Raw genomic sequence first — 144,179 nt, 5'->3', positions numbered from 1 at the left:
TGGCGCTACCGGAAGGTATTTATTTTCGTTAATAAAGTTTTAAATATGGATATTTCTACAACAACACCGCACGGATTACCCTCAGAAGACCTTTGTTTATCATCCTGGAGCCGTTTGGATTTAATTTGTGAAGGATGGACACACTTTTTTTGGACTTGAAGGTTGTGGACCCCGTAACATTACATTAAATCGACTGAAAGATCTAAAACATTTTCTAAAATATCCGAAAATGTGTTTGTCTGAAAAACGATGGACATATGCAACTCGGACAGCTTGGGGGTGAGTAAATCATGGGTTTAATATCATTTTTGGCGAACTATCCCTTTAATGTGTACTTTGTAGAACATTTTTATGTATAGCCACCTGGGCATGTTGTACTGGCTCAGATGTGCCAATTGTGTTTAAACCTGGTTAATGTCAAAAACTTGAAATAAAAAAAAAATAGATTTTTCTTTTATGCCAAAAATCATTAGGATATTAAGAAAATATAATGTTTCATAATTTTTTTTTTTTACATTTCCTAGCATAAATATATCAAAATTTTATTTTGTGAGTGGATGCAGTTTATTAGATTGCACATTCAGATTAGTTAGTTGTATCTCGGGCCAATATTGTCCCCAATATTGCTTATTTATTCAGCCTTTAGATGATGTATACATCTCAATTTAAATAATTTGACCCTTAAGACTGATTTGTGGTCCAGGGTCACAAATATTTGCTTAATTCTCAGGTGTGTGCGAGCTGTACCGTTTTAGTGATCGCTCATGATGGTTGTGCCTCTGGCCGCTCCCTGAGTCACTCTGGTGTCCAGCATCTTCATCCTCAGAACTCTCAGACTCTGATGTGTGTTTCTGTTTAAAGAGAGAAACTTGATGGTTAAATTTATAAAAGGAATAAATTGATTTAGAGATCAAACTGTTTTTAATGATATTTGTATGACTTGGTACCTCAGCAGAATGTTCTGCGTCTGACTCAGAGTCTGTGTCTGATGATGCTACATGTTGTGACGATTCTGTCCTGAGTTCTTTCTTCACAGCTTCATCTGAACAAGAAGACCGAAGATTTTTGATCATCATTCAAAGATAACAGACAAAAACAATGCTCTTACATTTATTCATTAAGGAGACACTTTTATTAAAAGCGACTTACAAATAAGGAAACATCACAAATTTGTTTTAATTATGTGGGACAATTGTTGTTTATGTACAGGTCAAAAGTTTGGAAACACTAAAATATTTAAAATGCAAAAAAGTGCATCTGATATGTCTTTAAATGATCACTTTTTTATTAACCAATGAAAAGGTTATTTGTCAGTAATTGAAATGAATTATTTTTCACAAATGTTACTTTAGTCATTTCATTGATTTACCGATAACTAATTTGTCTGTCTTTCACTGCAAAACCCACTGAGTGTATGCAAGCTTTTTGGCAAAAAACCCACTTCTTTAGACGGGACATAGTAAACAGTCGCAAAATCACAAAAAAAGCATTGTAAAGGGTGAAAGTCAGAATTCAAAAAGTAAAAATGAAGAATCTGTTTAGGTCACAGTAAAGGTGCGCTGTGATGATATGCGTCTGCCACATTTGTGTTGTATTCAGTACTCACAAGGGACTTAAGTATGAATGTGATCTACGGTTTCACATTTGCCTCATGTGCACATAGAGGACTTTGCTGAAAAATCATGTGGCTTTTAATGATTTCTGGCAACAAACGTTTCTCAGTTTAGCGCTTTTGCATGGTTTTCACATGACTAAAATATGTTTCCCATGATCTTAGGTGTGTGCTTAAATGTTTGAAATAATTTTTGTAGACAAAAACATTTGTGCCAAAAATACATTTTTCATAAGAAAACCCCCCAAATATTTGTTTTATGTTTGAATTAGACTGAATATTAACTCTTTCCCCGCCATTGACGAGATATCTCATCAATCAAGAGAAAACTCTTCCCCGCCAATGACGAGTTTTTTCGTCTTTCCGGATTACCGCTATTATCCACTAGGTGGCGCCCTACCGCAACTTTTTAAACCCGGAAGTATTGCCCTATGGCAAGCTGCTGCATGTCCGTGTCTGTTTTAAAGATCGCTCTGAATGGGATCTCTATGAAAAGTCCGTCACAAAAATTGAATTATCTCTGCTTTTTGCTCAAAATGTGGTGTTTTTGCAGAAACCTACCCATATTCAAAAGCTAATTACAAAAGAACTACTGAAGGTAGGATGAAACAGTTTTTTTTTGTTTGAAAGCAGAGAAAGTCTGTTCTTTCATTTGGTATATTGTATGTTTATATATTTGAAGAAGAACATTTTCTGGAAGACATTAAACTTTTGTGAAAATCATGAAAAACGCTGGCGCTGGCTGGCAACTTTTTTTTTAAAACGCTGGCGGTGAAAGAGTTAAAGATAAAGCAGCCAATAAGAGGCCAGCATAGATGTGAACTCCTTCAATATTATTTAAAATTAACCTCAGGGTGAGACATCAAGAAGCTTCTGGATAAAATGCCACAAGTACGATTTGGCAAAAAACGTGTGACTACAATACACTAAGAAAGCATGTGGTGTTGTTTTTTCCGTGTTATGCTATTTAACACATTATTTGACATTTTAACACATTACGTGTCATTTTGTGTTGATTTTGTGTTAAAATAAATAAAAGGGACAACACAAAAATGTGTTGTTTTAACACAACCGTTTTGAGAGTGTAAAGGTGATCAAATATAACAAGAGCTCATAAATCAAAACTCATAAATATGAGTTTAACATTATTCTATAAAATAATAATATAACAAATATAGTGAGTAGTAATATAACATGGCTACTCACCATGGCTGATTGTTTCCTTGATAGTGCAACATACTCCAATATCCTCCTCTGTTTCTTCTTTTTTCACTTCTTGTTGTGGGCGTACAGACAATCTTTCCAACTTCACCTCTTGTGACTTTTCCACACCAATGTCTTTGGTCACCCTATTACTAACAGACAGCCTCTCTCTGTAAGGAGGAACACATTTTAAAAATATATAAAAGAATAAAAAAAGTTTCTCTACATGCAACCGTCGAGTTGATATTCTGCAAAAATAATTCCATATCAATACACAATTATTTACTTTATTTATCGACTTTTTACCAAAGTACTGTAACGTTTCATATCCCAGGTCTTTCATGAGGAAAACTAGTGCCTGATGTATTAACTGACACAATTTTAACGTCAAGCTCACCTCATAATTTTGCCATTACACAGCACCAGACGCAGGGCATTATCATTATTACCCTCAACAGCCGCAGCAGACACTGAAGAAACTTTCTTAAACTTGCCATTCACTTTGGAGTTAAAGACTGGATCCTGTTACAAAGAGAGGAAATGAAGAACGATAATGCTTGCTGCTAAATCAGTGAACGTATCAAATGTCAAGGTGAAGCCAAATGTGTCCAAAATTAGTGAGGCATTATATAACATTCATGTAATAAGAAAAGATAAAAGCAAATGTCTGGAGGTCTGTAAGGAAATATGATTTCAATGCTGCATTACACTACGGTATATGAAACATCTCTCACCTCCTCCAGCTGTCCGACCTCCAGTCTCTTGAGCACCTCCAGCGTGTGAAGCTCCAGGACGTCCAGATTAGATGGATGTTTGTGGCTGTGATGATTATGATGATGTCGATGTAGCCGGCGTGCCGCCCGCTGTGCCTGACAACCCCTCTCCAGTGATGAGCGTGTTAATGGGCACTCGGCACTTTCCTGAGATTTTCCAAATTTATTAGGATCTTCCTGTTTAGGAAATCAATTTGTTCTTTTAGCAAGGCAACTATTACAATTATTATATAATTAGAGATTAATTCATACCAGACTGGCTAAAATGTTTGCAAGGTTTAAGATAATAAGTGTCAGTTTCACTCTTTTTATTTCTCATACCTCCAGGTAGCGGATCTCCTTAGTCAGAGATTTAATAAGATGTGTTGGCCTGATATTATCGGGAACCTCACTGTTTGGTTGAGTCAGCTGGAGGAAAACCATGCATATGTGATTAGAAAAGCCACAAAAATGTGCGACCCTACCTGAAAGATCCAGGCTAAAGTTTCATAATCTAATTATAAGATTAGGAGCACCACAGTTTGATTTCATTCATTGATTTCAATTTTTGATACTCAAGTCAGTATTAAAGATATCAAGGTTATATTTTCACAAATTGTTCTTTACATTATATAGATGGTTTCATCGGACACACGTGAGTTGTTGCAGTTAGGCGTCTGGTCAGAACTTAACTTCCGGTTTGTTTAAATGGTCTGAGTGACTAGTGGCTAAACTGAACTCTGGAACAAATTCCTTGAACATAAATGTTTTGGTTTCCTAAAAACGAGGGGATACGGTGATTATGAATCACCACTATGTGAAGGGAGGTTTGGCAGCCGGTTTGTAGTTAACATATTATACACATTATAAAACGGCTCGTTCTGGTTCTTCATTCTGATTGGTTGAAACACGTTCTAAGCCGTGATAAAAAACACCGGTAACCTCACGGTTCAGACCACATTACATAAGTATCACTGCGTTACTGTTGCTGCGTACTGAAAATAAACACCACAGTCTTTAATCATATTTTTGATTTGTCTACAATTGCACAATTAATGGCGATATCCAGATAAATGTCAATAAATATTGTTGAGTCATCTAGTCGATAAAGAGAAAACGTTGTCTGAGGAGTTTATAACTCAAGTTCATACGTCCGCTATTATCCACTAGATGGCGATCTTACCCAACTTAAACACTGACGCATTCACTCAACACTGAAAACACAGCGTGTAAGTTTTGATGGCTTTGAATCTGATCTCTTACATAAGATATTCACAAAAATGGAATTATCTCCGCTTTTAGCTAAAAAAATTAAATTACAAAATTAAAACTAAAACTGGGTGGCAACTTAAAAAAAAAAAAACTCGCTGACGGGGAAAGAGTTAAGCATGCTTCCAAGCATATTTGATCATCACTTCAACAGTTGCACAATATAAATGTTAATGTATAAATTAGATGAATGGTGATTTATAAAATAAACACCACAGTCTTAAATCATATTTTCAATGTGTCTTTGCAGCATCTGTGTTGGTTGGGAACTGCGCTCTGTTTCAGTCACACTTGATTCTGAGGAACTACTTTGTTTGGCGGAAGAGTAATATTTGTACTAATATAATTACAACTTATTTGTGTTTTATTTTATAAAATCCCGCTAACGTTATGCATATGAAGTAACCGTTTTATAAACGCAATAAACCCCTCAAAGCAGTGGGGTTACAGTGCATTTTATAACAGCTAAGGGCCGTTCTTAGGCACGACGCGAAGCAGAGTGCCTAAAACCCCCTTAGCTGTTATAAAATGCACTGGTAACCCACTGCTTCTTGGGGTTTATTGCTTTATTTTACACAGTAACGTTACCTTAGTGTAGCTTTTTATACGCTTTAGCTATAAAATCTGAACTACGGTAATCTACTTGTTGTTTATTTAGCTTGTTATCAGAAATAAACTACTCTTAAAGGACTCTACTGTTATTAATTCTTTGGGGAGTTTAGCAGAAGTTACGTTACACTTTCACGAAATCCGTTTGTTTACGTTGTTACTGCTGAAACCAAGTATAGGATCTTATGTGGAAAACAGTAATACAAAAAATGACTTTATAGCTGTGCTTTCCCAGACAGACAAATGCACATGTATGCAATAAATATTCCTCTGTGTTGTGTTTCTGAAAAGCATCTCTTACCTCTCTCCTCAGCCATGTCCTCAGTGATGAAATTAAAGCTTTTACTCCGTTCACCAGAAAACCCTGAGGTTGACATTTGTCCTCCCGCAACTCTGAAACCACAAAGAGAATTTGAACTCCTATTATAGTTAATCTATACAACTTATAGGGATAGTTTATCCAAAAATGAAAGTCAATGGTGCTTCTGTTTCCTGCTTCATTACAAATTACTTCCTTTGTGTTCTGTAGAAATTTATACAGGTTTGTAACAACATAAGAGTGAGTAAACAATGACAGATTTTTCATTTTTGGGTGCACTATCCCTTTAAGGAACCATGTATGTATCAAATATATTTACTTAAATGGTCTATTTATTCTGAGTGTACATCAATGCTTTATAAAGCATTAGATGTCTGGCTAAGATGTGCCATTGGTCTGAAGAAACCCTGGGTCTTCCCAGTAAAAATAAAACACTGCGGGCATTGTCCCGTTTCACTCACCTTTCATGGTCTCCAGAAGGTTTTTGGCCACATACCAGCAGATGGCCTCAAAGTAAGGGAATTTAAAGAGGTCTGGAGTCTTCAGTCTACGTTCCATCTCATAACACCTGAATGAGGATGAGAAGGTAGATCAGTTTCAGTAGGAATGGTCACATGGTATTTAAGCAGTGAGGCACAAGAAGTTGCGCTATATTGTGAAACATGACTATATAGAGTATGTGACGCTGGCTGTGAAATCCAGGATAGAGTCTCAATGTTATTGTGAGATAAGGAGCATCAACGTTTGAATTCAATCATTGATTTTAATTCTGACATGATCTTCCTCAGTCAATAATTTCTAAGAAATCAAGGTTACTTTTCCAAAGAACGTTCTTTATAATATGTATGATATACAGTAAAGGACAAAAAATGACTTGCGTGTAGATTAAATGTACTAATTAAATGCACTGTAATTTGCTTTGGATTAATGCGTCTGCCAACTCCAAACGTAAATGTAAAAGGACTTTCCCTAAAGCTGCTCTGCAACAATGCAAAATTGTAAAAAAAGAGGGCTATAGATATATATTACATTTATTTTGTATTAAATTAAGACGTTAAAGGAATTACCTGAGCTGCATGTCAATGTTTAAGTTATGCAAGAAATTCCCCCCGAACGCCATGGAGTCCTGAGAGGTGAGCACTGCGTGGATCCAGCCTGTAGAGGGCAATAGAGAGCTATATTCACAAGTTGCAAACAAAACACAGTGTAAAGTATACCCAAACATACATAATCCATGACTGAACCATACAAACATAGGTCATTGACTAAATATAGAGTGACCTCAAACCCAGACATAATAACAATTATCTGTCTATATGTGTACTGGCTGCTGGGTTTAGACAGGCTGTTAAACAAGTGGGGGATTTTGTGCTTCGTCAGATGTGACGTTTTGTTTGTGTGGGAACTTTCTCACTTTCACGCACCACATAACACAACACGACAACGAACCGCTCGAGTGTAAAGCCTGTTTAGGTCACATTAAAAAGGTGTGCAAAATTTCCAAAACGGGTCCAATGGTTTCGATCGGTGAAAACAATTAAAGGGGTAGTTCTCTCTCTCTCTCTCTCTCACACACACACACACACACGTATGTATATGTATATTAAGGGTGTACAGTACGCAAAAATCACGGTTCGGTGCGTACCTCGGTTTTGAAGCCACGGTTTTGTTCATTTTCGGTACAGTAAGAGAAAAAATGCAAACAGGTTGTTTATTACTAGAAACTTTTTTTTAACAATGTGTTTACACTTTTTTTAAACACTTTTTATTAAAATATAAAAAATAAAAAATATATAAAATAAAAAAGAACAATAAATAAAATACTTCTGCAAAGTTCTCCACTAAATAACATTCTTTTTACATTATTTTATAACAGTAGGTAAATCTTTTCTTAACCTTCTCTTAAACATTTTCTACTAAAACCTTGCACTAAACTATCAAATTCAATTCCTGAATACATTTATGAACTATTAGCCTACATTTTTGCCACCAAATATTTTCCTGGTTTTGATTTATTTGGGATTTTTTTAAGTCACAGTATTGAATTGGTTATGTACCATCTCTGTATAAAAATAATATAACTGCTCTATGTGTAACTGCATAGCAAGCAACATGATGATATACTTATTACACACTCATTGAGATGAGTGAGTTGCATAAAGGCGCTGTAAGGGGGGGGGGGGTAAACAATGACGATTCTCGGGCCCACGAGTAAGAGGGGGCCCAGAGAAGCCCCCAAAATTGTGGTGCTAAAAAATATTTAATAGTAAAAATTATTAACTTTAAATTATTCTATATGCTTAGTATTTTTGTCTTGTTTTCAGTAAAAATATCTACAAATTCTTAAATTAAGATGCTTTTTCTTGATGAGCAAAACGATCTACGGAAATGTATCTAGTTTTTAGACCAAAAATATTAAATATAAGTGATTTTGTGCATAAAACAAGCAAAAAAATATGCCAATGGGGTAAGCAAACAAATCGTGAACAATTTTCTTAAATACTAAATTCAAGAAACATGTAAGAAAAATATACTTACCCCATTGGCAGATTTTTTTGCTTGTTTTATGCATAAAATCACTTAAATGTAATATTTTTGGTCTAAAATCTAGACTTATTTTCTTGGGTCATTTTGCTCATCAAGAAAAAGCATCTTAATTTAAGTCTAGTTTTAAGACAAATTAATATACAATTTAAGTGAAATTGTCCTTAAAACAAACAAAATGATCTGCCAATGGGGTGAGAAAAAAAATTGTGAAATAAGATTTCTTTTTTCTTAAAAACTTAATTAAAGTAGAAAAATTTACCCCATTGGTAGTCAAAATACCATAAAAGCGCATGATTTTATGTAAATTAAAATGAAAAAAGTCTCAGCTGTCTCAGGACCCCAGGAAGATTAGCTGCCTTTAAATGGGCTGCTAATAGGGATTCTAATAAAACAATCTTATAATTGTAAATAATGGTAACCACACAGTTGATGTACCCATTGACGTCCACAGTAAAAAACACAAATACTATGGAAGTCAAATGAGTGTTTATCCTCTATGATCATCAAAATATCTCCTTTAGTGTTAAATAAAAACAAAGAAACTCATAGAGGTTTAGAAAACATGAGGGTGAGTAGATAACAAAATTTTCATTTTTGGGTGAACTATCCTTTTAATTCCTGGCTCAGTCGGATACGCGTGAATTGCATCACAGCTCTTTGGAATGTTTTTGTTCTGTTTACCACGTTGCTCGGCAAAAACTCTTCCCAACATATCCAACTGTAACAAGGGTCACTGATGTTGAATGCTGATCCACAACTTTCCTGGCAGGAGCCATGGGAAACAGCCTGATATAAGTTTTTGCCATGACATACCTGTATTTTTGACGAAAGCCAAACATTGCATTTGGTGCTCGACAGCCAATCGTGGGTGCATAAGGCTGATGCTTATGTTTGACAATATACAATTCATTGATAACTGGCCTTTAATCTGCTCCTTCAGATGTTATAACCATTTCTAATACTGTCTGTGTACCCAAAAGATTTTATGGGCGGTCAAATGTAGGCATGGTCTATCAAGGAAACCAACAAAAAAACAAAAACAAATGACAGGTTTGTGTGACACCACATTCTCACCAGTGGGAAGGAAGACTGTAGATCCCTGCTTAACCACACATTTGTAACACTTGTCGACTTTATCGCCGAAGAATACTTCGCTCTGATTATGCGATGAGCTCCACGACTCATATAGTGCAAGGTTAGCCTTAGTCGGCTTGATCAAGTAGAAAATCTTTTCACCCTGCAAAATAACAAACACATTATGCACTTTTCTACATTTTAAATCATATTGTAAAAATAAAGCTATTACTATTTATTTCTAAAGCAAAATGCCACTTGTGATATTGTGATAATAATTTTTGTTCACTATCCCTTTCCTTTTACGAAATGTGTAAAAGAGTTTTGTTAGTGTGTTGATATGTCACAAGACATGACCAGATCATTACCAATCACTGACTTAAACACTGAGATGATAACGTAGGACAGTATAGCTAACTCAAATCATACAACCAGCACCAGTACTCACCCAGAGCACATGGTACCACACTGAGGTCCCTCCAAAGTCGATGTGAAAGTCTGTGTAGCTGTTCTTTACTCCCATCAGACAGTACTTCTGCACAAATGGTTTGGGGAAGAACGAGTCGTCGGGCCAGTAGTTCTCCACCCAGGACATCTTCTGCGCTAATTCCGGAACAACCACCAAATCAGCCATCCTGAATGAAACCAGAAAATAATATCAAATTATTATCAAACCAGGGCTTCCGTATGCAAAATGTTAAACATAGTAAAAGTTCAGCCAATTGCATAACGTTACAGCATGGGGCTGTTGAATGCTTTATTCTGATTGGTTGAGAAATGTTTCATGGGTGTTAATTATGTTTCTGTAAAACACGCACTTAACCTGTCAAATGTTTTAAAATAACCACCAGAGCAATGTCTGTGGTAACCGTGGTATAAGCGGAATAATTGGTGAATTATTTTAAAATAATGCACGTTGTGCTGCATTACCACCTTGGTGATTTAATAATTCAACGGCGCGTCGTCAATTATTCCTTAGGTATACAGAGGTGCCAAGTCACATTTAATGTACTGTATGGGTCAAAATGATCAAAATTTTCAATGCCAAAAATCATTAAATATTAAATAAAGATCATGATCTATAAAGATATTGTGTACCTATCCTACTGTAAATATATCAAAAATATATTTATCATCAGTAATCTGTGTTGCTAAGAACTTAATTTGGACAACTTTAAAAGGCGATTTTCTAAATATTTAGTTTTTTTGCACCCTTGGATTCCAGATTTTCAAGTAGTTGTATCTCGGCCAAATCTTTTGTCCTAACAAACCATACATCAATGGAAAGCTTGTTATTTGTTCAACTATTAGATGATGTATACATTTCAATAAAAAAAGACTCATGATTAATTTTTTGATCCATGGTCATATATGTTAATACATTTCTACTGCTAAAATTTCACTTTTTTGCATTACTTTAAACAACTTCAGAATGACTTTTCTCATGTTCACACAGGGGTCCTAATAGACATATCATAGGTGTAGTCTTTCAGGATTTTACATGTGGTGACAATTCACATTAAAGGAATAGTCTACCCTTTTGCATATTAAACTATGTTATTACCTCAACCTAGACAAATGAATACATACCTATCTTTTTTTCAATGCGTGCACTGTACAGCGTGTTGTGAATGTGTTAGCATTTAGCCTAGCCCCATTCATTCCTATGGTACCAAAAAAAAGTTTTATTTTGTGGCACCATACTTACTGGTATAACTCCTCATGTAACAGTCTTTAAATAGGGAAAACATGGAAGTGTTTGGTGGCTTCTCTGTTTGGTACCATAGGAATGAATGGGGCTAGGCTAAATGCTAACACATTCAAAACACGCTGTAAAGTGCACGCATTGAAAAAAGATAGATTTGTATTAATTTGTCTAGGTTGAGGTAATAACATAGTTTAATATTGCAAAAGGGTAGACTATTCCTTTAAGATCGTATTTAAGGAGCTCAGATGCAAAAGGCTCTAAACGCCACATCCATCAAAAATGAGATAATGATATTAACCGAATGCTCTCGGCACATATTATACGTTTATAAAATACTTTCGCTTCAAATTCACCTAATCCCGGCATCAAGCCATTCAGAAATACAGATTTGTTGGCAAAATACATTAAAATTCTGATAAAAAATACTAATTTACATGAAAACATGCCAGGCGCACTCATTCTCAGTTTTACATTTAAGCTCTTCATTTGTTTACATTAAGAAATGGATTAGGTAACATATCCATTTATGAATAATACATTTTTTAACTGTTAACATTAGTTAATGCACAATAAACTAACATTAACAGTAGTACTGGCATTAATTAACATTAACAAAAATAATAAATAAATGCTGAAAAACAAAATATTGTTAATTATTCGTTTATGTCAGCTAATGCATTAACTAGCATTAACAAATGCAACCTTATTGTAAAGTGTTACCATACATGCAATCCATCAATTTTATACACATTTTTACACGACACCTTTTAAATCACTGTATGTTTTTTAGTGATCTATAGCAGTGGTTCTCAAACTTTTTCAGCGTGCGACCCCCCTCGTGTAAGGCACATTGCTTCGCGCCCCCCCCCCCCCAAATAAAATTTATGACAAAAACCAGTTATAAAATTTAAAATTTGAATTAAACAAAACATATTCAATTATACAAAGTAGTGCTGTTGGTTAGTAGCCTTCTTTTAGGTTTAATTACACAGAATTCATGATAAATGAATGTATTTTATAAAATGTCATAAAACTGGGGCCCCCCTGGCACCATCTCGCGGCCCCCAGTTTGAGAACCACTGATCTATAGTATGCTTATTTACATAAACATAAAATGCATCAAGTTGGCTGGATTGGTGATCTGAAACGAGCCAGAAAGTTAATGCAGCACTTGTGCTTTTTCGACTCATACGTACTTTGTATCCGAGAACTCCAAGCTGATAACGTTTAACACTTTGGGCCGTTCGGGCTGGTAGAAATATTTCACAAACTCTCCCAGCTTCAACTTGCTGTCCGCTTGTTTCGCAACATCAATGACATCGATAACTTTATTGGCACCTGGATAAAAGAGAGGCACAAACTATCTGATTACATGTGACACTGTCTGTGAAATCCAGTCTAAAGTCTTAAACTAATTATGAGATTGGGAGCTTCAAAGTTTAGTTTTAATCAGTGATTTCATATTAATTTCAATCTTTGACATGACCTTACTCAGTCAATATTTAAGATATTAAGATTAACAAAATGTTCTTTACATTATGTAGGATGATTTTATGCAATCACAAAAAATGACTTTAGCTGGGATTTCATATATATTCTCTTTATCGGTTTCACAAACATACATTCTGCACTGAGAGACACAGCTGCATGGCCACAAATCACAAGTGTCAGCTGAGGACCGGAAACAGGCCTGGACAGCTGGCCATACACACATACGGTACAAACCCCCTCCAATACACACACACACACATACACAGCTGGCCAGCGTCTGACGATAGGGAACAGCTGGCGGAAAACAATCCTACAAACACATAATTGCGAAAGGCTTCTTAACCTCAGAATATCCCAAATAAGGAACTGGACATAAGAGCAAAGCTGCGACTCTGGACCACAAAACCAGTCGCATGCGTATATTTGTAGCAATAGCAAACAATACCTTGTATGGGTTAAAACTTATTTTGAACACAAAAAAGTATGTTTGGGCAAACTGGGGCATAAATAACAAAAAAGCATCACCACAGTACCAAGAGAAGAATTTCAACTCATTGCTTCAGAAGACTTTCAACAAAGGTGTATGGACTTTAATGATGCATATATAAAGAAATATTACTTATAACATAAAGGATGGGCAAACCGAAACATAACATGTTAAGATGGGATACACGACAGACAGAAAAGGTTAGTGGCCTTTTGTCTGTCCCCAACTGGCTAGGTAACATGATCTGTCGAGTGGCCCGCTCCCCGGTTTCTCTCCCTCACACACTTCTCCCCCTCGACACCTGTTACTATCAAAATACTTTTAGCTTAAAGATCAGCGGCGCGCAAAAGGGGGAGCCATGTAACATTAGCGTTCAGATAAACCAGACCTATTGGGAACCTGAGCTGGCGCTGGCTGTTCTGTACATCAGCTTTGTAACTGGAGATGAAATGTTCCGGGTCTAATGTAGGGGTAAGAGTAGATAACCTCCACAGCTGGAAATGGTTTTGGTCCATTGAATACGGGCATGGACGGATAACCATAATCACAAAGGTGCCATGCAACCTAAAGCTTTAAATGAGTAATTGTAAATGAGTAAATATGTTCAAATTGAATAATGTTTGCTCATCATATTGTAGACCACTAAAGGTGGTCAATGAATGCGATGGCAGCCACGACGCACACACGTTTGACATTTCTCTATATTAAACTACCTCTGTCGATTTAAAATGTTATTTTTAAGTGTGACTGAAGTACAAATCTTTTGTATTATATGATTTTCCCAACATTAGTGCAATTCAAGTTACCAAATTATTTAGGATAATTTACCCACGAAATGCATAGAATACACGAATAGCACACTCAGATATCATGTAGGTCTGATGTTGAACACAAATGCATTATTGATCCAAAAGTGGCTGACTTGCTCCAGTGGCCCACTTCTCAAAGGGTCTCTAAGGACTGTTATGTGATAGACAGTAAATGCGGCACACACACACACACACAGCTCTTACCCACGTAATGCTCCACATCTTTAACAGAAAAAGATGAAGGGGGCAATTTAAGGCCCAGGCCATCCAGTTGAGGCACCACTATTGGGTAATGGAAGCCCTCTTTCTCCAGGTACTGTTGGGTCACCTGACTCCCATGCATATGCACCAGAATTTCATTGCCGCTGTGGAAAGAGATTTTTTTGTGATGATTTTGTGCCAATGTAAGATAAAGCAACTTTGTAAATTATTTTAAATGCACAGTATATTTAAAGGGGACATGTCACAATATTTTTTTAAATGTTAAATAAATCTGTGGTGTCCCCAAAGCACATATATGAAGTTTTAGCTCAAAATACCATATAGATAATTTATTATAGCATTTTAAAATTGCCACTTTGTATGTATGAGCAAAAATTTGCCATTTTGGGTGTGTCCTTTAAAATGCAAATGAGCGGATGAAGGGCAAACACTGGTTACAATGATGATGGTTTGATGCTATTCAAATGCAACTCAATTGTGCCGTCAATTATTTTTTCTCTTTCTCTCTGCACTGAATGGCAGTGCTGTGGTTGGATAGTGCAGATTAAGAGGCAGTATTATTATAATAAGATCTCCTTATGACATCATAAGGAGAGACAAATTTCAATTACCTAATTTTTCACATCCTTGCAGAAAATGGTTTACCAAAACTAAGTTACTGGGTTGTTCTTTTTCACATTGTCTAGGTTGATAGAAGCACTGGGGACCCACTCATAGCACTTAAACATGGATGAAGTCACTTTTCATGCCATGGCCCATTTAAAGCATTATAGAGCAAATAAATAATAGTTAAAACAGAAAATCAGTCAAAGAATGGAAAAACAGAGACGTAGCTCATCATGGCCCAGCCATGAATCCAATCTAGTGCTTGATTTTCCTATCCAGCTGACTGAAGAAGGTGCTTATACCTGGCGAAGCTCCTGGCCTGGAGTTCCTGTACAAACACAGCAGTTCCCGCTTGCACCGGCCGTGTGCCGTTATCTGGCTCTGTGTAGTCATGCCTGTGCCAGTTATTACGCTTTTTCACTGAGAAAGAATAAGAAAGAAACGTCAGCTGGGAACAGGACAAAAGCATTTAAGAACACGCGTGGATGTGCACACTTACTCAGAGAGCGTCCATGGATGGGCTCACAGTTGGGACAGTGGTAAACATCAATATCGGCGGCATAGTGCTCCACTACCTGGACACAACTGAAACAAAAAGACGACAAAGTATAAGTCACAATGTGGCATAAAACTTCTTACATTGCGAACCACTGGATAATCGTTAAGTGGGTGGGCAGAGATATACTCAACAGTGTGGCATCATAGTTCTCCAATTATATGTCAAGAACCACAAACCAAGCCACTTTGCCTAGCACCCAAACGCAACTACAACCATAAAGCTTATCCAACCATACAAACACACATTCCTGAGGTTGATTTTAGAGTTGCACAGCCAGATCACATGTGTGATCAGATCAGTTGAGTTTTGACAGTCTACTGTCAGGAGACAGCGAGACTTAGTCAAACAGCTGGGGCCACCCAAGAGAATATGAAAAAGGGCCTATACTCATCTTTTTATTTTTTTAAACAAACTAGATAAGACTTTAATCTGGAAAGAGCACATGTAGAGAAACTGCAGGCGTGTAGCATGTCACATCTAATGAAGACTTTCTACAATACTTCAAAGCAAGTCGGTTAAACCGGCAGCCATCATGGTAACGCCCTGCACAGCTATTTCTAGTCATGGTTTAGCTGAATGGAGAATAATTAAAATCTCCAAAACATGAATATCAGAAACTGACTGGCAACCTTAATTTTATAAATATGAGCCAAATAACAAAACTAATTCTATGTCATTATAAAATCGACCAAGCTAATGTGTTTTCACATTAAACACAATGCCTGTAGCAAAGATGTAGATCTGAATTAAAGGGAAGGCTTTGTTTCCATTTCCTCCCTTCCTTTTTATTGACGCCCTGAGATGGACTGGCCATGTGCCGAGGGTGATTCCTGCCTATGAACCGAGATGCTGGGATGAGCTCCAGCACCTCATGACCTTGGAGAGGACAAGCAGTATAGAGCATGGATGGATTTTTAAATGAGCAGCCTTGCATTTGAAGTGACTGAAGGCCATGAGACCCCATGGTGTTTAATTTAGCATCTGACGATTCAGAAAGGTGCTTGCAAAAAGGTCATTATGCATGCTTAAAGCCAGCAGTCTGATAGTCTAATGCCCTTTTCACATGAAGATTCTGAAAAAAAAAAAACGAGGATTTAGACTTATGATCTGCGATTTTTCGCTCGAGAAACCAAGCTCTTGCATTTATCTTCTGATTCGATCATACAGGGTATTGTGTACCCCTTAAATGAATTATCCCAGCTTGAGAGTGGATAGTGAGGAGCTTCCTTGTCTCTGCAGTTTTTATTGCAGTTTGCAGGATTTTTTTCTCGTTAATCGGCAAAGAGATGCACGATAAATGTCATTGCGATTGCGAACACGTAATCACGATACACCACTTACAGCATTGTTTCTGCTTTTTGTCACAGGATGCATTACGGGACTGATCCCTGCAATGTTACTAGGTAACCATTCCGTGATCGCTCCTGGATTTCCAGGAAGTGTCTGGTAATTTCATGTGAATTGTCTGGGATCAACACATGCTGTGTAAAACGGTACATCTTTTCTTAAAGTGACACTACATCACTAAAGTGAAGACTCAGAGGAAGATTACTTGGGTTGAAATGGGATAATCAACATATTCCTAGATATTGACTGAAACTTAATTTAATTTGCATAAAGACCCCAACATCCCAAAATCAAAAAGAAGACCTATTTTAACAATTCTGCCATAAATTAGTTTGTTGTCAATGTAAAAAGAGCACGACTGTGATTGAAGGTTGTTAAAATCAGCAGGGGACTCCTGCAGAAAGGTGACTCTTCTCTACAAGACAGCCTTTGAACATAGATGGAAGATTCAGTGAGCTGCTGTCTTAGCTTTGATCTCCTCATTATTGCAGGAAACTGTAAGACAAAGCAGAATCGGGAAGCCCGAAAGCTGATGTGGTCTCAGCAGAGGCCTAGCTGGTATAATTCCTGTGCAAAAACGCAGATGGCTTACCGACCCTTCGCTGAATGTCCTTTATAAGCAGGCCAATACCACTTAGAATAAGCAGTTTATGGGCAGGAACATTTAAAGTTTCAATGCGAGGTCATAACCTCACAGTACACTAAAAATGCTGAGTTGTTTAAATTAACCTGGAAAATTTCCATATTTGACCAACTCTGGGTTGAAACTCAGAATTTTGTAAAGGGATGCAGAATCTGTGTCAGTCCCAAAGGTTATTGCAACCCAATTTAGCAAAAAATATTCATAACACAGATTCTATAGTAAATCACATTAATTTCTCTATAGAGAAAATAATTTTTGATTTTAAACAGATTGCATTTATTATTGCAATCACAAAATCCTAGATGGTGTGTCAATACATCTCTAATGGGATGTCAGATGACTATCCCTCCAGCACAGACCATTCATCGGATGACTGACTTTTATCTCTGCGATCCCTTGAAACAAAATCTGCACCTCCAAAGGGAATGCTTCTACCAATGCCATGACTCCAGCTCGATCTGTGATACAGTCACCTGGGTATCACAGCCAGACATGTGATGACACATGAGCAGATGGAGGAGGATGGGATTAAGTATGAATGAATTTACACCCACATTACTCCTCCATTTCCCTCCTCCGAGAACGAGACAATAAAGGGAAGAACAGACAGCTCAAATCCCAGCCCTCTGAAAGATGAATGCCCCAAAGTTCTCAGCATAACTTTCAAGATCACATTAGGACAAATCTCACACAATGCATTTGCTTCCTGTGAAAAATCATAGTTGGAAAAATAATATTTAAGGTGAACAAAGAACTACATTAACCAATTGTTATTTTGGGGGGGCAGCAGTTACCCATTTCTAATATACAATTGTGTTCCTAAATTCTGTTTTATATGATTTCATAAAAATCAACACCACATGGACATATATTATTGAAACATGTAGACCTCTCAAATCAAGAAAATACACAATTATATTTTAACAGCAAATTCACTCAGACCCCAAGCACAACAAAAAGTTAATGTAGGCGTTTTCCAGGTCTTTCAGGGTTTAAATGGTGAAACACAGGGGACATGCTTTCATCTCTTCTTTCTCTTCAATATCATTTCTCTTCAATATCATTTACTCATCGCTTTTCCATTAGCTGCGTTTCGTTAGATCAGACTGATCATAATAGGTTTTATCTATCATTCAGCGTTTGAGTCTTCTTCCTCTGTTTCATCATAACACAATGTAAATCAGGTCAGTGTGCCACCAGCCTGCCGGTGAGTCAGCCACTGTCTCACCTAATAACTCATTAACCACCCACAAGAAAATGTCAAAGAAAGTAAAAAATTAATTATTAAGCATTTGAATACATTGACATAGCTCACCATACTTCAGTGCCCGCTATTTGTAGTCAACTCAGTGAGTTTACTATACAGCCATGGCCAAAAGTTTAGAGAATGACACAAATATTAATTTTCACAAAGTCTGTTGCTTCTGTGTTTTTAGATATTTTTGTCAGATGTTATTAGTATGGTATATTGTAGTATAATTACAAGCATTTCATAAGTAAGGCATTTATTGATAGTTACATTTGATTTCAATTAGATCAAAGAGTCAATACCTGCAATGTTGACTGTTTTTTTCCCAAAAACTCTGCAATTCGCCCTGTCAAACAACTTCCGGGCCACATCTTGACTGATGGCAGCCCATTTCCGCATAATGAACGTTTAGGGTTTTAAGAATTTGTGGGATTTTGTTTGTCCATCCGCCTCTAGAGCATCAACCACAAGTTCTCAATGAGATCAAGGCCTGGGGAGTTTCCTGGCCACGGACCCAAAATTATCACTTTTGCTTATGGTAAGATGCTCTTTTATGCTGGAAAAGGCACTGTTTGTCTCCAAACTGGATGGTTGGGAGAAATTGGTCTTTGATGACTTTTCTCAGTTTTTGTACCATTCTTTATTTATGGCTGTGTTCGTAGGCAAAATCGAATGGTCTCAGGATACTACACTGAATGATTTCACAGGTTGGCATCTACTTAATGGTCTGAGCTGTGGTAAACCCACATATGTGGTAGACAATGAAAGACAGAGACGGTGAAAGGTGAAGTCTTGGCATGGAAACCTTGACCTGCATCACCTGAAGTCAATGGGTTCTTTGAAAAATCAAGTGTCTTCAGTTTAGATAAGCCTAAGCCTTTTACATTGATTGATTTGCAGGTTTAGGTTGCAAAGCTTGGAACTTTTGGAAATATTCCAAGTTGGAAACTTAAAGGAAATGTTTTGGAAATTCATACAAGCTGTATCACACACAAACATCAGTTTAATCGACATAAGACTCCACTTCATCCGTGCACCAATTCATATAAATTCGCTGTCTAATTTCCATAGAAAGTTTCCAAAATTTCTGCAACCCTAGTTCCAATATGTGTTACCTCCTTCAGGTATCTATATGCATTCTGCTAAACTTTCAATGGTACCAAAATCTACATGAGAAGTTTCGCATCTCTGATTCCAGGCAGTGCTGCTGCAAGATTTCTGTAGTCCTAATCTAGATTCTAGAAGTAATCTAGAAAAAAACTAAGAGAGAAGTGAAAAGTGTGTGGTAATGATTTCGACTAGAGTTTGGGAAATCTGGCATTTTGCAAAGTTAGGCAAGTTTCTCAAAACACGCACAACTGCTTGACTGCATACCATGGGTTACAAAGACGGGAAGGGAAGTATGTCATTCACAAAGACGAGTCTGTTGCGCAGCATATTCCACTGGTCACACTACAAGATGGGAAGGGAAGTTGAAAACTTGAAGATCAGTTATGGCTGACAATACACCAAAAGTGTTGGTGTGCCAAGACAGACAAGCTTATGTTTTTTGTCTACTTAGTTATCACAACATTGATTGTTCCAAGCACTACAAAGTTATGTACTTTTGCACAGTACATCCCTTTTCATAACAAGGAATAATGTGACATCAGAGGACAAGATAAACATGACATGATAAGGCACGATTATCATTCCTTGTGAAAATTGGCACAACGTTTAAATGCATGCACTTGTTGAGACAGTTCACCATTTGATTTGAGGTGATTAAAATGATTTCAAACCACAACCTCAGGTATTTTAGATGTCAAAAAGAAATGCTTAATATTTAACAAGTTATTTTGTTGTTGTTTTAAGCACCATCCTCACAATTTTTTGGGGACATGGGCCTATGTTAACAGCATGATTTATGAATATGGTCAGCCTGCAGTATTATTTATTTATATTATCAATTGAAGAGCTCAGATGCATTCTGACATGTTTTCTTGTACATTTTTTATCCGATTCTGCCAACAAACTGGTATTCTGAATGACCTTAGGTCAGGATTAAGCAGATTTAGGCGAAAGTTTTCGATAAATGTATAATACGTGCCAAGAGCATTTGGTTATCATTATCATCTCCTTGTTGCTGAAGGTGATTTAGAGCCTTTTTGCATCGGAGCTCCTCAATTGTTTATTATTATTATCATTATGCCATTAAACCCTAGTTATTATAACAGTATCTAGAGATGTAGGAATGCAACAATAGGACGTTTTTTAACCGATACGATACCAATTTTAAAAAACAACTATTGGTCAAATACAACATTTATCACTTTCTGAGAGGTTATTTTTGCTATCAAATAATTCTTATTAACATCAAGATTTAATTTTTCCCCCAGTTCCTTCAGGCAGTTTATTAATAAAAAATTGGTTTGTTATATCAGGTTTTTATACTGCTATAGCTGATATGTTGGTTTAAAATTAGTAAAAAAAATACGGTGGCCCAAACATAGGTGCATCTCAAGTATCACATTATAAATGTGGTAACAATACTTACAGTATCTACAGCCTTTTAGCAGAAACTGGTGTTACCGTGGTGAACATTTGTATAGAACAAGTCCATCCAGTTGACAATCAGATTAAAACTTTCAGCCACATACACATAAAAGCCACCATTATTATGTACCATGTATTACACACATTATGTACCAAGTTAGTGAAACAATCTAAGCAAAATAAGATATAAAAATTCGTCATACTCAAGCAAACCGAAGATTTACTCGTACATCACAACACTCACACTCAGGTTAGCCATGTGGCTTTGGCAGCTCATTTCAAATAGAAATCAATATTTTTAATTTCACTGTAGAGCATTAGGAAGCATAACATGTTATTAAACTCCCGCTGATTATTTTTCACATTCATTTTTTACATAAATCGATCAATATCGCTTATAACAAATACGAGTCGAACGTGCTCGCGCACCGTCATATTTAAATACCCTCAACGCGCGTCACCCGGACTTTCACATGACACCCTTCATTTACACTCAAATTACCGCCATGGCAGGGCACCCTATACATACCAACCCCCACATATCTGTTTAAGACACCATAATGTACATACCTGCCATGAAACCAGTCCTTACAAATGTCGCATTCGATCATAAACAGGTTAAAATCATAGGGCTGCCGGCAGACACAGTAGAGCTGGGCAGCCGCCATCTTCCTAATGTCCCTAAACAACGCTGAACACGGTGTGGGCGGGGTCTGCGTCGACGAACACTCCCGAATGGAACATTGAGGCGTGGTTAGTGTGACCGGAAAATGCCGAAGGCAAATCCTTTCAATATAGAAATGTGTGTCTTCCACTGCAGACATGAGCAAACACACGAACACTGTCTGGGGGTGTTTCAGTGAATGGAGAGAGAATGGAGGCGTATGACGTCTCAATAAGTTCAATTCATACACTGTGTTCAGTGTGTTGGCAACAGGGCATTGTAGAGCTTGACCTGTTTTTCACCATAGCCTACTGAAAATTCAATGACCTGCTATGATAATGGCAGCTGACACACATTGTACTGCTTGAGGGCAGACACTAAAAGTAAGTCAAGTGTATAATGTACGCTGTAAACCACAATAATAAAACCGCAATCGTAAAGTTATACTTTGTATTTTAATATTGTATAGTAGATTTTATATTAATTCCGTAAAATAATATAGAAATGTCATTAAAATGCGAAGAAATTTACATATAAATAAAACGAAGAATCCCCTTCTTTCATAATGGGCGTGCTGCACGTGCTCTACGTGATCAGCTGCGAGCTCTATGACATGCGCAGATGGGGGCGGAGGCAGAGAAGAACATCTGCGCACGTCATACAATACACAAGCTAGCTGAGCAATTTCTATTATTTAAATTTTAACAGATATTTATAAATATTAGATTCTATATAAAGTTTACAAACTAATGCAAATAGTCAGTAATACTGTAACGTTTATAAACTGTAGTAATGTGGAACCGTAATAAGCTGACCTGGAGTTTAGAGAAGAAGTAACTGTGCACGTTGTAATTTTATTTAAAGTACATTGTAATATATATTAGTGAGTTTGGTTCACAACAACTAATCAAATATAATGAAGTTCACTTTACGCATACAAAACTGTTTTGTGGACGTGGGCGCCATCTACTGTTGAATTGGATCACAAACGTTACAAAGTGTTTTAATTTTCAGTAGTCCATTCAAACTTAAATTTCTACTAAAATTGCTTTTTCTTCTTAGTTATCTGTTTTTAATTTTGCATTATTGCAAATGGTATTCTGCATAGCTCTGTAAAATTCCTTAAATGTAAAGAACCTTAAAGTGTCCATTTTATATAATAAGCTTTATAATATATAATTTATGGCTGAATTATATAAAAAACACATTATTTTATAATAATGTCTCTATTCTTACAAGTAGTAGTAGTAGTGGTAGTCATGATAAGTATGATGAAATGTACTTATATCAAAAAGCCATATTATGTTTTTATATAAAAAACTGAAACAATTAATAACACAGTAATTGTTTCCTAGAATCAGTTAAATGTTAATGTTTAAAAATATCTGGTTATGAATAGGTGTCAGTTTGATGTCTAACTTTCCAGAAATATTTATATAACAAAATGTAATACTGCCAACAACATTGGCACACCACAGCTCCATAAACAGATAATTATTGTATTTCATGTTCTCAGCACAATTGACCATTCAAGCCAAATGGATAGCTCTTCATCAGACAACCCAGAATAAAAACTTAAATCAAAACAAGTGTTTCATTATACTGACATACAATGGTAAACAATTAGCAAGAAAATAAACCATCATTTACATAAAAGTTTTAACCACTTGATGGCGCCAGAACAGCATTGTTTATAAATTGATGTTGTTTGGTTTATGGCTATGCTTAAAGCAGCAACTCATGCAATATGCAAAATTTAAATCCATTCAGCTTGTCCTAATAATCTGTGTAGGCTATATTTTCCATGCTGTTTATCTTGTGTTTAATATAATGTCAGTACAAAAAAGAACCAATGTAATGCTGACCAAGCAATACGCCCCACCTAGATATCCTGTTGTAATGTGAAATGCATCAGAAAATTGTTTTATAGATTTAATTCAGTTCTATAAAGATATTAAACTATAACTTTTTTTGATTCAGTAAAAAAGGCTACAACATTTAAAAAAAATTGTTGTTGTTTTTTAATGTAAAAGTCAAATCATAGACAAATTATATAATAAAATAGGTACGGTTTCTCAGTCCCAGACTAAAATACATGTTTGAGCTGCCTTAATTAAAAAAAAAAAAAAAAAAAAAAATGTATACTGACATATCTTTACATATATCAGTGCCATTGTTTTGTCTCAAGATGCACACCACTATTGTTTTTTTTTTTAAGGTTTGCTTGAAAAAACTTTAAGTAGTTAGGGTAGTTAGTAAATAAATGTCCTAAAAAAATAAGGTCTAGTCCTGGATTAATCTAAACCCTGTCCAGGAAACCACCCTAAATGAGTCTGTACCAAAACTTTAGTGTTGTTTTCTAAATGTCAACAATGCAAAATGACGGTGTTTCTATCAACTGATGTCACACGAACAAAATCCATTACAACGGTTGTGTTCGACTTCTAATGGCGCCCCGCACACTGACATGGGGATGACATAAAAATACAGCTAGAGTATTTTTTAAAGCATACAAAAGCAGTCAACTCTCCAAATTTCTCTCGTGGTATTTTGATGGAATTTGTTGTGTTTCCATTGGGCACATTTTCAGTATTTCAATTTGCACAATTTGAAGGGTAATGGAAATGCAGCTTGTGATTTGTGATAGATGCTTGAGAGTCTCCCTCTAGTGGGATCTGTGATATTACAGCCTTCACGTACCATTGGGGACCTGAAGTGTTACTTGCTAGGTGGCAAATTCTGGTCACTATATCCTCATATCCACGAGAAAGATCCCTCCTTTAAATCCATTAGATGTTTTGTACATTTTACTATCTGCAAGTCCATTTAGAAACATGCAAGCACCTTTCTCGCACAATTTGAAATATGATTGATACCTGTGGCACAAAATTGTACAAAACGAAGTGCCCACTGCATGTTTGAATCCATAACCTTTAGCACAGACCATCTAATGTTACATTCACACTTTGAAACTTTACTCATTAGCATTACGTTACAGGAATGCTCTATCTTTAGATCTGCTGACAGGCCATATCCCATGATTCCACCTTAAAGTGTTGTTGTTGAACAGATAGACACCTTAATGCTTCGTAATCCTACAACTTCAAACCTGTAGCCAACGTTTATATCTTTCTCTTTCACACTTGTATTCTTGCTCTGTTTGTATTACGTTCTTCTTTCATTTGTAAATAAAACCAAAACATTTTAACAGTTGATAAAATGTATTTGACCTCATTTCCCCCAATGACGTATTCAAACAGATGGCAACTCTAAGTCATGCTACATGTCATAACAGACAGATGGTGTATATATATTGCTTGAAGAATCGGACTTCTTCCTGTGAGTTTACTCACCTCCAGATGTCTATATTACTTTTGTTTGCTTAAAGGTTTCTGTGGCATTATGTTTAAATTATTTGTGTTTTCTGTACAAAAATCTGATGCTATTTTGTTTACAATATTGTTGTATTATGTTTTTTAGTTACCCACCACCCCTAAAGGTCAATTAAATATATCAAACTGTGGTTGGTCTCTTTACACTCATGACAAGCCACACACTTTATACCCTTCCTGTGAAGTAAGTAACCTAGACTTTGCAAATAGTCAAAAGGTCAGGCTCTGGACGACTAAAGTTCATCTGGTTAATAGGTTACAGGCTGAAGTTCTAACATTTCTGACAAATAGGGGGAGATATTTACCTTTGGCAAAGGTCCAAACATGGAGCCCTGCGGTACTCCAGTCCCTCAGTCATAATTTCATTGTCTGCTGACACTGTTGTAATCACTGCTAATTTTTCAGTGTGATAATGGCTTTTTGGAGCTATTGTTTGGTGTATCACTTATGCACTGATATACAGGAACATGAAGCCAGACCGAGGAAAAAATGTGAAGAATGAGTAAGTGCAATGCATTCCAGATGAGGCTGAATGCTAAGCGTCTGGTGTCTCTATGTGTGTGTGTTGTGCCTGCGGGCTGTAAAGTAAGGTCTTGGGTGAGTCTTGGTTGACTCATTGAAATGGTTGTTGTTGTAAACCCTTGGCCTTCTGATTAAAAGAGTTAAAAAGCAGACAAAAAGGTCTTTAGACCTGCAATTATCAAGGTTTGGGGTTGAATGAGCATCAAAGATATTCATTGTCCCCAACCCCTTGTCAGCAATTTGCAATAATAATTTGAAATGTTAGCTTAAAGCAACACTATGTAGTTTCCATGTAAAAATGACTTACAGCTCCCCCATGTGGTTGAAAAGCGCAACAGTGCCTGGTATCAGACACACTTTTGCAGGCAGGGGGAGGGGCGGGGCTGTTTAGAGACATTATTTAAAGGTAAAAAAACTACATAGTGTTGCTTTAAAATCTGTACAAAGATAAAATCAAGAAAGATTTTTTGTAAGGTCAAACTTAAAGTCCCCATGAAATTAAAACTGACAATTCTATTTTTTATGTAATATTGCAGCGTTTATTATAAAAAATTATCTGTATAAGTCATTATTATTATCATGTTTAATTTATGTGCCCTCATGTACTTCCGCCCTCATGTGGCGATCATTCTCTGATGACATCAGCTAGACGGCATGAGCGTGAGCATTTGTTAACTCCGCCCATCCAAATGTCAGTCTGCAACAAGGTTCTGAATGAAACGGCTACTTTTCTATAGACGGTTTCAGCAGTAACAACATACCAAGCAAAATAAATAACAAGTAGATCACCTTAGTTCATATTTCATAGCTAAAGCATATCAAAAACGACACTGAGCTAACGGTGCTGTGTAAAATGTGTACTCTATTACAATGTTAACTACAAACCGACTGCTAAATCTCCCTTAACATTTTGGTGATGATCATCTCACCTTGTCTTAAGGAAACCAAAACATTAGTTATTTTTGACGAGGTATTTGTTTTAGAGTTCATTTAGCCACTAGTCAGACCATTAAACAAACAGAGACCGGAAGTAAAGTTCAGACCAGACGCGTAACCGCGACAGCGCACGTGCGTCCGATGAAACCGTCTATATACAATCAAAAACACAAAAGCCACGCCTACTATTTTCCTGTGTGATATTCTGTTTCAACCGAAAATATGTCACAACACGGAAGTCGATTGTGACTTCCGGTTCACGGGGACTTTAAATTCCTGTTTTATTATTTTGAGCCATTTCTGATTTGATTTAAACTGATAGTTTGCGCAAAACTGTAAATTGTGACTTTTACTAATTTTTATAATTTAAATCATTATGATTTGATAATCTTTAATTTGCCAAATGTTTTGCGGTACTTTTCTAAATAAAAAATGTCCCAATGGTTCAACAACAAAATAAAACATTGAAATATGTTGAGGTACAAATATCTGAACAACGTCTAATACTAATGTCAATTTGACATAGAGTACTGACGACAGCTGATGCTGATATTTTTTTCGTTTTAAATGTTGTAAAATAATAAAAATCCTCTTAACACCATTTTGACATAGACTCGACAACCCGATGTCAACTAAATATACCTCAGGGCATTGTTGGGTTTTGATGTTAACCTGATTCTGTTTATCTTTCTCATGTTAGATTGATGTAGTTTGCCAGGTGGGGTGGGACAATAAATGTTAACCTAAAAAGAGACCAAAAAACACCATAAATGTATCACCATCTATTTTGACACTAACTATTTATATATATTTAACATATGCACAGCTAAAAGCTTTAACATTTCATTCACACTTGCACCCGTTCAAGCCTGTCAGTGAATCATGATAGGTTATGAGATACCAAGAACTACATCAATGGTTCAGATCAAGTGTGAAAAGGTCAAAAATCTGTATTTTTAACTGTTCCTTTAAGGTTGTTTCAACATTTATGTTTAGAGAGGAAGCTCTACTTTGTGAATCTGCATTGACAGTAAAATTACAGTGTAAACTTGGGATAATATGTAGTTCCATTAATAAGTAAAAAATGTTAGGAGTCATCAGAGGTTAAGGTCTGCGCTGTGGATCAGTCATCAATGATTCATGCACCACAGGTGGCACGTGGCCATTCGGTTTTGAATGAATGCCCTCTGTATTACATTACTGGCTGATGTCCATTACAGTCTTTGCTATGTTTACATTATAATTAATCATTAACTCACTCACTGGGTAGTGGTCTATTGCCCTGTTTGCATGGCCACCATGGTGCAGATTAGTTTCACATTGTGTGCACATATAAACACCCTGTGAAAAAAGACCATGGAGATGGTGTTAGCAAAAAGAGCATGTTTTAGACAAACTGTTCGATTTGAGGGAGAAAGAAAGAGAAACAAGTAGGATACACTGCCTTCATGTTTTCCTTGAGATGCTGTCCACATATTATCCACCTCACTACTTTAGGTTTTGAAACAAGCAATTGTCTGTAGTTGCAACACATTGCAACAGAAAGCAAAACCTTTAAAGTGGTAGGTCACCACAGAGTTCGCAATTATATAGTTAGTGCTAAACAGGCTGTGAAAGCTTGGATTGGACCCCAGGGATCCTACTGGCTCTATAAGCTGCATTGTAAGGCCGTGCTTACACAGCATGCCACTGACCATGCCACATAAAGTGCATTTGCATCACGTTATCAAGTGAATTGTGAAATTGGCAGGTTCTTCCTCCACCACTCGCTCCTCTTCTTCCTCTGTGATGCAGAATTTTTTAAATCTCAATTTTTCAGGCATGTTTCTTAGCTAGAAATATGGTACGTGCATAAACATGGACATTTCCATTATGATCTAAGAGAAACTGAATCAGAATGCTGATGCTGTAGAAGACTAATTATGATCTGCTGTGCATGTGTTGACAGGTCAAGCTGGTGCGTTTTGGATGATGTATGTTGTTTGCTAGAAGACTTGCTGTGTGTGAGTGTGAGAATCTGACAAGCAGAGCATATCACAGCCTTAATGAATACAGTCACGGTTAGATGAGATAGATCATAGACTGCTGCAGATGAATGCGCCAACATAATCAGCATTATGGTAACGGGCTCTATCATTTAGTGAACTACTGCTTATTTGTGACACTGTCTGTGAAATCCATTCTAAATTCTCATAATCTAATGAAGAGGTTAAGCATCAAAGTTAAATTTTTTAGTCATTGATTTTACTATGATGTCAGCCTTACTTAGCCTTACTTAGTCAATATTAAAGATAACAAGGTTGAATTAATGTAGGAAAGAGTATTTAGCTGGGTTTTCAAAGACTTGATCACTTTTGCATTTTGGTAAAAGGTCCCATAGCGCACATAAACCACTGTCAATTACACAACCTCATCTTTGACATAAACTTAAAAACATGAATGGAGAGAGAGAGTAGAATGAAGGCTTGAGCATCAGCTGCTCGATAGTGGCCGTTACTGTAGTGACAGTTATATAGCTTAGAAGCTTTTAAGTAATTGAATCAGAAAAAAATATATAAGGGGCAACAGCTTAATTAACATGCCTTTAGGAGAAGATATCCTCCAAACAACATATCCTCCAAACCATACGACAGTATACTGTAAGTCATTTGTCACCTCCCATAAATACGACCCATAGGACAATTTGCCCCTACTGGCAACAGGAAAAGCAACATGAACTTTCTCCTTAATGCATATGTGTGTCGCCCGTCTCTTTCAATGAGGCGTTTCTAAATCTGCTTGTCATAAACAAATGAGTACCATCCACGCCAGTAACTGATAAGAGAAGGATGACATGAACTCCACTACTTTGTTCTCATTGGTAGTAGTCGCTCCCAAAATTCGCTCGACATTTGCATAAAGTTAAACTTTTCTTAACTTTCTCGCATCACTGGACACGCCCATACGGTCGCCAACGGTCACTTTCGCTCGTGTCGCCGGAAGTCGCCCAGTTTCAATTGAAATGAATGAGATTGCGTCGCTCTGCTACTGCTGGTCGCTGGCTGTCTGAATGGGGCGTGATGAGCGGGTGTGCCTCATAAGTCTTGAAAAGTGAAGCCGCTGGCTCTTTGATTGCCCCCTGGTGGCTGACTGCAGCACAAGTCATAAACCCCGCCCTCTCCAATCAAACGAATGGGACTCTGCTCTAAATAAAAAAATTATTTACACTTCCAATAAAAGTTTCCGGAAGATGGTTTTGGTCCTTTCAGTTAGTTGATATCACGCTGATATATGTTAAATTGTTCTTTTTTGTGATACGTTTTATTTTAGCTAGTAATTTGATGTAAACGGGGTGTGTTGTTATGATTGGATGGTTGAATTGGGTGTGCGAGTGTTTTGGCGGAAGTTTGATCCCGTGGCTCCGCCTCTGGCACCACGGACGATTCCTTCTGCGCATGCCTTGGCTCCAAACTGACGTTTTTACGAAACATGGCGGTGACCATGGTCGGACACTTTTGGCTTCAATTCAATATAATGGAAGGAGGCGACGTTGCGTCGTCCATCTTTTTTTTACAGTCTATGATAATGAGGTTTAATTTGATAATTGATGATTTTTGTATCAATTGTTAGTGCATTGTGTTAATAGTGAAAAGATAATAAGTTAAATCCAAGGTATACCTTGAATTTGCTGTAATTTGCTTTCGATAAAAGCATTTGCATAAATTTAAATTAGAAAGCATTTTGTTCGGTAGTGATGGTCCAGTGTCATTTCATGCTGATTCACATGCAACATATTTTTTTTGGCCAGCTAGATGGCGCTTTACTTTAAAAGATAACTGTTAAGGTAAATTCACATTATAAGCGATTTTTTTCTCACTGTGTGTCGCTCGTCTCTTTCAAAAGAGGCGTTTCTAAAAAAAATTTGTCATAAACAAACGAGTAACGTCTACTCCAGTAACTGATGAGAGAAGGATGACGTAAACTCCACCGCTTCACTCTCATTGGTAGTCTCTCCAAAATATTGCTTATCATTTGCATAAAGTTAAACTTTTCTCAACTTTGGACACGCCCCATCTGGTACCATGATGAAACGTAAAGGGGGAAGCTGATTGGTTAGTTCTTGTCACTTGACCTGCTGTGCAGAAGCAGCATTCTAAAAAGTTAGAAATATTTTCAACTTGATGCGCCGCTAACACTCCTGGAAAAAATACAGTGTTGCTCTCTTTTTAAACGTGCTACCAAGCATCTACATTAAAATCTGAGCTTGTTGTGTAAAGCACTAATCTCGGCTAGCGTGATGCTAGTACTAAGACGTGAGAGTTCTCTGTCTTTGTCGACCTGTTTGCCTTTTCCTTTTGACATTTCAAAAGCTAATGAAGTCACTAAGCCATAAAAAGGCAAATTCAGTCAGACACCGACAAAATAATGAGGTTTTAAAAAGACAAACTGAGCAAAATGCTCTCAGGCACCAACAGGAAACCTTTCACTCCAATTAGTTTTTAACGTGTATCCTGATTAGTATATTGTGTTATAAGTGAGCATTATTTAGTCTTATGTTCTACATACAATAAAAATACTCACGCCCGGGAGTCATATGACATTTAAAAGAAAGAGCTGAAAGGGATACCTGTCATCCTGGGCTACACACTTGTGACATATTGTATAAACGCAATATAGCTTTCATAGTGGTGTGAGTGGAAATGTCTAATTTGTTTCTATTAATAATTCTTCTCAGCAATTATTGAGACTTAATTGATTAAAGAAACAAATCCATTAAATCTCCTAAACTATGAAATGGCAACCATTGAGTAATACCGTTCTCTTCTGGGTGGGACTACTAATTTTATACAGTAAATTAATTATAGACCTTTACTAAAAATGCAAGTTTTACATGTTTGCTTTCAATCATCTGTAATGCATTGCTCTACAAACTAAAAGTGCACTTTTTGTTTTTACGATAAGGAAATTATTTTCTGCAGTAATTGTCACAGATGCCATCTATAGAATTGTTTATAAATAATCATAAAAAATACCAAGCTGCCTACTTTATAAGCTACACCCAAGTGACCTTTTGAAAATCAACAATGGGAATATGTAAATAAAAAATATGAAGAGAAACATATAAGGCAAATTTCTATGCTCTATGCATCCTCCTATGTCCACACCTTGTGATAACACCGCTCATGTTTGTAATGGTCCCATATGTTTGTAATCGTGTGTGGCTGATTGGCCTGCCGGTTTGCGGTAATGAACCCATTTCCCAGGATTCTCAAAGTGGACTTGAACAGTGTTTGAACCTTTCATCAGCAAATGAAGTAATGGCAAAATGAGGTTTTCCAGTAAAGTACCAAATCCTTATGTAAATGGATCCATGATATAATCCATCTGCTGGCCACAGCTTTATCTACGCCAGATCCATACCTGGAATTTTTAGAGGTGAGTTTGGTGAATATCCAGACGCCGACTGAAGTTTGATTGATTACTAAGAACATGTAAAACATTCATTGTTAAATGTATCTGGTTTGTGGATGTGTAGGGAAATAATTAAACTCCCACAGATTCTGTTGTGATTGAATTATCCAGATTTGAAAAATTGTTATACACGGAAATCCTCTGGAATTCAAAATATGAGTTGTAATAGATTTTTCCAATTTAGCTTATAATCAGCAACTCACTCATGTCAACTCAAAGGAGAATGTGTGTGAAGCCACACGGTTAGTGAGTTCTGATTGGTTTACAGGGAGTTGCTATGCGGTTGCTAAGGTGTTTCAAGTTGTTTTTAGTTATATGTTGTAGCTAAGGAGACTTTAGTAGTGTGTTGCTTCATGGCCTAAATTGACAGCGCTCACCCTTTAGACTCTACAGCTACTTTTTGCCGTGACAAACAGTACTTGTTATGTTTCATTCCGTGCCTATCAGATCATTTCCCACCGTGAGGCTGATACTAGGTTTCTTTGTAATTTAAACAAACTTGTCAACCTTTGCCTAGGTAACGCAAGAGTTCATAGACAGTGGGCTCTATCTTACACCTGGCGCTATGCAGCACAATGCGCGACGCAAGTGTCTTTTGCTAGTCTTCACCCTGCGCATTTGTCATTTTCACGTTTAGCGCCACGTTGTTTAAATAGCAAATGCATTTGCGCCCCCTTTTGCGCCCATGGGCGTTCTGGTCTGAAAACGAGATGTGTTCAGGCGCATTGTTGGCGCGTTGCTATTTTGAGGCAACTAAAATAGCAATATGTTTTTTGTTATTTAAAGAGTGCTTAGTAATATGCGCCTATAAATGGAACGACAACGCGGGTTTGCTCATCACATACATGAATGCGCAGCAGCACAAAAATGCTTTTAAATATGAAAGATTAAAGGGTTGAATGTAAAAGATTATTATTGAGTCTCTTGGACATAAATGAGGACTAATTATGAAACGTTAGAAAGCACAAAAAGCTGCTTCACCCGTAGCCTGGTAAGTAAATAAATGCTTTGCTTTAAACAAATGCATCTGTTTTTAAATGATTTTTAAGCAAATTTTGCCCTTCATGACAACTGTGAGGTGAATTTCTTTTAAAACATCTGTTTAAATTATATAAAGCCTGCATAATTAAGAGCGTGGCCACTTGAGTATCACAACAACAAATATCACAACAACCAGCTAAGCGGGCATGGTTTCATGGATCATGGTTCATGGTTCCTCTTTACCTATTTTTGGTTATCTGCGGTGACACGCGGCCAACATTGCGATGCCAGGCTGCACTAACTCTTGGATTCACAAACCTATAGGTGACATCACTGACATTATGTCCATATTTTTTACAGTCTGGTTTAAAGGCTTTGGTGTTTACACCCCCTTAGACAGCTGTGCAAAAAATTTAAGACCAAGAATTGTTTGTAATCGTGCTAAACCAGGCTCAACTCGGAACCTAAGGGGGCGTGTACACCAAGGCATGGTTGGCGTATGTTTTCCATTGTTGCTAATGGAAGTGCCGTGCTTTTTAAAAACGGCAGCAGTTGGCAGATTTTGTCTCTGTTTGAGCGCCGACACTCTGCGGTTGACCAGCGCTGAGCGCCGACAGTTGATAAATGTTCAACTTTGGGTGAAATGCTCAGCTTATCAATGTCACTTCTCACTCTGCCATCCAATCACAGTGGAGGAGGGGCGGGACAAATATCACAACAACCAATTGGCGCATTGTTCAACAACTGATAAACAAAAAAGTATCATAGCAACCAAAGCCCATAGCTGAAAGAAGCTTCCAAGCATCTACTGTACAGCTTCGTTTAAATGCTTTGATGTGCACGCTACCTAAGCAGTTTTCGAATTATCTCAAAGCTTATGGGGGGGTCCCCTAGCTAACCCCCAACCCCCCGGCCAAAGATTTGACTTCTTTCTGAACTGTTTGCACTCACTTTAAGAAACTTTAAAAAACACATGCAAAAGATAAACTTTCTATAAATAGTTATTTATTTCTGAATGATGCATATTTAAGTGATTAGTATTAAAGAGACTGTAATTAATTATCATTTATGCGTGAATTCTTTTGCTTTCCCAATAAAATATTTTGTGTTTCTTTTGACTTGGTGGACCAGCTGTCAATTTGAGTGGGTAGCCTCGCCACTGTTATGAAATAATAGTTTGAGCAGAATAAAAAAAAACCTAACCTAAAGATAACTAAATATTCTTACCGCCACTGAGGTGAAAATAATCCACACGCAGACAGAAACATGAACTCGTCTGTCAATTCCTCCAGAACACAGCATGAGGCACACTTGCGAGATTATATTTATTTCAGACAGAAATCATTTGAATTAGTTTATCGCGAAATTGGGACAAATAATGGACAGTATCGCTTTATGACAGCGCAACATATGAATTTTAAATCCATGTAGTATTTTAATTTTAATAAAAACCGGGGGACCCCCCTAATTTATATTTTTGTGCTTTATGGAAGTCCCTCAAGGCTTATAGGAGGTCCGGGACCCCCCAGACCCCCCTCAATTCGAACACTGTCTAAGTGTACCTGTTACCGTTCTTAAAACTGTTTAGTCTGATGGTGGAAAAGCGATGTATGATATTTTGCTCCCTTTTTGATGTAATTAAATTTTTATCTGTTTAATCTGTTTTAATATTCAAAGTTGTAAATCTGGGCACTGTTCTACTAGATTTACATTGTAAAGTTTGATATTTAAGGTTATAAGTTTGCTTATGCCCTATGTGCACTACTAGTAACATATATTTATCAATTTGCTGTTGTATATTTATTTAGAGAAAGACAGACAATATATTGGTGCCTGAATGTTATTGCATGTTTAATTTCGATGCACTTTCACTTTTTTGTTAAGCTATTTAAATCTGGTATGTGAGCTAAAGCCTCGTTCATTAAAGACTTAATACATCACCCGAATGCATCCTCCTTCAACTGCTCATTGTAAATTAAACCTAATTGAATTGCGCTGTGTGGATGACAGGCCCCTCTCAGATCTCAATTTACATAAGGATTGGTCATGCTTGTCTGCAATGACCTTTGGCCCCAGGAAGCATATAAAACAGCAGGATGTTTGGACAGGGTGGATGCATAACAGCCTCCCCCTAATGTATTACCAATACTGTTTCATTCCATCCAAGCTGTAACCCAGATCAATCAGATGAATGCAACTTTGTCTTACATTAATTTATCTAATATATGGGTTTGAATGCACACTAACTTATTCATACTTTTTTTTTAAGTCAGACAAATGTATTGTTAGTCATATCTCAGCTTATATACAGTTTTGTGAGGAAAATGTAATTGGGACTAAAACGATCAGAATTTTCCCTAATAATAAGACGTGGGTTTCTAAAGATTTAAAAAGGTGTTTGAATGATAAAAAGAGAGCTTTTTGTAGTGGTGATTTTATTACTTATAGAGAGTGTAAAAGAGTTGTAAAGGGTAAATTGAGGGAAGCTAAATCACAATATAGGAATAAGATTGAGGGAAATTTTACTACAGGTAATGTCCGGCAAGCGTGGGATGGTCTGAATATTATGATGGGTAGGAATGTTAAAAAGCGTAGTGATTTACCAATTACTATGCCTATCAATGATATTAACAACTTTTTTAACAGATTTGACACTGAGGCTAGTAGTTTGAACTGTAATAGTATTTGTCAGACCATCCCATATAGTGCCCCTATTAATTTGACGGAGTTGGATGTGGTTGCTTCCATCTCCAAGATAAAGCCTGGTAAAGCTAGGGGGCCTGATGGGATTAGTGGTAAAGTGTTAAAGAGTTGTTGTCACCAACTGAAATGTGTTTTGACAAGGCTATTCCAGTCTTTGTTGCAAGCTGGAATTGTACCTCCCTCATGGAAAGAAAGTTTGATAATCCCAGTACCCAAAGGGCCTTTAGTTCATACTGTGAATGATCTTCGCCCTATAGCGTTAACATCTGTGTTATGCAAGACTATGGAAAGAATTCTTGTTAAATATCTAATGTCATCTGTTGGTTCAAGTGTTGACCCACTGCAGTTTGCATATACACGAAATAGGGGCACTGATGATGCGGTGTTAACCATGATGAATTTTTTAACTTTTCATTTACAAAATTCAAATGCTTATGCAAGAATTCTTTTCTTAGATTTTACATCGGCATTTAATACAATGAGGATTGATATTCTGTTAGAACGGCTAATGTACATTGGTGTTAACGGGTATCTGATTTTGTGGATTAAGGACCTTTTGTTGTCCCGTACTCAGAGGGTACATTATAATGGACAGATGTCAGATGAATGTTCTGTTAATACGGGGGCCCCTCAAGGAAGTGTCATATCACCTGTCTTATTTTCATTGTATATTAATAATTTTATGATTAATAACTCCAATTTTAAACTTTTTAAGTATGCAGACGACATGGCCTTAGTGGGACTTTTTAAGAAAGATGATATAAATGAGTCAGCTGAATATTTGAAATATGTTGAGGAACTCTTGGGCTGGTGTAATAATAGTGCATTAGTATTAAATATAAAGAAAACCAAGGAACTAGTTATAAGTCGCACTAGGCAAGATGTTGCAATTGCGCCGGTATCGATAGAGGGTCACCCGGTTGAGATTGTTGATAATTTTAAATATCTTGGCACATGTATAGACAGTAAGTTGAATTTTATGGATAACACTAATAATATTGTGACAAAATGCATGCAACGATTGTTTCTAATACGGAGAATCTGTAGGTTTGGAGTAAGTCAAAACATATTGGAGATTGCCTACAAATCGTTGGTGGAGAGCGTTTTGACTTATAATTTAATCGCATGGTATGGGCATTTAAACTGTAAGCAGAAAAATAATCTGGCAAGAGTTACTACTACAGCTAGTAAAATTATTGGCAGACCACAGAGTAAGTTGGGTGAGGTGTACACCTCAAAATGTGTTTTGAAAGCGGAGAGTATATCAAAAGACCCAACTCATCCTCTGTGTGACCAGTTTGTTTTACTGCCTTCTGGGAGACGATTTTTAATGCCTAGAGCAAAGACAAATATTTACAAAAGATCCTTTGTACCCTCTGCAATCGGTTTTATTAATCAAAAAGGTATGTGATTTTATATAGTGTTATGTCTGTGTTTTATATTATGTTATGTGTTTGTATGAGTGTCTGGTTTTGCTGGTCAAAGACAAATTTCAACCACGGTTGATAATAAAGTTGTATTGTATTGTATTGTATTGTATTGTATTGTTATTGATTTTAAAAATATTTATATTAATTCTGGTGAATGGTCAAATCAAAAGTGTATTATCAGTATTCACAGCGTTAGTTTAATTAATACCACCAACAAAATATTGTACATATTCAACATGTTATCCAGCCCAGATTTGCATGAGTTTCTAAGCAAAAGCATTTTGCGTTTCCATCATCTGTATGTCTGTCTGTGTGTTTCCCAGTGAAATGAATACACAGCTGTACCGGGTGAACCTCAGGCCACCACACAACGTAAGGCCTGGTCTTCCCTTGGGAGCACCAGAAGCAACAGATATCCTGCCTGAGGTTCTCAGCCGCAGGTGAGTGAGCTTGGTAGGTGTCGAGGGGACAAAGAGACAGGTTTAAGTAGCTATCCGGGGGTAGGAGGTTTCATTTAAGGGTTGCAGTATAGGAATACAAAATGTGTTCAGAAGTATATCAGTTATTCCACAAGGGACGGTTGTCCGTCCCCGAGAGACGTGCCAGGTCTCAGACGAAAAATCTCACATCGTGCATCTGCATTCAATGGCTGCTAATGTAACTGATATGCTTTGTCCTTTGACCCCGAGAGAAAGCCCAACATTCATCACGCGGGACTTGACTTCTGGAACATCTGTCATTTGGCTGCATGCCTGGGTCACCGCTCTCGTCTGTGATGAATGAATGCTAATGGAAACTGACGTAACGGCCATGAGAGGGCTTGCCCCCTTATTCAACCTGCATACCTGAATTTAGCATGATTTCTAAGGTGTCCTTCACCTGTGAATTCAGGGTAGAGTAGAAGCATGTTAGTGTGTGTGAACAGACACCGTATTTTGACTTTCAGTTAGTTTTGGTTGTACTACGGTACTTACCCATACAAAGGTACTGGTACATGTCCAAAATATGTTTTTAATTGTTTGACTGTTTAAGCTTTTGAACTGCTTAACACATTTCTGAAATTCATGTATCATCCAGTAACACATTGAGGAATGTTTAAAATACCTGGAAAATTTGGATGTCTTGGAGAACTTTGCCAATTATAATCTATTAGTTGCACTGCCCAGTGCAATCCTTTGAGTATCTTTCATTACCTTATTTCCCCTGAGGTCGAGAAGGTCACCCTTGAGACTGCCACATCAGTTGTGACAGACAACTGACCTATGACCTTTCCAAGGGCTCAATAGGAGAATCATGACCATTCATAGGAGTTAAAGCTGGTGGGATTTTCTAAGAGAATGACCAAAGGTACATTGGCACCACATCAGTATATGGAATTGAATTCTGAGCCACATTCATTCAAAAAGAAGATTAAATCAAAGTCAATAATATGCAAACTAAAATTCATTTGGTGTCTCCGTTTGACATAAAACAGTAACCTACTTGTAAAATTGTAAGCTTCACAATGTCCTTAAAGGGTCCGCTTGTCCACCACAGTCTATTCATGAGTGACTTTGAGTTTGTTAAATAAGACAAGAAATTGTCCTCCTATATCCATATCTTTTTTGGCTATGGAGCAACATTAGCTTAGTAAAAAATAGTCCAGTAAATAACAGTAAATTACAGTTAACATACCATATATGAAAAGAAATACTGATATATCAGTCTCTTCAATTTCGAATAGATATTATCCATATCTATTTTTCAGTGACATGTAGTTTCTCTGCATTCTTCCTCTATAGTTCAGCAGTTTAGCTTGAATTTGTGTAATACAGAAGCTGTGAAAAGCTGTTGCTTTCTAAGATTCCACATTGAGGACCTGTTCTTGAATGTGTTCACAGTGAGCAATATAACATGTGTTCATGTTTTTTGTGTAAAAAACGTGTTTTTTACACGATTTACTTATCTGTATAGCGCTGTTTTCACTGTCCTCAAAACAGGCTGATGTCTTTCTAGTTCTAGGAAGTCCCTCCTTCAGGAATACGTATCGAGTTCTGATTGTGTAGCTTGTTTAGTGTGTTGTGATTCGATAGCAGCTTAGCTTGCCGTTAGCTTAGCTGACGATTGACGTATTCCTGTGGGTGGAGTTTAGTCAAAAAACTGTTCTACTGATGTCATTAAAGCAGGAAGTAGAGGACTGTAGTCCAAACCGGCCATTCGCTGTAGGGTTTGAAAGGCGAATTCAGGTAAAGAAAATATATCACCTGGCAGTGAACTTTGACCTTTATCATTTTACAGGTATTATTTATGCTATTATAGCAACATTACACACTAACTAGGGTTTAAAAAATGGGATCAAAAAGAACGTGACCTTTAAAGTCTTTATGTTAACATACAAGGCACTTCATGGTCTGGCTCCTCAGTACCTGTCTGAGCTTCTAACACCTTACGCTCCTAGTCGCAATCTGCAATCTTCTCAGCGTGGTCTTAGGTGTCTCTAAAACACGACTGCGTTCACAGGGGGTTGCGCTTTCTCGTCTAATGCCCCTAAACTTTAAGAATTCTATTCCGGTTGATATTAGGGAACCAAACTCACTGGGTACCTTTTAATTTCTTATTAAAACATTTTATTTTCGACTAACTTTTACTTGATTTATTATTCATACATTCTGCTTTTTCATGCTTCTTAGATGGATTTTGTGATTTTATTTTGTGATTTCAATTTTTTTTAGTAAAGCGCCTTGAGGAAGTTCTTCTAAAGGCACTCTACAAAAAAAAGTATTATTATTTGTGAACACCTCACACTGAAAAAAATGATTCATTCAGTTTATTCAGTTTTTTTAAGGTAATTGGTTGCAATCAATTTATTGTCCATCAATCGGTAACTTGTCTTTTGATCTGTTTAATATGTACGATATTATTAATTCTGTGCTGCATCCTTGTCACTTTTCAGAGATTTTTGCCGTTATGATAGTGTTTTGAACATGTTACATTACTTTCTGGCGGCAGGCGCTGCAGTCAGAGCAGCCGCAGACGTCATCAGCGTGAGCGCGCTCACGAGCTTTCATGTTTCTGCTGCATTTGGCTATCTGAGGAATTAAAACGTGCAAGAAACGCTCACAACATTTTCAAACCCCAGTACGGTAATGTGCAGTTAACCTCCTCTGTGTAGAAAATGTATGGTTTAAAATGTGACCGTCTCGACGTTATATTAGTAGAAATTTCTAGATTCATCTTCTTGGCACAACGGCAAAGTTCGCCAGAGTTCACGTGGGCGCGGGATCACACATGCTCACATATGAGGTAAAATTTACTGCAAAAATTCGTTCCTCCAATCATTTTATCTAAACATATTTTTTTTAAATCATTATTGAACATTAAATCAATCACGTTGCTTATGTCATTTTCGTTGTTTATATACTTTATGGATTTAAAATGAAATTAATTTCATAATGCAGTTGTTGTGCAAAATGCATTAATGACACAATTAAACAAGTCATTAAACAAAACTTAAATAAATAAAACATGTCGTTTCTGTTTTAAATATGATACCAATATCATGTCATTATTCCGATTGAATAGTATTTGATATGAAAGTGAGTTAACACTTTTATTTTGGAGTTTTTTGCATGAAGGCAGGGGCGCTCATATTGTTAGAAATGTAAGTGCCATGGAAAAGACTGAAAGCTCTATAATATAATTAGTTTGATCTCTGTGTATGCACAAATTTCTGTGAACTGTGCACACTCTGCCCCCTTAAAAAAAATGGTGCATGACGCCCCTGGTTGGGGTCCTGGTTTGTTTTTCTCAAAAAACTTAATTTCTTCTCAACTGAACAAAGATGAGTGGGGATGAGTAAATTATTGTGATTTTTTTTGTGGAGTATTACTTTAATGTGACATCACACAAACAAATCTCCACCCACATCCACTGACTGACTGGTTAATTTTACCCAAAAGCTTTTCTAAATGTCTTTGTAGCACATTGTAGCACTAATGCGGCTAACAATACTATTGTCTCTGACTGTATTCACACTAAGAAGATCTATTTAATTGAAAACACTTACTGTCTGTGGGTAAGGAAGTGAGGAACTGTAGCTTGCATTTACAGGGACACCACATGAAAACTTTTTTGCTCCCACCCAAATAGGGGCATATTAGACATGCTTACTTACAGACAAAAAATTAGGATGTTGTTTCAGGGCAAACAAGGACGTGTTGATTCTTGAGCATGTCCTATTTATCGAAATTACAGCCTGTTTAACTGAACAGAACAAGAGGAGTAATTTTGATAGATGGTTCATTGGATAGAATGTTAAGCCTTTGCACACTGTGTTCTTTACAGATCTAATTTGGTAGACTTGTTCCCGCGTTATCCACCTTAAGGGAGCTCTGAGGCTGTCATCAGAGGCTATACAAGCAAAGCCATGACCCTTTCATAGAAGGTCGAAGAGGTTGGTGAAAAACAAATTTAAGGGTAGACCTCAAAAGCTCTCATTTTGTTTTCATTGTCGAAATGTTGTGACGCTGCACGTCCAGGTACACTAGCACTAGGGAATGAGATGTTTGCTTGTTATGTCCACTTGTTTTCACTTGCTATAGATTCCACCTGTCCACCAGCGAGTCAAACAACAGTGTGTAATGTTGATGGATTCTAGTCTTATTTTCCTGTTCTGGCTGATTTCCTTTCTGGTGAGGTTTTGGTCCACCAGAGACTGAGAGCAGACAGATCATGAAGATGGTGATTGTTTAGGGGTTTGGGGAGACCAGGATTTGAAGCAGGTTCTGTTGTATATCACATTGATTGGTAAATAGGTCTGGGCTGTGTTAATAAATCCCCAATTATATCCTTAACCACATTTCTGGAGCTCTTTCATAAAACTTCATTTTATTTAAAGTCCCCCTGTGGTGAAAATGAAGTTTTTAGTGTTGTTTATATGAATGTGGTGTTTTAATATGCTTTAAGTCAAACCATGTGCAAATTTATCATTCAACATGCACCATTACTGAGTATTTTTTCCATAAAATTGGAGTGTTCCAAAGACAGCTAGTGCGATTGAGTAGAGGCGGGGACTAATTTGCATATTCATAGATCACGTATACTAAATGAGGAAGATGTGTAGTTTCATTCAAGCTGTTTTAAAGCGTGAAGGAATTGCTGTGACAGATAAAACTTTGACATATGATGCTCAAAGATGAGTTTAAAGTTATAAAATGATCTACTAAGGGGAACTTTAAAGAACAGCATTACTAATTTAAAGGAAAAGTCATATAGGTTTAGAACAAGATGAGATATACAGAATGATAACAAAATTTCCATTTTTGTGTAAAATAGCCCTTAAGGACATAATGCAAATGTGAACGGAAATAGCTTTTCTTTTTGCATCTTTTTTTATATGAAATGCATAATGATGCGTATCAGCAGGAAAGCCAGATTCAGATCTCGATAATTTGTTGACAGGAAGAGAGAGGCTATTTTTCTCTCTGTCACTTACTCCAATGGTTTTCCATGTTTCTAATTTGCATAACTCTTTTAGCAGATAATTACATCTATCTTTAATGCCCCGCAGATGTGTATGTCTGCTATGAATAAAGCTACTTTAGTAGCCTACTGAAGAGAGAGAGAGAGAGAGAGAGAGAGAGAGAGAGAGAGAGAGAGAGAGAGAGAGAGAGAGAGAGAGAGGAAAAGGGAAAGTGACGAAGACCATTAAAAAATGAAGGCAGACTATTGTACTCTAGATGTCAACATGTTGTCAAAGCTCTTACTGTATGTTGTAATGCACGCTATGTCTTATTTCGTCTCTCATCCTCATTGCCCAAAGCCATCCTGCTTAATGTTAAAGGAAGATTTTACCCAAACATTCAATTATGTCATTATTTACGCTTGTCTTTACAAACATTCAAAAATGTCATGGGGCAACAGGTAGGACAAATACGTTTTTACATATTTATAACACTAAAACCCTACTCTAAAATCATGACAAACTATATATCACTGGAAAGCTCTCAGAATGTCGTTTTTATATTTCAAGGTCATCTGATGATAGAAATAATGTAGTGACATTGTTACATGACCCCCCATAGGAATGCATACTAATTATTATATAGTCATAAAACTATATCCTATTATAAATCTTCAAAAATGTTGACAAACTATATATTGTTGGAAAGCTCTAAGAATGTAGTATTCATATTTCAAAACCTTTTGCAGTAATAATAATGCAGTGACAGTAATTTATTAATTTGTGACAAGAGTATGCAGCTAAGCCTTGACACCTAGTGGCCGCTGTTGGTAAAACCACAAAAAGTGTCACACAAATCTAATTTTTTGCGTGATTTTTAACTTTAAAATTTAGATCAGAACAACTTGAGACTTATGGCTTCATGTTTGCATGATTACTTTTGTACAACCAACCTCAATTTTGAAACGCAAAGAAAAGCTAAGGTAGCTTCCACAAGACAAACATGTCGTCTGAGACAACGTAGGGACGAAACACGCTCAGTTTGTCCATTTAGAGCTACTGTAGGAACATGACGGTGACTTCCATGTAAGGAGACCCACGATGTATGAAGATAAAAATGGATTATTAATGAAAACAATTCAGTTCATTATGTAAGGTCTTTATACACCACTGATAATATAGTTATGTTTATTATATTGCATTTCTGTCAAGAGATCCTTCTAGAAGTTACACAATGCATATTTAAGGTATCATAAATGTAGCTAGATCTACAGTAAGTATAAGTCATCATATAAAACAGCTTTATGTGATAAAATCCTAACATGTAACACTAATTTTAAGCTGTGGAGGCCGCCTTATGTTTTGCGCATAGTGCGTACTGAGTTGATGATGTGCAATGGTTGTCGTGAAATATTACTACAGTTTCCTATAGTAAACACTACAGTATCTACAATAGTTTTTCCTCTCCACTACCAATTTACCATCTCTCAGATCTTCTTTATACTTTGTAAGTGGGTGTTTACTAATAATCTTTATTCAAATAATTTTTTAATATTTACAATTCTGGACACAAGCTTTTAGGAGAATATAAAACATTTGTCAGTAATGATTAGGGCTGGGCAAAAAAGCGATTTTTCGATTAATTGTTTTTTTTACGTGGTTGATTCAAAATCAATTCTCAAAGGCCACAAATCGATTTTTTTTATTTTACTAAATAATCTGATCCTGTTTGATCAAGGAACTGTTCTGACTTTTTTCAGCATACATTTTTCATCTTGCATTAAAATTGTATTCTATTTAACATAATTGTAGAGATGGGTTCTGTTTTAATGTACCCAAGTGTACTCTAAAATAAAAGAGTTTAATATACAAGTTTGTGGCTCTTCATTTCTTTTTATTAATTACCCACTTGTGAACTTATGTTCACTGTTCTTTTTTATAAATATAGTATTTGTATTAAATCTATATTCATGGAGTCAAATCGAGAATCAAGTATAAAACAATTGAACATCTATTCTGAGGATCGGAATCGAATCGTTTTGATAGCTTGTGAATCGAAATCGAATCGATCTGGAACATCTGAATCGATACCCAGCCATAGTAAAGATGTACTCTCAGATTTTGGTCTGTTGCTCACCCATGTTCTTTGGCACCAACAAACTTACACAGCACATGATATTTAAATTTTTCCCCTTATGTTGCAAGGAAAAGATAGAAAGATTACCAATTTGTTCTTCTTTAAGTTTTATGTGGATTGCATTTTATAATTACTTTACAAGCTATTTGACCATCTCTGAGGATATTAAAGTCTTTCTGCCTAATAGTCCAAATCAATCATGAATTTAAAATAGACTCTCTAATGTGCATGAAATGTGATCTGACCAGGGGATTTTCCATGAGCATAATGCTTTATTAGAGGAAAGAACTAAAATGGATTAAAGGATAATACCTTTAATGCAAGCCTGAATTGATTTAAATCCAGCTATCATTTAATCATAAAACCTTTTCCTTAGATGTCATTTTTATGAATTTTATCAGTATAAACATAATCTGGGGATGAAAATAATTGATTCATATTCATGCTATATAGTGACTGACCATTTATATGCTTTTATACCACGGTCCTGTTGAATGCTTCATTCTGATTGGTTGAAAAATGTTCCATGGGTGTTGATTATTTTTTTGTAAACCTAACCTTTTAAATGTCTTAAAAAGAGGCACCAGAGCAATGTTTGTGGTAACCATGCTATAAGCAGAATAATTGACTCCAGTCCTTTGAATTATTTGAATATAATGCACACCCGCTGTGTATTATAATTCAACGGCCCGTCATCAATTATTCTTTACATACAGTATATAACATCAATTTTGAAATGTTACGTAATTTCTAGACATATTACAGAAATGCTAAGTATCTCATTCTTTAAGAAAAACATGCAATGAGACTTCAAAGCACTACCGTCATGCTAATAATTGTAATGACTTGACACAGACTGGATGCAATCAAGACTAAATACATGTAATGGGATTACCGTAAATAGGTTGCTTACATGCAAGATGCAATAGATTACACACAATTTGACAGATTTAGCCAACTTTAGATATGCTTTACACATTGATCTTGATAAAAGCAAGATGTAGAAAACCTATAATATGTCATTTTTTTACTGTATTGTATTACTTTCAGTAAACTGGTCAGGAAACACTACAACATATGTTTTAAGATAAAATCAACTGATATGTATCTTACACAAACATTGTATTCGTTGTAATTCATCATTTTTAATATCAAAGTCAGTCAATTGTTGGACTTATGGGTTTTGTGGCATGTAAAAGAAACAGAGCGAGTTTGACACAACAGCAGGAATAAATGTTGGATCAAGACCATTCAGCTCCTATAAACCTGACTTCGCTCATTTCCGTCCTCATTCCAGACAAACACACTTTCTGCTTTCCTCACATTCTCACCCTTTGCCTCAACCGTAAAACCATGTCCCGGCGGTATTCCTTAGATATGGAAATCCTTCTTCGGAAAACCTCTCTCTCTCAAATGTCATGTCAGCAGATGACCATACAGAGAACAACACAAGCCTTGTTTTTATGATCACAAATCAATAACCGAACATCTTGTTTCATTCTTGTCCACAAACAAGTGTCTCACTTGAGCTCTTTCAAACCATGGAGAACATCTACAGGTTTGTGTGAACTCCTTTATGCCATTGGCCGCTACTTCATTTAGCGTGACTTTCTGAAAACAGGAGCTCTCAGTGCTGGAAGCATGTGTGCTGTTCCTCCAGAGCCCAGCACTGAATACCACCTTTGTCTTGGTGGTCCACCAAAGCTTGTTTTTTTATTTCTTGACAATGATCCAGATTTGAAGCTCATTGACCAGATGCTGTGGCTCAGCGGTTTATACTGTCTGCTGCAATTTATTACTTTCTACATTATTCACCTTTACTTCATTGTTTACCCAGTCCTTTCCTCCCAGGTTCCAGACCCTGCTATGCTAGCAAAAGGGGAGATATGCCAAAGCTTGGTCCTCCGCCCTATCACCAATTCAATTCAACACAAACAATGTGTTTCTATTCAGAGCTTACATGCAAGGGATGTATTGGGATGACAAGAGATATATTTTGATGGGATGATACCATTTGATGAGATATCTTGAATATGGTTAATAACGCCTGTATTTCACTATATATATATTCAATGGCACCAGCCTCAATCGCAAAAATAATTATGGTTTTCAATACAAAATCCATGCATTATATCTATCTTGTATTGTATTACTTTCTCAAGTTTGCCCATTCTGGATGCATTGACTATATGGCCACTACATATCCATTAAATACATCAGTGATGTGTTTAATGGTGAAATGGGTTGGTCTAATATGTGTGTGAGCTTGTGCGTAGGCATGTGTATGTCTGTTTGTGATGGCCATTACTAATGCAGAGTTTAAGCCACATTTGACCCCAGATTATGCATGAGCTACTTAACCGCAGTGTGACAAATACTAAACATCTGTAAGGGCATGAAAACCCACACACACCCACACATGCACATTAGCGCAAGTGGAATCATGCAAACACTATGACTATAGCAAAGCAACACTTCTGTGTTCAGTGTTGGATTTTTAGCATCACTTATAGTACATTATTTTCCTTTCAATAAAACAGACCCCTTTATTTTTTTAGGAACATTTCATTCATTTGAACTGTCAGCCTAATTCGTGTTTGGGCAGACCGCATGTACTAATTTTAGGCTAAATGGTAGTTTAGTAGAGTAATGTGTGTGCAAGTATGTGCAGTATGGTTTTAAACGACACACTTTACTACTTCATTTCATAGAAAACAGAGAGGTGCAATTTTTTGTATTTACACCCACACATGCAAATACAAATACACACCCAGCCATTCAGACACTGTTGGTATCAACTTGTCTAATTGTTGTGCAACGGCAGGCCATACAGACTGCTTAAGTAAGATGAAGCTATAAAGTGGCAGCAACTTGAGACCATTTAGGAGTTTTATTTGAGTCTGTAATTACAACACAGGAATATAGTAACCACTAATTATAACTACAGGAAACCCCAAAAACCTGAACAATGCTGCTATAGATGTTGGCTTGTGCTGGATTTAACACTTATAGAACCATGTACTACATTTAGATCATGCAGCTGTGATTTTAATAACCTTCGGGATCCACTTTATGTGAGATGTCTTTAGCTACTATGTACTTTAATTAGAAAGTAATATGTAACTATATGTGTTAAAAATGTGCCCATAAATATCTTCATGTAATTACACTTTTGACCGTATCCAAACCTGTCCTAAACAATAGGCATGTACACAATATGTACAATGTATCAAAGGCTTTTAAAAGCCAGTGTGAGTTTATTCCGGGTACTCCGGTTTCTTCCCACACTGTTGTTGCCAGGGACATCTCTTCCACAAATTTAAAATATGTGTCGTGTGTTGCTTGTCATGCCAAAATATGTGTTTGTTGCATCGTGTGAACCATGCACATCATGCGTCTTGTCAAAATGATTGCCTACTGCACACATTTGTCGAAAGGGTTTATGACAAAAGAGACACCCACGTTCACAAAATACTCGCAAGACAGTTACTTAACACTAAACTCTGATTACACATGAGATTAAGCGAGTATCTGGCAAACATGAGCGTCTCTTTTTTCATAAACCCCTTTGAAGCGTTTGCAGCAGGCACGTATTTTGACATGACACGCGATGCACATAAGTTTACATGACGCGCCGAACACATATTTTGACATGATGAGTCACACAAATGATGAGCTAAATACATGTTGATTGAGGTTCGCAGAAATACAATCTAATATACATAACTATACTGTATGTGTTGTGCAAAAAAAGCCAAAATTACATGGGTCAAAATGATATTAGGATATTATATAAAGATCATGTTCCATAAAAATATATTGTACATTTCCTATTGTACATTTCCTACTGTAACTAAAAAATTTTGTGAATGCAGCAAAATCACAAACACAATTGGCCAGAAACTCACCTACAAACTTGTTCTGGTTGCTACCCACTTGGGGATTTACCATTTTAAGTTTGGTTTTTATGTATAAACCAATTCAGTCAACAACATCATTTCAGCGGTATGCCAGTAGAGAACAACATAATAAACATTTTCTTGAGTAAATATTTGTTTCATTTGGACCTTTAATTGCGATTTTCTCAACATTTAGATTTTTTCACCATCCTCCTAACCTAACAAACCATTACGGAGCCCCTAAGGGGACATGGAGCAAAAATTAAATAAAGTTTAGTTTCATGTGCTCACGCGAAACTTTCATGTGCTCACGCGAAACCTTCATGTGCAGAATTTTTAGGTGTGTTCGACTTCATGCGGCTGACTTGAAGCAGTGCATTCCGGTTAGTGATTTTGTCCGACTTCAGCTGGCGCTGCAGGCATGTGACTGTGTCATATGGTTTTAAAGTACCACGAGAGCGTTTCGAGAGTAGCCGGCCAGCTCAGCTGGTGCAGCTTCTCCAGAGCGGCTGCACGGAGTTGTGATGACGTAACAGCTTTACGTGATTGGTCGCCTCACTGATGACAACGATCACGTGCGTTTCAAGTTTAATCCAACCTTTAGTTCCACTAATAAACATTATGAATTCATGTTTCAAAACAGCAAAAAAAAAAACACTTTAATAAGCTTAAATATGTTATATTGTGTCGTGAAATAAAATAAAAATGAAAATAACAAACTCTATTGGTATTTTAATAATATAGGCTTGCTTCCCGTTATTTTCGGGTATACAGTATAAGCAGCAATTAAAATATTCGATATAAAATGTTTCTGGTTGCAACTTTTTATTAAAAGGTTTGTTCTTCAATTCAGCATCAAATTCACTTCATTTGCAATTAAAAACAAGGAAACACGGCGCACACGTCATTACGGCAAGCAGCAGGTGTCCGGCTTGACGGCTCCGTCTTTAGTTCCTCCCTCGACTGCAAGGGAGCTTTCACGCGAGCATGCGAAACTAAACGTTCAAAAAATCTGCACATTAAACTAAACTTTAGATTTTTTTTACTCCAATGTCACCTCAGGGGCTCTGTAAACCATACATCAATGGAAAGCTGTTTTATTTAGCATTCGGATGGTGTATAAATCTCAATAAATAAAAAAAATACCCTTATGACTGGCTTTGTGGTCCAGCGTAATATATTATCAGTGGTTTATAAAGACCTTACATAAATAAACCTTATTGTTTTTATTACCTTGATGAGCCGTTTTTAGTCTCCTTACACAGAAGTCGTCGTCATGTTTTCCACAGTAGCCCTAAATGGACAAACTGTTCTACAGAGCGTGTTTCGTCCCTACATTGTCTCCTGTGGCAACTACCGTAGCTTCTCATTGTGTTTTGAAATTGAGATTGGTTGCAATCTCACTGCTAGATGCCGCTAAAACACACATTTAAGAATAAATAAATAAATAAATAAAGTCTTAAATAAAGTGGGATGACAACCAATATAGTCACAATTTATCAGGCCCTAATTTATTATATAACATCCACATGGGATTCAGCACTCAAAAAGTGCACTAAATAGAGAAAGGGAGATGATTTAATTTTTTTGCATCGATCTCAAGACCTTTTTATGGTTCCCACAGGGACAATTTGTCATGTTTTAGGTTAAAAGATTTCCAAAGGCAGTCCCATTCTAGATAACTTTTAAAGGTCCTGCCACTTCCTCTGTGACCTTTATTAAAGGTGTGATGTCTTCATTAAAAGGTTCAAAATTAATTTACTGTTCATCAGATTAGTGTTCTCCTGTGTAATAAAAACAGGCTCCTACCTGCTCTTTTATCCCCACTAGCATAGTTTTGAGGTTGTCTTGGTCTTGATAGCTCTCAAGACATAAATTTGCTGTCTTATGGTCTTACACAAGACTCCCATCTATTTTGAACTAAAGTTGATAATAACCCTAACCACAAATCTTCAATCTCTGCCATTACAGAGGATTCACAAAAATTGTGTGGTTCCTGTTCTGTGCCTGTGTGAGATGAAAAAACTTTCTGTACCAGCAGGTGGAAGTAGTTGGTATTCATCACTCAAAGCCGGTTAACAGGGTTGCCAACTCTGCGTGTTTCCTGCAAAATTGGGCTACTTTAACACCGTTGCATGTTTTTCATGTCAGTCCGCGGGTTGAAGCAACCCCAATAATGTGATATTTAGCCCTAGGGATTACGTTTAAGCAGATAAACCCTAGCAAAAACGCTAATTTTACTGGACGACAGCATGACACCCCTTAAAATGCGAATGGGTTTTGAGGAGCAATTGGGTGGTGGGCAGTTTTGCTGTGAAAACTTGCCGGTTAGTGACAAAACGATTATATAAATATAAATTTTTGCTTTACTTTAAAACTTCAACTTTTTTTTATAAGTTATGTCAACTCATCAAAAACTAAAATAGTAGGTAATAGTAGACTTGCATAACCAATTTGATTAAGCTTACATGCAGCATTACAGCACGGTGTACACATAAAGCAGCGCTCGCTTACCAGTTTCACACAAAACTTGCTCACCACAGACGGATTTGTGCTATATCCATAATGTCTTTTGAGCCATAAAAAATTTAAAATATTCACATATTGGAATGGCAGATGGAAAAAATGCATTCTGTGTGTTTCTTCTCAACTTCATCTTTTGTTTGCTTTGTCACTTTAATTTTCTTCTGGTGCACTGATTGGCTGCTGAACAGCCAATCGAAAATATCTAATTCCTAAACAAGTGCCACTGCCGATTCGAAATCCCGTATCGACCAAAAAAATGCTATGGTGACTTACTTTAGCCGACGGTGCGAAACACATTTGAGCCGTTAGAATCAAGACCCTAGTTATGAGGTCAAAGTTATAAATTTGGGTCACACACTCAACCAATGCAGTTTATTGTCACACGATCAGTTCAGAGGTGTCCGCATGGATTTTTCATAGTTTTTAACATTTGCCTAGTTTTTAACAAATGCCAACTGCAATTCAGCTTTCATCGTCTACAATTCATATCTTGGCAGAGGAACCGCAGTGGTGAGGGCAGATCTGACTTTCCTTGCTGAAGTCTGCACAATGTGGTTTGGAAATTGGCTCCAGAGCTTCTAGCTGCCTGCACTCCCTCGGAAACTGGAATCTTGGACAGAAACATTTAATCACGTCTGTGGATGTTCGTACGGAGACGTTTCTGTGGTAATTTATGAGGTTTTTATTAATGGCAGGATGATAATTTAATCCAGCGGGTCGCAAACCAAAAAATTGCATCTTTTCATTCTGCTGCCTGTGATGGAGTTGCGGACAACAAGGATATGCAAATAATGCAATGCAATCAAAGGGGTTATCTGTTAAAAACAATGATAAAATACTTAATATATATTTTGTGTTGACATGATGTCTAATCAAATTCAACAGCGGTTTGATGGAATCATTTTCTTTCCCTTACTGGAGATGATTCAAATTAGACAGATACCAACATGAACAAAACTATGCAATGTAGCAGCAAAATATGATCCATGCTTGGTTTCACTTGCAATGGGAATAAACATGCTTATTACCACAGTGCTCACTGAGTTATTGACTGCCTAAGACATGAAACCACCGAAGAGACATGAAGAAACCAATATTTGCAGCCTATGCCATTTAAATAGTTCTGCATATTGTTAGGCCAATGCCGTTTATGGTTACATTAAAAGTAATGTCAATTTTTGTGGTTAAAGGGATAGTTTACCCAGAAATGAAAATTCAGTCATCATTTATTCAATCTCATGTTGTTACAAAACTTTATACATTTATTTGTTCTGATGAGCACCAAGGAAGATATTCTGAGGAATGTTTGACCATGAGCCCCATTTACTTCCATTGTATTATTTTTTTCTAACTATAATGGAAGTGATTGGTTTGGTTACAAACATTTCTCACAATATCTTCCTTCATGTTCACCAGAACAAAGAAACTTATACAAATATATGAGTAAATGATCATTTTTGAGTGAACTATCCCTTTAAAATAGTTTTCCTTTTCCAGCCTGTAAAGTCATCTATAATAGTTACGATTTGATTTATCTTAAAAACACAGTGGCTCTGTGATACTTTTGAAACATTGCTCGGTTTGTTTGTGAATCTTATTCTAGCATTACCTGTTTTTCCAACCAATGGAAGACATGGGAAGTGTTTGGGAAACCTGTTTGAAAACGGTTTCTTTTGATGGTGCTGCTAGTGGTGCAAAAATGCCACATTTCACCTTCATTTCCTGTTATATTTTAGGATTTTAATAAGCATTTTTGTTACTGTGTGGGGTGTTGATTTCATAATGTAGAGTTATGGTGCAGTCTGATCAGGTGATGGTGTAAAGTTAAAGATTTAACCCTAAATCTCAACCCTGGAATCCTGGCACGCTCTTCCAAACTGCTGCTGTCTCTGCAAGTAAAGAGACTTGCAGAGGACTGGAGTATCTGTTCAGTTATTGGTTTAAGAATGAGAGAGAGAGAGAGAGAGAGAGAGAGAGAGAGAGAGAGAGAGAGAGAGAGAGAGAGAGAGAGAGAGAGAGAGGAGGGGAAAGAAAAGAGGAGGGGTGCTCAAGAGAAGAGTGTAAGTGTGTAATAGGAAACCAGCCCACCCATCTCTCTCTCTCTCTCTCCTTCTCTCTGCGTTTACCTCTCTCAACCTCTCACTTTCCTGTCCCACTGTCAGCTGGTCGGAATAACACCTCTCTTTACTCTCGTTGGGGAAGTCAACACTGTATTTGTACATCTGTGACTAGAGTCCCGATCCTCTCTCTTCAGGACAGCACCGTAAGGAAAGCCTCAGAAGGTGAGTACTGTTTGGGTCAGATGGGGTCTTGTTTGAGAGGAGCGGGGCAGATTTAGAGGACGGGGTTCTCCAGGCGAACAGGTGCAGAGTCCCACTAGAGACCGGGGAAATATCAAGACCTCATACATGCGTCAGTCGCTGAAAGAGGCGTCTATTTCGAAAACAATTTTTGAAATGGACATTAATATTGTTATTTGCTATCTGTGTTGATGGAGTGCTATATACATACACTTTATTATTGCCTGATGATATGGAATTTTTTTTTTACAAATTTTAAGTTTTTCTGCTATGCTTGACTATGCCAAGCTGGTTTTTAGGTACTTGTCATCTGGCTGAATGGTTAAAGTAAACACCAACTTGTGTATTAAGGTCCATAAAATTTTCCTAGCTAGATATTTATAGTTTTGTGAATTCATGTGTCATTTTTTCCTAACCCAATGTGATATATCATTGGTGGGATTTATTTTGTAGTTAATCATTAACAACATTTAAATTGTCTATTTATTAATAATGCCATTTTGACGTATTGCTATCAATTATTAAGGAATGTAGTCTGCGAACAATAATCATGTTTTCTTAAATGGTTTCAATCTGACCACTCATCCAGGCAGCTGATATGTATTATGTTGCAACTACAGAGCGATACTTATTGGCAGAGGCTTTGGGGAATGCATGCTGTGTGTCTTGGGGAAGAGGACAGTAGTAAGTGTGAATGAGCCATGGGAGTTTGAAACAGAGACAGTGATGTTATTATTTTATAACTGTGCCCTAAAGATATCATCTGGTATTTGTTGCAGTGTAAAACATACTAAATTTTGGATTGTCGCAATCTGATATTTTGTGCTTGACGGGATTGTGCATTGCTGAATGACAGGGTGTGGTAATTTACATTACAGTTGCGCATTTGGCAGATGCCTTTATCTAAAGCAGTGTATTAGAAAGTATACATTGTACATATATTATAACCTACATGTGTTCACTGAATTGAAAATATTGTAAATATTTGACGAATGTGTATGACCACATTCAGACATTTTTGTATGATTTATCTTTGCCCCTGTGACATTGGGGTCAGGAGTGGGGGTTCATTATGTTTTTTTTATATAATAATCATACGTTTTTGCACGATTAGCTTCATGTGAATTCATACGATTTAGCCAGCTTGTAAAATATGTACCAATTCTTAAAGATCAGGCATTGCTCAGAAATAACCAAACATGTTACATGAAACTAAATGGCAGATATTGTATTGTTTTATGTTTCCTTTTATCTCTCACTTTAAGAATATCTTTCTATTTGTGTAAGGCCACATTTATTAAATATACAGTACTTTTACTTGAATTGTTTGCACTTCTGTTAAAGATGTTTTTAAACATGCAATAAAAAGTAGAGTAGCAATCCAGACTTTTCCAAGAGCTCATACTTCACTAGCGAACCCTTGCTTAATATTTGTCCAGCACCGTTTGTACTGTTATCATAATATCTCAAATCGTGTGATTTTTGAAGAAGATGCGTGATATATTTTTTTTAACCAATTAAAATTAAGATCTTTATATAGTACATGATAAAATGGTAAAATGTATTGTATTTATAAGAAACAGATTATCATAAAGATAAATCTCACCTAGTACACGACCACTGCACTCTTGGACAGCATAAAGCATACAACCTAGTAGTCATCTTTATAATAACTCTATGTTCCTACACTGTAAAAAGTGAAAGTTGGATCAACTTTAAAAATTACAAAAGTACAAAAATTTAAGGTGATTTTTTATTACCGGTATTTCAATTGGTAACACCAACGTAAAGGTCAAAGGTTTGATGTTAAAAATATGAATGAATTGTAAGTTGTTTGGATCAAAGTGTTTTCCAAAAATACAAAACCCAGTTTTATTATCACATAAATCTGATTACATCCTATCAGTTCGAAAACATCTCATAAAAACCTTTCATTTCCTCCCATCTGTTTAACCCATCTCAGGTGATTCAGTTCTTAGCCAGCATCACCTGTTTTGTTTCCAGTGAGCAGGAATAATTGCGTCTGACTGACATTTCCATAAAGAGGAAGCTGGAAATTTCATTAAGCAGATAGCCATGACAAACACAAGACGGTAAGCTTGAAGATAAGCTGATTGTAATGCATTTTCAGGCTGTTGTGCTATATAAAGGTGCACTATGACATATAAAAGTTTACGGGACGTCACTCAAATGAGAAACTGATACAGCTGTAGTATTGAATTCAAATGGTATGACTTCTTAGTATTTTCTAAAAGGAATGTGCTTTGAGAAAAATGTGATGTCAGATGTTTTGAAGAATGTAAGACAATGTGAATGGGACTTGTTCATGCAGATGCAGAGTGAAGACAGCACAATGCTAGTTTTTCAGTAGTTCACAGGTTAATGTAATCCTTAATAGATTTAGCTTGCTCAAAATAGCCCCCAATGACTCTTACAGTACTTTCATATTAGTAATGATGACTAGATGTTAAGTGGAGTTGGGGTTTAGGAACGATGCCAGAAGGAATGTCTCAGGAGTGAAGTAGCCATAGCTGATATATCAAAGGTTTATATTTCAAAGACACTGATTGGTCAAACGAGCCGATTTGTTAAATGAGCATGCACCTTCCAAACGTTTAGTTAAAAAATTGTTGCTTGACAGTGTGTTATGATGCTAAAGTGCTCTGAAGTTGCAATGTTGTTTGTTCCTAAGGTGTTTTCGTGTTTGAGTCAAAGTTTTCCCATGGGATTTATACAGAATTCATTCTCATGAATTTTGTATAAATAGCACAGCTTTTAAAAAATATATACGGCAAAGTCCAATTTTGCGTGCATATGATACAGCAGTCCTTCCCGTTCACTTTATACCATGCATTTTTTCGTGTCATTTTATGTATTAGTTTCTCTATTTTTTTCATTGTTGCTTGGTGTTGGAGTTAGAACCACTATCTTGATACATTTCAGACATCCTAACCCAAGCGACCATGGTTTAAAAATAGAAAAAATTGAGATACCAGTAAATAAAATGACACGAAAAGATGGTGGTATCATATATCAGATATCATATGCGCGCTAAAGAGGACTTTGGCGTATGTGTTGCACGACTTTTCAAAAGTCAATTCATGAGAATGGGTTGGATTTTTTACCAGTTTTATCATCCGCCGAGTATAAGTCATAAGTCTTATCATCTAGAAAAGCAATAGCATATCTTTTCTTAGCATGCTGCATTACTTGAGGTGTCATTTTGGTGCATAACACAAACAGTACATGCCAAAATTACTAAGGGTTAAAGGTTTCTAATTCTATGTGGCAATTATAATTGTTACTTGTAAACAACAGCACTAAAAAACGTATATATCTACCAAGATCTGTAAAAGCTCAATGTCATATCAATTATGCATATACATATTTGAATTTTGCATATAACTTATTTTGCTGGGTATATATGTGGAATTTGGTCATAAAGTAGACTTCTATGCGATAGATCACATATAATACTGATTTGTCGCATTGAGGAGACATGAAGTACATCAGGTACTACATGTCAGCCCGGTGATGGCTTTGTGTTGGTCCAGTGATGACTTTAGCAGCTTTAGGAGCGGCAGAGAGTCTGTATTGTCCAGAGAGCGGTAGCCTCCTAAGAGCTTCTCGATCTGCTACGTTCCCTGCCAAAAACATTTTAGCCTGCTGCAGTTTGTCATATGCTCAAACACACACACTCACATATATACACATACGTACACTTGTATATATGTACTTACTCAGATACAAAACAATGTGAGCACTCTAAACACTTTCTTTTACAAACATTCAGCCATACACATTTTTACACATGTATACAAACTTTGTACGTAAGTAACATGTTATTTCATTATGGTAACACACCTCAGTACTCGAGGGGCTGATAGAGGAATTCTTAAATGTAACAGCTAGCTGTGTGCACATTGAATAACTGGCTAACTAACTATAGTAGCTGAACGAGACGTTTGATTGGATTGATAAATGGCAGGCTACTAAATTACATTGTAATTATATCAAATTCAGATTTCAAATGCAATTTGTAAATTTTCATTGTGGTTAGGCTTTGGTTATGTTGACAAAAAGTTAAAAACAAATAACTTAGTAAATTATTGATCAAACAGAAGATAGCATGTTCAGACACTCAATAAAAATATTTTGAAAGGGGCTTCTGGAGTTTGAAGTTTTGAGTTGTATCGATACTTATTATTATCATTACCATTTGCTGTATTTGCACCACAAACAGTTATTTTGCTTCTTACCACAATGGAAATTTATGTGGCAAGACATTTTAAAGGACATTTCTTTGCCCAACAAGATTTGAAAAACTGACTACACTCTCAAAAATAAAGGTACAAAAGTTATCACTGTGACGGTACCTTTTAAAAAGGTCTTAAAAAGGTCTACAGATATGTACCTTTGAGGAACCAGTAAGCACCTCTAAGCTACCAGTGTGTACCTTTAAGGTACCAATATGGACCTTTTAGGTACAAAAGTCAATTGACCAAAAATCATTGCATTAGGCCACGTCAAGCGGAACCTGCGTCTTATACCTCGTTTACACAAAGGAAAGACTCAGATATTTCCCTGCGGTTTGGCCTCTCATTTACACGAAAACCCTGTTTTTATTAAAAAAAAAAGATTATTTGTAAAATCTCCGGCCAAAGTAGAGATTTCTGATAACCCCGGTTATGTGTTACCGTGTGAACTGAGAGAAACTGGGTTTTGGATTCTGAAGTGTCACATTATGTGCCAGAAAATGCTTAATGTCATGTGAGCGCCCTATGTTTACAGTTAAAATGAACAGGAAGTTGCTTGTGTTATTCATTGGTCTCGATTCTGATTGGTTTGCATGGCTTTATTCCCTGCACTGCCGCCCATAGGTTTGGCATAGTTATTATGGCGCTCAACGGCTTATTTATGCGGGTTGATGTAAATGACAAGTTTTTTGAAAACGGATGTTGTGTGCACAATGTTATTATTGAAACGGAGGCGGGAAATATTTGTTTCTCTAAATACCCAGCTATGTGTTAATGTGGTCTTAAACAACGCTTCACAGAGGGTGTGCTAAGGACGTCGGCAATTCGGTCAATAAATGGTAAGCTGTTTTAAAAAACTTTGGTGAATAATGCTGCGTTCCAGGCAGGTTTTTGAGCACGTGAATTACAACCTCAAAACCACGACTTACGACTCTGAAGTGGAAGCAGGCAGCCTGTAAACCATGTTTTTACAACCTTCTACCTGTGAAAGTGCACTGGAACGGCAGTCAAACCCGTGACTTCCCACCCGTGAACTCGTACTAGATCGATGTACTCCCAGTTCAGAGTCGTGAGTCGTGGTTTTGAAGTCGTGATTTACGGATTACAGGTTGCCTGGAACGCAGCCTTAATGTGGTTATTAACTTTAGGGGCCCTATCTTGCAGCCAGCGCAATTGAGCTTGTCAGTGATGCATGTATCATTCGTATTTTGCACCGGCGCACAGCGAGTTTTTCCCTCCACAGACGCACGTCGGCAAACTAGGGAATGAACTTGCGCTCCCTGGGCGGTTCAGCGCAAAAAAGCAGGCGTGTTCCGGCGCAAACCATCCCTGGTGCTATTTTGCAGTTTCAAAAAACAATTGCGCCACTGACCAGAAAAAAAAGTTTAAAGTCAGTGGCGCGTTGCGCGTTGTTCATTATGCTATTTTAAGGGCGAGCGCTTGACCATAATGTATAGCGTGCACAACGCGCATACACTTTGCTTATCTAATCTACACAGATGCAACAGTTCTCATGCAAATAACGATTAAAATATTTTCATAAGTTTGTTGTGTGGCTGTATAACGTTTATTTTATGTAAATAATAATTAAAATGTTTTCATAAGAAACCTAATGTATATGAACTTGATTTGTAAGAGTACTTTGGGGTTGGACCTTGGTTGCGTTTCTTGGGTCCGATTTCAAAGTCCCCAAACCCTTTCAGCGGTGAGGGTGGACGCAGCGATGTCCTCTGCTGGCGTCAGGTCCTGAGGCAGATCCACCTCCCGTTACACGGCGTGCCCGATTTATGCTGGCAAGCTTGGGATTCCCCCGTCTCCTGACATCATTGTAGCGCTTGGCGCAACGAGGATGCCAGCTGATGAGACAATTGTGGCTATTTCCTCTCACGCCTGTTTAACCGACGCTGATTTGGGCGAGTTTCTTCTATCCCCATACAAAACAACTTCTCTGTCTTTGACTGCTCTTACAAGAACGTCGGTCTCCTTGGCTGTGAACCGCTCCTGGCGTGCGCCTGGTAAATCCGTCATAATAATAGCAACCCGCCATGGACCTGCGCCCTTGCGTTTAAAGGGAATGTTGGATAGCGTTCTGATTGGTTTATTTGACGTTACGCCCAAACCACACCTATGAATAATGAACCTACTTCAGACCAACCTCTTATTGATTTGCACCCGGCGCAAGAGTTATTTCTCACGCCGGGAAAATAGCAACAGCCCCCAAGATCCGCCCACAAACTCACTTGCGCTTTGCGCTTCGTACTTGTGTTTCAGATCGTTAAAATAGGGCCATAGGTGTTCTTTGACCTTTAAGCAGCGTGGTGGAAACATCCATAAACAGTGCGGGGGTAAACACGTCATCTGTATCAAAACGTTATGATTGGCCCAAAGCTATCAGTGTGTTCTGACTTTGTCTGTTTTAAATGCGGGTAATCTATATTTTTTGTTCACACATAGTGCTTACCATTAAATTACTGGAAATCTTACGACCTCTCTATTGGCAGCACCAATTTACCAGAAAGGTTCTGTTCACACATAACCTGTTAACTGCAATTTACCAGTAAATTACCAGTAAAGACTGTATGTGTAAACGGGACGTCTTAGACAAATGGCAGGTAAAGGGCGATGAACACCAATTCCAAAGTTTGGAAGCTGTTTACCACCAAAGCTACTCTCAAAATTGGTGTAGTATTTGCCAGATTTGTTTTTCAATGAAGTGTTTCAGGGCTTTTATATTAATGCCTGCTATAGCACCCCCTTGAGGCAAACAATTCAAATGCATGCTTATACTTTTAAAAATGCAAGGTTGTTTCAACCCACGTTTGTATCAAATATTGACTTTCTAGGGTAAGTTTAAGCCAAAAACTGAGTTTGTCTGTATATAATTCATCCATGGGTTGAAACAACCTAACATTATTAGAGTGTATGTAACTAGAAGTGATTAAGTTTACATACTTGAGCATGTTTCAGGGAAAAAACAATGCAAGTGCTGTTTTCTGGTATTCGTGTCTTCTGAATGTGAAACACACCCTTTGCAGTGTTTCGTGTAGTCAGACATCCATTGTCGAGGTCTTCTACATTGTTTCTATGAATCTTTCACATGATTCATGTATAAGACATGAGCAGAGAGACTGCGGTACTCACCACCACTCCTCTGCTGTCCTTCTACTCTTTCTCTCTGTCTTACAAACAGCCCCGCCGCTCCCATAACGCGCATCACGCGCTGTGCGTAGGGTACCAGGTCCTGAGAGGGCACCAAAATAATAGCCTAATGAAAAAAAATTATAATGCTGATAGAATTTCATTAGCCTGTAGAAATATTATTTGGCACTTTTTATCCATGTATATGTTACAAAAAAGGGGGAACGAGATAATTTAATTGCTCTAGTATAGGAAGTATGCCCCCCAGCCTTTGATGGTCCGTGCAGGTTGATCGCGCGGGCGCCTGACGAAGTTCAGTAGCGCCTCACTGCAGAACACGACATCCAGGGGGCGGGGTTGGATTTAGATCCAGGGGCGGAGCTGGATCCCGATCCAGAGATCCCATTGGTCGCCAGTTTTACCACAAGACACGTCATACACGTGTTGCTGCGTTACCATTTCCGCATTTAGCCGTAACTAAATTAAGTTATTATTTTGACATAATAACTAACTTCACTTATGACTACAATAAACGTAGTGCCTTTAGGGTGAAATGTAAGTTTTTTGCTATAATGTTTTGGAGTAAAACATTTCGGGTAAGCCTACTACGAGTAATCTTACCACATGCAGTTTAAGACCTATTAATGGATACAGTATTAATATGCATAATTATTAAGATATATAGGCTATGGCATGTTATTTAGAAATTAATAAATTGAATGTTTATCTTGTGGACTTTGAACTTGTTTTAACGTCTTTGCTTACAGCCATTAGGAAACAGGTTTACTTTTTTTTTTAAATTTGCTAATAAAAGATATCAAATAAATAAGTTTATATATTTACTCGTATAGGAATAGCTGTGTAATAAGTGGGATAATGTACAAATAAATCCCTTCAGTGATATCAAACTGTCGGGAACGTGTCCTTACCTCCCCTTACACCTAACTGTGATACTTTCTAAATTATGAATCTTTCTCAACTATATTATTAATCAAACGTACACTTAAATTGATAAGAGCAAACGTTGGTGACCACAGGTTGCAACTAATTGCGGGCTGCAACAACGCAAATATACTGGTTCATTTGGCGGAACAAAGTATATAAAGTGGGAGGAGTTGGATCTAGATCCAACCCCGCCCCCTGGATGTTGTGTTCCGCAGTGAGGACCATCTCACGAAGTTTGACAGAGACCGTTTCTCAATCTGAAGGCTGCAGCCTCCAGAGGTCGCATTTCCAGGCTGCATACGTCATCAAAACGTTTTTATTTCGTAATATTAACAATTATAAAATTGACTATTATTCTTGGTTCATCGTAAATTGTTGTAATATGCTTATGACTTGCTAATGTAATGTCCAGTTAACTGAAATAAACCAGGCTTGATGACGTATGCAGCCTGCATATGCGACCTCGCGCAGGCTGCAGCCTTCGGATTGAGAAACGGCCAGACAGTAAACTATTGGAAATAGCCCCGAAAAGACAGCAGGAGTCATGATCGGAAAAAAGAAGAAACTGCGGGATAATGCCCGTGCATCACTTCCAGGTAAATCCATCATGTTTTATCATTCACTCCTAAATAAGGGAAATGCGCATGTGCTGCAGCTGCTGCTAATCGTAATGCGCCTCGAACTTGCTGTGCTGACATTAATGTTAGGAAACTATGTTGTTATAATTTATTACTTCAGTGCAAGCTAAATTGAGATTTTACTGTAAAACAGTACCTATGCATATGCATTTTACAAATAACTGACGGCAGCTGTTACTTTCTTTACTACGTTTCTTAAGATATTGAGCAGTAGTTAATTTTGTGGTTTATTTTGACGTGATGCTGGTTAATACTTTCTCAGTATAAGTTAATGTTAGCAGTCAGTACACATGGTAGGCTAAAAATTCCTGACTGTTAAATATATAAAAATATAAAATGTCACCATGTATGATATGAAGCAAACATTGTGACACTTAGTTCTCTAAATCTTTGTTTTATTTAAGAATATTGAGCATTCTTGTTTACTTATTGGTGTTTATTTAATGTAATTTATTTAAAGTGACATTGTACTTGGAAAAAACATGTCTGGATTATTTTTTATTATTATTTTGCTATTCTATTTAAGTTTGGTAATTTTTTTCTATTTTGCTATAAAAGTTAGCACTTTCATATGTGTAGTGTTTGTTGACTAAAGCTGTGATTTTACTTTCTGCTATTAATTTATATGTTTGGTAATAAAAAGTTAAACTTCCAAAAAAAAAATTCTCAAGGTTGGGGGGCATTTTAAAGGAATTATGCTTAGGGCACCAAAATGGCTAGCAGCGGCACTGCTTACAAAACAAGTATTATTAATATATAATTATGAACCGCATGTGTTGTTGTTTTCCAAGAGAGTTGTGGTCGGACTTCTGGTCTCCCTTGAGCATATAGCGAAAGTTCCTCCACAGGAAATCAAAGTTCTCTACATGTATTATTGAACCATAGTGTTGTCCCATAATAGACCGGAGAGGAGAAAAACAAGAGACCAAATGTTCATTCTTTTGTTAGAAGAAAAAGTGTCAATTTCCCTGAAGAGCTGTCTCTTCAAACATTTCTAGATTTCTTTTTGGAATGGTAAACAAATGACTTGGGCTGGACATGGGCCACTGTTTATGGAGATGTGTTAATCAATGTCATGTCACTTTCCTTTTCCTAAATAAATGAAATACTTCTGACAGACAAAATATCTGCGATACGAGAGAGCTTTCCTGTTGATCTAATTGATGTCTAGGAGATACAAACGAGACATTGAAGAGATGGATTTCCTGTTTTTTTTTTCTGTACATTGTGAAACTGCAGATGAACTCTGTGAAGCCTATAATATGTAGTTTTTGTCTTCAACATTTTTCTCACCATCTTTTTGCAGGTGGGCTGGTGTGACTTTCTTCTCAGCAGTCATGGGGAGGTCAGGAGAGATCTGGATTTGGTCGCTGGGGAAGGCCGTATGGTTGTTACTCACCCTCCTCCTGTTTATTACCTACATCCATGGTATTTCTCCACCACAGCCAAGGGTCCTCTTGTCATTTCAAGGTAAGAATGGTTAATGTCATACTCCAATCAAGGCATTTCCTCTTTAGATTGGTGTTTCTTCAATTACTAGACTGCTTCCTGATGTTCTTGATGAAGAAATAGCAGTGAGGCACATTGCTTTGTTGTGACATCATTTCCTCTTTTGATGAGATCACTTCTCTTGCAAAGTCATTGCTCTCTGTACCAATAATAGTGCTTTAAGAATGATTGAGTTTTTTTTATTTGATAACTTCTGACTCACTTTCATGAAAACTATTAGGGCAGGTTTAGTTTAGCTTGAGCGGGACTCCAACTGCTCTGGTCCGGCATGGGAGTCGGGCGCTCTAACAAGGCGATCTCTAGCGTCTGTCGCCAGAGAACCTTTTGAGGTCAGGGAGTGAGGTCTTACCTTACTGCAAAGCTCTCACTGACTAGCTCACCTCCGTTAAACTCACCCTCCTAGACCTCTCTCCTGTATCCGGGTCACGGCACCAATGAAACATACTCACACTGGCCCTGAGCAGGACTCAAACTGGTCCAGCATGGGAGTCGGGCACAGAGGCTAAATGTAATGACCTCTACCCTCTGTCGCTAGAGCACCTCTTTCATTACAAATGTACATTTAAATATATAATAATAAATATATTCTGGACAACTAAATATGATTTAAAAATGCTACTACATACATCAGATAGCACAAGATAAATGTATTTTAGATGATAAGCTTTGAAGGTGTTTGTTTTCAATATTATTGTGTAGCCAAACCTTTTGAGTAATGGAAGAAGATCTGGGCTTTATAGTTGCTTGGCCAAGGCCCGCTCAAAAAATGATCTGACTGATATGTAAAGCGATCAATCAGTTTGTTTTGTCCAGCATATAAATGTTAAGTTGATGTCCTTACATCTCCCAGGAATCCTATAGATAGGGTTCAGTGGCAACAACATAAACAGAAAGTTTTTGTGGACCAATACTCATGTCCATGGCACGAAATTCAGCTTTTTTCCGTGCCTTGAGCACGAATGGCTTTTTCATGACCAGTGTTGGGGTAACGCATTACAAGTAACGTGCATTACGTAATAATATTACTTTTCTGAAGTAACGAGTAAAGTAACGCATTACTTTTTAAATGTACACATTAATATTTTAGTTACTTTTAAAAAAAAGTAATGCCAGTTACTTTTCAATTAAATGAATTCAATTTAAAAATAAAACAATGTACTGAATTAAACTGAACATGTTAATGTAGAATAACACACTCCTGAGCGGGAACAGTTTGAGTCAGAAACGGAGATGGCAGGCCAGAGCTTGACATTTTTTGCGATCATAAAAACACCTGCATGGCCTGAAAGAGATCAAGCCTCAGCCAAGTAAGAAAAAGTAACGCAAAAGTAACTTAAAAGTAACGTAAGCATTACTTTCCATGAAAAGTAACTAAGTAACGCAATTAGTTACTTTTTTGGGGAGTAACTTAATATTGTATTGCATTACTTTTAAAAGTAACTTTCCACAACACTGTTCATGACACTTGCACGAATTTCTATAAATAGTTTTTTGTGTGCGTTGCACGACTTTCTTTTTTCGTTTTATTATGTATTGTTTTCTCATTGTTTTTTTAACATTTTCTTACCATTGTCGCTTGGGGTAGGGGTTAGAATCACTTTCTGTTACATTTTTAGATATCCTAACCCTAAGAGAATAGTTTTGAAAGCAGCGGAAGAAAAACATATATATACCAATACATAAAAGTACATTGTAACCCAAACCCCAAGCGACAAATGTAAAAATAGTTTAAAACAAATGAGAAAACAATACATAAAATAACACGAAAAAGAAAGTCGTGACACGGACACGAGAAACTATTTATAGAAATTTGTGCAAGTGTCACGAAAAAGACATTCGTGCTCAAGGCACACAAAAAAGCTGAATTTCGTGCCATGGACGCGAATAAATTGATCAAATTTTGCGTGACTATAACACGACTTTCCATGAGATCATGTTGAACCAGACCTATAAACAAACACAGACCGGAAATTAACTTTGGGCCAGATGTATAACTGCGGCAACACATGTGCATCTTGCACAACTTCAGCAGTCCTGAGGTGTTTTCAAGTTTGTTTGCCTTATGCATCAAACGTTCAACCATTGGTCTATGGGCGTGCCATCTGAGACTAAGACTGTAAACATTTGACATGCTTTTTCAATTTACTTAAATAATTTTGGGATTAGGTTTGGTTTTATGATGTCCAGCTGAGGTATGCTGTTAACTGATCGAGTGGCAAATGATTTTCTATTAGGCAAGGCAAAGCTTTTTGTATATTTGGTGATTTTGTAGTTATAAAGTGTGTAACACTCTGATTTTTACAAAATGTGGATAACTTGGGGTACATAACTGCATTATTAAATATATTACAACTAGATTAATTACAAATGTTAAATAAATTGTTAAACAGATTATTTATGTGTCATACAAAACCTACACACAAGATCTCTATCTGTTTCATTTTCCTTTAATTTTCCCAAAGTGATGTATAAGTCGACAAGTTTTAAAGTCTCTTAAAGCCACATGTCGGGTTTGACCCAGTTTTTGTCTCCAGGCTGGTATTGTTTATTAAAACTAAAACCAAAACTAAGATGAAATCTGAAACCAATAAAAGTTCAGAGTGTATTAATTCTAGAAACTTCTCAAATTAATACTTTACTGTTGTTTCTAAAACTAAAAGGAAAAAAAGGAAAACTAAAAGGAAAACTTATTTTAATCGACAGCCAACATAATCTTGGTTTGTACTCCAAGTACTAATTTAAGCATAATGTTTCCATAACTTTGACCATCCAACAGAAATTGCTGAGCTGATCTCAGATCAGATGTCAGAAGTGATCTCTCCTCTGATCTGCTGTAGCAAACATTAAATACAGTCACGTAAGGAGATGTGTGATGTGTCAGCACACATGGCATCTAATGGTGTAGGATACCAGCGGCTCTGAATGTGGCTGTTGAATATGAAAGTCTGACTCTTGCTCTGTTCCTTAGTGTTTGTTGATACTTTAATACCATTACTCTATTTCCACTCCAGTTGTTTTATTCTTTCCAGCCCATGTTTTCGCCCTAATTTTTCCTTTCTGGACTTTCCAGCATTATCCTTGGTGTATTCATCCGGTTTTGTTCTGAGTGCTGGAAAGAAAGAAACGCTGGGATGCATTGGTAGTTACAGTATGCCATAAGCAGTGTCAATGTGGATTGTGCCAGATCGGAAAAACTCCAGACTTAGAACATTCCAGATTTGCTCCGCAGCTTTATAAAGAAAGCCAAGTAATGTGATGTGTTTGACATTAATATGAACTTAAACAGGCGAAGGTTTGTGTGTTAAATACAAATTGACCCTTTGCTAAGCCTTTGCCTTTATAATGCTACTGTCCAATCCAAACATACTGTAGTATTTGTTACAATTAGTCATGTTATTGCAAAGCAATTGGTCTTTTCACACTGGATTGTTTTAACCTGGTTCAGGCAAACATGCCAGTGATTCTAGAATTTTCTAGGAACTGATGAAATTTACTGTATTGTGAAACACTGGTGTGGGCACTTACTGTATATCGTGATTCAAAAGCCCAAAAGATAGTATATGCTGTTTTTGGCTTTTCCAAATCTTTTAATAAGAAGTACTATACATCTTGTGGATTAAAGGGATATATGTGTCGCCCCTCATTCCCGAATAGGAATATCTATATTCTCCTTGGAAATACTTATGTTAATGATAATAATAATACATTTTATTTATAAAGCACCTTTTCCAAGCTCAATGTCGCTGTATAAGCACAAAACATTATCTCCTTTAGAGTGAATTTAGGTGACATCCTTTGAATTCTTTCCACTTTATAAGCACATTCATTTATTGACAGAAAAACCGATTGATTAATCTAGGCAGGATTTCAATGGGCCATGGAATTTCTGGAATATCATGGAATTTCATGGACGTTTTTTCCAGACATTAAAGGCAGGGAGTTTTGAAGTCATGAAATGTCAGGCATTTTGTTTGTTGCTTTAAATTTTAGTTAATTAAAATGTTTTCCGCTTGTTAGGTTGTGACGTAAGGAATGCCGTTTCCAGGTCCAAACCTCCACTGATTTCATGTGAGACTACAATCTAAACAGCTGTTTATTGGCATTGTTTATTAATATTCATCTCTCAGACATAGGTCATGAAAATTCAGCTTTTTAGTCAGTGAAAGTTAAGGGAAAAGTCAGGGAATTTAAAATTTGGCTTAGAGTGGGAACCCTTTATGGGCGTTTTTTAAACCAGGGATCAATTTACATGTCATGGAAGAAAGGTCATTTTCAAATAAGTCTTTTAGTCTTTGATTAATGGGACATTTACTAAACCCAGCCTGATCCTAGATCAGACATCCAGACACGTGGGTGTTTTTATGAGTGTATTTGACTGTAATTGAACGTATCTAAGCAGGTTATGATAATCTCTGAGGAACTTATTCAGTCTCTGGGATCTCTGGGAAAGCTAAGTGCTAGGAGAAATATCAAAGTTGTCTTTACTATTAAAAAATCAGATTGTGTTATGGATGTTGTTTCACGGTACATAAACATTGTAACACATGTTCTGGGAATCCATCAACAGAGATAATTTATGAGGTCCTAGTTTGCTCTTTAAGTGATTTAGACATTCTTTTTGTCCCATAATGGTCTTTTGGATCAGTTACTTCTTTTTGAGAGCTTGGAAGAACAATGACGCGTACGTGAAAAATTAGAAGTTGTATACTGTATATCAGCTGGATTGGCCAGGAAAGCTCCAGATGTTTTGGAGTGCTCCAGTAAAGTCACTTTGCAATAATCTTTATGGGAGAGATTGGAGCTTTGGCTGTTTTTAACTTCTATGACCAGAGGAGAAAAATACTTAAAAGTGAGAGTGAAAGATTCCTGCTGTGGAAAAACTGAGATTTTTGTTATTCCATTTAAAAAGATGGAATAAGGGAATGGCTTTCCGAATAAGAGAAGTAATAAACATCAGAAACAAGCGATGATATGGTAAACTAAAGGACTTGTTGAAAGCATCTGTAAAAGTCGAAACTGGTGACCCAATTACTGTAGATATTTCCAAAAGGGAAAGATTTCTTAATTTTTGCAGTCCCAAACCAAACCAACACATTGTGAGAAATGAATCTGGAAGATAAAGCTAGGGTCAGAATGTTTGACTGGTCGCCGGGGAGTCGGGCGAGAGCTCTTTTGAAACTCGATTCTGAGGGTATCTCAGGTTCTCTATATTGATGTTGTGTGCTCGTGTCAAGTGTGGAGTTTCTGAAATTCTTGCTCTCCTTCTGTGTACTCGTACATTGGTTTTAAAGGGACACTCCACTTTTTTGAAAATATGCTCATTTTACAGTTCCCCTAGAGTTAAACATTTGATTTTTACCGTTTTGGAATTTATTCAGCTGATCTCCGGGTCTGGCTGTACCACTTTTAGCATAGCTTAGCAAAATCCATTGAATCTGATTGGACCATTAGCATCACGCTCAAAAATGACCAAAATATTTCGATATTTTTCCTATTTAAAACTTCTGTACAGGTAGTTACAGAATTATGCAGTGCCCAAAAATAGTCCCCTGCTATTGAAAGTTACCAAGGGGACTATTTTCAGGCACTGCATAATATCATTGCGCCTCAGCCATGGTACGGCAGCAAAATCCCTGATTATTACGCCAGAATGAGAGTATAGTTCCTAGCCATATCTGCATAGAAAATAGCAACTTTACATTTTTATTTTCTTTTTATTAACTTTGGTAATTTTTGAGCGTGATGCTAATGGTCTAATCAGATTCAATGGATTATGCTAAGCTATGCTAAAAGTGGTATAGGTAGACCCGGAGTTCAGCTGAATGGATTCCAAAATGGTAAAACTCAGTTGTTTAACTCTAGGGGAGCTGGAAAATAACCATATTTTCCAAAAAGTGGAGTGTCCTTTTAATATTCAATCTTACTAATAAACTATTATAAAACTATGTAGGCCTGATAAATAATAAGCATGCAGAATGCAGAATAAGGGCTGATGCAGAATGAGGTATTATTTACAGTATGAAAATATGCCACGTTATTTGAAAGTTTCCCCACTGATTTTTTGTAAGACAAGTTTACTTTTGTCTAATATTTCTCCAGTCTATCTATTTTTTTCTGTTAGAATAAATTCTTGGATTTAAGTTTTTCATGGCTAGTTTGTGTTTTTGAGACAAGCAGACATTTAAGTAACAAAATAAATTTGGTTATTTAAATAAAAGTGCCATCACAAAAAACAGACTTTCACCCAAAGAATCCAACGTTTAATGTGACTGCCCCTATGTGCAGTTTGCTTACTACTCAGTCACAGACAGCTGTGTGCAAACTGTGCTCAGCCAAAGTTTTGAGGATTATGTAATGTTTATAAATTCTCAGCTGAATTCACAACGAATCCCAAACTGATCTGGTTCAGACCATATGTGTGAACCTAAGCCAGGTAACACAAGGCAACACCCTTTGCAAATAAAATAATGTTTTCTTTGACACAGATCACGAGCGTGGTCTAATTGATACATACACTATAGTATATTGCCAAAAGTTATGGGACACCCTTCCAAATTATTAAATTAGGGTGCTCCAATCACTTCCAGTGAAAAGACATTTTGGACAATTTCATGCTCCAAACTTTTTTTAGGGATGGCCCCTTCCTGTTCCAACATGACTGTTAACCAGTGCACAAAGTCCATAAAGACATGGATGAGCGAGTTTGGTGTTTAGGAACTTGACTGGCCTGCACAGAGTCCTGACCTCAACCCAATACAACATCATTGGGATGAATTAGAGCGGAGACTATGAGTGAGGCATTCTCGTCCAACATCAGTGTCTGACCTTACAAATGTGGTCAAAAATTCCCATAAACACACTCCTAAACCCTGTAGAAAGTCTTCCAAGAAGTGTTATAGCTGTTATAGCCGCAAAGGGTGGGTCAACTCCATATTAAACCCTATGATTAAGAATAGGATTCGGTTTCATGTGCATATGAAAGCAGCTGTCCCAAATTTTTGGTAGCCTAATGTTGATTTCACCATAAGTGCTTTATTTTATTTATTTGGTTAAGCAACAAAAATGTTGTTCTATCTCAAGAAAGGTATTTAATTTCTCTATTAAGCAAGAGTGTAAGTCTGTTTTAGCATCTTCTGTATAATTAGCTGTTTTTGCAGCATGTGAGGCTTGATACGACTAATCTGACCTTTGCATTTTTTTTCAGCTTTGCTCTGTTAAGCGCTGTTTACATCATCTGACAGCACCATTATAAGCTGTTCTTTGTTATTTACAAACTGATATTTAACAGTGTAGCGACTGAGATGAGTTACAGTAGCTTCTAGGCCAGTACTGGTCCTGTTTTAAAAAAATGAATAGATCAATGACTTCTTTAATTTAGAAATATTTACCTAGCAGTAGACTCTGGGGTGGATCCTGATTTCGAAACTGATCCGGTGCAGATCCGACCCATGAGTCTATTGCTAACAAAGCAAAGCTAAACAAAGCAAAGCTAAACAAAGCTGTGTGTTCATGTTGTTGTTCAGTTGGTAGAGCATTGAATTTGCACTGCTAATTCATGGGTTCAATTCCAGGGAATAAACATGCTAATAAAATGTGTTCCCCCAAATGCACCTTGAAATTTCTACAAACATATAAATAGATAGCTACTGTAAACTCATGATTTACTTTTGTTTTACACTGTAAAAAGTGAAAGTTGAATTAACTTAAGAAAATAACTTCAGTTGGTAACACCTAAAAATTGCATTTTTTTCAACTCAAAAAAGCTAAAAAAAAATTAAGTGTTACCAAGTTTTTTTATTTCCTTACATTTTTAACTTAAAGTGAAAACATTTTAACGAGTTGATAAAACTTAAATATTTTAAGTGTTACCAATTTAAGTCGTTTTTCTTTTAAGTAGATCAATTTTTCAATTTTTACAGCACTGTAAAAAATTTCTGTAAATTTACATGAAAATTCAACAGCAAAATGCTGTTTTCGTGTAATAACAGTAAGTTGCTGTTTTTTACAGTGCATTGTGGGTAGACTTGCTCACTTCAGGTCGGTTGTCGAGCAACAACAGAATGTCACTGTTATTTAACAGTATTATAGCATATTTTTCGTTGTGCACGCCATTTTGGATTGTCTGCATGAGGTAGGTCTGCAACTTTATCGATGCTTGTGCTATTTTAAAATTACATATTACTTTTGAATATTGCATTTTATCCAGTGAAGCTTTAAAACAACAAAATCAGATTCCATTTCCTATTTTAATCAGGCAAAGCGGGTATTCTACCATCACATCAGTTACACTCACATCAGATCACAGGTAAGAATTCACCAAAGTTATTTCCAACATGTTAATTTTACCAAAATCTGTGTAAAAGATGAATGAGGAATGATCAAAATCAATGATTGGTTTTGTGTCTTTACATTTTTTATGTGTGCATTCTGTCTATGCAAGTGAAAGATACGCTTGTGTTATCTGCAAATTCGCCTGTTATTTGTATTATCTTAAAATCCTTTTAAAATCCATTGTTAAGTATATCTACAAATAACACTAAAAGATCTGTTGTAAATTCATTACATGCTGGTTAGCTGGTTGAAACATCCTGTTGTATGTGGCACGCTTTTATCGGTGGTAAGACACATTAAGTTTATAAAATGGACATGTATCCCGGCTTCATGTAAGTTATGGTAAGTGGGGTATATGAATTCGTTATTATAGTCTGATTACACAAAAAATTAAACAAAGGCACCCTTATACATAAGACTTAAGCAGTCCAAATGGTTCTTGGTGAAAACCAAATGTAACTCATTTCATTCACTGTGCATCTAGAAGCCTCTTGCAAACATGATTTCAAACTTGATAGGTCATCATGCATCAAGTACAAGAAAGTGCAGTCAAACTTGAATTCATGATTATGGTTAGAAACTGATGTATAAAAAGTGTTACAGTTTTGTCTGTTGCAAAACCAATTGAATCGCATCAAAAGATTACTACTTGACTCATCTGAATTACTTTTATCCTCCATGTAGGGTTATTTTGGTGCTTTGGTGCTATTTTGGTCCCTATTCCCTGCATTGTATAGACAAACAAATATTGCATATATTATTAAGGTGAGTAAAAGATGAGAGAGTATCATTTTGTATAACCATTCATGTTGTGAGTAAAATCTGTATAATGCCTCTGTAAAATATGAAGTCTTTTTGCAGATGTTAATTATCATAAATTGCTATCTTTGCTAATAGATGTGTGCCACTCCTGCTGACTTTGAGGAGACTAGTAACTTGTGACACCTCGTTTGATCCTGTTTGGTAAATATGAAATTTTTATGAAATTTTGACATTTGACATTTTTCACTAAACAAGGCCACTCCAGGCTGACACAACCTTTTACTATCTTTCTTTCTTTCTTATTCTTTATGCCATTCCAGCATCTTTGGCTATATTCATGGCGAGTACTGGTTAATCCATATACAAGTTTTTATTTACACAAGTCAATCCAGACACTGGTTGGGGTAGAGACAATTTGGCATCTGTGAGTACCTAGCTGGGGCTCGAACCAGGGATCTTCTTGCTGTGCCTTTTACTATCAGGAGAACATCAAGCTTTATGTGCCTCATTCTGGAGGCCACCGTATTTTAAACATGTTTAATGTGTGACAAACTGCCAGTGCTTGCATATTCTTCTCACTGCCTTTTCTACACTTAGCTCTCCAGATATTAAGGATTATACATTAATCTATACATTCATTTGGTCCAGGTGATACTTGGGACAATGGATTAAACAATGGATGATCAGCCTGAAAGCCAAAAGAATCTGCAAGGGTGTTCAGCCAATGTGTCTCACTGGACTTACTGCATTGTGTATTACATCTCAACTTGCAAAAGTGAAAGCAGCATCCACACTGGAAGTCCTTCAAAGGTAACAAGTTATTTTTCATTTTTTGTTTCATTAATATGGTAATATTAGTACGTTGACCTAAAAGGAATGGTTCCACATAAAATAACGATTGCATTAACTTAACTTAACTTAATTTTAACTTGTGACTGTCTTTAAAGGTTGAATTTGTAATTTTTGAGGAGGCAATTTTGGTAAGGCTTCACAATAAGGTCTCATTTGTTAAACGGGATAGTTCACCCAAAAAAAAATTATTTCCCATACCCTCATGTGGTTATACACATGTGAGTTTATTTATTTTGTTGAACACAAACTGAGATATTTTAATAAATGATGGTAACCACACTGTTAACAGTACCCAAGTCAACGGGCACTGCCAACTTTGTGCTTACCATCATTTTTCAAAATATTGTCTTTTTGTATTTAACAGAATAAAGAAACTCATACAGGTTTAGAACCACATGAGAGTAAATGAACAATAAACTATGGGTGAACTAGCACAATGTATTAGCTAACATGAACTAACAATAAGCAGTACACAGAAGTATGTAGTATTTTTTGTTAATAATAGTTAATAAAAAGTAATTTGTTGTGTTCGTTAGTTCACAGTTCATTAATGTGAACAAATCCAACTTTTAATAATGTCTTATTAAGTGTTAAATTAACTAAAAAGCGCTGTGTAAGTATTGTTTATTGTAAATTCATGTTCACTAAAATAGTTAACTTATGTTATTTAATGACACATTTTTGTAAAGTTTACTGAAAGTTTGATAATCTAAGTCAGAGTTTTTAATCATTGTTCACTGAAAATATTCCATTTTTATTTTCCAGACGCTTCATTAATCAAACCAGAAAAGGGAACCAAGGCTGCAAAGGGAAAAGTGACCTCTAAAACAAGAAAACTGCAAAAGAAGACCATCAACAGTCAGTCTCAAACTATCAAATCTTTTAAAAAGACTTATGGACTTGGTACTTCATTTAAAATGTAGCTGACACTTCCCACCAATACAGCTTTTTTTTAAATATGGTGGGCTGCAGCCTGCAGTGATGGCAGGTGACTTCTCTGAGGGGGCACGAATGCAAAGCTAGCCAAAACATTGTCATGTGTGTGGCTCCTCATTTCAAAATGTGTGTTCGGCGCGTCATGTGAACTTGTGCATCGCGTGTCATTCCAAAATACGTGCCTGCTCCAGACACTTTGAAGGGGATTATGATAAAATGCTCGCTTTTGCAGATAATCTCATGTGTAAACAGAGTTTAGTGTTAAATGAGTGTCTTGCGAATCATGTGTCATGTGAATGTCTCTTTTATTCTTTATCATATTCAAAGCGTTTGTGGCAGGCATGTATTTTGACATGATGTGCGATGCATATAATTCACATTACACCCCGAACACATATTTTGCATTCAGGCAACCACTGGTGGGGTGGTGTTTTTTATACTGGTTTGTATATTATAGACCATGTTTTCATATTTAAAATTGGGCTGGTGTCTGTTAAAGAATTAGTGAATTAAGGTTTTATTTAATTCTTCTAAAAATGTGGTGTTTTTACAGTTGTGAAACTTTTGTGCTTTTTTGAAATCTAAATTTTAAACTACATTTGTATTTTAAGTAAAATATTGTTCTTTGTTTGTTTGATTTTTTTTTTTATTTTTGTATTTTAGTATGTTATTGGTGCCTTTTTGTTGCACCACAGTTTATGCAGTGAATATTAAAATATATCTGCTTGTATTTCTGCCTGTTTTATGGCATAACACAGTCAATCTGGGGTTGAATAGAATAAAGAATAAAAAATGCATAACCTGGCCTTTTTTGTTTTATGTTAACCACTTTGACAAATTTAAAATGCAGGGTATAATAGCATTTAAATAAAAAAATTATGAAGTTGTGACTGTAAATGAACAGGTATATGATGCTAAATAACAGTTTTATGCTGTAGATAACAAAAACAGTATCATGCTATTAAATAACAGCTGTATTCTATAGATAACACAAACAGTACCATGCTGTTAAAATAACAGTTGACTGCTGTAGGTAACAAAACGGTATCATGATGTTTTTCCTAATAACAGCATCCCGCTGTAAATTAACAGTGCAATGCTGGCAACCACAGCTTCCAGCATAATACCGTTTTTTTACAGGGAAATTTTTTACAGTGAGTGTATGGAAAAGTGTGCAAATTGGACAAACTTCCAAAGTACTGCTTACTGTCTACACAAGTCTACATAACAACTGAATAAATATTTTAAAAAAAATCAGGATAGTTCACCCAAAAATAAATATTCTATCTATTAAGGACCGTTCACATTATAATGATATCTAGCAAAATCGTTTTGAAAACCGTTTTGTATTAAAGAGTTCGCGGAGTTCACACCACAACTATAACGATAAAGATACAACGAACGATATCGTTGGGACCACTTTCTGGGCAATTTTTCCCCGCTTGATGGATGATAAACCCTTGACAGCCAACCAAATCTATTTGAACTTCACGTGCACGCGCACTTGAAATGACAGTGGAAAAGCTCATTGATGACCTCAGGTATCCAGCGCTGATGCATTTGCTGTAAAATTGACTACGTAATGCTTTATTCCTACCACAATGACTACGCCAAAAGGTAAGATATTAGACAAACTATTAGATTTACTGCTTTTGTTACGCGTGTTGAGAACATTTGCTTATTACCCGTTGTGTAAATGCAACAAGAACCGCATACTTACTCATTCGTGACATGTACACAATTGTAAACGTTTTTATTACAAGAAATATCCAGTATTAGTTAATGCCATTAAAAGCAAATGCTTCGGGCGACTGGCGCGCGTGAGCGAATTTGCATAAAGTTATTGTTATAATGTGGACGATATAACGTTATCATTATAATGTGAACAGCCCTTTACTCACCCTCCTGTTGCTGTAGACCTGTCTCAGTTTCTTCTGCTGAATACAAGAATGATGGAAACCTCACAGTCGAGGGCATCTATTGAATTCCACAGTATTTTTTCCTACTATAAAAGTCAGAGGGTGCAGAATTTATCCAAATATATATTATATATAATATGCATCATTTATCCAAATATCATAATGGAAAGTCCTCTGACAAATATGGATACAGATGTTTGTGTGCATACAAAAATTCTCTACACACATTTTTGTCCACGTATTAGTCTAGTCGTACTGCAATTATGCTTTAATAAAACTAGCATTCACCAAAAAAAATGGAGTTTTAAACAAGCCTTTAAACATTTGTGAATATCTGCCCCATCTATGAAGGTCTGATTTTTATCATAATCACGCTCAGAAGATCAAGTCTAACGTTTGCTCAGACTCAGCCAAGTCACACATTCCCTGAATTTGTTGGAATTTTCTAACAGCGAGTATCATATTGAGGATTAAACCATGTTGACCTTAGCCAACATCACATTCATCTGCTATAAGGTAACGTCGTAGGCATAAATCACTTCTACATTGTGGCTATTGCCCAACTGTTTGAATGATATTTCTAAAGAGGGCAAAAATGGGGAAAAAATATTAATTTTTTTACTTCAGTTGACCTTAATGTGTTTTTAATGGCTGGATCTCATACTTGTAATAGGCTAATCTTAGACGTTGCTAAATATATGTTCTGATGCATTTCCATCACTTTTGAGTGCCATAAAATCTGCCCTGATCATCGGCTGTTTTTATGCAATAGGTTTGTGTGATAGCTGTTATCTGTCGAAAATGATCATAGGCGGATATATTGGTGCATCCCTAATTCCTCTCTTTAACAAGCCTCATGATTTGTTTCATTCATGTCTGTAGCACAAATGTTGCACGGTCAATTCTGCACCATAATTTAATTCTTACGGTTAAGGGACCTATGTCTCTTTGTTCCCCAATAGCAATGCTTGCCATATAACACCACTGAGATGAAGACAGAATACTGGCCAAAGTTTCCAATATGTTGAGTCTGAAGCAAAGAAGTCATGTTAGGGTCGGGTTGAGGTTAGCATGAGGTCTTTTTGACTGTATATGGAGCGTCAGTCTGTCTCAGATTTAGATCAAAAGACCTGATGATCTGGCTAAGGATGGTTGATATTAACAGTGAGCACATGTTAAATATTAAGCAATGAAAACAAAAACAGACACAAACACAGTGCTAAACAGTCAGGGGAATTCCTGCTTGATAAAACCCATTGCTTGTTAAAGCTGTCAGCAGTCAGAGATTAAACCCAACAAACGTCTTTATCTGCAGGCTACGTCTAGAGGTTAAGCGTAAGTGATTGGGCTTAGGGACATTTTCCACCAAGAGGACAAAAGGAGGGCTTGAGGCTGACAATATCTGTCATTATAACCTTGTCTTCTTTGGCCTCTGCATGTGTAAAGGTCTCTTGTCCTTCTGACCTCTTTGTGCCTGCTAATACTGTGATCAATTCGACACCCAAAAGAACCAATTGAAATAGTTTACTGTACATGATTAACATAAAAAAAAACATATTGATTCATTCAAATGTATTTACAGCTTGCCCCGTGTTTTCACTCTCAAAGATTTTCTGTTAGCCTTTAATGCTTCATATTTGCTCAAACTTGTGCAGGCCTCTGGCTTTAAAAATAGAGTTTAAGCCATAACCTGTTTATGGTTTGAACATTCATACTGCTTTTCCATTTAAGTGGCCAGAAATCTCCAGATTGTAAAGGGAGGATGTTTTACAGAGGCTGTTTAATAAATGAAACAGAAAGGAAACATTGAGCAATGGAATAGACTGAGTTATCCTCCTGCGTTGCCTTTATATACAAATGATAATAAGGTGACTTGACTGTACACTGTTAGAAAAATTTGTACCCGTGCCGTACCCTTTAAAAAAGTCCCAATACAGTACCATTAGGTACAGATATGTATACATTTGGTACCAACATATGCCTTTAAGACACTAATATGTATCTTTGATGTACTAATACAGGATGCATCCTTAGGTACCAATACCCTGCTGAAAAAACAGGGTATGCAGGGTATGCAGATCTGAGGTTCTAATATGAACTCTTTAGGTGCAAAGCTGTACTTTTTGAAAGGGTGTACTGAAGTCCCAGTTACAGCAGGGTTATATATTTCCAAATTGTTTTCTGACATTATACCCATTTTGCAGTAAGAGTTACACCGCATGTTTGCATACTGTATGTGTGAGGGGCGTCTTGTGTTAAGGTGAAAGGTCAGGGGGGGCTCAGGGGGATGGTGACAGGTGAAGATGAGAAACTAAGGCACTAATTGGGGCAAGGCAGTCATTAGCATGATGGTCAGGTTGACGTGTACGGTTGCAACTACTGCGGGAAACCCTACGAGTGCAACAGTAACACGGTACTGTAACCGAGTCTAATCTGAGACTCCTAATAAACCGTATCGGTGCCAAGCGTCCTACCCCATCTGAACTCTGTGCTAAAGTTATGCTTTTATGTGTTGTTTGATCCAACAGAACTGTAAATGATATTAGCAATACATGTAAAAAGTTATTATTTATAGGTTATTGATTATGTAATCTTACATAAGTATTTCATGTAATAATAGTTTAATAATTGGTTGAGAAATTTTCCATGACATTATTTTTCGATAAACGCACACCTGTCAAATGTCTTTTAAGAGGACATTTCACAAGGCTGTTTTAAGATGTTAAATAAATCTTTGGTGTCCCCAGAGTACAGTACGTTGTGAAGTTTTAGCTCAAAATACCACATAGATAATTTTTTAATATAGCAAAATAAAATTGCCACTGTGTGTGAGCAAATATGTGCCGTTTGGGTGTGTCCTTTTAAATGCAAATGAGCTGATCTCTGCACTAAATGGCAGTGCCGTGGTTGGATAGTGCAGATTAAGGGGAGGTATTATCCCCTTCTGACATCACAAGGGGAGCCAAATTTCAATGATCTACTTTTTCACATGGTTTAGAATGGTTTACCAAATCTAAGTTACTGGGTTGTTCTTTTTGACATTTTCTAGGTTGATACAAGCACTTGGGACCCAATTATAGCAGTTAAATATGGTTAAATTTCATGATATGTCCCCTTTAACAATGTCTGTGGTAATCATGGTATAAGCAAAAAAATTGACTCCGGTCCTTTAAATTATTTGAAAATAATGCACACACGCAGTGTTATGGCACTCCGCTTTGCATTACCACCTTGGGTGTGCATTATTTTCAAATAATTCATCTGCTATTCCAGTTATGTGCATCAATACTGCCGGGTAGAATGATAATGATATGGTGAGAAGTGTAGTAGTTCTAGTTAGTGTCAATAGGTGTTTGACATGTTTAACATGTAAGATTACCGTTGTATTTGGGAACATTATTTTTTTCTGATTGGCTACCCTAGATGACAGGTCTGTCTGAAGGATTTGGGGTCAAAATGTCCCCTAATGCGAAATACTAAATCAGTCGGTTGCTAACAGTGCTGTCTGTGTGCAATGCAGTGTATGCAGGTCTTCTTCTCCTCTGTTAGTATTTATAAATGTTTTTCGAATGAGCTTGTGTGTGTGTGCATTCAAGAGACCATAGGAATGTGGGTAATGTCAAGAGTATAGACTGCCTGACGACTCTGTCGCATGTTACCCTGCAGCCTGGGTGGTCCAGACACGTGGACCCAATCCTGCATTCACATGATCACCCAAACCAATCAAGATTTGAATATTTTAAAAACATAATATACATAAAGTACTTGCACCTGCAAAACACAATGGTGGGGTGTTGTGGGCAGTTGCAAGGGTGTTGCGATGTGGAAGACACAATACAATATCAGATAAGATCATCCTTTTTTTTGTTATAATATTTGTGACACCGTCTGTAACACATTTTTATTTACTGATTTCTACATAAAACCATCCTACATAATGTAAAGAATATTCTGTGAAAATATAATCTTGATATCTTTCATATTCTCTGACTAAGATCATGCAAAAGATTGAAAGCAATGTGAAATCGATAACATGAAATCAAACAAATGCTGAGACTTTTGACTGGATCACAGACCCAATAATAAAAAGTAGTAAAAGCAATATAATGACCCATGTGACCTCTGCATCCATCCAGTAAGTAGTGAACGGCTGGGGAGCAATGAGGGCCTTGCTCAAGGGCAACCGTGAGACTAGAACCGGTAACTCTCAGGTGACATGCCTGACTCGCTAACCATTAGGCCACGACTGCCCACGTTAGGCCATGACTGGCTCTGACAGCCTCTTACAGCATGATAGATTGTCTCAGAAAACCAGGACCCCATACATTGTGAGTTTTCATCAGATTGAGGCATTAGGTTGCCTGGACAGTAGCTTTGAGATGAACAATACATGTGAAATCACTTAAACGTTGCATTATGCGAGTGTAACCATGCAGAACCAAACCAAAGAACCATGTTATTGATGAAACAAAGGTGGCTCCTGAAAGGGATTTAATGCAAGGAGCATTCTGGCTTTTTTAAGCTTCTTCAAATATTTATTGAAGTTAGCAAACTCCTCCCACTTGTTTCCCTGAGCAACTTTGGCGCCAATGGCATCACGGATGAATAGGACATGGCTGTTATATTTGCATAGTATTAATTTATTTAAACACACTTTTGGTGTTGAGGCAATGAGGGAGAAATTCACAAAAGATGGGGCTGTAATCGGAGTTTGGGTTGGTAAAGGAAACTTAATGGAGCATAAAAGACTTTGGCTCATGCTTTGGATGGCAATTAGCAACTCTAAGCCGGTCAGTGGACTTAGTTGTGTTTCAGTCATGATAATCCTTTGACATTTTCTGACTGTGAATGTGTTTACGTATAGTAGAACTAAATCAATGAGAATCAATTGAATCCACAGTTCATTCGACTCAACTGGTGGAGCATTGGTAGCATTGCAAAGGTCATGGGTTTGACCTGGTAGATAATCGCTTGCACCTTGGCGTACACGTGTCATCGTTTTTCCAATTTTTCTTTTGTGCACTTAGAGGATTTTGCTGAAAATTGCGTTTAACGGATTCTGCCAACAAAGCAGTATTTTTGTATGACCTGAGGCCGAGATTAAGGGGATTTAAAGAAAATTATTTGATGAAGGTATAATATGTGCAGAGTGCCGAGAGGTATCATTATCTCATTGTAGTGACTTTTGCGTCTTTATAAGGATAACTTTGCAGTTATTCTTATATTTTAAGGTAAATTGTTGTTTTTGGTGCAACAATTTTGTTCCACATTGGTTTCACCAATGTCACTTTGTTGCACTAGATGACTTGGGGGGGTTTCCCCGCACAGGGTTTAGATTAATCCAGGACTAGGACTTATTTATATAAGGTTATTTAAGAAGTTTTTACAAACATATCTTTTAACTAACAATACATGTGTTCATCTCGATACAAAACAATATATATTTTAAAATGAGTCAGGACAAGGTGTTTTAAAATCTTGGACTTGGATAATCCCTGTTCGGGGAACCACCCCTTAAAGGATAATTCTGGTATTTAACACTTTGAGTCTCATTTCTGGTTTGTTTTGGATGAACTACAGTGATGGACAGTGAAATTTTGACAATGGGTCGTGTCTTGAGTTTTTGACTCGTTTAGAAGCGTCTCTTGACTGCTTCAGAATGAAAGTCAAGGGCCATGCACAAACATGTCATTAAAACAACACTTAACGTTCATTTTCAGAACTGTGCTACTCACCGAGTGGTTTGTGGTGTTCGTTGATGATTAAAAACAAGTTGTGTAGTGAAATACAGTTTCTGTCGTGTTTTATTTGGCATTTTGTTAAATTCCATTGACTTCTCTTGGAAGACTCATTGCTCGCTGATATATCACTCTGCCGCCGGGAAACGGAAAAGGGTCTGTTTACATGTGGTTGTAGTTTTTTCGCTCGGTTTCTCTCAGAAGAAATTTTTCCCATATTTGATGGCTCAGTGACCAGCTTTAGGTTTGAAGTTGAGCTCGATTGTGACTGTCTATACGCTAGACACCGAGTTCCGTTCAGCGTCCTTGTACGGCAAAGTGGTTGTCGCCATCAAGTGGTCGGGAGTGTGCTAACGCTTCAAACTCAAATATAGAGCGGAAGTATGTATGTGGTTGTGAGGTATCTAAAAAAATTGTTCCACTTATTGCAAATAACACGGATTGAAATCATACATTGCGCCGATATATTTGTTTTAATCATCAACGAACACCACGAACCACTCGGTGAGTAGTACAGTGTTGAAAATGAACGATAAGTGTCTTTTTAATGACATGTTTGTGCATGGCCCTTCACCTCCATTCTGAAGCAGTCAAGAGATGCTTCTAAATGAGTCAAAAAGTCAAGACACGACCCATTGTCAAAATTTCTGTGTCCATCACTGTAGTTCATCCAAAACAAACCAGAAATGAGACTCAAAGGGTTAAATACCGAAATTATCCTTTAATGTTGTCTCTGCAGGAGAAAGCATTCAAAATTGTATTAATTCATTATTGATTGAATAATAATATGAATGCATGTAAACATATTGTAGCGAGTTTCTCTAAGTTAATATTATTAATAACAAGCCCGTTTATATGCACAACATATGAGTTGATTACACATAAATAGGCTTGCCAGTTGATTTTATCGGTTTCTTTTAGTTTTAAGTTGCACCGCAAAAATGTTCTCAGTTCTGGAATCAGTTGTAACAGTTTTAATCTGAGACTGATTAGGACTCGATATCTGTGGCTAATTTCAGGCTCTGGTTAAAGTATTGGCAGCGGCGACAGAGACACATATGATGGGCGGGCAACCTACATCAGACTTCTGGCATCACAACTTTAAAATCTGTCTAGTTTCTCTCGTCGCTCTTGTAAAAGAGAACAGCTGATATTAATCTGTTTTAATGACCTCACCATGCACAAGCATGTTCCTTGTAAGGAGATATAATATAGAGGTAAAACTAATCTTGATGTTTTTTTAACCAGATCAGCATAAAACAACTGTGTTAAATGCTTTGAAATCTAAAGTACTTTAAAGGGATAGTTTACCCAAAAATGAAAATTTTGTCATCATTTACCTCATGTTGATCTAAACCTGTATTAGTTTCTTTATTCTGTTGAGCACAAAGGACGATATTTTGAAGAATGTTTGTAACCAAACAGGGTCACCATTCACTTCCATAGTATTATTTTTCAAATTATGGAAGTCAATAGTGCCCCTGATCTGCTTTGTTAAATATCTTCTTTAGTGTTTACTAAAACAAAATAATTTATTCAGGTTAGGACCACCTTGAGGTTGAGTAAATGACAGAATTTTAATTTTTGGATGCCCTATAATATACAAAACAATATTAAGAACAAGTACAACAGAACAAGAAATAGGGCCCATTTTCTACAGTAAATTTTTTTAAGCATTCAATGATTTGTGTCATTATTTTGGCATGGCTTCTTTAAGCCAACAGAGGTAGAATTAAATCAGTATAATACCTGGCTGGTAACCTATAGTTAAAAGTATAGATTTTTTTAAGGTCAATGTATACTCCAAAACCCTACCAGCATTTCCGTAAACTCATAACTTTGTGCGCCAGACAAGCAGTGTGGATTTCTCCGGTAGCTTGTATGTCGTGTCAAACACCCATGTGGTCTTGCATATCTTGTTGGTCTCCTCTGGGCAGGTTAAGACCCATAACTCCAGTGCTGTTTAATAATGCATGTTTAAGAAGTTTCCACACAAAAGAGCCTTGTACTAGATCTGCTTGACTGCGTTATATAAAAAAACAACTAAAAGGGCGTGAGTGGAATGAAAAAAATGTTTGTGAGAGAGAGAAACAATATGGTTGATCTTTGATCAGCTGGAATGATTTAAGTTCTTAAACTCTTAAAAATAAAGGTGCTTTGACACAGAAGAACCAGTTTTGGATCCCCAAAGAAGCTCTTAGTCATCTTTTCCTGAAAAAGTCATATCTTTTTATGTTATTATAATCAAAGAACCTTTTATGAATGTTTTGTGAACGTTTTGTCGATATGGAACCATACAGCCTGACAAGAACCTTGATTTTATCCTATTAGTCAAGTTAATGTATGTGTTATAATATTTAATAATAATAATATAATTTAATAATTCTATACATATATTTCACCATCCTCATATTGCATCAAAGTTGATTTCACATGACCTTACTCAGTCAATATTAAAAGGAAAACACCACCGTTTTTCAATATTTTACTATGTTCTTACCATAACTTAGACGAACTAATACATACCTATATTTTTTCAATGCGTACATTTAATATTTGTACAGCACCTTGTGAATGTGTTAGCATTTAGCCTAGCCCCATTCATTCCTTAGGATCACAAGGATGAATCTAGAAGCCACCTAACACTTCCATGTTTTCGCTATTTAAAGACTGTAACATGAGTAGTTACACGAGTAAGTATGGTGGCACAAAATAAAACATGGCGGTTTTTAAGCGGATAAAAATGAGAACTCTATTGTATGGTGGAAAAACACTTAGTTTGCACAACTTCGACATCGGCGCGCAGTAACACCATCACCCTTGACTGCTCCCCCATGCTCAAACTTTCATCAATATTATTGCGTCCAAGGTGTTTGGCTTCTAAATTCATTCCTGTTTGGATCCAAAGGAATGAATGGGGCTAGGCTAAATGCTAACACATTCGCAACGCGCTGTACAAAGATTTATAATGATTATATTTTTATTTAATGAAATATTAGGTATATTATATTTTCACTAAATGTTTCTTACATTATGTAGGATGATTTTATGTAAAAAAAGACGTTTTTTACCGTCACATATTGCTACCTGCTTTCAGTAGCGGTAAAGCTCTGTTGCTTTCCACGTCAAAGAAAATTGTTGCAAAGTGCAATATATTAAGAACCAACATTCTTTCCACCCATCCATTGTTACGGTTTGATTTTGACTGTTTGACTACACAAGGTCATGAGCACCTCTCATCAACACATATCAAGTATCACCCGTTCGAAGAGCTCAGGAAAAGGCGTAGACATAACAGTTCCGAAGAAAAGTTTCTCATAGTTTCCCAGCCACAAAGCAACCTGGAAAGCACCCCATTGGGCCATCACATTAACACCACCCTGTGTCCCATGTCATAGTCAACCGTATCTTCAAAGCACCTCCTAAAATGTCTCATCAAGGACCAATTCACCAAGGATTGGTGATGAACATTTTGGGGTTGATTTTCTTGATCTAACTTTGAAAGAATGTGGTCAAGCCCTTGACTAATACAGCCTGTGTTGTATTCATTATCATAAGACCTTTCAATGTGATTTGGTCTTGGGTTTAGTGTTACGTACTGTGTCTGTCTTTATGTTGTGCAATATGGTTTTGATTTGCTTGACGTTGATTCATATTTCTTCATGCATGCGGCTGTTGACTCCCGACTGTAAGTTTTAGTGCTGGAAGCAAAAAAGTTCTTTCAGAAGTTGTTACTGCGTGGCTTTTGTGAAAAGTTTCATCTTTACTTTGCTGATGTCAGCCAAATTTCCATGGTATATCATAACTGTGCATACTACATCTGTTATCCAAATGCATACTGAGGATGCCTCTTTTTGGCACGTGCTTGGAATTAAAAATGTTTAACGCTAACAAATTCAAATGTGGTTTTTAAGATATGCCGATGTGGTTTATAATGAATTTGTTTTAACCCACATGGAAAGAACCTATATGTGGATATATGTGCATATATGAAACCTATATGCAGCTTATATGCACATATATGCTCCATATATACAGCATATATGCGCATATATGAACCATATGCGCAGCTAATATGCACATATATGCAGCACATATACAGCATATATGCACATATATAATAATATATATGCACATATATGAAACCGATATGCAGCTACTATGCACATATATGCTGCACATATACAGCATATATGCCCATATATGATAATATATATGCTGCATATATGCAAAATTGAGGTGCATATATGTGCATATACAGGCCATAAATTATGTGAATTATTAAATAAAGTTATGATGTCTGCACATTTAAAACATTTACAAGATCTGTCTACGACATGTATAACAAAATGGTTTAATCTAACAGCTACTGTTCAGTGATATTTAACAGTGACAGTAGTGCAGATGGTAAAGCGAGTTCTCTAATGATCGGAAGGTTGGGTGTTCGAATCCCAGCAGTGGCTTGTGGGATTGCATTTTTTTTGTAATCGGAAGGTTGGAGGTTTGAACCTTGCTCCTGCAGGTGCAGACTGTCATTGGTTGGACCTTTATTTATGTTTAATTTATTAGCAGCTACAGATTTTAATAATTTTACCAATATATAGGTTAACATATATGTGCATATATGTATATAGATGTACATATAATATAGGAAAACGGCCAATTTTATATATGTCACATATATGTAAAACTTATATCAAAACCTATATTGAAACATATATGTTTATATATGTTTCTTCCATGTGGGAATTGAGTCTGTATTGTCGTTAAATAAAATCTTTGACTATTTTGTTTGACACAAGATGCTAGTGAGACTTAAGCAAACTTCTCCATTTTCTCTCAGTTCAAAGCTTAGGAAAAATTGAGATAAAGAGATTTCATTCATCTCTCTTTTCTATGAAAGGCCATTCATGCAATCCTGATTGCTAAATACAAATATGCACAAACATACAGTGCACTGGAAAAGCATTCAAGTATTTACAGTAATTAGTTGAATCATCAAGGTTATTTTGCAATATTTTTAGTCAGTTGGTATTTCTTTGTATACACTGTTTAGCTTGTAAGACCAAAAAAGATGCACAGCTGTCACTGGAGCAAAAAAGTGGCTCTCAAAAATAAGGATTTCCTGTATGTAAGGTTACAATAGGCTACTAGAGCCATTTTCCAAACATGCTGTAGCTCGTTTTGTAACAAAGTAGTTTGTGAATTATATACATTTGTACCTGTCAGTATTTGGAAGCACTTGGTAAAGATTTTTCTAAATCATTGCAGGTTTTAAGTGTGTGGCTTGTTGAGGGGAGCGGTCCTATTACTCATATAAACTCAGATTAAGAAATAACTGAGGACAGAAATTAAGAAACTCGTCTTAGGAACTGCATACTGTAGCAACACCCTGGCAACTATTGAGGATATGGTGCCAGATTTCCCAGTAAGAAATGCGTTTTGAAAGTCTTTAATCATATGAGACTGAATGGGGCGAAATGTGATTTTGTGATTTAAGTCTGAGGTTACAGAAGCTGCGTGTTTCTAATTAGACTCATGTAACTTTTCCAGCAGTGGTAGCTCCCTCTTGCTTACACTGTTTTGAGGTATTTTGTTTAATATTTATTTCTCACATCTGCTTCCTCCTTATTTTTTTCTCCAACCTAACCTCTGAATTTTTGTTTTGCCAGAGGAAAATTTATTGCTGAGAGGTTGGTCTTTTACAACTCTAAGGAAACTTATTGGAGATCTTCAGTGAATGTTTAATGAAGTAGAAATTGAAAAAAGACACAAAAATAACATTTGAGAAATATTGAAATAGACATTTTAATATTTCTCAAATCTTGGCAGATCTGAGCACAGTATGAGGTTGTAGATGTCCAGAAGAGATGAATTACTCCTGAGTTACTGGGGTTTTTATCTCTGAGAGGTGCCCATTTGATCTACATTGAATTTCTTTGCTATCTAAAGACTAAAGTCTCTCTGTATATTTCTCATACATTTGGCACATTGTGTACTTGTTTCGATGAGCTCTTTGTTGAGCAGTATTAATCCCTCTCATACTGGATCAGTTTAAGATGCTATCTGAAGCCACTTTGAAGCATGTCTCATGTAAACTATCGCCCTGTTCACCTATCTTTATTAAAGCCACATTGGAGTGATGGTTTTGACAAGACTCTATCCTCTAATATAATCCCATAATAGTGTCTAACATCTGTATTCTTTATCACTGGCGGCCGGTGACTTCTTTTTTCGAGGGCGCATGATGCAAAGTTCATCACAACATGTAGTATACCATCATGTGTGTGGTTCATAATTTTAAAATATGTGTCACTAGGACTGTACCTTTTAAAAAGATCCTAATATGTACCTATTATGTCTTTGGAACAGATATGTACCTTTGAGGTAACAGTGTGTACCTTTTAGGGACCAATGTGTACCTTTGATGTACCAATATGGACCGTTTAGGTACAAAAGTGTACTTTTGGAAAACTGACAAATTTTGTACCTTCTAGTGCCTTTTTTCTGAAAGTGCTGGATTTGAATTGAAAGAAGTTTGAGGTACAGTAGCAGACAATATGCTAAATTAATAATGTTTTATTTAATGATTTATTTAACATTTTTCCTTTTCCTTTTTGTTGTATATTTTTTATTCTTGAAGTTTATTTGACACATCATCAACATTTTGGGAATGGCAAATGAAATCTATTTGATGGTTATATTAAGTTTTTTTACAGTATTGAATATACTGTAAATCAATGTACAGTACAGACATTTCTGAAATATACATAATATACAACAATGCTTAATCTGTTTGGATAATTAAAATGGACTTTTCAAAATAACTTAGTAAAGTCAAAAGTGACTTTCTTTTCAAATGACAAGTTAGAAATGGAAATTACACAATTCTCAAATTTAAAGGTGACATAGAATGATTGAACGGGGTATTTATCCTTGTTCTGTGATGTGACATGTAGACAATTTTTTTTTTTTTTTGGGTCTGTAATGCCTTAGAAGCTTCCTGAAAATCTCTCTCAGATAGCTCTATTAGGGTGGGGGATTTTAAACAAGTGGTTTTGCACCTATTTGGCTCCCCCTACTGGCTTAACTTGCAATCTCATTACTGATTGGCTGACTTTGCTGCCACTCAAACAATGTAGCCAGTTATTTTAAAGTGGAGGGGCAGTTAGATGCCTGTGATGTCATAAGCATCAGTTTTTCAGATTGGGCTGTTTTCTGGCTTGACATTTCTAAAAGAGGAATTTCTATGAGACTGAGATGTTTAGCATGTCTAGCAATTTTTGTATGTTTGTGAATGCGGGTAGACTACCATTATTCAACAAAGACAAGGTAAAAATGGTTTTTCATTCTCTGTCCCCTTTAAAATTGCACAATTTTACATTCTCTGGCTTACATGGGAAGCAGGGTGTGGAAGTTGTTTATTATGCACTCAGAAAAGTGGGAATTGCACTGGTTTTGTGTTGATAGGCATCTTGGTGAACGCAGGTTCTTCAGACAAGCTTCCTTTTATCAGATGCTGAAAAGCAGAAAAGTGAGAGGAATGTGGGCGTAGATAAAATATCTGATCGTTTTAGAGAAAAATAAAAAAAGGTTGGCTGTAGAATGTGGCCTCCACTTCTCTATACATTGAATGACTAAGTAAACAATGAATATTCATGGGTCAGGTCTTTTAAATCGAGACTCATGGTTTTGCTTCTCTCCGTGTACAGTATAAGCATGTGAACATAAGTGTCTGAGTTTTGGAATAAGGTCATGCTTCAACAGCTTCTTACATATTCAGCATTGGAGGTTAACATCACAACTCGACAAACCGATGCAACGAACATGGTTGTGTGCATTAAAGCCAGGTAGAGCTCAGTGCTAAAAATTTCAGTCATGGGTGAAGTGAATACATAACTCAATCAAATGTATAAGATCACTTTTGCTCAAGCAGCTGTACAAAATATTGTAAATGTGTTTTACAGAACTACAGAAAAGCCAGTCTTTTGAGCACTACACCTTGTCCGAGAGGGCGATGGATTACAGAATACTTTATGTGGATGAAGACCAAGATCGTATGTATGTGGGCTGTAAGGATCATCTACTCTCAATGGATATCAACAACATCACCCAGAGCACACTGAAGGTGAGAGAACGGTCACAACCTTTAAAAATCAGTCATTTGCTATCTGCAGGAACCAACGCTGACCAGTTTTCTGGCATTTTACAACTGGCATAAATGATTGAAGTTTATCTCTTGTCTTCTAAGACTGAAAAAACATCAAAGATTGATGGTTTTCTACTGGTCTGCAGCCCATCTAGTCTACAATGCTCTACCTGAATTCACAAATTTACCAGTAAAAAGCCCTAAACATGGCAATTATGGCCTGGGTCTGCTTTAAGAGTTTGTTGTTGCTCCCAAAAATCCATTGATTTTAAACAAACTATTGTCTATAAATATTCTTTCATAATAGGCAAAATATGAAATTATATTAAACAAATATTGTTTTACTTATTAAGAGCAAATGCACTGAATGTGAATGCAGACTGGGGGTTTCAAGTCTCCAGAAAAGTTTAATCAATCATTTAAGGGGCCATGGCATGAAAATCTGACTTTTTCCATGTTTAAGTGCTATGATTTGATCCCCAGTGCTTTGATCAACCTAGAAAATGTGATAAAGTTCAACCCAGTAACTTAGTTTTGGTAAACCATTCTCTACAAGCACATGAAAAAAATGGTTGTGACATTTGGCTCTCCTTACGATGTCATAAGGAGCTTTTATTATAATAATACCACCCCTTAATCTGCACTATCCAACCACATCACTGCCATTTAGTGCAGAGAAAAAGAGAGAGAAAGAAAATATTTCACAACACAATTGAGTTTCAATTTCAAAAAACCACCATCATTGTGATCAGTGTTTGCACTTCATCCGCTCATTTGCATTTTAAAGGACACACACAAAACGGCACATTTTGACACATACCTACAAAGTGGCAAATGTTATAATAAATTATATATATGGTATTTTGAGCTGAAAATTCACATATATGGGGACATCTTAAAAAAGTCTAGTGACATGGCCTCTTCAAAGTAGTGAACCAAGCTTTAAATTATGATTTTTCACATAACCTCCTGCCATATAGCTCTCAAATGTCATGTTCATACATTCAGATGTGATGCAAACACATGTTTGACTTGAATTTGACATCAAAATTGTTTGACTGTTAAATACATTTTCTTTTGCAGTCTTATCAATCAGTTAAAAATCTAAGCACAACTTGTCTTTAATCTGTTTTCTCTCATAGATCTTCTGGCCAGCATCCACCACTAAGGTCGAGGAGTGTCAGATGGCTGGCAAAGACCCCACAGTAAGAAATTTAAGTTTGGCCACCTCTTAGCATTCTTGAATAGACTCTTATTTGTTTGTTGCGTGGTGAAGTGATCATCTAGCAGAGGCTGATTTTTCATGCAGTATCCTCCACACAATCACAGCAATTTATTTAACCTGTCTTCTGCATGAGCTGATTTTAAATCAATGTTTATGCTTTTGATTTAACCATTATGGCTTGATCAGAAGCAGATGCACATGTTGATTTGAAAAATATATTTTTATTTTTCCAATTTTGGACAGTCATGGCTGGATAAGAAACAGATGGTTTTGGACCCATCAGTCTTCAGTCATTGTCTATAACACATCGGGAGGTCACACCTCGCCTCTGTCATTAATTATGCGTGTTAGAACAAAGTGAAATGCAGGAATGGAGGACGTTCTCGGCCGGCCAAAGAAAAATAATAAACACAAGAGCCAGAGGCGAATGACCGTTTTAAAGCTGGATTTGATCAGATAAGAATCTCATATTTTTAAAGAAAAAGTTCATCCAAAATTCAGAATTCAGTCAATTATTTTCTTACTCTATTGTCAATACAAAACTGTACGATGTTTTTCCAACATGATATGTTTTGAAGAATGTTTGCATTGACCTTACACGGTGACCAGTAACTGTTACCCTCCCAAAGGTGGAAAAGTCCATAAACATATTCTGTCTTGAATGGAAATTTATCAAATTTGCATTTGCATGTTACTACAAAAATCATTAAATAGCAGTTGCAGTTATATTTTGCATCAAGAAAAGCAAGTTTAAAGCATATTTTATTTTATTTTATTTTGCCTTTTAATTATTTTAATCATTACAATTATTTTGACTTCAAATGGTCAGTTCAATTATAAAAAGAAACCAGATAGAAACTGATAACACAGCATCATCCAAAGAGTCATCTTTACAGGTGCATTTCAATATTTACAAATACATTTAATACAAATACTTAAAATAGTAACATTTTGGAATATGTTTACAAAAAAAAATTTCACCAATATATTTTTGGCCATTTTTGTATATTTTGAAATATATTTAAAAAATAAATACATTTTAAAGCATTAAAACTATATTTAGCCCTCCAAATATTTCACACCACATGAGTTTGCGTCTATTCACGTCTTTGCATTGACTTTGTATGTAATCTACTCACACAACTCGTCGAATTCGCATTTGGTATGTACACCCCATTACAGAGCAACATAACACATAGCAATGAATGCTGCTGAATTTACAGCTAAAGCTGAAAGTATAGTCCGGTTTTTATGCGTACGCGAGGGTCATTGTGCACATTTTCGTCATCAGAAAAGTGTGTGCATACTCTATGCACACTGTGTGAAACCTTGCATACATTGTATGCGTAGGTCATACATGGGCAATTTGTCACAATGCGCATGCATCGACGTCTGTGTACACGTCAAATAAACGATGGATTGCAAGGCTGTGCATTCAAACGCGCGTGTATGTTCGCGTACATGTAAAAAACTGACTATACTCTGGGCTTGAGCCTTTCTGAACAGATTCTGACAAATATGGTATTCGTGTTCAACTCTTTCAAGACTTATTTTTACTCACTCAGCGCGAGTCTGTGTTTAAATTACGGTGTGCACCACAGATTTTCCTAGACGTTTTATTTGGATCTTTTGAATCACTCCTCCTGTCAGTTTGTTAGGTTTCCTCTCCTCACGGGGATATACCCCATTCCTCATTCCCGATAGCAGCAACAGCCAGAGGAGCACCGGTGCGTGTCCACACCTGACCCAAATCCATCTGCAACATTTGGGGAGAAATTTGTAGCTTTTCTTTACCAGAGCTGTAAATGATATTAAGACATGTTTATAGAGCTCCCTCCTGTTAATTCTGCATGATCTGTTCGTGAACCATGAACTGTCAAGAATTTCTTCGCCTGTGCAGAAAAAGAAGGTTATGTACCATAAATCTAGCAGATACATGCCAGAGGAAGATAATGTTGATATTTGTCACAGGAAGAGAAGTCTTAATGACAAAAACGTAAAAGAGAAATCGGAGAACAGCATGGCAGGGCGTGTGCTGTTTTCTGGAGTTGTTCTTCAAGGGCCCGTACGTTTGCGTATGTGCATTCATGCTATGACAGAGCCGACACAGCTGCTGTTTCGGTACAGTCCGCCAAATTTCTAACTGTTCCCCTGCCGTTTCTCTTCTTTCTGTACTCATCCGTCTCTCCCTCTCCTTCTTGGAAGGATTATATTGTCCAGCTGGTTTGGCATCACCACAGGTTGGGATTCCTGAATTTGTAGGCCATGAATTTTTGGTCGATATAAACTCTCACTTCTTATCATTGTCATTTGTAATTATTATAATTGGCATTTTAAGCTTCCAGCATGTAGGCCAAAATGAAAAATCCAAGTGTATCAACTTGCTCATGGAATTATGTGTTAAATTACTTTTAAGTGACGTTACAAAATGAGTACACCCTAAAAAAATACCTTTAAATTGTTCCAAGCCCATAAACTGTTTTTTGTAAAACTGCTTAATCACAAACTGATTATAAAACTCCTTTTCTCAAAATGTACCTCACTATACTCCAAAAGGACAAACAAAGTTCATAACAACATCATAAAAGTATTAAAGCAGGGCCGTCACCAGAACATACAGAATGGGGGGGGGGGGGGCATTTTGTTTTCATGGGGTGGCAAACTTCATGAACAAACTCATTTGAAATAGATATACAAGTCTAGTATAAAATAAAATTACATACCAGGTAGCAATTAAACGAACGTGATCTGTAGCATATAAAAGTGTACTCACCATAAGATAATTGTGTCATAGGAACTTAATCTTTCCTCTCATGTAGATTTTTGTTTGTGAGTTTTTCTTAGACATGAGCTGAATGAGCTGATGGCTGTTGCATTTGAATAAATAATTCATAATAATGCATGTAATAATGCGTAAAATTATCTGATTTAAATTTTAAAGATACTTTTCAAGTTAACGTTATAGAGATCAGTAGTTCCTTTCCTGTGGTTAAATACTGCTGAAGAGAGTGTCCATTGACCAAGAGAGCACGTTATACATTATGAAAGTGGTCAAGTTCACGTAAATGTTTGGCTTAAATAATAAGTTTGATCATATGATTAGGGTGGCACACAGTGTCATCTGGGGGGGCACTGCTCCCTAATCCCCCCGGTGTGCATTATTTTCAAATAATTCAATGGCTCATCATCAATTATTCCATACAAAAGTCATTTTAATTATTTTATTTGCATTTAACAAATTTGACTGACTTTCACTGCAAAACCCTCTAAGTGCAAGTTTTTTGCTAAAAACTCCACTTTTTAAAAATCCACTTCTTTGGGCAAGACCTAGTCAACAGTTGCAAAATCAAAGATGCAACTATAAACATTGCAAATGATTAAAGTCAGAATGTAAAAATGAGGAAACTGAACCATACATTAGGGGGAGCTGTGATCCATGTGTCTGCCACATTTGAGTTGTATTTAGGTCCAAGTACTCACAAAGGACTGAAGTTTGAATGTGATGCCCGGTCATCTCACACTCGTCATTCATGCACTTTGAGGGCTTTGCTAAAAATCTATTTGGTGTTTAATGGATTCTGATAACAAACCGTTATTTCTGAACGACATGGCCCTTATTTGAAACAAAAGATTTGAAACCTGTTATAGTATCATCTTTGTGGCTTAGGTTTCCCTTATGTCTCATTGTCATCACCTGTTGTTAAAGGGACACAAGGCAGCGTTTTTATGTTAATAAATCATCTTCGTAAGTCGGTATATGGTTAAATGACTCATTACCGGACGAATGAAGACTCTCTCGCCCGCCCCTACCGTCTGTAGGAAGAATACCCCACTTGCAAGTTCGCTGTATCCGACCCGGTGTCCTTCAGTCTCGCAAAGTCTCAGATATCGCGAGAAGCAGGATCACTTTACGGCAAACAACACAGAGGCAGGAGAGCTAAACACGGCTAGCGATTGTTGGGAAAAGCATCGAAAACCTTGATGGAAGGGAAACATAACTGGATTGGAAATAAGCTGAAAAACTTGGTTCCGAGGGGGGAGGGACAACAGTTCGTTTTTTACGACAGTGTGTTTGAAAGCATTTACTTTCAGACACTAGGGGGAGCTCGTAGAGAAATATTACGCAGACTTGCCTGGTTTCCCTTTAATTCAGTTAATCATCATCATGGTCATTGTCTTCACCTGTCTTCCATCATGTTCATCATCCTCATTGTCTGTTTATACCCTGTCATTTGCCATAGTCTTTGTTCGTTATTGTCGAAGTCTATGGTTAATGTTATTATTCCTAATTAAAGTTTAAATATTTTTTATTTCCTCATCCTCCTCGTCTCTCTGGACACCAGTGCTATTTCATGTCAATTTGTATGTATTTTACGAGGTGGCTAATTCATATTAATTTGTACGATCACATTAGTACATTTTGTACGATTTGCCTTTTCACTTGTGACGTTGAGGATAGGGGTGGCATTTTTTTTATAATAATCCTACATTTGCACAATTAACTTCCTATGAATTTATACGATTTAGCCAACTCGTAAAATATGTATGAATTCTTGTGAGATCATGCTGTCTAATCTTAATGATACTTTGTGTTAGTGTTAGATCTGCATTAAGGTTTTTCAGTAATCTCTCAATTTTGAGCAGAAAAAGCACAGCATACAGTTTTGAAATCACATGGATGAATAAAACAATAACAAAATTTCCATTTCTGGGTGAGATGTCCTTTTAAAAAATGTTTTGGAACAGTCTTCACTAATTGGCAAATAAATGTGTGATCTTTCTCTGCATCTCTTTTTCAGCACGGCTGTGGAAACTTCATAAGAGTAATCCAGCCCTATAACAGGACGCATCTGTTCATCTGCGGCAGTGGAGCCTTCAGCCCGGTTTGTGCATATGTTAACCGTGGCAGACGTCCTGAGGTCAGTTTACACACACTAATGAAAAGCAGCAAGAGCGTTTCATTTAGTGCAGTTTCGCTTTAATTTGTCCACATTTACTTCAGATATCTCAAGAGCTGGATTTATAAATAAGCCTTTGGTGAAAAGTACTAGGACAAAAAAATACTGCCCAATTTTCTGGTTAAACCGTGTTTCTAGAACATACACTTAAAAGATCACATGTCCTTTGAGAGGCCTGGGATGAATGTATACTAGCAAGTATGATTGTCGTCAGAAAAGATGGAAAAAGTCACCATAAAGGATGAGAAAAAGTATGCATATGATGCAAAACTAAAAGAGATATCAAAACAAAAGAAGAAGATGACACAAGATCAGAAAAGACAATATAAGATTAGATAAGATGAGTAGAGATGACAAAAGATGAAGCAAAGCTAAACAAGAGGCAACAAAAGATGATACAAGAAGAGTGATAAAAGAAAAGAGACAGACCTGCTAACCTTAAAGTCCAGCCATTTGTTTTCTATTACTCTTTATTTGTTGGAAAGCAATTCCAACTCTCTGCCATTCTTTGGCACGCTATCCATCTTGTTTATTTGGCTGTACAACAGCCGGCCTATTACCAAAGTAAGCTAAGTGTGCCACCCTGACGTGACATTAGTGTGGTAAAATACATGGTCCTCCTGATAAATTAATAGTCTGAGTGTCAAACAACAGAAATTTGACATTTAACTAAACTATATATGGCCAACTATTGCAGCCGGATGACATGTTTGGGTTCTTTAACTAATTGTAATTTGCCAACATGAGGACAACAAAAAAGGAGAATACTTTTCTTTGGCAGTTTCTCCATGAACCTGGAAACCTCAGGTTAAATCTGTTAAACCAATCAGAAGAAAGGCAGCTCTTCAAAACCACTGAGCAGAAATTTCTTGTATTGAGATGTAGAGAGCAATGGCTGTGAAACAACCTATAAGAGAAAACAAATTTGGATCTCTAAAATATCAGGGCCTATGTTCACAAAACATTTGATCTTGTCACTAAGAGTTCTCCTAAATAGCAGTAAAAGAGTTTCCTTCAAAATCAGTGATTGGCTGATAGAGGATGAGTCTCTGTGAGTAATTTAATCATAGATCTAATGTAGAACAAAGTATCATTATGCCATATTCAAATGTTCATATCATTTTTAAATAAAGATTGTAATACAAGTTCTAATTTACAGCCTCTTAAAGGGATAGTTTGGCCAAAAATGATATGAAACCCATGATTTACTCATCCCGAAGCCGTCCGAGATGCATATGTCCATAATTTCTTAGACAAACACATTTTCAGTTATTTTAGAAAATGTTTTAGATCCTTTAGTTAATCAAATGTGAAGTTATGGGGTCCATGTCCTTCAAGTCCAAAAAATGTGCATCCATCCTTCACAAAATAAATCCAAATGGCTCTACGATGATAAACAAAGGCCTTCTGAGGGTAATCCATGCAGTTTTGTTCTAGAAATATCCACATTTAAAACTTTATAAACAAAAATAACTTGCTTCCGGTAATGCTGCCATCTTAGTCGCGTCCGCATTTAAAATGAGAGCGTACGCAGCTTACTGAGGTTTCTCTGCTGCTGCTCTGTGCCTCCGCCCTTCGAATTTGTCATACGTCACTAAGAAAGTGCGTACACTACGCTGATACTCTCTCCTGAATACAGAGGAGTCTAAGATGGCGGCGCTACCGGAAGGTAGTTATTTTCGTTTATAAAGTTTTAAATATGGATAAACCCGAGAGCCAATGCTATTTCACAATTTGACGACTTCTGGCGGCAGCTTTTGAATCGGTGTACACCAGATCTGATATTTACAGCAGATTATAATCTCTTTTGCGTCTTTCTTTATATTAATCGATTGTTTGACCACAGAACAGTATTTATATTTTAAATACTTTTTGAAAAAAGGGTTTTGTATGCTGTGCTTTGTATTATATAATAAATAAATCTGTATGTTATTTGCCCTAAGTGCCTAAATAGTGTAATGTGTATTAAAATACAATTACTCCTGGCAGTTTAAATTAAAAATCATATCCCAGTACATGGCATCATTGCAAAATCATACCCAGCCCAGTATATAAAGTTTCATATCCTAATATATTAAATTTCATCTGCTGCCAGTAGAGGCACTAATTAGTGAATGCATCTGTTGGTCGTATTTAAGGGAATGAACAAACAACCAAAACAATTGTTTGGGTTGGATGATACTTGTAGGTTGATCATGTATTTATAATATTGTATATTTAATGCAATTATAGACAGCCAATGTTTTCATCTTCATTATTAGGAACAAGTATTCCACATCTCCTCACGAGCTGAATCAGGAAAAGGGAGGTGTTCCTTCAACCCACAAGTCAACACTGTTTCAGTCATGCTCAGTAAGTGCTGCCATCTTTTTTGTCTTGCACACTTCACTACCTACACTGTAATACATGCTGTCTGTGATCTTCTTCATGACCCCATAGTATCAACATCCACATTTTGTTAACACGTGATTCCAACCTTTAGGTCGTTCAGTGCCACCCTCTTTTTGCTTTGATCTCTGATTGGCCAATTGGTGTTGGGTTGCTGTTGACACAGACAGTGCCGTATTACACACGTCAGTGGAACACTTGCAAGTAACATACGGGTCAATAACAGTTACACTTTAAGATCAAACACATGCATCTTATTCACTGACCACAGGCAACATAGTATGGCGCTAAATACACTGAAATAAAATACCTGTGCTCACAAACACACACAGCCAAATGTAATATAGGCCTACTATAAGTAACAAGCCATATGAACATGAGAGTTTTAGGTAGTTATTCAAAAAGTTAAACGGTCTAGACAACATCAAAGACTGCCCTTGAATTGATACGCTACAGCTTTCACTGTCGGCCTCCTGTCCACAAATTTCCATCACACACTTGGCCCCTAGCCGCACACGTCAGCCTCGGGACCCCAAAATACAGAGTGATGAAGTGATAGAGTGGAGCAGCGATGAAAGGAAGGAGAGATTTAAGACAGATTGTTAGCACAGCACACCGCAAGGAAGTTTGCAGCCACAATACAGTGCAACAGTTGGGTATTGGAAGTAAGAAAATCCCATTCATTTTCTCTATAGGGAAATTATATTTGTAGCTATAACTATAGACAGATTTAGACTCTAAAGATGATGAACAAGAGTGAATGCTTCTGTTGAAGCCATCAGTCCACATTATTCAAACTAAGTGTTTAGTAACAGATTTCTTGTTAAAGATGTATATTTTACCCATTATCCTGCAGAAAATGCCATAATAAAGTCTATCCTATAACTATATATACACTTATACATAATGCATTCATGTAAAATGGTTAGTACCAGTCCTTGATTCTAATTGGTATTGTGATTTATTTACAATAAAACACACCTATGACCACTGAACCAATGATACTGTGTATCACTGCACAACACTCTTCACCACGTTAAGATTTGTGAAACATTTGGTTGTTGTGAAAGGAAAGGAAAGTGAAAGGAAGGCTTTTAATGATGTTACTTCATAAAAGTTGCGTTGATACATATTTTTTTGCTTTAATATTTGCATTTTGTGGTAACTGTTTTATGAAAGCAATAAGGTACTTGAGGCTAGTGCTATATTATGAGTAACTCACAGCTGAAGGGGTGTCAATGCACTTTCAGCTGTGACTTTTTCACAACACAGACTGTGGTATCTTATTGCTTATTCTAATATTTCACAATTACACCACGGGTCTTTTGAATGCTTTATTCTGATTGGTTGAGATATGTTCCATGGGTATGCATTATTTTTCGATAAACGCACACTTCCTGTCAAATGTCTTAAAATAACCACCAGAGCAATCCCTTAGCAATGTCTGTTTGGTAATCGAGGTATAAAGGGGGTGGCACACAGGACGCGCAGCTCAGCGCCGCGCCGTTCTAAAAAATTTGAACACATTGCTTTCTATGAGTATACGCACACCGGCGCCGACAGTTGCCGCCTGTCCGCGCCGCCCAGCTACGACACAGGAAGTTGCTCAAATCCTTGTCACACCACAGAGCGCCACTTACATAGTTTAACATTAAATAACATTATATTTGTCCCACATTCATTAACAATTAACATTGGTTGCTAACGTATATCTTGCATTTTGAAGTAGACGCTATATGACGAAGCTCGCGCTATGTAATGTGCACTTCCGGTTTACGTTACCTCCTAGTTGTCCTAGACGCGACTCGACGCGGCACGACACTGAGCTGTGTGGCCGGTGTGCGACCCCCTTAAGGGGAATATTTGACTTTGGTCATTTGAATTATATTAAAAAAAATAATAATGCACAGATTACTACCTTGGTTGTGCATTATTTTTGAATAATTCAACAGCCAGTAATCAATCATTCCTAATTTAAACTAAAATATAGTGTTTCGTTATTTTTCGTTTTCAGTTCATTTATCATTTCCAATGCTTAATGGGATTGTAGTTTATTATCTTATTAATTTCCTCCCTATAATAAATTAGTCCTAGTTAATTATTTACATTTTTTGACAGTCATATTTTAAATCATTAACCTTTCCATTGATTTATACATATTTTGAGGTTTCACTTAATTTTTAAGTTTTTTACAATGTACATGTGAAATCTGTTAGACATGTTACACTCAAAAGGCAAGTAAGACACTGTCTGTTTCTCTCTGTGTTTCAGATCAGGAGTTGTTCTCTGGAATGTACATTGACTTCATGGGGACTGACGCTGCCATCTTCAGAAGCCTAACCACCAGAAATGCTGTCAGGACGGACCAACATAACTCCAAATGGCTAAGTGGTACAAACCATAACTTGCTTTTTAATACAGTAGTGGCCAATAGTGATATCTAGGGGGGAGGGGGTTTTATCAAAATATTAGGTGTATCGTCAGGGCTTGGCATTAACTTTTTTGCTCATCAACCAAAGTGGCTAGTTGTTTTCCAAAGTTACTAGCCACTCAGCATTTTCACTGGCCACAATTTTGTTACTGGTAAAATACATTTTATATGATTAAACTTGACTTTGCATCCTAAAATGACTTTAATTCGAGCAAATGTACTTGGTTTAGCATGATTCGATGCAGATTGAATTTCAAATGCAGTCTGCACACCCAAATTAAGACAAAATTAATTGGCTGGTATATACCAGGTACATCAGTGTATCATATCATATATTTAGGTGCATGACAAACATGCTAGTAAGACATAAATAGATTAAAGACACACTATGCAGTTATGTCTTCAATCACTTCCATGCAATTGTTTTTTTTCTTTCCCGAAGTGTGTATGCGCTCAGACTGCGTCCTCTTGTGCATTCGCAAATACATCAGCTCTAGCGCGCTCTTAGGAAGGTGGTGCTTTGGTCCGCAATTTTTATCTGCATACACCGCAGGTCTCCTTTCATGGAAGTCCCATTTCGCAATGCCATGTTTCTACAGTAGCCATAAACCGACAACTATTCTGTAGAGCGATTTTATTAAAAAATCCATAGAAAATCAAATGCTCAAAGGTAATAAAGCATACAATGACGTTATCTGTAAATAATATATGTTGATCTTCTTTTATGGTAATATTTTGTAGTCATTGTCCTATATGGTTATATTTATGTCTTTATAAGCTTTGCACATGTGTTGTGTGTTGCCAAGCCTCCTTAAATTCCTCCTAAAGCTGATTTATGGTTTATACTCCAAATAGACAAATGCAACATGCAAGCAACATTTTAATGCACCTTAAAAAAGGATATTTGAATAAAGAGTGAACTCAATTGTTCAAAGTTGGACATCACTTTTGGCAACTGTTGTACATCATATAAACTTTTTAAACAAACAAATCCTGTTTGATCACATTTTGACCAATTAAGACAAAGCTCATAAATAAGATCTCTAAAAAAAACGACTATTTTCTTCAAGACAGCAGATTAATTGGAGATCGAATCGAGAGTTTTTTTCTTATCATACTCTTCTTTAAAGTTCACAACAATGTCTTAAACCACTCAAATTAGCCAATAAACCACTATTTGCAATCAAAAGCCAGATATGTTTAATATAAAGTCAAACATCTCTTCTCTTTTTGATCTGAGATTAAATGATCTAAGCTTTGCAAGCCATTAGCTTATTCCAGCTGTGTTAACAATCAATGAGCTCAGATGCAAAAGCGTTTAAACTCCACCTCGGTCAAAAATTAGATAATGATATTAACCGAATGCTCTTGGCATGTATTACACGTTCACCAAATACTTTCACTTCAAATCAGCTTATTCCCAGCCTCAAGCAAGTCAGAAAAACAAGCTTGTTGGCAGAATGCATAAAGCCTAATAAAAAAGGTAATTTACAAGAAAACATGTCAGACACCTTTAGAGGGTTTCACATCTGCTCTTTTTGATTGTTTTAATGTGTTTTTTTATTTAATGAGAAATTGTTGATATGTTGATGCTTAAAGAAACAGAAATGAAACTTCCAGTATGTATCTTGAGATGTTAAAGAGCATACTTCCTGACCTTTTGTCTTGAAATCTTTATGCTACAAATAATGTTTTATTAAAGCATTAAAATAAGTATTCACGTTCCATGCCATTTGAGTAAAGTAACACACGAACCACAAAGTAAATACAGCCTTTTTCCACATAAAAGGAATGGTTTGAGGTCGGAACAGATCCAGGATTAAGTTACAATGAATAAAACATACCATACATGCAAAATGTTTGTTCAGGGGTTACATTATTTTTGTGTGATGTAATCTAAATACATGTGTGAAATAAAATGATAGCCTACATTTTCCTAACCAAGTTCACCAGTAGCTATCATATTTAACGCAAAGACATTAGCACCATGCAGGCATGTTAGATTCTTTAAAAGAAAGATGAGAAAATCTCTTTGGTGGTTCATGTAGTGTATAAATCAAGACGTACATTGTTCTTCTGTTTTGACTAGAGCCAGAGTTTATTGATGCCCACTTAATTCCTGACGGCTCAGACCCGAACGACGCCAAGCTTTACTTCTTTCTGCGTGAGAGAATGACTGACAGCAGTGGAAACACTAAGAACATCCACACCATGGTGGCTCGTGTTTGCCCTGTAAGTATGCCTAAATCCAATGCACTTCAGTGGTCAAGTTTGATACATAAATTTTTATGTCTCTTCAAATCCTCTGTGTAGAATGATATGGGTGGACAGCGCAGTCTGGTGAACAAGTGGACCACGTTCTTGAAGGCTCGCATGGTGTGTTCAGTCCTGGAAGAAGATGGCACTGAGACCCACTTTGATGAACTTGGTGAGACTCCAGATACGTCCTTGAACATTTATTTTCAACATTAAGAGTAAATAATGCGGGCATAAATGATTGTATTTTTAGTTGTATTGTCAAAATATAGTTGATCATGTTACAACAAATTGAAAAGTTGACAAAATAAACACAACTGATGGAGTTGATATACCCACCCAGACAGCAGACCAATGCAGATTTTGTGCAGATTCTGCTTCTGGGTGCATTAAACAAATGATAGCAAATATAGTACACGTGCATGTAAAACTACGGGTAATATTTCTTAAAATAAAAGTTCACATTCAATAGTATTTGATATAATTTAAAACTTAAACTTTAATACTCCAGAGGTCATTCATAAATCTTCTCACCACATTAAAATCCTGTAACACTCATAAAACAGTCAACACAGTTGATCTTTACAGAAGAGATTACATTTGTGATAGATTTACACTCTTTCACCTGTTGTTTCACTGAGCAAATGGGTGTTTCTTTCTTTCCAGAGAATGTGTTTCTTTTGGAGACGGATCACCCAAAGGGCCTACTCCTCTTTGGAGTCTTCACCTCCACAAGGTAAAGCCAACAGCAATATTGAGCTTGCATGTGCTGGTTAACACAGAGGGGATGCTGGGATTTTTTAGAACATGTGACCACATCTGACGGTGCTGGGGAAAAGAAAGGTTCACTTCTTTAGTCATTTTTGTAGATGTTTGTAATGTTTGTTCAAGAGGTCATCCAGTTGCGTTCTACTGGGATTGATTTTCAGTTCTTTTCTCATAAGTAAGTCTGTCTGAATGATTTAGTTGTGTCGACAGAGTCTTAGCTGCAATATTTTTACAGTTTTTAAAAATTGTATTGCATATAACATGGGTAGGTAATCTCAGTGCCGATGTCCTGCAGATTTTAGCTCCAACTCTGATAAAACCTCGCCTACCTGTAGTTTTCAGGTGACTCTATAGACCTTGATTGTTCAGGTGTGCTAAACTCTGCTGGACATTTCAGGACCGACATTGCTTATGAGATCTGGGTGTACCTGGGTCGGTCACTTAATGCCGTGTTTCTTAAAAGACAAGTTCGGTATTTTACACTTAAAGCCCTGTTTTTAGATTGTTTATGGTGAAATGGAACGGTTTTGACAGAAATTTCGACATATGCGGCTGCCCTGAGTATTTTCGGGAGTTTGTGTTTCGCCTCACACCTCTACAATGGGTTTAATGGTGCACTGAAACAATCTTTCCTAAAATGCATTAAACTTTCGTTTACAAAGACGTGAAACTCACCGAGTGGTCAGGGGTGTTCACTGATATGCTCACACAAAAATCGCTGCAAAAGATGCTTTCCAACAGCTGTTTTAGCATTCGTTGTTAACTTGTGGACCTTTTTTTCCAAACGCCTCACACCCGTACATTCTTCCGCTGAGAGCTTGAATTATAGACACTCCAGCCCAGGTGGTGGCGCTAAGTTCCTGGCGCGGAGTAATACCGTACCTCACAGCACATCTAATACAAGTCAATGGAGTTGGCAAAAACTACGATAAAACCTGTTGGAATGCGTATTTTGCAGCGATTTTGGTGTGAGCATACCAGTGAACACCCCTGACCACTCGGTGAGTTTCACGTCTTTGTAAACGAAAGTTTAATGCATTTTAGGAAGGATTGTTCCAGTGCACCATTAAACCCATTGTAAAGATGGGAGGTGAAACACAAACACCCAAAAAATCTCGGGGCAGCTGCAAATGTCCAAATTTCAGTCAAAACCGTTCTATTTCATCATAAACAATCTGAAAACAGGGCTTTAAGTGTAAAATACCGAACTTGTCCTTTAACTCCGTTCCTGGAGGCCCAATGCTCTGCACATTTTCTATGTCTCTTTTAGTTAGACTCAGTTCAGTTCATGGAGAGCTCTTCTGGTGTGTTAAATAAGGGAGACATACAAAATTTGCAAAGCAGTGGGCCTCCAGGAATAACATTAAGAACCACTGACTTAATGCAAGAGTCCTGATGCTTGCGCTCAGTTTAATTTAAGTGTTCCCTTTGACTTAGGGTGCTTTCACATATACACTGTTTAGGTCAGCCCAAATGACGTGTCGCGAAACAGATGGTCTCGGGGTGGCTGTCGCGGAACTCGCGGCGACCCACCTGTGGTGTGAACACTGCTGGACCTCGGGCCGAACCAAATACAGGAAGTTCTCCACATGTTTGAGCCACTGGGCTTCCGTCGTGACGTGAGCCGGGTGTTATATTGTGGGTTAAAGGAATATTCAATTTTCTTAAAAGAAAAATCCAGATAATTTACTCACCACCATGTCATCCAAAATGTTGATGTCTTTCTTTGTTCATTCCAGAAGAAATTATGGTTTTTTTTTGTCATTTTAATGGACTTTAATAGAGCCCAACATTTAATACTTAACTCAACACTTAACAGTTTTTTTCAACGGAGTTTCAAAGGACTATAAACAATCCCAAACGAGGCATACTGTAAGGGTCGATGTACAGTATTTTTGGTTGTGTTTGTGTGTGAGACATTGTTAAATAAGTTTAGGTTTCAGGCAAGGTTTCCAAACTGTGGTTTCATTCTTCAAACACACAAACCTCTCTGCTCCCTAACCCCATGATCTGCTTCCCTGAGCTGGACCTGTATGTTTTTTTTTATGGGTTTGGGTTTGGCTAACCCAAACAGTGATGCTGTCTTCAACCATGATCCTCTATTATTCCTTATTATATTTGATCCTTTTTCCTTTTGTTTATGAGTTTAATAATTATATAAAGAAAGTCTTCGTCCCACAGGATCATCAAAATGTGCGCAATCCAGCAAAACCATGAATGTAACCAAATTCAAAGCGTTATTTTCTATGGCTTAAGTCGGAATAAACACGTTATGTCCATCATTCCTTCCAAGCCGCAATAATTATGTGTATCTTTGTGTATTTTTCCCTCAGTTCTGTATTCAGAGGATCGGCTGTCTGTGTGTACAGCATGGCTGACATCCTGACGGTCTTCAATGGACCGTTTGCACACAGGGAAGGGCCCAACTTCCAGTGGGTGGCTTTCCAGGGCCGGATCCCGTACCCACGACCGGGAACTGTGAGTCACACTTTAATGGCTGCCTTTTCCATTGGTACAGTTATTCTGTTTATAGCTCTATAACAAATCAGAACGTATTAAAGAAATATGCCATTTGTGAAATTGAGAAATGTATTAAATTAGGTAGTTTTAAGCTAAGGTCTTTTGTCCTCTTCCTGTCAGTGTCCTGGTGGCGCGTTCACACCTCACATCCGGAGTACCAAAGAGTTTCCAGATGATGTCGTGACATTTGTGAGGAATCATCCGGTCATGTTTAATCCCATTTACCCGGTCGGCAGGAAGCCTCTGGTGGTGCGGACGCATGCCGATTACAAGTACACCTCCATAGCTGTGGACCAGGTCACCGCTTCAGACGGACACTATCAGGTCCTCTTTCTGGGAACAGGTAAGATCCTATGGATCAACAAACCTAATTTGTTATTTGAAAATTCTAGACACCGAGTTAAAATTATCCCTCAATCTTTTTAAGAGCTACCTCATATCTATGTTTAGTAAGAACTGGTACACTTAACTCTGCTCCACTGCTTGTTGACCTTGTCAACAGATTCAAAAGATTTTTCCATTTCAGACCGAGAACAGTAAAACACAACATTATGGGATTTGCAGTGCATTCATTTTGTCGTGTCTTACTTGGTAATAGCTTACATTTTTCTTTAAATCATCAGTAAGTCATCATTTGTTCACCCGTATGTAATTTCTATTTTTTCCATACAATAAAAGTGAATAGGGACTGGGGCTGATACCAAAATTGACAAAAGCACCAATGAAGCCATACACGTGACCAGTATGACAAGTTTTATGTCTACTGAAGCTTTACATCCATAAAAGACTGTGCGATGGGCAGAGCAAATTTAGGACATTTTTCCATACCTATCCATAATGCTCTCAAATCTCATTTGGGTTTCAGCACACTCATTCATAAATTTTACTAAGCAATATTTCTAATGTATTTTTAAATGATGTTTTATTTATATATTTCAACATATTTCTAATGATAAAAAATACAGTAATAATATTTTCTGTGTACATTAGCAATATATATGTCCATTTATTTTATAAAAATACTGAAAGATACATTTAAGAGCATATTATGCACTTACACTCCATACAAAACTACTGTACTGTACTGTAAAATAAAATTTCTGTACTTTACTTTAAAATAAAATGTATTTAACAATGTAAAGTACTAAATCACACACAGAGACTCCAAGTGCATCAATGTCAAGTGCAGGATCCTTTCTGTGGATACTTTAATATTTTCCCACTAGGGGGCAGTGTTTTTACACAGCTTTATTAGACTGAACCCTTTCATCCAGTCCAATAAACACTATACCTATTTCTTACTATCTGTTCATCATGATTAAGTCACCAAGTGGACATTAACAGAAACGTCAGTAATGTCATGCTGTGTCACTGGGTCGAGATATAATAATAACATCTGAATGAAAGAGAGGGTGCATGCGAGCGTGTTTATCCAAGAGCTGAATCATAAAAGCAGGCAGGCTCTGTGGTTACTAGGGAACAAGAATGTGGACATTTGGAGGTTTTTCTGGAGGAAATCAAAATCACAGCTGTTTGTATTTGCCTATCAAAATTCCTGATTAAAAGCCAAGAACGCAGTGCGGCGTGCGCCTGGCTGCTCCTTGGCACGATTTCTTTCAGCTATGTAGGAGATTTTTAATGGGAATTTCCAGAGTTTGTGCTGAAATGTTCATCCTCAGTTCATGGCAATACCTTTTTATCTTTTTATATTGACCCTGCATGTGTTGACCTTTATGACTTTTAGTGGCCATTAGCAGAGATTATGCAATCCGCCAATGATTTAGACAAATTCATCATTTTGAGGAGAAGATATAAAATACACAGTAATATATATATATCTAATGTCAGTCTTAAAGGGATAGTTCACCCACAAATTAAAATCTGATATAATTTACTCACCCTTATGTCATTTAAAACTGTAGTATAAATGGAATGAAATAACACTTTACTAATCTATAATACATACATAGACAATTTTATGTTCCTTTTAATGTCATTTTTTCAGCTAGATATTTCATTGCATGGAAAGCAGCATAGAACAAATGTGTTAAAAATATCACTTTAGTGTTGATTCTGGGACAACACACTAAATGCATTGTCCCAGAATCCACACATCTCTGTGTTATTATTGAAACAACACATGTTAACACAACTTGTGTTATATTTAAACACAAAATCAACACAAAATGACACATAATGTGGTAAAAGCTTAACACAAAAAGATGTGTAAATCCTTTCTTAAGGGTTGTGCACACCAAAACTTTTAAACGCGGCGGAAAACGCCTGGAGAACGCCGAATGCCAGCTGTTTTTCAGCTGAGTGCCAGCTTTCTTTAGCTGAGCGCTTTGTATAATGCTTCCTATAAACTTTTAATGGGTGACGTCATGCGTTGCCGAACTGAATTGTGGATCCGTTGGGCCGCATCAGTGCCGTTGCAGAAGTTGAACATTTCTCAACTTTTCAAGCGGCAATGCATGCGTCAGCCAATCAGATCGTCATATGCAAATAACCTAGGCAGAGCCAGCCAATTACGTTTGAAGTGTTGCGGCCACTGTGATTGGCTGTTGGCCACGCTTCAGACAAGCCTTCCATTAAACGTTAAAGCTTACACCCCGTGTGAATGTACCGTTAGCTGCTGGCAATTCGAAAAACAGTTGAAAACATGCGCCGGGCGTGGGCATAAACATTTTGGTGTGCACGCCCCCTAAGAGTGTGTGAAGATACTTAAATGTATACTGTTCTTGTGTGAAGTTACAGTAATCCCATGTATCCTTTTTTGTAGTTTATAGATCGGTTTCACAACACCTCAAAACACAAACCTTATGTATGTAATATTTCCGTGAACAATGGAAACGGTTCATATCCAGTTGAAACCCAAGAGACTAAAGGCTTTGTTGAAGTTGTTTTTGTCAGACTGTGTGCAGAAACCTCCTGATGTTTTGATATTCCCGTCACAGATAAAGGCACAGTGCAGAAGGTCGTGGTTTTGCCATCGAACGGCTCTCTGGAAGATGATCTAATCCTGGAGGAGCTGGAAGTGTTTAAGGTCTGACTTCTCGCCAAACATCACACATCAAAGTCTGTTGAGGGCAAAACTGGCAGTGCCACAAAGAGTTTAGTAGCAGTTGAAGGCAGATTTTTATTGAAAACAAAGGCTGGGCATGAGGTTTGGAAAGCCTTGTGATGCGAGGTTTTTAGGATCTTATGAATCTTTAAACAATGTTAACAGTGTTTGAAACAGGTTTGACCATCTTGAACCAATTCATGCATAGAGGAACGACACGAGGTGCCCATGAGCTGTTCACATGCTCACGCTCTAACACAAAACATTCCCAAATATGGCTGATTTATCATTGAAAATGTGGTTTTAAAGGAATATTCTACTCATTTTCAATATTAAACTATGTTATTACCTTAACTAAGAAGAGTTGATACATCCCTCTATCATCTTAGTGCGTGCATGTAAGCGCTGGGGCGCGCTGCGACACTTCGATAGCATTTAGCTTAGCCCCATTCATTCAATGGTACCACTCAGAGATAAAGTTAGAAGTGACCAAACACATCAACGTTTTTCCTATTTAAGACGAGTAGTTATACGAGCAAGTTTGGTGGTACAAAATAAAACGTAGCACTTTTCTAAGCGGATTTAAAAGAGGAACTATATGTGACCAGTCACGGAAAGTAGGGACACAAGTCGGATCTGGGCATTTTGAGTTATTCACAGATTCTGAAAGTGCAGTTTCTAAGCTTTCCAACGATGTGTAACACATGGAAATCTGATAAGATTTGGAGAAGTTGTGGCCATTTGAATATAGGAACTCAGAAATACTCAAACCGAGAAAATCGAGACGAAAGGGACTCTTCTTTTCAGCTGGGGGAGACAATAGGGCTCATTTACATCTCATTTAGCTAAGCCATGCCCCCTGTAAAACGCTTTTTGAGATGTTCTAGCATCATATGTAGTATTTTATGACCAAATGACAACCCGCAAAAATAAACATGACTCTTTTACCTTTGTGGGGATCACAAGTCGAATCCAGTCTGTTTCAGATTATCCAATGACCATATTTGTCCACAAATGCGTATAATCCGTGAAATATAGATTGTTTACATCAGATTTCGCATGAATGTCTGGTAATACAATATAATATATAATCTGAAGACTATTTAAATCGTAACATGTAAGGGTATATGAGCTTACACTCCGTTAAACACATGAACCCGCCTTCAAAGTTTGTATTTAAAATAGGGAAGTAGTATAATAGATCATCCAAACAGCGCCGTCGAAAACGTGACATCCTTTAGAGAGGTTACCAATGGCTCGTTCGTTCCTCCATCAGCCAATGACTTCATGGAAAATATTGATAGACAAAACATGTAGCCAATTATATGAAGAATACAACGATATCTGTGTAACTTCTGTGTGTTTGGACTCATGCTGCGCTGCAAGAACTGACATACAGATGACGTCAAAGTACCGCGAGAGCAAGTCGAAATTAAACTACTCCGTAAGATTTCTTGAAGAGCTCTCGCGGTACTTTGACGTCATCCGACTGCGGCGCCGCATAAAGTGAGTGACGCAAAAAAAAAAAAGTGAGTGACGCGGCTGACGTACGATGCGGCTGACTGTTATTTGTTCCGCCCCAGCTTATTTTATTTTTCTTTTGTTTTGTGCGCCCGAGCTTTACAGTCTGGGGAGACGCAGGCTATAAGTTTTGAAAAAAAAAAAAAAAAACTTAGCAAACATGTCTGAGGAACAGGGCAGCGCGTCACTACAGTCACGTGACTTCACGCTCGAGCCGGAAGAGAAGACAATGCTGAATAAAGTCGTAATTCTGCTATTTTTGGACCAAACTGTATTTTTGATGCATCAACACAATCTTACTGACCCACTGATGTCACATGGACTACTTTGATGATGTTTTTATTAACTTTCTGGACATGGAAACCATACATAGATTTTCAATGAAGGGGAAAGCTCTCGGACTAAATCTAACGATAAAACATCTTAAACTGTGTTCCGAAGATGAACGGAGGTCTTCCGAGTTTAGAACGACATAAGGGTGAGTCATTACTTACATTATTTTCATTTTTGGGCGAACTATCCTTATTTAGTAGTCACGCTGTTCCCTTTGGGGGCGGAGGCGAAAACACAAGCTTATACAGTATGTAAATATACACACAGACAATGACGCCCCCTGCTGCACGCTAGAATCTCCGGAAAAACAAGCCTATTTTAACCGCAAAATGTACGCTTTTAAATATACAAAAACTGCTATCTCAAACATGGAGAGGCTTCTTCGTGATCTCAACTAACAGATTCTGCAATAAAACGAAAATCACAAATTTCGAAAAAAAAACTTTGTTTCTCATTTTCTCGAAACTTGTGCTGCCGACTTGAGTCCCTGGTTTCCGTGACGGGTCACATATTTTATGGCGTAATAGCACTTATGGGAGTACTTCGACTCGGCGCAGTAACACTCTCCCTCTCCCATTATGAGAGGGAGAAGGGGAGCGGATTTTTCAGGCGAGTTGAAGTACTCCCAAAAGTGCTGTTCCGCCATACAATATAGTTCCTCTTTTAAATCCGCTTAGAAAAGCGCTACGTTTTATTTTGTACCACCAAACTTGCTCGTATAACTACTTGTCTTAAATAGGAAAAACGTTGATGTGTTTGGTCACTTCTAACTTTATCTCCGTTTGATACCATTGAATGAATGGGGCTAAGCTAAATGCTATCGAAGTGTCGCAGTGCGCCCCAGCGCTTACGTGCACGCACTAAGATGATAGAGGGATGTATCAACTCTTCTTAGTTAAGGTAATAACATATTTTAATATTGAAAATGAGTAGACTATTCCTTTAAGTGTAAATTAAGTGCTCATTATTAGATCAATCATAAAGGATGCCAATGCTTATGTCTTCCAATTTAAAGTGCATTTGCCAAAATATAACACATGTAATATTCATTTTATTTTGACTTTTTATACCGCTTTCAACAAAATCTTTGTCATTTCACTTAAAAAATGTCAATTGGTATAACCAAATGTTTGAATCATAAATACCCAGCCCAAATTATTTTACAGGGTCTAATTTGTATGAATTTATACATGTGAACTGTACAAATAAGTATGATTATAATTAAAAGTACTAATGAACTACACCCCTAAACCAAAAGTCACAGAGGCAAAGCAGATAATACTGAAATGTACAAATGAGATAGTAAAAATTAATATGAAGTAGATACCTTGTAAAATAGTTGTGTAATGTGTAAGAATATCATGACTTTTTTGGAGTCAAGCCATTTGACAGTTTTTTATTTATTTATTTAATAATAAAAGATTGGCAAGCTGTATTTTTTACAACCCCTCGATAAGGTGACACCAAAATTATAGATTATAAAATAATTTGAATTCAGGAATTTTAAATATATTCGCAATAAAAGAGGTGTATACTAGTTATTTTGTGTATGAAATACATTATATACATTGTGTTTATGTTTTATTTATTCATTATTATTATTTATGATGTTATTATATATATATTATACGTATTATGCTTTTAACAGAATTTTTACAGGAGTTTGACGTCATTCCCTTTTCAATTTTCAGAAGCCGTCTCCCATCACCAACCTAAGAATTTCTTCTAAAAAGGTAACTACACTTAGTAGCTCCTTATCTAGATGCATATTGCGATTAAGATCCACATATAGCATGTGAGAGTGGCAATAAACTGTAGCGGGGGCGAGGGAAGTGGTGTAGCTTTAATAATGCGTAATCATCTTGTCACTAGTTCTCCGTTAAGTCAACATCTTTGTGATCACTGGCTTGTTTGTTACAGCAACAACTTTACGTTAGCTCTGAGCACGGGGTATCCCAGGTGTCTCTGCACCGCTGCAACGCGTACGGCTCTGCCTGTGCAGACTGCTGTTTAGCGCGGGACCCGTACTGCGCCTGGGACGGACTCAGCTGTTCCCGATTTTACCCCACTGGCAAAAGGTACACACCTTTTAAATGATCACATACAGTTTTGTTTTCGTTTGATCACAGTGCACGTACACACACCTAACTTCATTGCTTATAATGTAATTCAAGGTTTTTACTTAAGTTCTTTGGTACTGAGACCACACACGCAGTCTGCCAATCAAACAGAATATGCTGAATAATCCATATTAATTAGTATTTATATTGTACAAGCTGTTGCGAAATTTGACATATTAAAAACGAATTTGATACCGTAGACAAACTTGCTGTCAGATGTGTGGGGTAAGGAAAATATTGTTTTAAAAAACTCCAACTAAAAAGATCCATAGTGGAGTAATGAAGTAGACCAGAGCGACATCTCACTTCATCATTCTTCTGACCGGAACGACGGCTGAATCTGACAGCTGATTCAAGCTAAAATTTGACAGGGAGTATGTTTTCAAATAGTAAAATGTGCACAGGTGTTAAATAAAAATTTGACAGGTGAGAGAACTCTTGAAATAAAACAGGGGCAGAAAGCATGAGCATAATATCAGAATAAAGGCTCCGACGACATCATCTCATTATACGATTATTGTGTTTATTATAAAAAGTTTGGTTAAGTTGACAAAATTAAACTGAAATCACTGTCACCCACTCTCAAATTGCATCATTTTACAATATAGTATTGGTTAAATGGATTACATTTCTGTTTTTGAATCATGGATCAATTTATTTATATTAATTATTTATATAAGTTACAAATAAAGTAAGGTCTAACAGTAGTGCTTAGGTAGTTAATGGAAAGAATTTATATATGAACATACGCTGGAATAATCCTATGTAAATGTTGTTTCAGGAGAAGCAGAAGGCAGGACATTATGCACGGAAATCCACTAACCGAGTGTAGAGGGTTCAATCTGAAAGGTAAATCTCAGTTTTACAACCTGACTGCATGAATACCGCATGAAAAAACTGTAGTCCTGTCCAGCTTCTTTACCACATATTAAACTTGCCACCTATGAAGGAAACTGATGTTCCCCTTTAACTGTAAGATGTCTTTTCCATGTGTTCCTTCTGTATTTTCTCTCCCCCCCCCCCCTTTCTTTATAACATCTGCTGATTTAAATAAATTGGCCCTTATACTGGCGTTTATACAGATGAGTCATAATTCAACATTTGTATACATCAGAAATGCCCAAAAACTTCATCTTAATGGTGGTTTCCCAGCCGAACAGTGTAAAAAAAGTAACAACGTCAAAACAGATGTCTTTCTATGTCATCGTTGGATCATTTAAGCAAATACACGCTTTGTGTGTCTAGCCCTAATTTACTGCACACCCTCTGAAATTCTCTTCAGCTGTTTAGCACTTTTGTGTTGACTGCTTAAAGAGTAACTAAACCCCTGGTCAGAGCCTGACTCCGCCCACTGGCAATATTTGAAAAATGCAAGAAAAGTGGGAAGATCCCAACGGAGATTTAGGGGACGAACTAAGCTTGTACCAAGTGTGTGGTGAGATCGTAACAAGGGCGTGGTGAGCTTGAACCTGCTTACGTCACGAGTCATTTTTTGGATCCAACATCCAATAGGAAAATTCAACTGCAGTAGCCACCGTTCAACCTGAAGAGGGCAGCACTCAGACGTTTTTATACCATATATTGCAGTATTGAAACACTTTATATTCAAATGTCAAAAAAGTTACTAAAATCAATGAACAGCACTAATAAAGCATCATTCTTACAGATCATTAACTAAAAAAAGTTGGTTTAGGGTTTAGTTACTCTTTAAATACGGCATTACATGGAGTTTATGTACAATTACTTGTCCATTACACTGTGTGAGAAGATTAGCCAACACCTGATGTCTTACTTCAGCCTACAGGAATGCAGTGGAGATGACCCAGTATGGAGTTAAAAACAACACCACGTTCCTGGAGTGTCAACCCAAATCTCCTCAGGCATCAGTTAAATGGCTGATTCAAAGAGATAATGATCGCAGGAAGGAGGTGGGTGTGACTCAATTGGTGCTGGTTTTTCTAAGGCTGTGGGTGCGAATCGCATGGTGCACTTCAATTAAAAAAACGTTTACTTAAAATGCAAAAATTTTGACAGCTCCACCTAAAACATTGTGTATTTTCCAATTGGATAATACTCCACTACAGGGTAATGTATTGGCTGTTGGTGCTTTTGATGAGAAAGGCGTCTCTCAAACATACTATGACTGATTTCTCCTAAACTGTGAATGCACCCTTCGTATTCTAGATAAAAGAAAACAATATGAAGAGTTTGGTTCCAATAAATAACTAATTTTGGTAAAAACTTGTTTTCTATACCAAGAAAGTGACAACCACTATTTTCTGTTACAAACTTTCACATAGCATCTTTAGGTTATAATAACATAAAAATTCAAATCCAAAATTAGATTTTCAAAGATTTATTGTAAAAACTGATTTTTTTTTCAAAATGCTATAAATCTATTGAATCAATATATAAATGTGCATTCATCTTTGTCATATTATATTCATTTAGTTGACTAGTGGTATACACTGATTAAAAAATAAACATTAATGGCATTAATCAAAACACTTACTTTGTCATATTAAGAACACTGCCATTGCTGCGGTTATACTTGGGACGTTGTCGCTTAACATTTTTCAAAGCGATCAGCTGTAAAATGTTTTGGTCCTGCTCGATTTTCGTTGGCTTTGCGTAAAAAAATGGAAAGTTTTTTATAAGATCCCCTGCAGTCAACGTGAGAAGCTTGATGCTGTCAGGAAAACAAGCAACCGGCATTTTCGCGTAATTTATTAGATTTTGATGGCTTACGTTTCTTTCCCGTCACAGAAAACCACCACAGGTTTATCAATGCCATCAAAGTATTATTTTGTTTATTTGTTGATCATGAAGTACAAGTCCGTGTATTCAACGCGCCGTCATTGTTTGTTTACAATGCGTGGAATGGTGGGCTGTAATTTGTGGAGCGGAGGAGTGGCAGTAATTGCGTTTTTGGAAAAAATGGAGAAAAGATGACAGAATAACACGGCGGATATTGCATTTTGCGTAAAATTAAGATTTACTTTTAGATTTGATGTAGCACTAATTTTGGCTCATTTAACTCATTTTTTTATACCGTTTATCGCGTTTTGGAACCAAACTCTTCATATACACATACTGTACGGATGTCAGGTTTGTAAAGATTCCGCTTCATTTTATTTATTATAAGGGCACATGTGAAGAGTTTACTGTGATGAAGTAGACTAATAATAATAATATGAAACAAAAAAAATGAAAATTATCCCGGACAAGCCCCCAATTTTGTCTCCCAACCCAATCTCACAGAAACTTGTGTTATAGCCATGAAAAATTTAGAATAATGTTTTCGTGTTATTGACATGATTTTCCATTGTTTTTCATGCCTCTGGAGCACAAATGTGTTTTTCGTGCCACCCAGCACGAATTTCGTGTCTGTGCCACAACTTTTTTTATCGTGTCATTTTATTTTTGTTTTCTCATTGTTTTTTCCAATTTTTTTACCATTGTCGCTTGGGGTTTGAGTTAGAATCACTTTCTGCGACTTCCTAACCCAAAACCCAACTCCAGGTGAGAATAGTTTTAAAAATGGCAATTAATCGCATACAAAATAAAAATAATTTTTTGCATAATATATGTGTGTGTACTGTGTATAATTAACCACACACACATACATATATTCATGTCAGATTTTTTTATTTATATATAATTTTTATGTATATATAATATAGAATATATAAAAATACAAATAAATAAATATATATATATATATATATATATACATGTAAATGTTTCTTAAATACATACAAATGATTTGTGTGTATTTATATGTACATAATAATTACACACAGCACACACTCATATATTATGCCAAAAATCACTTATTTTGTATGCGTTTAATCGCAATTAATCTTTTCCCAGCCCTAGTAGAAACCAATGCATAATATAACATCCTAACGCAAACCCCGAATCTAACCCTAAACACAAGCAACAATGATTGAAAAATAGGAAAAAATGATAAGAAAAAATACAAAATGAGACAATAAAGAAAGCCGTGGCACAGACACGAAAAACCATACACAGAAATTAGTGCTGAAAAAAAAGACATTCGAGCTCCAGAGGCACGAAAAACAGCGAAAATCGTGTCAATTACACGAAAACATTAATCAAATTTTTCATGACAATAACACGACTTCGTGAGAGATAGGGTAGCATAACCCTATCCATTAATAACCTCAACAAATGTAGTGTATTTGATGTATTATGTATTGTTTTATGTATTTTAAAGGCATTTTGAAGTCATGCACTCATCAGTCTAATACTTCTTTAACTCTGTGCTCAGGTAAAACTGAGTGATCGTGTGGTGTCCACCAACCACGGTCTTCTCATCCGTTGGGTGCAGACTTCTGATCGGGGCCTGTACTACTGTCTAGCCACAGAAAACGGCTTCAAGCGCACGCTTGCAAAGATCCGTCTACAGGTGCTGAGCGAGGCTGTTGTCACTGCTTTGAGCGACAAACATCAGTCTCCCTGGGGCTGGACTGCCGCGTTGCACCCGAAAGCCCTGGTCTCAGCCTTCACCCCGGCTGAGACGTTGGCCATGCACCAATTCTGCAAGGAGCGCAAACAGCTAAATAGTTTACAGAATCTGCAGAGTCCCACGAGAGGTGATCTGGGTAAACTCAAACCGCTGCTGGACCACAGGAAGAGCAGGAACCGTCGAAACCACCTACTGGAGCAGTTTATGGGTGCATGAAAAGACTTAAAGAAGAAGGGAAGTGAAATGAAAAGGTACAAAGACATTCAAGAGGTAGGAGTACAAGAGGTAGTTTGTTGGTGGAGAACATTAAGTTTAGTTTTCTCTGATGTGAAACTCAGTTTTTTTAAGCTCAAAGCACCTTCTCTTGTGCTTCCTGTACAACGGTCTTATGTGCATGAGGAACGCCCAGACCAGAGGACTCTGAGCTATCCTCACACACACACATACGCACAGGCACTCAAACAAATTTGTGTTTCATGCTGCAATATACAAAAGCTGAAAATGCTATGTTATACAGTAGACTGTAATTTGAAGTTTAACTTGTATGTTATGTTTTAAGGACACGCCAGAAAGTAATGCAAAAAAATAAGGCCCCATGAAATATCTTAATGAGCGGTTTTCTGTCCTGTATTGACCGATTTCGTACTACAAGTTGGGCTGGAACATATTTGCAGGCTTTGCTGTTACCTTTTAATAGCAGTATGTTTCATTGTATGTCATGATCTTGAAATGTAATTTATTATCTGCTAATTGGTGGTGGTAAAGGGAGCGTTCCATTTTTAGAGATTGGATGGAACGTTTGGACACAACTAGGTGCAAGGTCATCAGTATATTTGGTAAGAGAAAGACTTTAGTGTTAAGTGTGTGTGCAGTGTATCTGCAAACAGTGAAATTGGCCAAATGTTAAACATGCATTATATACTGTGGATGGTCTCCAAGTTAAAAGACATAAATCAAAAGGTCTCAATTACTTGGAATCTTCTTTATTACTATATACATAGTCAGATGTCCCATACATCCAATTTGCACACTACATGGTCTGTTTGCAACACAATTATAACAGTATTAATGTAAATCTACCTACAACTTCTCAACACACCTAACTGAACAACGGAGCTATATTAAATATCATTTGTATAGTTCTTCTAATATTGATCAATCATCATCCATCATTCAGAAGAACACTGTATGCATACAGTATGTGAAGTACAGTAAAAAAATGATGACTTAAGGATTTATAGGATATTTCTTGGAAGCTAAAAAACCCACAGATCAAAATACATCAACCCAGCTGCACTGCAGATGTTCATACTGGAAGTGAGGGGGGAGAATAAAGTTTCAGAAGTGGGATACAGTAACTGTACCATCTTAGAGAGCTGGCTGACTTAGCCCATTCAACTGTACAAATACTATTGTTGTGCTTGGGAAACTTTAATTCAAGCTAGGTAGTTTTAAAGACTTAATGTTTTTGTGAATGTTTTTTTTATAAGTTATAAGTATTGCAAAGTTTGGCATGGTATACTGAACCAGAAGTTGGATTGGTCTAGATAGCACTCTTCACTACAGGGGCACATGCACTATAGTTTGTACCTATATGACTGAGAGTTATGATGGCATCAGTATATCACAAGTCATATGTACCTTTCTGTTTTTTATGGCATTTTTGTTCACTTGTTGATAAGTTGATCCATATTTTACCCAACCATGGGTTGAAACAACCCAGCATTTTTTTTCCAAGTATACCGAAGCATTATTCATAGTATTTACTTTTTGGAGCTTTAAATTCCTTTGTAGGCATATGCTTTGAGTTTATGAGTAAGAGCAATTGGAAATTCTGCTAAACATCTCCAAATGCTTTTCCCCGTATGGAATAGTTAACTCAAGGTTCACTATTCCTAACCCTAGCATAGGTAACTGTGATTGTGGATTATCTTGTTTTTGGTTTCACAGTCTTCACACCTATATTTCAGTTACACTGTAAAAAAGTTGGTTCAACTTAAAAAAGTAAGTTACCTGGTAGTGTTGTAAGACTAGTCTCAAGACCACGTTTTAAAGTTCTTGGTCTCGTCTTGGAATTGACCGCATTTTTACTCGTCTCGTCTCGGTCTCAGACAAAGAGGACTCTGGATTTTATTTCAAGACCGGTAAAGACCACAACTATGGCACATCACAAATTATTTTTTATCATTAATATTATGCAGTTTATTCAGGTTTGGCATATGGTGTTGGCATTGTTTAAGCATTGTTTAAGTTTCTCCCAATGACAATTTTTTTAATTTTATTACTAAAAACACCTGCATTGTGTTAAGTGGATGGCAAGCCATGGAAAGACAGTTCAGAATAAATGGTTAAGTTTATTTCAGCTCTTTAGTGTTTGTTCACTTTTATTTGCTTATAGACAAAGATAAATTCCCACATATCTGCAATGCCTTTGATTATTTTATCAATTTTTCTGATGGCATATACACACACACACACACACACACGCACACACACACACCCACCCACGCACACACACAAACAAACACACACACACACACATGCGCAGACAAGAAGTGCCCAATCATATGCATATTCCACATTTTATCATAAGTGTTTTAAGGCAGTGACTTGCACTGGTCTTGGTCTTGACTTGGTCTCGGCCTGACTTGGTCTTGGTCTTGACCCTTTAAAGTCTTGGTCTTGTCTCAGTCTCGGCCAGTCTTGGTCTTGGTCATGACTTGGTCTCAGTTTAGGTGGTCTTGACTACAACACTATTACCTGGTTTCTTTCAAATTTATTTCAAGTTATTTCAACTTTAAAATATAAGTTTACGCAACATAATTTACACAACTTAAACCGTAAACTATTTTTTTTATTCATTTTTAATTAATTTTAAGGCAAGCAGGTAACTTACTTTTTAAGTTGAACAAACAAATTATTTTTTTTTACAGTGTAGAAATGTATCTTATGTATTCAGGCTTCATTATTATACACAGTAAAATAATTTGTTTTATACTGTAATAAACACTGTAAAAAATTCAGCACTTTTGTTAAATCAACATAACTTTTTAAATTAAAGTAGCATAAAAATATAATTTAAAACAATTTCAAGTTATGTCAACTATTTACAGGTCAAAACTTAAAATAGTATGTTGAATTGACTTGCAAAACCATGTTGTTTTAACTTCATGCTGCTTTTTTTTTACCGTGTACTAATTCACAATTGTTAACCCTGCATTAACATTTTTCATATTTATTACATCAAAAACATTATTGGGCAAATAATGTTCTTATTTGAATATTAATTAGGTCAATATCATTGACTAATAGAACTTAAAGTTGTTTTAGTATCTGATTGTCCATCTGTGGAAATGACACAATCTTAGTCCACGTAGGCTGTTAAAGTCACCTTAAACGTTACTTTTTGATATTTCTTGATTTATAATAGCTTGATTTCACATTGATTTCAATCATTACCTTACTCAGTCAATATTAAAGATATGAAGTTTATATTTTACCAGAATGTTGTTTACAATGTTTTTATGTAAAGTAGTAAGCTGGGTATTTACAGGCAAAGTCACATATATTTAATTAGTTAGTTAGGTAACCAATGATGCAATCTTATGATGCAGGGTGAGACTCTCACTTCCTTTGACACCCCAGATATACCACATGCAAATTGTTTCATTGTTATAAAGGCACATGTTAGCTGATGTTAATGAATGTTGTGTCCATATGTTTTGATTTGTTCAGTATGCACAGCTGTAATGTGATTGTTGTGTTGCACATGACATTCAGCTGACGTTTAGGATGTAGAAATGTAAGGATTGTACAGGTTTTACTTTGTTTTGATGTTTATGTAACTTATGTCTTTTTGTACTTTGAGTGCTTGTGTTTTTAAAACACATTTCTGTTTGTAAATAGTTTTTACATTCGGTTTCCGATCAAACGTTGACATTCAGTTAACTTTGATTTCGCAGTAGAGTTCTTTGTGATTATTATGGTACATTTCACTCTTAAATTAAAATGTATTTTAATGCAAAATACAAGGGATAGTTTTGACTGAATCTGCATTTTGCAGAAATACACGTTTCACATTCTTAGTATTCAGTGGCATTTTGTCCTCTCTCCAAAGTGCTGTAAAATGAAAATTGTTTTATTATACCATAACAAATATGACGCTGTATCCCTGTGAATGTTAATGATAATTTTATCAAATGTTTTGATTTATGTATTCCTATTTATTAATGATATAAGCCTGAACAACTGCATTAAAACTATTTCAACCTGTCAGTTGTAATAAGATTTCTTTGTATGAAAATGAGGAGAATGAATGTCTGCAGTACTTAAATGAATTTTACTACATTATAAAGATAAAAAAAAAAACAATACATTTCAAATGAAGTGACACAAGTTACTGAGACAACAAAAGATGATTTGGAGTTTGGACTATTCATATAGTCCTCATTTTTATTTATTTATTCACCTTTTTCTGAACATTGCAGACAGGTGATATACTTTATATAACTTATTAAAAAAAAAACTCCTTTAATAAAATTATTTTGATTTGTGGCACAAAGACAAGCTACGTTGTATCCATTACATCATGTACATCATTACATCATCATAACCCACTAAAACCTCTCACAATCCAAACATAACTCTTGAATAATATCTATATCTCTCTTTGCAAAGCCTGTTTATACTATATATAAACTTTATGCAACATGTAATGCATTATAAAAGGATACATTTCTAATCTGTTATATTGTCACAAATAATTGTAAGTACAGTTATAATTTCTTCATATAGTTTCTTATTCATTACTTCATTTTTGTAGAATATAATGCACTTTATGACATTTAAGGTTTTCGAAAGCATACCATATTCAAAGTTGTATTATAATACGTCAAGAAACCCAAATGCTACATTTTGTATGGCTTTATAGAGACTTTTACAAATTGCATGGGCATTATTATATGTCCCATTATCAAGCCTTCATTCCAGTGTAAATGCTAATCCTGTTCTATCAGGTCTTAAAGGGGTCATATTTTGATATTTAAACAAAAAATGTCAAATAAGTCTTTGGTGTCCCCAGAGTGCATAAGTTGTGAGTGTGAAATTTTAGCTCAAAATAACCTACAGATAATTTATTATACGATGTTAAAATTGCCACTTTGTAGGTGCGAGCAAAAATGTGACGTTTAAAATGCAAATGAGCTGATGAAATGCAAACACTTATTGCAATGATGGTGGTTTGTTAAAATTGAAGCTCAATAGTGCTGTCAATTATTTTTTCTCTCTCTGTACTAAATGGCAGTGCCGTGGTTAAATTAATAGGTGGTATTATTGTAATCTTGCTACCTACGTCACAAAACAGGCGAAATATGAACAACCTTATGTTTCACATGCTTGCAAAGAATGGTTTACCAAAACTAAGTTACTGGGTTGATCTTTTCACATTTTCTAGGTTGATAGAAGCACTTGGGACCCAATTATAGCACTTGGAAAAACATGTAAAAAGTCACATTTCACGCTATGACCCCTTTAAGCAGAAAAACCTGGTCAAACTAAAGACGCAAAGCAGCAGATGAAAAGGAGCAACAGCTCTGTATAATTCATCAAACAGTGCACTGACGGGTCCCAGGCTTTCATATTAAACAAAACCGCTGTGCCCTACTAGGTCACAGGTCTCTTGGTTAACAACCCCCACCTAATTGTGGTTTAGCCGCCTTTAGAGACTGGAAAAGAAATTATATAGATTTACAGGAGATATCTGTTTGTGTGCGTGTCTATTCTTCAGCTTGATGATTGATCTTACACATACAGAGATTTGATACATTGCAACAGCTACCCAAGAGTATGGAAATCGATCCCTAAAATATCCTTCAAACCAATCATGCCAGGTTTCACAGTTGTTTGTTTTTACTAAAATTGTGCTGCCATACAAAACTATTTCATATTTAATTTAACCACAGTATGACCACAGAATTGCAGTAGTTTTACCCTGATACCTATAGCTTAATACAATATCAAGAAAATACAGAAAGAAATCAGTTTGCTCCACAAAAGAAAAGGCAGAGTACATAAATTATATAAATAGAATTGCAATACTACAGTACTCAAATAACAATTCAGTATATTCCCAAAAATACACTATCAAAAATCAAAGACACAAAGCACCAAGCACTTCCTCTTAAGTTAAGCCTGCAAACCATTTTTCTTCTTTGACTTTTTATTACAGCTCACTACAATCGTCCCTATCAAACACGCTACAAATACGATCGAGCCTACCACTAACAATCCGATCTGAATCCCTTTAAGCAGGTCGAGTTTTGAGATCAGCTCTCCCTTAAACATTTCAGCTGTTTCGTCATCCACAGATGCCGTCTAAAACACAGAAGAGAGAAACATGTGACTGATGCCAAGTAACACTGATCTGATGAAACAATCATTCAGTGCAGGGGTCAAATATGTGTGCGATTAGCTGTTTATTGATTAGAATATAAATCTAATCTTTCAGATGTAAAGATTTCCAAAATGACTTGTCTCATTAGGTCTAAAGTACATTACCATTAGAGATAACAAATCTGCTGCATACTTAAATACTTGAAGTATTACACATTAATTACCCCAAATGTTTTATTTGACCCTACATTGTCTGAAAAAATGTAAAAAAAAAAAAAATGGCCACCACTTGTGCACCTAGAGTTTATATTAGTATTTCAGCGATACATATCGAATGTCCTATAAGTATGTAAAACTGTACATATTGGTACCAAAATGGTAAAGATTAGGACCTTTTAAAAGGGTACTGCCCTAGTGACATCTTGGGAGGGACAATCTTTTTTCCCATTTGTTTCTGACAGTGTACTGTATATGTTTTTGTTAGACCTAAATGCTTTATTCTGACCTATATGTTTTATTGGTTGCTTTATCACTTACCTCATTCACCCACATAATAGGGAAAATTGTGAGGTTCTTGATTTTGTTCAAAATCCTGAGAGAGAAAAAAAACACTTCATATTAGTCTAGGCACGTATAAATTTAGCAAAATACAAAATTTCAGATACACGTTTACATACACAATTTCTTTCGATGGGCCGTACAACATATTGAGCTGAAGTCTTTTGGCAAATCTGAAAGTGAATCCGGTAATCTAAATAAGAGAAAAATGCACATGTATTACTATATCATATCTTTATCTTTACATGTCAAAGATTTTTAGCAGTGTTACAAAATGTATATATTTATAGAAAATATTATAGATAATTTTTTGATCAACTTAAAAATAGATGAACAAAAAACTCAATAATTTTACGTAAGTACTATAGAAGGAATGTGAGCAGTGCTTATTAGTATTGATACATTACTGTTAGCCATCAAATCCCTAACTACCAATAGTAATAATGTTTAATGATCTAAAATAAGTTGCTTACAGGTTCCACGTCCAGAAATATGGAGTGCTCATCGGGGTTGGGGTTCAGGCCTACTAACCCCTCCAAAAGATCTGGACTGCCATGCAGGAAGTGTGGCAGAGAGAGGTATACTGGGTATCCTGTGGGATGATTTACAACCATTTACTTGTTATATCTGAATGAAATAAAGCATGGCAACTTAATATGTGACCCCTTCTGGCCAAGTTTTTTCCACAAAAATAATTTATGATTCGGACTCTGACCAAACAAATGTTAGAGACACACATGTTTGGATTCGACAGTGTCAATTCTGAGAAAAAAAACACACTTGTAGCAAATCAGCAGTAAGGGGCGTGCCTACAAACCGACATCATTGCCTGGGTTGCGTATGTGTAAGGCGGGTCTATCAAAAGAAGGTCCAGATTCTATTGGGGTAGGGGCGTGTTTGTTTAGGTGATTTCAAATGTCAACATTGGCTTTCAGAGATCATGCAACCCGCCTTTAAAGATTTTTGAAGGTTCCAGGAAAAAAATCATCACAACCATATTTTAAAAACCTCTGGTAACGGCAATAGATTTGTCAAAACCAATATCTATACGAAAAATATATGTTGAGTTTTTTTTTTTTTTAGATTGACATTGAGACAGACAGTAATGTAATGAGCTAATATAATGTTACACATATAAAAAATAAATGCAGACATCAAATATATATATATATATATATATATATATATATATATATATATATATATATATATATATATATATATATATATATATATATATATACACATTGCAGGTGCTTAATCCAAAATTACTTATAATGCATTAAGTTATACATTTTATCCGTAGGTGAGTTCCCTGGGAATTAAAACCCAAGGAAGCTGCTGAGGATTTCCATGCACGTGGATACATAAACATTCAAAATCTTAGTCCTAAAGGATTAGTCCATTTTCTTTAAAAAAATCCAGATAATTTACTAGGGGTGACCCCGACTAGTCGAAGATTCGATGCATCGATAGGAGAAGCCTGATTCGACTACCAATCTCACAGTCGAATCGTCGCAGATGTGTTATGAAATGAGGATCATTCAATTTTGGCCGTATATGTGCACACATTATCTGATTTCACATATAACAGCTTTCTCACAATATATTAATATACTGCATATTATGATAATGCTGCAAATAATATGTGAAGTAGCAGCTTTCTATTAATATTTTTAAAATGCGTTAATAAATCCAACAACCCCTGTGACCGGTCTACACGTCCATAAGAGGTTTCTAATAAACCATTGCCTCTTTGTTTCTACATTTAAAAGACAAAGCTGGCAAATGATATTATGCCTTTCGTTCTTATAATAATTTCTATATTTTATTTTATTTATAAATCACTTTGGTTTATCTGATTTAACTATTTGGCTTGTGTTTTGTTTCCGTGCACTTGAGGCATTTTGCATATTTGTTCTGCACTTTGTTACTTCTGACCTTATTTTATTAAAAAAAAATTGTATTTATTATAAACGTAAATTCTGATCTAATTTAAGTACGTACATTTTGGATAGCTTTTCGTTGTATCGATGTTGCGCTATTGCGTGCTGGCCATGCTTGCGCATGTAATTTAGCCGAACGGCTTAGGTGCTCTGCGTCTCAGATTTAGGAGTTCATCAGACTAAACATTAAAAAACGGATGTTTTTCGACGAGCAAACGTTTTTAAAATGTATTTAAAACATAGTTGTTATCTTGTCAAAACAGGTAAGCCGTTTTTTTATTTCGGTGATGAAACGGAAGTATCTGCACCGAACCTATTTCTGCCTGACACGAATGTCTTTCTTGTGATTTAATATTATGGTGGGTCGGTGTTCACTTTCAAATGATAGCAAAGAGATTCCTGAAATAAATAATATCATCCGGTCTTTCTGTATTTAAAGTTAATACAGAGATGATCAAAGTCAAAGCAAGCAAGGTATTTCTGTTCTAAATAATAACGCGTAGTGTCTATAAAATCATTAATTTCAGTGTTTTTCTTGTTATAAATTAACGTTTAATGAATTGTATATAAAGATTAGTTTTTATCATTTACAGTCACAATCACAAATTATTTGTCATTTCTCATTTGTCGTTTTTTTTTTTGGTAATGACTGCTTTGACGCGCTATCTCCAAATTAAATAAAAACACTGAATTGTAGCCGTTTCCAAGGCAGGATCACCATTTTTTTAGGTTTAGTTATCAAAATGTATTTTTGTGTGATGTTCTGTAGATCGTGGCTTTATATGTTATGATGAATAATTAAACAAATGTTGCCTTACATTTGACCTTAAATATATATATATATATATATATATAAATGCATCGTCAGTTTTGTCTTCGTTTATTACTTGAAAGACAGTTTTGGTCACTTTATCAGAAAGTTGTTGTGCTGCTTGTGAAAGAAAATAAAAGTTACCAATTTGTACCTGGTCTGGCCCCCTCCCAACCCATGCACACAAACATAGATGATTCGACTATCGGTCGACTATGGAAAGATTCGACAATTCTGATTCGAATATGTAAATCCTTAGTCGAGGGCACCCCTATAATTTACTCACCACCATGTCATCCAAAATGTTGATGTCTTTCTTTGTTCAGTCGAGAGGAAATTAAGTTTTTTGAGGAAAACATTCCAGGATTTTTCTCATTTTAATGGACTTTAACAGAACCCAACACTTAACACTCAACTCAACACGTAACAGTTTTTTTCAACGGAGTTTCAAAGGACTATAAACGATCCCAAACGTGGCATAAGGGTCTTATCTAGCAAAACGATTGTCATTTTTGATAAGAAAAAAATGCACTTTTAAACCACAACTTCTCGTCTAGATCCGGTCCTGTGATGCGCCAGCGCGACCTCACACAATACGTCATCATGTCAAGAGTTGTTTAACCGTCATGTTTATGGTTAAAAAACATTATTTTCCATATACCGTACATTTTTGTAGCCCCAGATTTCCCTCTCTTCCTGAAACGCATTAATTTGTACAAAACTCATCAATTTGAAAAGCGCTATGTCCCTGATTGGCCAGCTAATCTGTACATTATTGGCCTGAATACCTCTGACGTCAGCTGGAAATGTGACGCTCCTTACCATGTTTGAAAGATTCGCTCACAAATGCAATGCTAACAGGAGCTAAGTCTGTAAAGTTCAGGCTGTGAGTCTGAAACAGGAGGAATTAATGATAATGTCAGTCTTTACTACATCACCAATCCCAGGAAGTGAACTGTTGCCTACAATCCGTGTGTTTGTTGTAGGCCAAGAAAAGAGATTTACTTTGGAGATCGCATCAGCATTTACTTATCGTTAACATGAACTGATACACACTTACACTAAAGTAAATGTAAAACCGTGAATCGGATCATAAGTGCCCTTTAAGGTTGCTTGGGTAGTTTGATCTACAGCAATGCGTCTTATTATGTAAAATAAAATAAAAAAATTGTGGCTCTGTTTCAAAAAGTCTGTCAGATCTATCAGACTGTCTCATTTCAGTTCAACCTCCATGGACTTAAAGGCCACAACTTCTGAAGAATCCAGTCTCTGAATTGGGACACCGCTAATTTTGAAAACGCCACAGTTTTTACACTCTTCAAAAGTCAACCCACTGTACCAATGGCTTACTTATAGTTGACTCTGCACATTAAGCCTGGAAAGTATTTTAACATCGACAAATTGACACAACGCACCTTCAAATATTTACGGTTCCTGAACATTGAATGTGAGGGAATAAAATCTCAAACAATAATGACAGATAAAGCACAAACCTTGGCAAGGAGTGAGGTCAAGAACTCCGGCAAGAGTGCAGTTTTTGCTGACTTTAGTTTCTGTGCAGTAGCAGTGGTTATCTGGGTTAATGGCTGGAGATTCAAGAGCTTCAGACGGCAGTGTGTAGCGATACACATCAATTCCCTTCAGGTCTACAGTCCCTTCATATACTGCAGATATCGACCTAGCAGACAAGCACAACGTTTATTTGTTGGAGCAATTTTTTTATTTCTACAATCTGCAGAGGATGTTGAGAATGAATGTGGTTTATTTCTTAATCTATATGTGAGTATGGGGTAAAAACAGATTTTGTAAAATCTTCGGGACTTTTATGACTCTTAAGTTTTACAGCATCAGTGTTGCCTGACCTCTGCTGGACATATGAAACTCTATTGTGCCACGTGAATGCATATGGAAAGTGTTATGTGTATCATATCTGATCAAGATTTATACCAAGAAATAATCTGATATTATCAGTTTAAAGTCCAGTGTTTACACTCTCCACTTTACCCAAATTAACTCTTAAAACTTTATTCTATAGATTGTTACAAGATTGCTAATGTGTAGCATTTCACTGTTGTCATGGCGATGACAACACCATAGAAACTGAAATGTTCCAGCACAACTGTCTTGAAAGGCAAAATATGTGACCTAGTTTGTGAAACCAACTAAAATCATTCTGTGAAAAAATAAACTTAATATCTTTAATACTGACTGAGTAAGGTCATGTCAAAGATTGAAATCAGTGTGAAATTAATGATTGATATCAAACTTTGATGCTCCTAATCTCAATATGATAATGAGACTTTAAAGTGGCTTTCACAGACACATAGTCCCATAGTACAGTATGTACAGTAATAGCATATATACTGTATAAAACCATACATTAAAAATAATTTAAAATTATTAATAATTAAAAGATATTTTGAAATTAACACGCACAATTTTAACACCAGACAAAACAAAATCAAATGTGTGATGTCACTCAGACCGCAACCTATAGCATAGCCTATAAAATGTTGATGAGTTCATTTAATTATGAAAAATAATGCTGAATCAAATTGCACAAGTGATGTAAATGTGATCTCAAAGCAAAAGCTTTAAAACCTTTCATGAAATTGTTTTGTATGTGGCCTCGAACAGCCTTTTCAAAATAATATGACAAAATAAGAGGAAAACGCTAGTGTCTTGGTGTTTGTTGGTTTCATTTGATAAACAGCAGGTGTATTTCTGTAACTTTAAACCTGTTTGCAGACTGAAAATACCTGCAGATGTCTGGAGAGAAGAAGTACAGAGGTTCTTTCTTGTCTAGCAACGGAGGGAAGGAGGAACCATCTGTTGATATGAATACAAATATTAATAGTAGCAGTTTACCGGACAGAGTTTAAGGCTAGTCCCAGACTAAAATGCATGTTTGAGTTTTCTAAACTGAAAACAGCTTGCGCTGACATAACTTAAAACCATTGTTTTCTCTAAAAGATGTACACCAGTAAAGTTTTTTGTAAGGTTTGTTTGTAAAAAAAAAAAACGACTTATATGTCCTTCTATAACCTAGGCGTAATCCTGGTTTAATCTATGAAACTGCCCAGTTATGTATAGATATGTATGACACGTATCTATACATTTTTAGAACAGAACATCTAATTGCGTAATAGCAATATTTATTACAATAGAAAATTAATAATTCAAAAACATTTTTATGAAGAAATATTCATTAAGACTTATGTCAGCGTAACTGCATGTCAGCATTATGACCAAAGTGAAGAGATTTTACATTAAAACATGTCTTAAGGGTAAAGATGTGATAAGAAATTGGCATTTATTAGCACATCTCTACCATTAGACATGTATTCATGTAAAATAAACAGTGTAAACAGGACCTTTTTTTTAAATACTGGTAAATCGGTCCTGCCAATTTACCAGTAAGAGAAGTTGTAAGATTATCAGTAATTTATCTATGTGTTAACAAAGAATATGATTAATGGTATGGGCACAGACACACTGACAGCTTTGGTTCAATCATAACATTTTGACACCGATGACACATTTAATTCCCGTGCTGCTTACGAAAGTGTCTCTCCACACACGTAAGTGTCTCGAACACACGTAAAGTGCTAAATTGGCCAAATCTCTTCACCAGATGTTTTTAACAGTTAACTACATTAAATCCCTACTGAAAATCCAGCAAAGACCAGCATAAGCTGGTAGCTGGTTGTAGGTGGTTTAAGGTGGCAGTAGCTGGTCTAAGCTGGTGGGTCAGCTGTTCTCCCAGCTAGACCAGCTTAAAAAAGTGACCAAAACAAAGCTAGATCAGCTTGCTACACCAACAATACCAGCTAAAACCAAGCTGGGAGACCAGCTAAAACCAGCTCATCAGGTTATGCTGGTCTTAGCTGTATACTGTATTTTAGTAAGGATGGCTAATGTTAACAGCGCAGCGTTGGTCAAGAGCAACGATCTATGACTGTCAGTATGTGGCACAGATGTAGAAACAACAAAAACACGGTCCGCGCAAATATTAAGTCATGACCCACCATTGTTTACAACACAACACCGACCTTGCCCCACGACGGTTTAGAGGAATTCAATAGCAATGTGATAGAAAAGAGATAAACTTGCCTGTTCCATTGATCATGTTGCAAAAATCGTCTTTCCAGTAACTCAGAGAGCTGGGTGACATTAGAATAACCAGTTAGTAGTTAATCATTTTTATTAATGACAATGCTAGACTATTGTGCTCATTAATTCAATTGTAAACTTTGAGTTAAAGTAATAGAACTATAGTGATATAAATATATATATATATATATAAAGTTTTAAATATGCATTTTATATTATATTATATGCAAAGAAAATCACATTGATTACCCTCACAGGGCTTTTATTAACCCCCTGGAGCCATGTGAATTACATCTGTGAAGGATGGATGCACTTTTTTAAAGTCGCCATGAAAATAAAATATAATGTGGTATTTTTTTACAAATGACTTATCTGTGAGCTTCATTATTTAAAAAAAGAAAAATTAATGTGCCCTCATAATCTGTAATCAAAAACCCAAATCTCAAAAACCCAAAATTGACTTCTATTCATATGGTATGGCAGGGGGGCGGGGTCCGGGAAAAGATCGCTAGCAATAAGCAACACGACCCAACTTTAAACGATCCAATCCGATCTCGATAGACAAATTCAGATCCAGCCTTGCCTTATTTCATTTCAGATTCTGGTTTCACTCGGATCTACGTCACCACGGGGAAAATTAGGCAATCGATACTTCCGTTTCATGGCGACTTTAAGGTTTGAACTTTAAAATATTTAATGCTTAGCTTTCTTCTGGACATTAATGAACATTTATGACCCAGAGATAAATATACTGACATTCTGCTTACTAATGTGAATCACTAACCTGTTGTACTTCCAGCGGTCAATCGTGGCTACCTTAGTAATATCATCTTTGCCAGTGAAAACAGTGTAAGGTCCATCAACGGTGTTATTGTACTAGAAAAACGATACAAAAGTAAAACAAACAATGATTAAGTTTATGTTACATACTCTATGGGAGGGGGGCAAATATTCTATAATCATTTATATATGCATTTATCTTTTGCATTTAAATTTGAATATATGGCGATAGATTTAAATAAACCATACACATATGTGAATATCAAGACATATGATACATTAAACCATGCTGACATGGACAACATATATAGTTTAGTGGCCATTATAAGGAAATAATTCTTATATGTGTGTGCGTGCGTGCGTGTGTGTAAAATTGAGGTTATCCTTACATCATAAAAAAGTCCCAGCGTGGTGTTCAGCATCGGGTCTTTGTAGCCCCATAACATTTCCTTAACAGTTCTTTTTTGAAAAAGTGTTGAGTTGTGTTTCTTGATGATCAAGTTTGCCAAAAAATGAGGGATAGAGCTGTAGACACCCTTTGAGACGAGGACAACAAAACAGTCAATCACAATTATTCAACCACAACCTGTCAGACAATTCAGCCAGCTGATGACTAATGTACAAGCTTAGAATCATCAACCAAATCCAAACAAGTTTATTTGTATCCCACGTCAAATTAATTTCTTTATTACAGCACTTATTATCAACTGAACATTGCTGCTTATTAAGATATATAAACCATATGTATGTGCACGTGAGTGTGTGCTAGTCCTAACAATGCAGACGCGCTGATTATGAATTAATATAAAGAGTCAATTGCTGTTCTGATTATGACAGATAAGAGCAGATACATCTTATCTTTTAATATGACAAGGATAACAGAGTTGCTTCATAACTGAGAACCAATAAAAAAATCAATTTAATCTAATTAAAGTCATTTGACTAGTATGACTGATCACAATAACAACAGATTGAAGATACAAGGAGACACGAGGAGAGATGTTTGTGTTGAAATACGTTACTGTACATACTGCTACGGCTAAATTGAGTGATGTGACAATGTCCTCCTCGGGCCCTACTGACATGCTACGTTCAAAGATGGCTCCAGCTGGTAGCATAAAGGACACTGTGTTGTTATCGTAGAAAGTGATGTCTGTTTTGGGGATATACCGTGTCCTACAAGAAAACAGAGAGGATGAAAGTGCAATTTAAATTTTATTGATTATAAGGAACTATATTGTGCAGTAAGCTAAAAATGATCAAAGAGGGTTGAATTGATGTTGCTAATTTGGAAAACAAGGATACACTTACATAACACTCAATACATTTACATAAGCACATTGGTCCAAAATGATTTACAATGCATCGGAATATTAATAGAATCAAACCCTTGACCTTTGCACTGCTAACGCAATACTGTCATTTTATAAAAGCACGTCATGTAGGGACAAGTGTTGCAAATTAGCTTTACCAGCAAGCATACATGCATTGGATGGCTGTTGTTTTAGTTCTATGTAAGGGATAATGTAGAGGCAGCCGGTAGTTATTGGGAAATAAGCCCCGACAGTGTGATCAGGACCCGACGCGAAGCGGAGGGTCTTGTATCACACTGAAGGGGCTTATTTCCCAATAACTACCGGCTGCCTCTACATTATCCCGTTATTACACGGCTACTTGTCACATAAGAAAAAAAACTGGACATGAATATGAATTTGAAACATTTTATTGGCATATTTGTTTTAAATTAACATTTTTATCCTTCCGCGAAACTTTGCACAGATGCATAAAATGATCGTAATACCTTATTAAGATCCTCTGCTTCATACTTGTCTGTCTCCATTTTTTTCTCTTGTAGCCAGTCTTTGAGAAGTTTTAATGCCCATTCTGTATTTTTTTGTGTGTTGGCTTCGTAGCTGTCATGCTCTATTTTGTCAAGTTCAGTCTCAGTAAGCTGTCTGTGTCTTGTCGTGGTCAGAGCCGGCCCTAGACCTTTGGGGGCCCTAAGCAAAATTTAGTCGGGGCCCTTTTGACCATTTTAAGTAAGGCCTAAAGAAAAGCAATGACTACCTTATGACTATACTGCACATATTATATCTAATATGTTATTTTTTTTAAGTATTTCGTTCTTATGTGGCAACATGTAGCCTACAGAATGACAATAAAAGACCTTGGGGTGGTCCCGGACAGGGAATATCTTAAGACAGGACTCGGCCTTAGTTTAATTAGAAAACATAACACATTTTAACAAAAATGCCTTACTAAAAAACATTATTTGTGTGGATTTTGAGGCAAAACAAAGGGAACTGGTGTATTTTAAGATATGTCAGTGCAAGCTTTTTTCAGTTTGGACAGCTCTTAGCCTACTTTTATTTTAGTCTAGGACTAGTTTAATTCCTTTCAGGGAAACTGCCCCCTTGAGTTCTTGATTTGAGTTCCATGTTTGATGTCTAACAGGAAAAATATGATACCACTGACTGAACTGAATGGCAGTGCAGTGCAACAAACACACACTGATGAACTTGCTGAATAAAAAGACTGATAAAGTGATTTTCACTGACCATCAAAGAAACATTTTTAATTGACACCAGAGTTTAAGAGGCACAAACAACAGCCTATATATAATTCAAATGAAATAGATTAAATAGAATAACATTTAAATAAAATATAATACAAAATAATAAATACAACACTTAAATGTTTAAATTTTTCAAATAAACTTCATTAACAATACTATCTAAAACCCAACAAACAAGGTTAATAGTACCTAACATTCGCCTCACTATATATTATCCCTTACGTAAATAGCATAACAAAAGTTAATAGGCTTGTTTGAGATGAGCTAAATCTGACACAAACATAGGTTTGTGGATAATAACAATTCACTTGCAAATAATATTAATAACTGAAGATTAACAATTAACATTGCATTCATAACATTAATCTAACAAAGCTGGCTACTGTATGTCATATGCATTGCTATAGTTTAAATATTAAAGACTGAACAGTGACATTATACACTTTTGCAAAGGCTAGCAGGTGGTTTAAAATCAGTGCGCTGTCTGGACATGTACCACGCATATGCGCATGAGTTTGTTTACTCTTACACATAAAACACTTTAAATTCAGACGTTTAACAATATAATTACACTAATGACATAAATATGTAGAAATGACTATGGCATACGTGAAATATAAGCGTAACAGAATTAATTTACCACGTTAAACCGTTTAAATATTAATTATTAAGCTTAATAAACCAATTCACGTTATGATGGCAAATATAAGAAAGAGAAGTCAAACAGAACACAGGTTTGGTCATTACCGAAGTCAAATAAGATCCACTTACTTCGCATTTACGCACAAACACACATAACATTAAAGAAATTGTCCTTAAAGCAACAGCAAAAGTTCGCGTCTGTATCAGGGATCCGGCCCAACTCAACTTTGCGTTCTGTGGGCGGGATGCTCGCCTGCACATAGTCGCGGGCACTGATTGGCTGCTGCGCTGGATGCTGTGTGTCAATCAATCTCGGCAAGAAAGAGATCTTATTAGCGAACTTTCATAATAACTATAATAACAAGTAACAGCCTTTTTAACATTGCCATAATAATAAATAATGAATATTTATATTTATTTTATGTTACTTTTGATGAATGATTTCATTTTTTTCAACTCAGTCACTAGCTGAGTGACTTAAGGGGGCCCTCTGCTGGCCACGAGGCCCTTTGCAATTGCAAGTGTCGTTTAGTGGCTGGGCCGGCTCTGGTCGTGGTTGTCGAGTGTTTGTCACAAGATGGCGCCAAACAGACAGTAATCTTTATTGATCTTTATTGGCGCGGAGCGATTTTACTCGTGCAAGTAGTCCGGCTATGCGTTATTATTTTGGAGCGGTTATTATTTGAAAAGAACGAACCTGCAAATGTCTCAACTGACCAATCAGAATCAAGCATTCCAGAGAGCCGTGTAATAAGTATGTTTATTGTATCTGTCCCTATATAAAAAATATTAATAAATGAATACAGCATCAAGAAACATTAAACAGAGCTTGATATCTTGAAAAGGAGACAATTAATATTTTTGTAATTTTACAGTCCAGTTCCACATGTACTTACTACAGTACTGTGTTACTGTGTAATACTTAGTACCAGCTCTGAACCTAATCCTAACCACGTACCCCGCTCTTACCGCATCTGTCATGATTCTAATAATATATTCGCTTTTAAATCTAGTTCTTCCTTTTCTTTAGTGTGGTTTGGTTTTATTTTCTCATTTAAACCTAGATGTGAAGGATAAGGTTTAAGTATACTTGTGCCTGAGCCAACCTACGAAGGCCATTATTTCGCTAAGTCTAAGTGCACACACAGTACTGTAAAATCAAGTGTGAATTATTGGTGTAAAGCGTGTTTGATAAGATGTTGTCTGAGAATAAGACACGTCTCATCTGTTTAGATCTCACAAATCACATTTTGGCCAATTTTGGTTTAAAGGGACATTTCACAAGATGTAAAATAAATCTTTGGTTTCCCCAGAGTCCCTTTGTGAAGTTTAAGCTCAAAATACCACTTTGTAGGTTTGAGCAAAAATGTGCCGTATTTGTGTGTGTCCTTTTAAATGCAAATGAGCGGATGAAGTGCAAACACTGATCGCCATGATGGTGGTTTGTTGAAATTGAAACTCAATTGTGCTGTCAATTATTTCAGTGACCAATTTTTTTCACATGCTTGCAGAGAATGGTTTACCAAGTTACTGGGTTGTTCTTTTTCAGGTTTTCTATGCTCATAGAAGCACTGGGGACCCAATTATAGCACTTAAACATGGACAAAGTCAGATTTTCATGATATGTCCCCTTTAAGAGAAAAATATGAGGTAGGATTAAATATTGCTTAAATATTGTGCATTGAAAATTATTAATTTTTAAAAATTCTGTAGATATTACAGTATTACTGGGTATTACTGGCAACTAGCTGCCAGTAACTTACTGTAGATTTTACATTTATATTATTTACTGGCAAAATTTTGTTTAAAGTCAAATGAACATTAATCATTTTCAGTCTTTATCTTCTACAGTAAGTTATTGGCAACCAGCTGCATAATTATAGCTAATTTTTTACAGTGTATGGCAACATTTCAGTAAACAGCTACTGTATATGCATTACACTGGTTACATAATATTTCTTGTCATCTTACAACAATTAAATAGCAATTTGTAGCGGTATGATCACGGTGATCTAAAGTTTGGCAACAGGAATCTGCTTTGGGTGATTTTGGAATAGAGACAGAATCGTTGGCTTAAAGGCCATCTGATCTGTACATGTATGAGGCAGGTCTTACTTGTATGTATAAGGTCCTTTTTGCACCAGCACAGGTTTGGCCCCTTGATTGACAACATCATCAGGGTTCTGCACATCAAATATCCAGAACTGCCTCAACACAGATATGTCCACAGATGTCCAAGTGTCAAATGCTAAAGTACCATTCTCCAACACTGCTTCCTTTAGAGACAATAAAAAAGTTATTTTATAAAGAGACATTTTGTGTTATTTTGCTGTTTACCAAAATGTATTCCAGTTACAGCATATAATAAACCAGTGCAATTAAAATCTTAAAATCAACTCCAGACCTTTAACATCCTTTATTTATGAGGAAATTATTTAACAAATAGACAATACCTGTCCATAAAATAGCTTTTAAATCAATTGTTCCATTACTTTTGACCTCTTTAAAATGGGGGAGTTATATTTTAAACAGCTGTACTTCCTAAACCCTTTATCCAATTTGAATGTGAATCTAAGTAAAGCTGAGAGTGTGCACTTTAAGCCAATATTCACAATAAGCCTTATATGTTTAATATAATCTTATTATGTGTGATTCTGTGCATAGCTAAATAAATGTGTGAAGTTTGAGAGTCACTTTGAAAGTTTTGGCTAAAGTATTGAACATTTTCACAATTACTGCCCAGGGATAAAGAAACGGCTCATTGAACACACATTGACATTGACCTTGACACTCTATGAGGTAAGACACAATGAAAAGCTGCTGCTCTTATTTATTATCTAGGCCTACATACTTATCTTATCTTTGTTATTGCATGCTCTTATTATACCGCAACACTGCTTTAGGCACTTTAATTAAAATATGCAGATACAATAAGCATGCAAAATAGCCATGTATATATTATATATTTTAATATTAAAGTGTGCATTAAATTGGTTTTCAACTAGTTTTTAAACAGTTTTGAAAAGGCATTTAATGAAAAAGATGAATAAACTTTGCAATTTATAAATAGAAACGCATGTCCATATCAGTGTAACAACAAACACCTTTGCCCTGAACACAGTACACCTTATTATGTAATGGATATGTACTGTCCATAAGCATCTGTTTATCAATACAGAAATAGGGTTTAATATGTGTATGAGTGCTTACTTATTACACCACAAGTAGCTTGTAAATAACAATGCAAATATCTGTAATCACAAAGTGAGCAAATTACTGTAACTTTAGCAACGTGTTAGGGTTAGGTCTGGCCCTGTATCATTAAACTGGTGCTTTGCATGCGTTTACAAACTAGTGATTTCTTTCAATACCTAATAGCCAACGATGACCCACAAACCCTATTTCGCCACCTCATACATACATGATTAATAGGCTACAGGCAAATTTTTAAAGACTGTCATTAAAGGATACCCCCTGTCATTGTGCCAGCATTCAACTTCATCATACATCTGTCTGTGTCTACATTGTACACATGCATGTGCGCTGAATATTGATATGGAAAATCGACGGCTTACCTTTTTCACGGTGTTTTTAATGACAAGGTCGCCAACGGGGATGAGGATGCCCCCCAGGAGCGCGAGCAGCGCGCCCACCACAGTCCCCGCGATGAGCCCGCACTTCTGGTCACAGCAGGTCATGATGGCGAGCAGCAGTCTGGACCGACACTGACCGGTGGCGCTTTAGGTACCAGCATTATAAATCGTCCTAAACATGAGGTGTCAGGGATCGAAGGTCGTATAGGAGGAGATAGCGGGCTGGATGCGCGTGTATCGCACCCGGAGAACCGCGTTAATACGCGAGTTATCTCAAAGCGATAAAGCTGCGCTGGGCGGGGAGCTCTGAGAAAGCCAAGGCCAATGTCACGATCCAGACGCGTTGATAACACGTTGGCTGTTTTTCAAATTCAAGTAGGATGGAATATGAACGAATACATTTACAAGATAATGCATTACATTTGATAATTAATAATGTATTTTAATAAGCTCCATGCAATGTAAATAGAAAAGTCTGTAAGAAAAGTTACGTTGTTGAGTTATTTTACGCGTGAAACACATTTCTTTCTTTGGAAAGTAACATTTTATTGCAAACTTTTAATGCACGACTTAGACTGAATAATCAAGAAAAAGAAGCCAATAAGAACCCAGAATAAATAGGAACTCCTTGAATTCAATCATGCACCTCAAGAAGCTGCTTGATAACATGGAAAGAGAATATTGACGAATTTCGCATAGTATATTCATTTCAAATAAATGCAATGCCTGATCTCTGCGCTAACAATAGGCCTATATACAAAACATAATTTTTTTAATAAGATCATTTATACAGCCTGCTGTGAAAGCACAAACCATTTACCTTTGTAAATTGGCATATGAAGCAATAGAAAGTAGATAATAAACTAATACCATATCAAAAGTTATTGCTGTCTTGCACGGATTAATTTGACCCGTTTTATTGCACTTCATATCACAAACAAGTGTGTGTTATGTGTGTGTGCACATCAGTAACAAAGACAGACAGTGTTAACTTTGTGCAGTTGTGAAGCGTCTCAAGTATATAGTTTAAGCTTCTACTGCCCTCTAGTGTTCATTTGCGGTGGTCTCACGCATAGATATATAGAAACTAGATGCCCTATTGGCCCCATGGGACTGAGATATACGGCCGCCATCTTAAACAGGTCGTACTACTAGTTTCGTTGCGTAGCAGATAAAATGCCAGAGTGTTGTGGAGGATTTTCCTGTCCTAATCGGCGGACCATCGCAAATAGACCCCGGGGGATTACTTTTCACAAGTAAGTTTTAACATTAGCGTACTATTCGTTCTATTTTGTGAATATAATATTACCAGACAATTGAGAATGAGCCAGGATTATTGATATTACTGTACTGAAATCGTAGCCAGCTAACGTTCGCCAGTCGGTGTTCACCCTGCAGGGAGAGGTGGGGTAAAGTAAAGTAATAATTACAAGAGTTTCTCTGTTGTGAGTATTGTGTAAGGCGCTATATAAATGTGTATTATTGTTATTATAAGGTGCTGTGAGCTGCTTGATCCGCCGAGCTTTAACAAGCTAAGATGTCAACAGTCATGCACGTGCGGGAGGATCTGGAACAGAAGATGTTTTCCTTCGTAGAGAGCACATTGAGGAGACCCAGTTTGGATCGACAACCATCAGTCTGACTTCTTGTCATTGGTTGTGTCTGTGTTTTTAAACATAAGGCTCCACCATGTTGCCAAACTCACTTCTCTTGAACTACAGAAAGGGAGCACAGGAAAGAAGCTCTGCAAAACAGTCCTCTTTCAGGGGTGTGTGTGTGTGTGTGTGTGTGTGTGTGTGTGAGAGAGAGAGAGAGAGAGAGAGAGAGAGAGAGAGAGAGAGAGAGAGAGAGAGAGAGAGAGAGAGAGAGAGAGAGAGAGAGAGAGAGAGAGAGGGTAACAAATCATTTTAAATTGTTTCTTCACCTTATTAAAATATCTTATTTTGCAACTATCTGTTTCTGCATCTTTATCATATTTACAGTGTGTGATTTATAAAATATCTTATATACTGTATATTGATTGATTGATTGATTGATTTTTACTGTATAGCTTATACATGGTTAAAATAAAGAAAAACATTCTTTAGGACCAAGGTGGTACTCAGCAGTGCCAGCACTCTATACAAAGGCTTAAAATTCTACAGATCAAATGGATCTGAGGGGAAAGTGTTTTCAGCTGTCGGCTCGAGAGCATCTAGTCCGTCTCAGTTGGGTTCAGGGCGACAGAGTCATTCAGGAAGCTAAAAGAGTTCTGCTGGACAGCTCAGATTTTAGCCAGATATAAGATAAAGAAATCCTGGATGATGTAATTCAACTTGATGTATTTGTTGTAAAGTTCATGGATTACTTGGCATCCACAGCCATCTGTGTGTTTATTGCTTTGTCCAGCATTCTTTTATGGAGCATCCTTTACCGCTTCATGTTTTTGATGTCAGATCTTATGCTACCTTATGCAATGTTACTAAACTCTTCAAATGTTTAGAGGTTACTAAATAATTTTAATGTTACTTTATTCAGACTTGTTTTAAGGTGGGAAATATCTTCAATTTGTGTTTGTCTCTATTAATCTTATATCATAGCTGATCACTTTGAATCAGATGTGTTAGATGTGGAAGACATCCTAAACGTGCAGCGGTAAACTGAAGTTTAGGATCTCTCTGCTATAGACCATGATGATTTATTTGTGTGTTTATAATTCAATGAGACTATTTCTTTTACTTGTTTAATAACTGTAGGTTTTTATTTTTATAATAATTTAATTTATACACTTTTATGTTATATAAAATCAAATTTGTGGTTTATCCAACTGATGTTGGATTTTCTATGGATGGTTTACAGTACAAACTTTGGTTTATAGCATTTTTCACTTGAAAATAAATATTTTACAAGTGCTCACAGCTTAGGTGGAAATACTTTGTGTTTACAATTTGCAATTGGATTTTTTTTTTTAAATGACCTTTCTCAGCCAATTTTGCAGTCGTTTCATCGCATAGTTCATCAAAATGCATCTTAATGTGCCTTGCACGCTTGTGAGTAAATGAAGAACGAATGCCTAGGACTGCGTATGACTTTTAGATAACACCATATTATTGCACAGACATTGACAACAGATAGCAGGATTTATTATAAAGCTGTTGTAGATGAGTTTGTGAGTTGATGTGATCACCACTATCTGGAGATTAATGGTAAAGAAGACAGAAGAGGTCAATGCAGACCCCAGATCAGTATGGGTTAGGAGCTCTGTAGTGGTTTATGGCCAAGAGATTAAACAGGTTGCTTCTTATAAATATTTGGGGGTTCACATTGACAGTCAGCCTAAAGCAGTGGTTCCCAAACTTTTTCAGCGTGCGGCCCCCCTTGTGTACATTGCATTTTTTCGAGGCCCCCCAAAAGAAAATTTATGACCAAAACAGTTTTAAAATGTAATATTTTAATTAAACAAAACATATAAAATTGTACCTTTTTAGGTTTAATTTCACAGAATTCATGATAAATGAATGTATTTTATAAAATGTCATAAAACTTGGGCCCCCCCAGCACCATCTCGCAGCCCCCCTGGGGGCCCTGGCCCCCAGTTTGAAAACCACTGGCCTAAAGGATTACTCAATAAAAAAACAACAACGATCATTTACTCACCCCATGTCATCCAAAATGTTAATGGGTTTTCTTTTTTCAGTCGAGAAGAAATTACATTTTTTTTATTTTTCTCAATTTAATGGACTTTATTGGACCCCAACAGTTTACTGTTTAAATGCAGTTTAAAATTTCAGTTTCAACACAGATTCAAAGGGCTCTAAAAGATCCCAAACGAGGCATAAGGGTCTTATCTAGCAAAACCATTGTCATTTTTGGCAAGAAAAATGAAAAAACATGTACTTTTAAAGCACAACTTCTCCTCTTGCACCACCCGTGTAACGCACCAGCTTGACATGGGGTGAGTATTATCTTGATTTTTTTTTAAGAAAGTGGACAAATCCTTTAAATGGCACACACGTGTTAAGTGTTTGTACCAACGTGCTTCAGCACCTACAGAAGCTTAAGATATATCGAAAGACAAATTACTGCTACTGCATCTTCCAGCCTGCAATGAAATCAATGAC

At 36.5% G+C, this 144,179-nt stretch overlaps 3 protein-coding genes and 1 long non-coding RNA gene across 8 annotated transcripts in view; 2 read left to right on the top strand and 2 right to left on the bottom strand.

Annotated features, from left to right (window-relative positions):
* The window catches only part of kdm7aa (lysine (K)-specific demethylase 7Aa), a 23,350-nt gene extending 1,612 nt beyond the window's left edge, over positions 1–21,738 (bottom strand). The window contains exons 1-16 of the mRNA XM_065268659.2: positions 21,612–21,738; positions 15,208–15,293; positions 15,011–15,128; positions 14,085–14,245; positions 12,290–12,431; positions 9,834–10,020; positions 9,386–9,548; positions 6,832–6,919; positions 6,226–6,332; positions 5,747–5,838; positions 3,910–3,996; positions 3,550–3,765; positions 3,213–3,337; positions 2,819–2,985; positions 948–1,042; positions 748–851 (exon numbers count right to left, since the gene is read on the bottom strand). Of these exons, the coding sequence (XP_065124731.1) occupies positions 748–851; positions 948–1,042; positions 2,819–2,985; positions 3,213–3,337; positions 3,550–3,765; positions 3,910–3,996; positions 5,747–5,838; positions 6,226–6,332; positions 6,832–6,919; positions 9,386–9,548; positions 9,834–10,020; positions 12,290–12,431; positions 14,085–14,245; positions 15,011–15,128; positions 15,208–15,293; positions 21,612–21,709 (2,036 nt within the window). The 5' untranslated portion in view covers positions 21,710–21,738. The remainder of the gene's footprint in view (positions 1–747; positions 852–947; positions 1,043–2,818; positions 2,986–3,212; positions 3,338–3,549; positions 3,766–3,909; positions 3,997–5,746; positions 5,839–6,225; positions 6,333–6,831; positions 6,920–9,385; positions 9,549–9,833; positions 10,021–12,289; positions 12,432–14,084; positions 14,246–15,010; positions 15,129–15,207; positions 15,294–21,611) is intronic.
* A 31,501-nt stretch (positions 21,739–53,239) lies between these two features.
* sema3c (sema domain, immunoglobulin domain (Ig), short basic domain, secreted, (semaphorin) 3C) lies at positions 53,240–118,910 on the top strand. Of its 2 annotated transcripts, XM_065269439.2 has the most exons (19): positions 53,240–53,404; positions 55,386–55,515; positions 63,706–63,869; positions 90,414–90,574; positions 91,738–91,800; positions 96,620–96,739; positions 99,040–99,130; positions 101,438–101,557; positions 103,687–103,829; positions 103,911–104,025; positions 104,520–104,589; positions 106,955–107,099; positions 107,262–107,484; positions 110,099–110,187; positions 113,751–113,792; positions 113,980–114,137; positions 114,961–115,028; positions 115,977–116,107; positions 118,474–118,910. In XM_065269439.2, exons 2-19 carry the CDS (start codon positions 55,499–55,501, stop codon positions 118,885–118,887), a joined length of 2,334 nt encoding a protein of 777 aa, XP_065125511.2. In that variant the 5' UTR covers positions 53,240–53,404; positions 55,386–55,498; the 3' UTR covers positions 118,888–118,910. The 2 variants fall into 2 exon arrangements, with proteins under 2 accessions (XP_065125511.2, XP_065125513.2); XM_065269441.2 differs by lacking the exon at positions 55,386–55,515.
* LOC135749932 (uncharacterized) lies at positions 71,841–75,896 on the top strand. 4 transcript variants are annotated; one of them, XR_010532516.2, is made up of 6 exons: positions 71,841–72,039; positions 72,163–72,213; positions 72,924–73,004; positions 73,137–73,202; positions 73,650–73,811; positions 74,619–75,896. It is a non-coding gene; the product is annotated as an uncharacterized lncRNA (long non-coding RNA). The 4 variants fall into 4 exon arrangements; XR_012337767.1 differs by adding an exon at positions 73,322–73,425 and having other exon boundaries at positions 71,841–72,213; XR_010532515.2 differs by having other exon boundaries at positions 71,841–72,213.
* Positions 118,911–119,023: 113 nt separating the features above from the next.
* cd36 (CD36 molecule (CD36 blood group)) lies at positions 119,024–140,418 on the bottom strand. Its single transcript, XM_065268619.2, has 12 exons — positions 140,062–140,418; positions 138,602–138,762; positions 134,301–134,445; positions 133,659–133,805; positions 133,274–133,365; positions 132,490–132,539; positions 131,136–131,205; positions 129,870–130,054; positions 126,093–126,211; positions 125,739–125,812; positions 125,599–125,653; positions 119,024–125,043 (listed from the first exon to the last, which is right to left on the bottom strand). Exons 1-12 carry the CDS (start codon positions 140,182–140,184, stop codon positions 124,855–124,857), a joined length of 1,410 nt encoding a protein of 469 aa, XP_065124691.1. The 5' UTR covers positions 140,185–140,418; the 3' UTR covers positions 119,024–124,854.
* Positions 140,419–144,179: the final 3,761 nt, after the last annotated feature.

Source organism: Paramisgurnus dabryanus, chromosome 1 (assembly GCF_030506205.2).
Source record: "Paramisgurnus dabryanus chromosome 1, PD_genome_1.1, whole genome shotgun sequence".
Classification (NCBI taxonomy): domain Eukaryota; kingdom Metazoa; phylum Chordata; class Actinopteri; order Cypriniformes; family Cobitidae; genus Paramisgurnus; species Paramisgurnus dabryanus.
This window is presented reverse-complemented; position numbering and strand designations above follow the sequence as displayed.

Coding starts and splice junctions, on each gene's coding strand:
- sema3c (XM_065269439.2), top strand. Junction 113,793..113,979: donor TAAGAATTTCTTCTAAAAAG/GTAACTACACTT, acceptor TGTTTGTTACAG/CAACAACTTTACGTTAGCTC. Junction 115,029..115,976: donor TAGAGGGTTCAATCTGAAAG/GTAAATCTCAGT, acceptor GTCTTACTTCAG/CCTACAGGAATGCAGTGGAG.
- cd36 (XM_065268619.2), bottom strand. CDS start 140,184: ATGACCTGCTGTGACCAGAAGTGCGGGCTCATCGCGGGGACTGTGGTG. Junction 133,366..133,658: donor CGCTGGGACTTTTTTATGAT/GTAAGGATAACC, acceptor TCGTTTTTCTAG/TACAATAACACCGTTGATGG. Junction 125,654..125,738: donor GGCCCATCGAAAGAAATTGT/GTATGTAAACGT, acceptor TTTCTCTCTCAG/GATTTTGAACAAAATCAAGA.